Source organism: Mesoplodon densirostris, chromosome 8 (genome assembly GCF_025265405.1).
Source record: "Mesoplodon densirostris isolate mMesDen1 chromosome 8, mMesDen1 primary haplotype, whole genome shotgun sequence".
In the NCBI taxonomy this organism is placed as follows: domain Eukaryota; kingdom Metazoa; phylum Chordata; class Mammalia; order Artiodactyla; family Ziphiidae; genus Mesoplodon; species Mesoplodon densirostris.
Genome location: NC_082668.1, coordinates 34135706 through 34258871, shown reverse-complemented (window position 1 = coordinate 34258871; position 123166 = coordinate 34135706). Strand labels below are relative to the sequence as shown.

General features: G+C 38.5%; 1 protein-coding gene across 1 annotated transcript; it reads left to right on the top strand.

Moving 5' to 3' along the window:
* Positions 1 to 41794: 41794 nt before the first annotated feature.
* FAM117B (family with sequence similarity 117 member B) lies at positions 41795 to 122604 on the top strand. Its single transcript, XM_060106449.1, has 8 exons — positions 41795 to 42572; positions 85077 to 85228; positions 93076 to 93168; positions 94286 to 94399; positions 109096 to 109239; positions 110845 to 111070; positions 113682 to 113802; positions 120190 to 122604. Exons 1-8 carry the CDS (start codon positions 41975 to 41977, stop codon positions 120506 to 120508), a joined length of 1767 nt encoding a protein of 588 aa, XP_059962432.1. The 5' UTR covers positions 41795 to 41974; the 3' UTR covers positions 120509 to 122604.
* Positions 122605 to 123166: the final 562 nt, after the last annotated feature.

The window sequence follows — 123166 nt, the reverse complement described above, 5'->3', positions numbered from 1 at the left end:
TTTTTACTTAGGCTTTCTTGATATTTTTTTCAAGGACACAATTTCTGGTTATTTTTCCTCCTTATATTTTCTCTTCTCTGATTATTATCTACCTTAAAATTTCAGCCGTATCAATATTCAGAATTGTTGAGCAGCCTTCAGTATTACTCTATATGGTATCATAAGAAGGGAAAACAGGTCCAGTTTTTTTTTTTACTTAAGATGCCTTCAGATGTATAAACTGACAGGAAGTTCCCCAATTATAAGAACTTATTTGGGGGCTTCCCTGGTAGTGCAGTGGTTAAGAATCCACCTGCCCATGCAGGGGACGCAGGTTTGAGCCCTGGTCTGGGAAGATCCCACATGCTGTGGAACAACAAAGCCCATGCACCACAACTACTGAGCTTGCGCTCTAGAGCCCACGAGCCACAACTACTGAAGCCCGTGTGCCTAGAACCCGTGCTCCGTACCAAGAGAAGCCACTGCAATGAGAAGCCTGTGTGCCGCAACGAAGAGTAGTCCCCGCTCGCCGCAACTAGAGAAAGCCCGCGTGCAGCAATGAAGACCCAATGCAGCCAAAAATAAATATAAATAAAATAAGCAAATTTTTAAAAAACTAACTTATTTCAAAATTTTAGGTGGTAAATGAAGCTACTGGTATCTCCTTTACTAAATATGAAAATGAAATAGGGAAGAATGAGACATTACTACCTCTATCCTGATAAACGATAATACCCCAAATGATCGGGGGTGTTGAGCTAGATCATACCTGACTCAAATGTGAGTTCAGGTTACCTATTTCAGAAATGTTGGATAAATTTTAATATTATTGTGTCCTTTATCTAAATCTGAGCCACTAGTTTCTCATGTTCTCAAAAGAGAAATTATTTTCCCAGTCTTCCAAATCTTTTTGGATTTGAGGGCTGTTTCTGTTGTGACACATTTCAATACTTCATGTGTTTTCAAACAGGACATCTTTCAACACGAAAATTTTTAGCCACATCAAGACTGATAGACTCACAATGTAAGTTGGTGCAACCACTATGGAAAACAGTATAGAGGTTCCTCAAAAAACTAAAAATAGCAATGCCAATCCTGGGCATATATCTGGATGAGACTATAATTCAAAAAGATACATGTAACCCTATGTTCATAGCAACACTATTCACAATAGCCAAGACATGGAAACAACCTAAATGTCCATTGACAAATGAATAGACGAAGAAGATGTGGTATATATATACAATGCAGTATAACGCAGCAGTAAAAAAGAATGAAATAATGCCATTTGCAGCAACATGGATGGACTTGGAGATTATCATACTAAGTGAAATAAGTCAGAAATAGAAAGACAAATACCATATGATATCACTTATATGTGGATTCTAAAATTTGATACAAATGAACCTATCTACAAAACAGAGACTCACAAACATAGAGAACAGACTTGTGGTTACCAAAGGAGAGAAGGGGTTGCGTAGGGATGGATTGGGAGTTCGGGGTTAGCAGATGCAAACTACTGTATATAGAATGGATAAACAACAAGGTCCAACTGTATAGCACACGGAACTATGTTCCATATCCTGCAATAAACCATAATGGACAAGAATATAAAATAGAATGTTACATATGTATAACTGAATCACTTTGCTATACACCAGAAACTAACACAACATTGTAACTCAACTATACTTCAATTAAAAAATAAGTTTAAGGGCTTCCCTGGTGGCGCAGTGGTTGAGAGTCCACTTGCCGATGCAGGGGACACTGGTTCGTGCCCTGGTCCGGGAGGATCTCACATGCCGCGGAGCATCTGGGCCCGTGAGCCATGGCCGCTGAGCCTGCACGTCCGGAGCCTGTGCTCCTCAACGGGAGAGGCCACAACGGTGAGAGGCCCGCATACCGCAAAAAAATAATAATAAATAAATAAATAAATAAATTTTAAAAAGTAAAAAATAAATAAAAGAATGATATCCTTACGTAGACTGTGTAGGCAAGAACCAAAAAGGGCAGTAATTGACTTTTGAGCAATTTGGGGAGAGGAGGGGAAGTTCCATCCTTTCAAAGAGATTTGCACAAAAATATTTTATATTGCCCAGCCCGAAGCTGATTTGAAGAATTAGAAGATTTGAAAAAACCAGAACTAGGATTGCTTTAAATTCAGTGTGACTAAAATTCTAGAAATAACCTCTCCTAGGGTATGCAGAAGTTCAATAAATTATGCTCTATCTAGACCTTTCTCTTAATTAGTTTTGATTTTCTGTATCATTTCCATATCTGACATACAAGAGGAAAATACCTTAACCCCTATTCTCTAAGAAAGGAGTAAAAGCAGGATGAGCGAAGCGCTGAACTCAGACAGCCAGCCAGCCAGCCAGCTCTGTTTGTTTGGCCTGCATAATATTCAAAATGTGTTTTCATTTAAATGCCTTTTAGGTGGGACCTGGACTCTTCCCCAAACCAGTAATTCCTAATTGTCTTCTACCTAAGATTTACCCATTTATGTCCCCTTCCTAATCTTTGTAACCTTGATTCCTGCTCCCTGTTCCAGGAATTTCCATCCCAGGCATAACATGGAAATAAGGACCTAGAGGAAATGCTTGGCATACTGGGATAAACTTGAGAGGAGAGGCAGCCCCAGCTAAAACTGTGAAGCAAGGCAGCTTGTGTTCTCTCTCCACTGGTGAGCACTCTTCTTCCATAGGAGGTCCACCGTTAATCTTATTTCTCCATTTTTCCTTCATCTCCCATTGAAACCTGAACAAGGATCTAATACTCACTCATGGGATAGAGGACTACTTTAAAAAATATATTTTTTAAAGCTGTGTTATCCTAACCCAGTATATCTTCCTTTAAACCCAAAACAAACATTCATCTCCGAGCAAAATGGGATAATCAGAAATCACCCCATACTTGAACCCTGCTTGGTTGTTTTTATAATGGCTTCTCTTTCTTAATGCTTTTCTTTATTTTTTTTAATTGGTAGGAGAGATGGTCAGGAAAAGTAGACAAGAAAGGCCTCTCTTGAGAAAGGAAAGGTAAGACAAGTTTCACTTCAGCCTTTTAGAATTAGAGGACCAGAGGGAAGAGGCGTTTAGAAATCATTTTCTCCAAGTCATCCCCTGCTTCACGGCAAACTGAACCAGAGAAGTACAGAGTGGTGTTACTGACCTCAGAAACTTGCCTCCATGTCCTTCACCTTCATAAGTCAAGACCTATTGGTACTGATTCTCACCTAAAGTTCTTCTGGTTTTAACTCTGGGATATTTATTCTTTCAGGTGTTCATGTCAAAGAAAACAATTGGTGATGTGCTTTTAAACAGATTTCAAAGTTAACATAAAATCTCCCCCATAGTTTTTTCTTCTAAAATCCCCTTCCACTTTCCTGTAAGTCTCTCTCTCATGTGTCTTATTTTGAAATGCTCTCCTCATTTATTGATAACCTTTCTCTGATTTGTTTTCACCTAAATTGTGTGGCCCAAATCAGACCTTTAGTACCTTCAACTTTCACATTCAATGGATAACTTAAAATTTCATCTTGGGGAAGGTTATTGATGCTACTAATCCTGCTGAACTGGCTTTTCTAGACCAAAAGTTGAGGGAAGTTTAGGCTAGAATTCCAAAGGAGTATGTTTTATTATACAGCATACAGGTGTGCCTCTCTTTAAAAAGCAAATCTGCTACCTGAAAACCTGCCTTTGTAGAATAGGAAGTGATTCTTCAATTAAAAGGATTCAAGGATTCACCAATACTTTTTTTTTTTAAATAGGCTCTCCTCTGGTACAGTCTTTTCAATAACACATTTATCGTGTGAATTAACATGCACTTGTATAATTTGAGAGGGTGAGAAGAAAACTATCTGCAAACTGAAGCAATATAAGAGCTGTTAATTTTATAGAAAGTAACAATATGTCTTTGTGTCATGTTATTCTATGCTGCTCTTTCCTACATCTTTCTTTGTTTTTGTTTGTTTGTTTGTTTTTGTTTTTTCTTTGCAGTACGCGGGCCTCTCGCTGCTGTGGCCTCTCCCGTTGCGGAGCACAGGCTCCGGACGCGCAGGCTCAGCGGCCATGGCTCACGGGCCCAGCCGCTCCGCGGCATGTGGGATCCTCCTGGACGGGTACACGAACCCGTGTCCCCTGCATCAGTAGGAGGACTCTCAACCACTGCGCCACCAGGGAAGCCCCCTACATCTTTCTTAATAAGTCTCTACCCAAAGCAAAACTTTTTTTTTTTAATATTTATTTAGGCTGTGCTGGGTCTTAGTTGCAGCACGTGGGATCTTGGTTGTCACACGCGGACCCTTAGTTGCAGAATTCGGGATCTAGTTCCCCAATCAGCGATCAAACCCAGGCCTCCTGTATTGAGAGCATGGAGTCTTACCCACTGGACCACCAGGAAAGTCCCCCAAAAGCGAAATTTAAAGGACTTCATTTCTGCTATCCTCTAGTCTAAGTAAATAAGCTCCTCCCCAAATAGTGGGCAAATAGAAAGGAAATTAATTCCTCAATTAAAAAAAGGAAGAAGTAAATATACTTTTTAATCTCTCTACCTTTATAAGTTTCAAAATAATTAAATTGGTTTCAACTCTTACTCTTTATTTTTTTAAGATTATATTTTAACTAAAACAAAGCAAGAACTTCCCTTTAATTCAAATAGTTCCTTGAAGTTTTCAGATAAGCTCTACCCTTGGCAGCACTGACATCTCAAAGGTGAGAGCCAACACCCAAAGCTCCTTTGTAGCTGGGATTAGAGAACGTTATTTTCTAATAACGCTCACGCACGCGCGCACACACGTGTGTGTGTGTGTGTGTGTGTGTGTGTGTTTCAGAGACACAGAGAGACAGACAAATTAAAACTGAGAAAACAGGATCAGTGACTGGAATTAATGAAGCTCAAAGCCCAGAACCCCTTTGATCCCTAGAGCAATGGAAAATCCATTTCCCTTCCGTTGTTACCCAGAAGTTAGAAGTGGCAAAACATAGGGAACTTACTGTCCTAGAAACACAGCAGGGTACAAAAGGTAAAGGAAGTGGTGGTTTGAGTAGGCTGCCAACTCTTTTCTCCTGGGGGAAGTGCAGGGGACCCTCTTCCTACCTTTTCCCAGGGAACTTAACTGCAGGAGATTCAGTTCTCCTCTCTATACTCACCAATTATACATCTTTGTCAGGTGAACTCAGGAGTCTGCATTTCCAAAATGGGTGGCTTACTTCACAGAATTTATGGGTCATTTAAAAATTGTTGCTTTGTGACTATGGTCTAGGTCAAATCTCGACTTCATTGTCATATTCTAGGTAGGTATGTTTTGACTTGTCTGATCTTGTATCTTCTGTAAGTAAATAGTTTTTACCAGGTGGAAATAAAATTGTCAGTGTCTTTAGTAAAGTTAGGCTGGTTGTTTTGGAAAGAGATTAAATCTTTTTACATATTAGTGACTTTTCAAATTGATTAGTTCACACATTCTACAAATATTTTTTGATACCTACCATCATCATATCCAATATATTTGAAACGTGGAACAGATCACTTTTTAGCTCCCCTCCTCTATACAACTAATTTATTTTAAATAAGAATGATGAAATGAAATGAACAACAACAGTGGCCAGAGAAGAAATCTGAGGGCAAAAGTTTTGTTTCATTGAACTTTCTATCTACCTACCTATCTATCTATCCACTCATGACATGAATAAATAAGTGATGAAAAACAGTACAAAAAAGGAAAGAAGTAATTGATACTTTTTATTTACATTAATGTATTTATTGAAAAAGTTGAAAAAAGCTTATGCCTATAATTAGTCTATTGATGAATAATGATATTTTAGCTTATTAAATAATAAAAATAACAATTTTAAAGAATTTCAATTTCAAAGGTATTATTCAAATTCAGTAGGTTATTTCATGTATGAAAATTAAAATATGCACTAACCAGATAAAAGTGTTACATCTTGCAATGTGCACTCTGTTTCACCATTTTAAATTTTAAACAGAAACAAAACTTTAAATGATCACATAGAGTGAGAGAATAGAAATCATTCTGTATCTTAACCTCTACAATCACATGCTATCATTTATTTTGAATCTACTGTTTAAATTCAAGAATATGTAGTACTACAGGGGTCTGAGATATGAACTGCTCCCAAAATGAGTACAATCATTCTAAACCATTGTAAACTTACTCTTGAAATGCCTGTGTGTAGCTGAGTCAACATGTCTAACTGGGATTTCTTCAAATTAACTTTTTTTCAAATTTAATTTTATTTATTTTCTTATACAGCAGGTTCTTATTAGTCATCACTATTATACACATCAGTGTATATATGTCAATCCCAATCTCCCAATTCATCCTACCACCACCCCCACCCACTGCTGCTTTCCCCCCTTGGGGTCCATACGTTTGTTCTCTACATCTGTGTCTCAGTTTCTACCCTGCAAACGGGTTCATCTGTACCATTTTTCTAGGTTCCACATATATGCGTTAATATACGACATTTGTTTTTCTCTTTCTGACTTACTTCACTCTGTATGACAGTCTCTAGATTCATCCATGTCTCTACATATGACCCCATTTCATTCCTTTCTATGGCTGAGTAATATGCCATTGTATATATGTACCACATCTTCTTTATCCATTCGTCTGTCGATGGGCATTTAGGTTGTTCCATGTCCTGACTATTATAAATAGCACTGCAATGAACATTGGGGTGCATGTGTCTTTATGAATTATGGTTTTCTCTGGCTATATGCCCAGGAGTGGGATTGCTGGGTCATATGATATTTCTATTTTTAGTTTTTTAAGGAACCTCCATACTGTTCTCCATAGTGACTATATCAATCTACATTCCCACCAACAGTGCAAGAGGGTTTGCTTTTCTCCACACCCTCTCCAGCATTTGTTGTTTGTAGATTTTCTGATGATGCCCATTCTAACCGGTGTGAGGTGATACCTCATAGTTTTAATTTGCATTTCTCTAATAATTAGTGATGTTAAGCAGCTTTTCATGTGCTTTTTGGCCATCTGTATATCCTCTTTGGAGAAATGTCTATTTAGGTCTTCTGCCCATTTATTGTTTGGGTTGTTTGTTGTTTTAATATTGAGCTGCATGAGCTGTTTATATATTTGGGAGATTAATCCTTTGTCCGCTGATTCATTTGCAAATATTTTCTCCCATTCTGAGGGTGGTCATTTCGTCTTGTTTGTAGTTTCCTTTGCTTTCAAAAGCTTTTAAGTTTCATTAGGTCCCATTTGTTTATTTTTGTTTTTATTTCCATTACTCTAAGAGGTGGATCAAAAAAGATCTTGCTGTGATTTATGTCAGAGTGTTCTTCCTATGTTTTCCTCTAAGAGTTTCATAGTTTCCAGTCTTACATTTAGGTCTCTAATCCATTTTGAGTTTATTTTTGTGTATGGTGTTAGGAAGTGTTCTAATTTCATTCCTTTACATGTAGCTGTCCAGTTTTCCCAGCACCACTTACTGAAGAGACTCTCTTTTCTCCATTGCGTATCCAGGCCTCCTTTGTCATACATTAGCTGACCATAGGGGCGTGGGTTTATCTCTGGGCTTTCTATCCTGTTCCATTGATCTACATTTCTGTTTTTGTGCCAGTCCCATATTGTCTTGATTACTGTAGATTTGTAGTGTAGTCTGAAGTCAGGGAGTCTGATTCCTCCAGCTCTGTTTTTTTCCCTCAAGACTGCTTTGGGTATTTGGGGTCTATTGCGTCTCCATACAAATTTTAAGATTTTTTGGTTCTAGTTCTGTAAAAAATGCCATTGGTAATTTGATAGGGATTGCATTGAATCTGTGGACTGCTTTGGGTAGTTTAGTCATTTGCACAATATTGATTCTTCCAATCCAAGAACATGGTATATCTCTCCATCTGTTGGTATCATCTTTAATTCCTTTCAACAGTGTCTTACAGTTTTCTGCATACAAGTCTCTTGTCTCCCTAGGTAGTTTTATTCCTAGGTATTTTATTCTTTCTGTTGCAGTGGTAAATGGGAGTGTTTCCTTAATTTCCTTTTCAGATTTTTCATCATTAGTGTATAGGAATGCAAGAGATTTCTGTGCATTAATTTTGTATCCTGCAACTTTACCAAATTCATTGATTAGCTCTAGTAGTTTTCTAGTGGCATCTTTAGGATTCTCTATGTATAGTATGTCATCTACAAACAGTGACAGGTTTACGTCTTCTTTTCCAATTTGTATTCCTTTTATTTCTTTTTCTTCTCTGATTGCCGTGGCTAGGACTTCCAAAAGTATGCTGAATAACAGTGGCGAGAGTGGACATCCTTGTCTTGTTCCTGATCTTAGAGGAAATGTTTTCAGTTTTTCACCATTGAGAATGATGTTTGCTCTGGGTTTGTCATATATGGCCTTTATTATGTTGAGGTAGGTTCCCTCTATGCCTACTTTCTAGAGAGTTTTTTCCATAAACGAGTGTTGTATGTTGTCGGAAGCTTTTTCTGCATCTATTGATGTGATCATATGGTTTTTACTCTTCAATTTGTTAATATAGTTTATCACATTGATTAATTTGCATATATTGAAGAATCCCTGCATCCCTGGGATAAATCCCACTTGATCATGGTGTATGATCCTTTGAATGCGTTGTTGGTTTCTGTTTGCTAGTATTTTGTTGAGAATTTTTGCATCTATATTCATCAGTGATATTGGTCTGTAATTTTCTTTTCTCTTGTAGTATCTTTGTCTGGTTTTGGTATCAGGGTGATGGTGGCCTCATAGAATGAGTTTGGGAGTGTTCCTTCCTCTGCAATTACTTGGAAGAGTTTGAGAAGGATGGGTGTTATCTCGTCTCTAAATGTTTGATAGAATTCACCTGTGAAGCCATCTGGTCCTGGACTTTTGTTTATTGGAATATTTTTAATCACAGTTTCAATTTCATTACTTGTGATTGGTCTGCTCATATTTTCTATTTCTTCCTGGTTCAGTCTTGGAAGGTTACACCTTTCTAAGAATTTGTCCATTTCTTCCAGGTTGTCCATTTTATTGGCATAGAGTTGCTTGTAGTAGTCTCTTAGGATGCTTTGTATTTCTGCAGTGTCTGTTGTAACTTCTTTTTCATTTCTTATTTTATTGATTTGAGTCATCTCCCTCTTTTTCTTGATGAGTCTGGCTAATGATATATCAATTTTGTTTACCTTCTCAAAGAACCAGCTTTTAGTTTTACTGATCTTTGCTATTGTTTTCTTTGTTTCTATATCATTTATTTCTTCTCTGATCTTTACGATTTCTTTCCTTCTGCTAACTTTGGGTTTTGTTTGTTCTTCTTTCTCTAGTTCCTTTAGCTATAACGTTAGATTGTTTATTTGTGATTTTTCTTGTTTCTTGAGGTAGGCTTGTATAGCTATAAACTTCCCTCTTAGAACTACTTTTGCTGCATCCCATAGGTTTTGGATCATCGTGTTTTCATTGTCATTTGTCTCTAGGTATTTTTTTATTTCCTCTTTGATTTCTTCAGTGATCTCTTGGTTACTTAGTAACGTATTGTTTAGCCCTCATGTGTTTGTGGTTTTTATGTTTTTTCCCCTGTAATTCATTTCTAATCTCATAGCGTTATGGTTAGAAAAGATGCTTGATATGATTTCAATTTTCTTAAGTTTACTGAGGCTTGATTTGTGACCCAAGATGTGATCTATCCTGGAGAATATTCTGTGTGCACTTGAGAAGAAAGTATAATCTGCTGTTTTTGGATGGAATGTCCTATAAATATCAATTAAATCTATCTGGTCTATTGTGTCATTTAAAGCTTGTGTTTCCTTATTTATGTTCTGTCTGGATGATCTGTCCATTGGTTTAAGAGAGATGTTAAAGTCCCCCACTATTATTTGTTACTTTCGATTTCCTCTTTTATAACTGTTAGCAGTTGCCTTATGTATTGAGGTGCTCCTATGCTGGGTGCATATATATTTATATTTGTTATATCTTCTTCTTGGATTGATCCCTTGATCATTATATAGTGTTCTTCCTTGTCTCTTGTTACATTCTTTCTTTTAAAGTCTAGTTTATCTGATATGAGTATTGCTACTCCAGCTTTCTTTTGATTTCCATTTGCATGGAATATCTTTTTCCATCCCCTTGCTTTCAGTCTGTACGTGTCCCTAGTCTGAAGTGGGTCTCTTGGAGGCAGCATATAGATGGGTCTTGTTTTTGTATCCATTCAGCAAGCCTGTGTCTTTTGGTTGGAGCATTTAATCCATTCACGTTTAAGGTAATTATCCATATGTATGTTCCTATGACCATTTTCTTAATTTTTTGGGTTTGTTTTTGTAGGTCCTTTTCTTCTCTTGTGTTTCCCACTTAGAGAAGTTCCTTTAGCATTTGTCATAGAGCTGGTGTGGTGGTGCTGAATTCTCTTTGCTTTTGCTTATCTGTAAAGCTTTTGATTTCTCCATTGAATCTGAATGAGATCCTTGCTGGGTAGAGTAATCTTGGTTGTAGTTTCTTCCCTTTCATCATTTTAAGTATATCATGCCACTCCCTTCCAGCTTGTAGAATTTCTGCTGAGAAATTAGCTGTTAACCTTATGGGAGCTCCCTTGTATATTATTTGTCATTTTTCCCTTGCTGCTTTCAATAATTTTTCTTTGTCTTTAATTTTTGCCAGTTTGATTACTATGTGTCTCAGTGAGTTTCTCCTTGGGTTTCTCCTGTATGGGACTCTCTGCACTTCCTGGACTTGGGTGACTATTTCCTTTCCCATGTTAGGGAAGTTTTCGACTATAATCTCTTCAGATACTTTCTCGGGTGGTTTCTCTCTCTCTCTTCTCCTTCTGGGACCCCTATAATGCGACTGTTGTTGTGTTTAATGTTGTCCCAGAGGTCTCTTAGGCTGTCTTCATTTCTTTTCATTCTTTTTTCTTTATTCTGTTCTGCAGCAGTGAATTCCACCATTCTGTCTTCCAGGTCACTTATCCATTCTTGTGCCTGTTATTCTGCTCTTGATTTCTTCTACTGTATTTTTTATTTCAGTTATTATATTGTTCATCTCTGTTTGTTTGTTCTTTAATTCTTCTAGATCTTTGTTAAACATTTCTTGCATCTTCTTTTTTTTTTTGTGGTACACAGGCCTCTCACTGTCGTGGCCTCTCCCATTGCGGAGCACAGGCTCCAGACGCACAGGCTCAGTGGCCATGGCTCACGGGCCCAGCCGCTCTGCGGTATGTGGGATCTTCCTGGACTGGGGCACGAACCCGTGTCCCCTGCATTGGCAGGCGGACTCTCAACCACTGCGCCACCAGGGAAGCCCCCTCTTGCATCTTCTTGTTCTTTGCCTCCATTCATTTTCCAAGGTCCTGGATCATCTTCACTATCATTATTCTGAATTCTTTTTCTGGAAGATTGCCTATCTCTACTTCATTTTGTTGTTTTTCTGGGGTTTTATCTTGTTCCTTCATCTCGTACATAGCCCTCTGCCTTTTCATCTTGTCTATCTTTCTATGAATGTGGTATTTGTTCCACAGGCTGCAGGATTGTAGTTCTTCTTTCTTCTGCTGTCTGCTCTCTGGTGGATGAGGCTATCTATGAGGCTTGTGCAAGTTTCATGATTAGAGGGACTAGTGGTGGGTAGAGCTGGCTGTTTCTTTGGTGGGCAGAGCTCAGTAAAACTTTAATCCACTTGTCTGCTGATGGGTGTGGCTGGGTTCCCTCCCTGTTGGTTGTTTGGCCTGAGGCAACCCAACACTGGAGCCTACCCAGGCTCTTTGGTGGGGCTAATGGCAGACTCTGGGATGGCTCACGCCAAGGAGTGCTTCCCAGAACTTCTGCCGCCAGTGTCCTTGTCCTCAGGGTGAGACACAGCCACCCCCTGCCTCTGCAGGAGACCCTCCAAAACTAGCAGGTAGATCTGGTTCAGTCTCCTATGTGGTCACTGTTGCTTCCCCTGTGTCCTGATGTGCACACCAGTTTGTGTGTGCCCTCTAAAAGTGGAGTCTCTGTTTCCCCCAATCTTGTCAAAGTCCTGCCATCAAATCCTGTTAGCCTTCAAAGTTTGATTCTCTAGGAATTCCTCCTCCCATTGCTGGACCCCCAGATTGGGAAGCCTGATGTGGGGCTCAGAACCTTCAGTCCAGTGGGTGGACTTCTGTGGTATAAGTGTTCTCCAGTTTGTGAGTCACCCACCCAGCAGTTATGGGATTTGATTTTATTGTGATTGCGCCCCCTCCTACCATCTCTTTGTGGCTTATCCTTTGTCTTTGGATGTGGGGTATCTTTTTTGTGAGTTCCAGTGTCTTCCTGTTGATGATTGTTCAGCAGTTAGTTGTGATTCTGGTGTTCTTGCAAGAGGCAGTGAGAGCATGTCCTTCTGCTCCGCCATCTTGAACCAATTACCTCTCAAAAGCATCTTTTTTTGAGCAAATATTTGGTGGATTCCCACATGTCTACTGTCATGAATTCCCTTGGAGTGCCCATTTTCAAGCCCTCTTGATGTGTCTCTCTGGAAATGCAGTTCCTTTAGTGCCCAAATTAACTTTTATGTAAAATAAAATGTTTACTAAAGCATAAGTGATACAAATATGCTAATTTGAAGCCTTCAGTAGTGAAACTCAACAATAGCAACAATTGTTACAGAATTTATACCAACAGAAGGATTTGGGGGGTGTAAATCAACTCTACACCAATAAAAATTAATTTAAAAAATGAATTTGAGTGGGGGAGTAGTCTATCACTGACATTGTTTAGAATTAAAGACTCATGTTGATAATAAAAAGCAAAACAACTCCTAGTTGGTTTCCGTTATTGTTTTTAAACCCATCCCCGTATTGTTTGAACCAGGCAGATACTATTCCCCCTACCCATCCCTGGTACACAGCTGCCTACTAGGCTTAAGGCATGGTGTCAGGTGTCAAGCATGCCACATTAGGCAGAACCAATGAACTCTGGTTCTCATGGAACTTCCAGGTTAGTGAGGGAGGTCAAGAGAGAATAAGTAAATAAGCAAGAATTTACAAAATTCCTAGAGCTGTGAAGGAAATAAACCATATCCAGAGACAGAGAGTAACAAGAAGTCTGTTAGGTAACATGGTAAAAGAAGTCTTATGTTCTTGGTGCTTGATGATCAAGAGCAGGAGGGAAGTGACTTGAGGTTGGAAGATAAGCAGACACCTGACCAGCTTTGTAGAGCATGGCTTTTATTCAAAGTGCAGAAAAGAAATCCATTCAAACATTAAACAGTGAAATGACATAAGTTTATTTTTCCAAATGATTACTCTGGCTGTGGTATAGAAGCTAGAGGAACAGTTAGAGTATCTCTAGTCTGGAGAAAGATAATGGTGGCTTGGCCTGGAAAGGTGGCAACAGTGTTGGGAAGAATATTAAGGTATGTTTTCAGCAGGAGGGAATGAAAGTGGAGAGTGAGGCAAGGGAAGCCGTCAAGAATGACGCCCAGGTTTCTGGTTTGTGTAACTAGGAGAAAGGTGGTGACTTTTACTTAAATGGGAAGTTTGGTGGCGGACAGTTTTCCTAATAGTGGCTTGACTCAGCATGCATCTCTCAGTGAGCTTTTAGTTATTTGTTTTTTTAATAGACTTTATTTTTTATAACAGTTTTAGGTTCTCAGCAAAACTGAGTGGAAAATACAGAGAATTCTCCTTGCTGCCACACACAGCCTCTCCCACTATCAACATCCTGCACCAGAGTGGTACATTTGTTAAAATCAATGAGTCTACATTCACACATCATCACCTCAAATCCATAGTTTACATTAAGGTTCACTCTTTTTTTTAAATTGAAGTATAGATGATTTACAATGTTGTGTTAGTTTCAGGTGAATCAGCAAAGCAATTCAGTAATACATATACATATTCTTTTTCAGATTCTTTTCTGTTATAGGTTATTACAAGATATTGAATATAGTTCCCTGTGCTATATACAGGGACCTGTGCTAGGTCCTTTTTGTTTTTCTGTTTTATATATATATTAGTGTGTATCTGTTAATCCCAAACTCCTAACTTATCCCTCCCCTACCTCTCCTCTTTGGTAACCGTAAGTTTGTTTTCTATGTCTGTGAGTCTGTTTCTGTTTTGTAAATAAGTTCATTTGTATCATTTTTTTCAGATTCCACATATAAGTGATATCATATGATATTTGTCTTTGTCTAGCATACCTTACTTAGTATGATAATCTCTAGGTCCATCCATGTTGCTGTAAATGGCAATATTTATTCTTTTTATGGCTGAGTAATATTCCATTGTACATATATACTACATATCTTCTTTATCCATTTATCTGTTGATGGACACTTATGTTGCTTCCAGGTCTTGGCTCTTGGGGTTCGTGTATCTTGTTTTCTTTTTCGTGTATCTTTTTCATCTTTTCTGGGTATATGCCCAGTAGTGGGATTGCTGGATCATATGGTAACTCTATTTTTAGTTTTTTAAGGAACCTCCATACTGTTCTCCATAGTGGCTGCATCAGTTTACATTCCCACCAACATAAGGTTCACTCTTATTGTTGTACATCCCTTGTTTTTTGTGTTTTTTTTAATTTTTAAAAAATTTTATTTATTTTTTTGGCTGCATCGTGTCTTAGTTGCAGCATGCAGGATCTTTCGTTGCCGTGCACGGGCTTCTCTCTTGTTGTGGCATGTGGGGTTTCTCTCTGTAGTTGTGGCATGCGGGCTCCAGAGCACACAGGCTCTGTAGTTTGCAGCACGCCATCTCTCTCGCTGAGGCGTGCGAGCTCAGTAGTTTTGGCCAGCAGACTTAGTTGCCCCCTGGCATGTGGGATCTTAGCTCCCCGACCAGGGATGGAACCTGCATCCCTTGCATTGGAAGGTGGATTCTTTACCACTGTACCACCAGGGAAGTCCCCATTCCTTGGGTTTTGACTAATATATAATGACATGTATCCAGCATTATAGTATTAAACAGAAGAGTTTCACTGCCCTAAAAATCCTCTGGGCTCTGCCTAGTCATCTCTCCCTTTTCCTTCTCCTTGGTAATCACCTTTTTTTTTTTTTTTTTTACTGTCTTCCATGGTTTTGCTTTTTTCTAGAATGTCTTATAGATAGAACTATATAGTATATAGCCTTTTCAGATTGGCTTCATTTACTTAGTAATATGCATTTAAGCTTCCTCTATGTCTTTTCAGACTTTAAAGCTCATTTATTTTTAACACTGAATAATATTCCATTATATGAATGTATCACAGTTTATTTATCCTCAGTTGACTTCTTGGTTGCTTCCAAGCCTTGTCAATTATGAACAAAGTTGCTATAAACATCCAAATGCTGATTTTTAGGTAGACATAAGTTTCCAATTCCTTTGGGTAAATACAAAGGAGTACAATCTCTGGGTCATATTCTAAGAGTATGTTTAGTTTTTTAAGAACTCACAAATTGTCTTCCAAAATGGCCACACCATTTTGCATTCCCATCCTTGCCAGCATTTGGTGTTGTCAGTGTTTTGGATTTTCACCATTCTAATAGGTGTCATGTGGTATGTCATTGCCTTTTTAATTTGCATTTCCCTAATGACATATGATGTTGAGCATCATTCATATGCTTATTTATCATCTGTATATTTTCTCTGGTGATGTATCTGTTCAGGTCTTTTGCTCATTTTTTAATCAGGTTGTTCATTTTCTTATTGTTGAGTTTTATGAGTTCTTTGTATATGTTTTTTAAATCAATTAATTAATTTATTTATTTTTGGCTGAGTTGGGTCTTAGTTGCTGCATGTGGGCTTTCTCTTGTTGCAGTGAGTGGGAGCTACTCTTCATTGCAGTGCGTGGGCTTCTCACTGCGGTGGCTTCTCTTGTTGCAGAGTACAGACTCTAGGCGCATGGGCTTCAGTAGTTGTGGTGCACAGGCTTAGTTGCTCTGCAGCATGTGGGATCTTTCCAGGGACCAGGGATAAAACCCATGTCCCCTGCATTGGCAGGCGGATTCTTAACTGCTGTGCCACCATGGAAGTCCCTCTTTGTATATTTTTGATAATGGTTATCTGATATGTGTTTTGAAAATATTTCTTCCCAGTCTGTGGCTTATCTTCTCATTATCTTGGCTAGCTTTCAGTTTTGTCTGTTCAAACCACATTTTCATTGTAAGTTTTATTTTAATTCAGTCAAATGTTGAAATCTTTTATACTGTGTAAGGCTGTCTTTTCTCTTTTTCAAAACAAATGTATTTTATTATTACAAAAGCAATATGTATTCCTAATGGAAAATTTGAAAAACACATAATTAGAAAAAAGAGGGAAACCTATGAAAAATACTGGTACCTTGACAAATGTCCTTAGCAGTACCTGGAAGCTCTGCCCTTGGCCTGGGCAATTTGACAATCCATGTCGGAAGCCTAAAAATGCTACTCGCACTTTGACCCAGCAATTCTTGTTTAGAAATATATTCCAAGAAAATAATTGGACATGTGCCCAGAGAGTAAAATACAAGGATGTTCCTAGTTGGAAAAAAATAGAAGCAACCTATATTAGTTTGCGAGGGTTGCCATAACAAAGCACCACAGACTGGGTGACTCAACAGAAATTTTTTTCTCACAATTTTGGAGGCTAGAAATCCAAGATCAAGGCACCAGCAGGATTGATTTCTTCTGCAGCTTCTCTACTTAGCTTGTAGATGGCCATCCTCTCCCTGTATCTTTATATAGTCTTCCCTCTGCATATGTCTGTGTCCAAATTTCCTCCTCTTATAAGACACCAGTCATAGTGGATTAAGGCCCATGCTAAAATCCTCATTTTAACTTAATTACCTCTTTAAAATCCAAACTCTAAGTACACTCACATTCTGAGATATTAGGGTTAGGACTTCAACATATAAATTTTAGGGGGACATGATTCAGCCCATAACACAACCTAATCCAAGAATTGGGAGTTAGTTAAATAAATTATGACTCATTCACCCAATAGTATATACATTCTAGTTCATGTACAAATTTTTAATACTGCCATTAAAAATAGCCCTAGAAATATATATGACATGGAAAGAATTTCATGATATATGTTGCTCAGTGAAAAGAATAGGCTACAAAATAATATGTATAGTATGATTCTTGTTCTATGTGTGAAATACATAACACAAGCGCACAGACAAATGGCTAGAAATTATATTGGGGGGATGATATGGGTGATTTTCCTTTGTTTTATTTCTGTTTACTTATTTGTTGCTTAACTGAACATTTTAATTTTTTCCACAATAAATTTTTGCAATATTTTAAAAGAACTCCCCTCCTGCCACCACCCCCCCGCCATGTCATGACACAAACACTCCAAAAAAAAAGAAAAGAAAAGAAAGAACAGGAGGAAATCTACCATGTATATAAAGCAGGTTTCAGAGAACAGTGCTCTACTTAGGTAGTTTTCCTTTAGCCATTTCTTCTCTCCTGCTGCTAAGGTGAGTTTCAGTGAGTTATGAAAGCTTACTCCGTGCTCTTGACTGGTTCTCTTTGCCTCTACAGTGTAATGGCCTACTCATTTAAAGTGCAATGAAGTGCTCAGTGCATTCTTATTCTTTTCTGGAGGCTGTTTGGAAAGGTTTTTGTTTAATCATAAGACATTGCTGAAGCCAGTGACATTATGACTGAATGATTCATCTTGGCTTAGGGCTTATGATCAGACAGGCTCTGAAATCTATTTTCAAACTTGCAGAGAAAAAAAAATTTAATGGGGTGGGTTCCCAAGAAGAGAGCAGGGTGGATATGTTCAAACTCCTGATCATGATTTCTAGCTTAGGAAGCAGTAGCTGCCTATTCATATCTCATTTATGGGATAATTGACTACAGGCATTTTTCTTCTAAAGTCTGTTATTTCTTAGAGGCTGGGCCTACCACTCTAATCATTTTCTTCTAGGCCTGTCTCTCTTCCCCTTTCCCCCACTTCTGTAGCTTGGATAATTTATGCACAAAATAGATATTATTTAAATAAAAGGACAACACCTAAGTTAAGACATCATAGAGTGATTCGAGGGTACTGGTGCACACAACTCCACATGTTAATCTTTCACTTTGTATAATATACCTACATGGCCATTGACATGCAGCTACTCCCCTGATTGTTACATGGAGTAGTGATGGATTTAGCATCACTATACCTGTATAAGTAGGCCATGTACAACAATGGCAGAACTTAAAAATTTAGTCTTGCAATAAAGAGGGCATCTTGTACTAAGCACCTTGCTTACACTTCTGACAAATCTTGAGAATACCTCTAGAATTAAGAATCCTCTGCAGAGGCACATGTTTCATAGACCCCTTCTTGACCTCACTTCTCAAACAGAGATGCTTATACCAATTTGTTCATTTTCAGAGCAAAGTAATGGGCATGAACTCCAGGTTCCTAGCATTTTTCTTTGACCCATGGTAAAATTTGAGTTAATGGCTATTTACATCTATTATGTACAGTACTCTCAGTGAACAGCTTTGATATTATAGCATCTGACCTACCATGCTCCTGGCCAGTAAGTGTGAATTAGGAATGCTCATCAGGTGTGTTCTTGCAATTATCAGGCAGCCCCTTCTGCTTGCAGTACTTGGAAGTCAGTGGAGACGTAAGAAGAGAAAAGAAACCTGGAAGTTGCCTACCAAGGTGGCTCTGGAAAAACCTTCCTGAACAGACTGGGTTTTGTTTGATCTTTCATCAGACCTGGACAGTATTTAGATAAAAGATTATCTGTGAATACAGTGTCTTATAGGTATTTCCTCTAGGCTGACAACTCCTCAAGAGTGTAGGCCACATCTTCTTTGTCCTGAGAGTGCAGGCCTGGCACAGAGCAGGCAGGTAAGAGATTAAAGAAATAATAATTATCTCATTGGTTGAAGTCACAATCAACTACCACCTTCATTACTATATATTTTTCTGTTACTATTCTGAGATATGATAAAATTCTATTAGTGTCATGAGGCTTGAATACTGTCCTAATATTATTTTAAAATATTAGAGATGAAATAGACCTTAGAAATAATTTACTATAGAGTACCTTCATTTTGCAGATGGGAAACTGACACCCAGAGAAGTTAAATGACTTTTCAAAGCTACTTAGTGACAGACATAGAAGCAGGAGAATCCAGGTCCTCCTGGCTCCCAGTTTGCTACTAAACACCCCAAAGTGACTAAGAAGACTGCTTCCACTTTAGGTTATATTTTGTTTTGGTCTTTTTCTTCTTCTTCTTTCTTTCTCTCTTCACATGCTTTTATCTCCCCACTTGGACATGAGATCAACAGGCAAATCAGAGAACTTAGAACTTTTTAGAAAAGCCAGGGCTGTTGTGTTGTGACCCAGTATGGTGGGGGTGGAACTTTATCTTTCTGGAAAGGTTTTACGTTTACTCATGTTCTCTGGGCCATAGTTGAATGTGAGAGCCTTGCCCAGGTGCAGGCATCTTTACTGCTGATTGGATGTGCCTTGCTCTGGAATGTCAGGAGACCTGAGCTCTCCTCTTGGCTCTGTCACACTCCTGTGACCTTGGGAAAGTTAATTTTCCTCTCTAGGCCTCAGTTCCTCCTTTATAAAACATGAAACTTGGACTACATAAGCTCTAAAATCCTATGAGTCTACCTGTTTCCACTTCTGAATTATGAGGAATTAAAACTTTTTTCTTTCTTTAAAGTAAAAACCGCACCTAATCCCCATGCATTTTGATCACCCTTACATTTTTGTGTGAGTGTTGACAGGCCTTCTCTGCTCTACTTGGTAATAACTGGAATGATTTAGTTTTCATTTCAATGGTTTCAACTATTAGCTTCCATTTGTCATTCTACCAAAGAAGTAATTGGCACGATGGTTAAAGGTGATATATGACTCAGTTCTTTTGGGTCCTGTTTCAAGTGTTACTTTGAAAGTCTCTAAGACTTCTTCCCCTCTATCTGTCACTCATCCGGAGTTGGATGGTATCCATGGATCCTATCTTTTTTTGCTTCTTGTGGAATTGGTAGAGAGGGCATAGCGTCTCCTCAAGATCAGGGACCCAGGGAGGTTCCTGGAAGGGGGAACATTTTCTTTAAGTAGAGGGGGGGAAAGCTGCCAGGTTGCTGACTCTTGTTGTAGCAGGTGATAAGGAGTTAGTTGCAACCTGACTCCTCTCCCCACTGTGGGGTTACTGGCTTTGAGTTGTCTCGGCAAAGCCCCCTAGACATGTCATAGCAGCCTATCCCTTGCCTTCCTCTGCTTACATGCCTACATGCCCAGGAATGGAGAATCAAGAGATCAGCTTTCTGGCTGCTCTTGAAAGGATGCCCTGTTTGTTAGAGGCAAGTGGCCTGCCTTACACTGAAAATCACCCTGATGTGCAGAGCTGCAGAATGCATAGTTATGTTACCTGCATTTAAAGGAACATAAGACCCAGTGTCGCATTACTTTGTTTGCTTCTAACAGACCCTTCTCTTTTGCATCGACTGTTTCACACCATTAATCACTCAACAGCATTTATGAAACACTTGCCTTAAGCCTGAAGGAAAGGTTGAAAAGGAAGAAAAACCATGATCTCTGGCCTTGAGGGCTAAAAAGTTGCTGAGAGGAGACTTGAGAATGCATAAAAACACAAAGTACTACACAAACAAGTCCAAATTAACATAATGCAGAGTATTTCCAGACATGTTTAGGGGTTAATTGTCAAGATCAAGCTTGGGTGGAGTTAATCAGAGAAGGCTTCTTAGAAGAATTGTCACTGCTAATTTGACTATATTAACATACTTACCTAGAGAACCCAGGGACAAATTTACAAAAGGTTTAAATGATTAAAGAAAGCGTCACTGAGTCATATTCCAGAAAACACAAAAGATGCAAACTAAAAAATGACATGACAAGCTGTGTGAAAAGGCTTGAGTAGAGAGAGAATGAGGAAACTAAGCAGGGAATTTGTAGAAATTTACGTGAAGGCTGAGTTGAAGAATTTGGATCTGATAAAATTTGTGATAGGGAGCCTCTGGAGATTCTTGAGCATGGGAATGGTATGTGAAATTGTCTAAGAAAGATTACTCTTCCTGCTATGTATAAACTAATATGGAAAAGTTAGTGGTGGGGCTCAGGTTAGAGCTGCAGCTATGGAAATGAAGTGGAGGAACACTGGAGGGATAAGATGGAACCAGTGAGCAGAGCTTGACCAACACTTAGTCAATCATCATGACCACCCTTCACTGAGTGCTTTCTATGTGCCAGTCACAGAGCTAAGAGCTTGTCACATGAATTAATGCATTCAACCCTCAACAGAACTGTATGAGAAGAAATTAAATAACTTGCTCCAGATCATGCAACTATAAATGAGGAACTAGAATTTGTACCCAGGCACTCTGGCTCCGAAGCCACTTAACTACCATCCTAGACTGCATCTCTGAAGTCAAAAAGTAAAGAAGAAAATTACCCTACTGCTGTGGTTGAGAGTATGACCTCTAGATTCAGACTCTGTGGGATGTCTGCCTATGGCACTGACTAGCTATACACTCCTAAACAAACCACTTAAAATTCTATCCCTCCTTTTCCTTATCCATAAAAATAGGGATAATTGTACCTGTGTATAGGGTTGCTATAAAGTATAAATGTGTTATAGTGTGTACTGTACTCAGCCCAGCACCTGACACACAGTAACTGTTCAATAAACGTTAACTATCAATGAAATTGTTATTATCATCCTATGTTTTAGAACCTGGCAGGATAGCACTGTAATTGCCAGAAAAAGAAAAGGGGGACATTTGGTTTAAGGTTATTTACCACTCACAAGTCCTTTGCTCTTGAGTTACAGAATATTTAGGGATCAGTAGAAATCATACTGAGGGAAGTGAAGAGAAATTGAGGGATGTTCCAAAGAGAAGAGTTAACTGAAAATGCCAGTCATTCAGAGCACTGGAGAAAAATCATGTTAGAAGTGGAAGAAAGGGAGGGAGGCTAAGGCTTTGGTTAGTGTGCAACCTGCTTTGTGGGTAGGAAGGACTGGGATTGCCACTTTATTAACTTATATATTGAGCATGAGTTTAACTTCCCTTTTGGTTTCTGCTTTTTCATCCTCACTATTAATAGACTATGCACATATTAAGAAGTAATCTATGCTGCAACTTTTCCTCAGAACTGTGTCTACTTAAAGAGGAGTTAGGAGAGATTTTTAAAGGACACTGTTTAAAAAAATGTATACAAAAACAACGAGGAGAACATGATAGGTGATTGTCATTGTTCATAGTTCAGAGTGGCTAGTTCTCTGAAGTCCTTTTCTCCCTAGAGAGATCTTCAAGGAGAGATCTTTGTGCCCCATGGAATGACTACTTAGGAGCTGAGTCAAACAAGCAGTCTTATTTTAGTTTTCTAAAGACCAAGTCTGGGCAGGCCTATGCTTTCACTACACGGGAGGGGTAAGTGGTTAAGTTTATTCACATGTGAACTGCCTAAGTCCTCTCACAGGCTACCATGGCTCAGTTAGCTCTCCCAACTGACAGAAGACACATACATGGGGGGATAATCTACTCCCCACTGAATGTAACAGGAAGCAGTGATTTGGCACTCTGCCATTTGAATTCACTCTGTATTCTAGCATGGCTAAAGACACTGAGAAAAGATAGCAGTAGTCATTGGTGAAATTATTAGTGCCTTTAAAATTACTCATCCACAAGTATTTATTGACAATGGTGAATATCTGTATAGAACACAGTACAGGTACCGAGTAAAAGCTCACATTTTGTTGATTCTGGCTTGGACTGTACATTTGCCAATATACAGCATTTAACTGCATTTCTTTCAGGAAAATTCAACTATATCTATAGAGTAAAAGAATAAGAAAGAATTGCCAGGGTCCCGTGATCCAGGAACAACTTCCCTGGGAGAACACATGGCGCGCCTCAGGCTGTTGCAGCATCATGCCGGCCTCTGCCGCTGCAGGCTTGCCCCGCATTCCACACCCCTCCCTCCCTTCCCCTGACCTGAGTGAGCCAGAGCCCCTAATCAGCTGCTACTTTAACCCTGTACTGTCTGAGCGAAGAACAGACACCCTCAGGCGACCTACACACAGAGGCAGGGCCAAATCCAAAGCTGAACCCCGGGAGCTGTGCAAACAAAGAAGAGAAAGGGAAACTTCTCCCAGCAGCCTCAGGAGCAGCGGATTAAATCTCCACAATCACCTTGATGTACCCTGCATCTCTGGAATACCTGAATAGACAATGAATCATCCCAAATTAAGGCGGTGCACTTTGGGAGCAACTGAAGACTTGGGGTTTGCTGTCCGCACCTAATTTGTTTCTGGCTTTATGTTTATCTTAGTTTAGTATTTAGAATTTATTATCATTGGTAGATTTACTTATTGATTTGGTTGCTCTCTTTTTTTTAAATATAGATTTTTTTTCCTTTTTCTCTTTTTGTGAGTGTGTATGTGTATGCTTCTTTGTGTGATTTTGTCTGTATAGCTTTGCTTTTACCATTTGTCCTAGGGTTCTGTCTGTCTGTTTTTATTTATTTATTTATTTTGGATAGTTTTTAGCGCTTGGTATCATTGGTGGATTTGTTTATTGGTTTGGTTGCTCTCTTCTTTCTTTCTTACTTTCTTACTTTTTTTATGACTTTTAAATTTTTTTATTTTAAAAATTTTAATAACTATATTTTATTTTATTTATTTATTTATTTTCTCCCTTTTCTTCTGAGCCAAGTGGCTGACAGGGTCTTGGTGCTCTGGCCGGGTGTCGGGCCTGTGCCTCTGAGGTGGGAGAGCTGAGTTCAGGTCATTGGTCCACCAGAGACCTGGCTCCATGTAATATCAAATGGTGAAAGCTCTCCCGGAGGTCTCCATCTCAACACTAAGACCCCGCATGACTCAATGACCAGAAAGATACAGTGCTGGACACCCTATGCCAAACAACTAGCAAGACAGGGACACAACCCTACCCATTAGCAGAGAGTCTGCCTAAAATCATAATAAGGTCACAGACACCCCAAAACACACCACCGGATGCGGTCCTGCCCATCAGAAAGACAATTCCAGCCTCATCCACCAGAGCACAGGCACCAGTCCCCTCCACCATGAAGCCTAGACAACCCACTGAGCCTTATCCACTGGGGGCAGACACCATAAACAAACAGAACTATGAACCTGCAGCCTGCGAAAAGGAGACCCCAAACACAGCAAGTTAAGCAAAATGAGAAGACAGAGAAATACACAGCAGATGAAGGAGAATGGTAAAAACCCACGAGACCAAACGAATGAAGAGGAAATAGGCAATCTACCTGAAAAAGTATTCAGAGTAATGATAGTAAAGATGATCCAAAATCTTGGAAAAAGAATGGAGAAAATACAAGAAACATTTAACAAGTATCTAGAAGTACTAAAGAGCAAACAAACAGTGATGAACAACACAATAAATGAAATTAAAAATTCTCTAGAAGGAATCAATAGCAGAATAACTGAGGCAGAAGAATGGATAAGTGATCTGAAAGATAAAGTAGTGGAAATAACTACCACAGAGCAGAATAAAGAAAAAAAAATGAAAAGAATTGACGACAATCTCAGAGACCTCTGGGACAACATTAAACTCATCAACATCCAAATTATAGGGTTCCCAGAAGAAGAAGAGAAAAAGAAAAGGACTGAGAAAATATTTGAAGAGATTATAGTTGAAAATTTCCCCAATACGGGAAAGGACATAGTCAAGTCCAGGAAGCACAGAGGGTCCTATATAGGATAAATCCAAGGAGAAATATGCCAAGACACATAATAATCAAACTATCAAAAATTAAATACAAAAAAAATATTAAAAGCAGAAAGGGAAAAACAAATAACATAGAAGGGAATCCCCATAAGGTTAACAGCTGATCTTTCAGCAGAAACTCTGCAAGCCGGAAGGGAGTGGCAGGACATATTTAAAGTGATGAAAGGGAAAAACCTACAACCAAGACTACTCTACCCAGCAAGATTCTCATTCAGATTCGACAGAGAAAGTAAAACCTTTACAGACAAGCAAAAGCTAAGAGAATTCAGCACCACTAATCCAGCTTTACAACAAATGCTAAAGGAACTTCTCTAGGCAGGAAACACAAGAGAAGGAAAAGACCTACAATAACAAACCCAAAACAATTAAGAAAATGGTAATAGGAACATACGTATCGATAACTACCTTAAATGTAAATGGATTAAATGCTCCAACCAAAAGACATAGACTGGCTGAATGGATACAAAATCAAAACCCATATATATGCTGTCTACAAGAGACCCACTTCAGACCAAGGGACACATACAGACTGAAAGTGAGGGGATGGAAAAAGATATTCCATGCAAATGGAAATCAAAAGAAAGCTGGAATAGCAATTCTCATATCAGACAAAATAGACTTTAAAATAAAGACTACTATAAGAGACAAAGAAGGACACTACATAATGATCAAGGGATCAATCCAAGAAGAAGATATAACAATTGTAAATATTTATGCACCCAACATGGGAGCACCTCAATACATAAGGCAAATGCTAACAGCCATAAAAGGGGAAATCGACAGTAGCACAATCATAGTAGGGGACTTTAACACCCCACTTTCACCAATGGACAAATCATCCAAAATGAAAATAAATAAGGAAACATAAGCTTTAAATGATACATTAAACAAGATGGACTTAATTGATATTTATAGGACATTCCATCCAAAAACAACAGAATACACTTTCTTCTCAAGTGCTCATGGAACATTCTCCAGGATCAAGCATATCTTGGGTCACAAATTAAGCCTTGGTAAATTTAAGAAAATTGAAATCGTATCAAGTACCTTTTCCAACCACAACACTACGAGACTAGAAATCAGTTACAGGAAAAAAATCTGTAAAAATTATGAACACATGGAGGTTAAACAATACACTACTAAATAGCCAAGAGGTCACTGAAGAAATCAAAGAGGAAATCAAAAAATACCTAGAAACAAATGACAATGAAAACATGACAACCCAAAACCTATAGGATGTAGCAAAAGCAGTTCTAAGAGGGAAGTTTATAGCAATACAATCCTACCTCAAGAAACAAGAAACATCTCAAATAAACAACCTAACCTTACACCTAAAGCAATTAGAGAAAGAAGAACAAAAAACCCCAAAGGTAGCAGAAGGAAAGAAATCATAAAGATCAGATCAGAAATAAATGAAAAGAAATGAAGGAAACGATAGCAAAGATCAATAAAACTAAAAGCTGGTTCTTTGAGAAGAAAAATAAAATTGATAAACCATAAGCCAGACTCATCAAGAAAAAAAGGGAGAAGACTCAAATCAATAGAATTAGAAATGAAAAAGGAGAAGTAACAACTGACACTGCAGAAATACAAAGGATCATGAGAGATTACTACAAGCAACTGTATGCCAATAAAATGAACAACCTAGAAGAAATGGACACATTCTTAGAAAAGCACAACCTTCCGAGACTGAATCAGGAAGAAATAGAAAATATAAACAGACCAATCACAACCACTGAAATTGAGACTGTGATTTAAAATGTTCCAACAAACAAAAGCCCAGGACCAGATGGCTTCACAGGCAAATTCTATGAAACATTTAGAGAAGAGCTAACACCTACGCTTCTCAAACTCTTCTAAAATATAGCAGAGGGAGGATCACTACCAAACTCATTCTACAAGGCCACCATCACCCTGATACCAAAACCAGACAAACATGTCACAAAGAAAAAAAACTACAGGTCAATATCACTGATGAACATAGATGCAAAAATCCTCAACAAAATACTAGCAAAGAGAATCCAACAGCACAATAAAAGGATCATGTACCATGATCAAGTGCAGTTTATCCCAAGAATGCAAGGATTCTTCAATATACACAAATAAATCAATGTGATAAACCATATTAACAAATCAATGGAGGAAAACCATATGATCATCTCAATAGATGCAGAAAAAGCTTTTGACAAAATTCAACACCCATTTATGATAAAAAACCCTCCAGAAAGTAGGCATAGAGGGAACTCACCTCAACATAATAAAGGCCATATATGACAAACCCACAGCCAACATCGTTCTCAATGGTGAAAAACTGAAACCATTTCCTCTAAGATCAGGAACAAGACAAGGTTGTCCACTCTCACCACTATTATTCAAGATAGTTTTGGAAGTTTTAGCCACAGCAATCAAAGAAGAAAAAGAAATAAAAGGAATCCAAATTGGAAAAGAAGAAGTAAAGCTGTCACTGTTTACAGATGACATGATACTATACACAGAGAATCCTAAATATGCTACCAGAAAACTACTAGAGCTAATCAATGAATTTGGTAAAGTAGAAGGATACAAAATTAATGCACAGAAATCTCTGGCATTCCTATACACTAATGATGAAAAATCTGAAAGAGAAATTAAAGAAACACTCCCATTTACCACTGTAACAAAAAGAATAAAATACCTAGGCATAAACCCACCTAAGGAGACAAAAGCCCTGTATGCAGAAAACTATAAGACACTGATGAAAGAAATTAAAGATGGTACAAACAGATGGAGAGATAAACCGTGTTCTTGGATTGGAAGAATCAACATTGTGAAGATGACTATACTACCCAAAACAATCTACAGATTGAATGCAATCCCTATCAAACTACCAATGGCATTTTTCACAGAACTAGAACAAAAAATTTCACAATTTGTATGGAAACACAAAAGACCCTGAATAGCCAAAGCAATCTTGAGAAAGAAAAATGGAGCTGGAGGAATCAGACTCCCTGACTTCAGACTATACTACAAAGCTACAGTAATCAAGACACTATGGTACTGGCACAAAAACTGAAATAGAGATCAATGGAACAGGATAGAAAGCCCAGAGATAAACCCACACACCTATGGTCACCTTATTTTTGATAAAGGAGGCAAGGGTATACAATGGAGAAAAGACACCCTCTTTAATAAGTGGTTCTGGGAAAACTGGACAGTTACATGTAAAACAATGAAATTAGAACACTCCCTAACACCATACACAAAAATAAACTCAAAATGGATTAAAGTCCTAAATGTAAGGGTGGACACTTTAAAACTCTTAGAGGAAAACATAGGCAGAACACTCTATGACATAAATCACAGCAAGATCCTTTTTGACCCACTCCTAGAGAAATGGAAATAAAAAAAAAAATAAATAAATGGGACCTAATGAAACTTAAAAGCTTTTGCACAGCCAAGGAAACCATAAACAAGACCAAAAGACAACCCTCAGAATGGGAGAAAATATTTGCAAATGAAGCAACTGACAAAGGATCAATCTCCAAAATTTACAAGCAGCTCATGCAGCTCAATAACAAAATCAAACAACCCAATCCAAAAAAGGACAGAAGACCTAAATAGACATTTCTCCAAAGAATATATACAGATTGCCAAGAAACACATGAAAGGATGCTCAACATCACTAATCATTAGAGAAATGCAAATCAATACTACAGTGAGGTATCACCTCACACCAGTCAGAATGGCCATCATCAAAAATCTGCAAAAAATAAATGCTGGAGAGGGTGTGGAGAAAAGGGAACCCTCTTGCACTGTTGGTGGGAATGTAAATTGATACAGCTACTATGAAGAACAGTATGGAGGTTCCTTAAAAATCTAAAAATAGGACTACCATATGACCTAGCAATCCCACTACTGGGCATATACCCTGAGAAAACCATAATTCAAAAAGAGTCATGTACCACAATGTTCACTGCAGCTCTATTTACAATAGCCAGGACATGGAAGCAACCTAAGTGTCCATCAACAGATGAATGGATGAAGAAGATGTGGCACATATATACAGTGGAATATTACTCAGCCATAAAAGGAAATGAAATTGAGTTATTGGTAGTGAGGTGGATGGACCTAGAGTCTGTCATACAGAGTAAAGTAAGTCAGAAAGAGAAAAACAAATACTGTATGCTAACACATATATGTGTAATCTAAAAAAAAAAAAAAGGTTGTGAAGAACCTAGGGGCAGGACAAGAATAAAGGCACAGACGTAGAGAATGGACTTGTGAACAGGGGAGTGGGAAGGGGAAGCTGGGATGAAGTGAGAGAGTGACATGGACATATATACACTATCAAATGTAAAATAAATAGCTAGTGGGAAGCAGCCGCATGGCATTGGGAGATCAGCTTGGTGCTTTGTGACCACCTAGAGTGGTGGGATAGGGAGGGTGGGAGGAGATGCAAGAGGCAGGAGATATGGGGATATATGTATATGTATAGCTGATTCACTTTGTTATACAGCAGAAACTAACACACCATTGTAAAACAATTATACTCCAATAAAGATGTTAAAAAAATAGTAATAATAAGTAAGAAGAATTGATTAGGTACAATGTAGATTGAGTGTATTTTTTCTCTTCTGTTTCCCCTCTTAAGAAATCCAGCTCCAGTTCAACAGTGGTACAGTGACTGCTATTACACAGCAATAATTGGTGTCTGTGAGCTCATGTTGAGTGCTTGTTACAGAATTTGAAAGGGCAAGGCATATTTCGTGTACCAGTCCTCAAATATCTCCATCAAGCTGTCACCATAGAGACAGAAATCTTAAGACTTCCTACAATCATTTGAGAAGGGAAATGTCTATTTCTGGCTGAGACTTGGCCTCTCCGGTGTAGAGTTTACAAGGAATTTCTTACTGCTTGCTATGTAGTGTGGAATTTAGGACAAAATATGGAGCAACTTTATGGGGTAAGAGGATCAGCAATATTAAAAAAGGAAAAACCTACTTTGATTAACATAGAGCTAGATCCTACAGATCAGTTATGACCTGGATATAATTTAGCTACTTCAGAAGTAACTTATCTTCATGTTCTGTGGCCTGACTCTCTGGAGTGTGGTTGAATAGTTTCTTGCCATAATTATTCCCACAACTTACAGAGCAATCACCACCCTGAGATCAGGTCTCCCACAAACAATTAAGTCATAAACTCAAATATCAGTAACCAAAGATCATCTGGCTTAAAGAATTTTCTTAGCTGCTACTTCCTTAGGTCTTTATAGATAAATAAGACCAAGTACCTCTTTGTAAGTTTCCATTTTTGCCTCTACTGCAATACGAATCAAATGGCCTTTTTGGAGAATATAATTTTGTTTTCTAGAAAGATGAGAAATTCTAATCTTTCAAATAGCCTGTGTTAGCACTAATTCTGAAGCCAAGTAGTACCCATGGAAAAGAAGAATTTATTTCAGTCTATTTTACCTCTTGGAATATTAATTCATGAGAAAACACTTTATTAAATTCTGCTGACATTTAAAGCATATAAAATACATTTGCCTGGTTCTTTTAAACCACATTAAACTTTTTTCTTTGGATACTTCCAAAATTGTATTGGAATCTATCAAATTTTAAAACAGTTACTCTTGGATACCACAATTTCACCTCAAGGAATTTCTTCCAGAAAAATATTCCCACTAAATGAAAGTCTATTCTGAACTTGAAGCTATTCAGCCTAATTCCTGCACTTGGCCCCAAGAATGCCAGAAAAGAGATTGGTGGATTCTCTTTTGAAAAAAGTGTAACATCTCAAGAGAAATTATATTTGGGGGCCCTACAGTGAAGCAGGTGGATTCCTGCTTGATGACCCCAAAGTAAAGCCCACCAACAGACAAGCCCCATTTGAGTACTCAGAGCTAACAATCAGCTATTATGTGAAAGTCACTTGACGTTTGAGGAATGTCTCCATCATGAAAGGCAGATGCGAAAACAAAGGGATTTGGGGAAAAAAAGAGACAATGCAGGAAGATAAATTATATCCATGAAACATGAATAAACAACAATGGCATGCTATAAAAAAGGGCATGATCAGAAAATAAAGGGAGCTTTTGGAAATGAAAAATATGGTTTCCTATGAAATAGGAAATTTGTAGAAGTGTTGGGAGATGAAGACAAGGAAATTTCCCAGGATGTAGATCCAAGAGATGATACAGAAAGAGAAAACTGAAGAGAATGTTAGAGGGTTAGTCCAGGAAGTTCAATATTTCTTGGAAAATCGAGAGAGAGAAAGAGAGAGATTGAGAGCAGACTATATCAGTTAGAGTCCTAACAGCAAACCCAGTTCACCCTACGTGGTTCTGATAAAAGTGATTTTTACGAAGGGACTCCTTATGGAAGTGTGAGCAGTAAGGATTAAGGGAACAAACAAGGGTGGTATAGTATCCAGAGACTAGCAACAATGAGAAGCTGTTACACTCCCAGGGCTGAAGGGGCAAGGTTGGAGGAGGTGGTATAAATGGACCCCAGTGAGAACTGCAGCCAAGGAGGTAGAGACTCCCAGCAGGAGACATAGCCACTGCCCAAGAGATGTGGCTTTACATCAGGAATACAGCAGGGAAGAAACACTCTGACTTCTCTCTCTTCTTGTGATCTGATCTCACATTGGCCAAACCTAACCAGAAACCAGCTGATATAGTCTACTGGGGGCATTCTCTCAGAGCAGGTCAGGGCTAGTATGTGAAGGGAAATAAATTATTGAAGAATAATACAATAGCATTTTCTCATCTGAAAACCACCTGTGACCATCCCAGAGAATTAAAAAAAAAAAAAAAAGCCCTACATAAGCACAATATAATGAAATTTCACAACACCGTTAACAAAGAGAAGATCTTAAAAGCTTCCAGAGAGGAAAAAACATCATATATATAAAGGATCAGAAATCACAAAGGCATTGGCTTGATCAGCAACACTGAATGCTATATGACAGTGGAGCAATGTTTTCAAATTTCTGAGGAAACATTCTTTCCAAGCCAGATCACTAGTTAATTGTAAGGATGGAATAAAGACATTTGCAAGCATGCAATGTCACAAAAAATTTACCCTCTAGACACCCTTTCTTAGGAAGCTATTACAAAACAAAGGAGTAAACAAGCAAACAAAAACAGAAGTCCCTGGGTTGCGAGAACATGATATATGCATAGACAAGAAGTGAAGAGAAATCCCTGGCTGACAGCTATGCAGAAGTCCTAGAATATTTCTAGTTTAAACAGAGCAGGAGAGAAGAAGTCTCCGTTAAGACGTCTTTAAGGAAAAAGACAAACCACTAACCATTTTCAGAGAGATTTAACAACTCTTTGGAGGGTTTGAGACGGGCAATGAAAGCAAATGATTATTTAAGAAAATCAGCCTTCTAAAGCTATTTGATTTCTTAATTTGTGTATACATATTGCTTTTATACATTAAATTTAAAATACTCTTACAAGAATGCAAAGTATAAGTGCAAAGATATCATTACAACATTGTGTGTTATATCAAAAAGTTGAAAATAACCTAAATGTCCATTAGTGAAAGACTGGTTAAATTATGGTGCTGCCCAATGATAGAATACTATGTATCCTTGAAAAGGAATGAGAGTTTAGATGTATACTGAGTGAAAAGATGTCCTAGATATATGTTTAAGGGAAAAAAAATAGGTTTCAAAACTTGTATCCATGAGGTGACCGTTTTTTAAAGTAGAAAAAAAATCTTCTAAATATGTATTACTCTATACATAGGAAGAACAAAAGCTTGGAGAACCATGGATTTTTATTTTCTAATTAAAATTTTTGGTATTGAGTTGTTGTTTATAATGAGGATGGACTTCATGTACTCAGAAAAATCAACACAGATGAATTTTTAATTTAATTAATTTATTTTTATTGAAGTATAGACGATTTACAATGTGCCAATGTCTGCTGTACAGCAAAGTGACTCAGTTATACACATATAGACATTCTTGTATTCTTTTCCATTATGGTTTATCAAAGGATACTGAATATAGTTCCCTGTGCTATACAATAGGACCTTGTTGTTTATGCATCCTATATATAATAGTTTCAGATGAATTTTTAATAAGATTACATTGGGGCTTAGAAATAAATTTTTCCATACCTTCAGTTAACAATATACATTCATCAAACTATCGTGTTTGGTACTGGAGAGACAGAGATGAATAAAATATATTTCCTGCCTTCAATTTTTTTTGGATTAAGCTATGGTTTTTATTTTATTTTTTTAACATCTTTATTGGGGTATAATTGCTTTACAATATTGTGTTAGTTTCTGCTATATAACAAAGTGCATCAGCTATACGTATACATATATCCCCATATCCCCTCCCTCTTGCGTCTCCCTCCCATCCTCCCTATCCCACCCCTCTAGGTGGTCATGAAGCACGGAGCTGATCTCCCTGTGCTATGCTCCTGCCTTCAATTTTATGACAGTCTAGTGGAATGTTTTTTAAACTGCCTGGTGCTTCAGGGGTGGAATAAATGTTTGATCTGAATTTCATTTCAAAATACATTTAAAATATTAAAACACCTGTAATAAAATTAATTTAATATAATAAATTTTAATACATTGGGACCACCACTGGTTAATTTCTACTGTCAGGTAAACTAATATTTTGTGTGTGTAGCTATCAGCATTAAATTTTTCCTGTTATTTCTGAGCATATATTTGAATTTATTGTAAACATGCCATTACTCAGAAAGTTGTAGCTTTATATTGGTCTTTAAAAAATCTAATCTGTGTAAGGTGCTTATAGAATAATGTGCATGTGACTATGCAAACACTGCATATATGCTCTAACCATGATTAAATACACAACAAAGCTCAAGTTCATCTGCTTGATGTACATTCTTATGTGCAATAACAGATAAATGTATAACAGGTAGGGTAGAGAGGATTTTGCAGATCCTTAAATTTAAAGCTTTGTAAGATTTCATTGTTTGTCTGACTTTTATAATAAACTGCTGTGAGCAGTTTTTGGCTATTTTTGTGAACCAGTTTTTAAAACATTTTATTATGAACACTTTGAAACAGATACAAAGTAAACAACAGAATAATGAACAACTCTATACTTATCACCCAGCTTCAACAGTTGTCAATATTCTGCCATTCTTTTGTCATCCAAGAATGACACAAGGGATCTTGATTCCTTACTTGATTATTATTTTTTCCAATAAACATTTTCCATTACTTCTGTTTCAAGTTTCTGAATCTGTCCAGTTGAAGAGCAATCAAAAGAATGTTGTTACCATTTGTAGTTACTTATCTTTGTTGATCAGGATTTCCTCAGTGTTATTCAATCTAAACAAAATACAGAAATGTTTTGGTTATGGAAGCTTATATAAGACTGCAATTATCATTTATAAATCCTAATTTCAAACTTTAGTCTTCACCAAGATAATCTGGTTTCTGATATTTTTTATATTAAAATTTTTTGCTAAAACTATTACATAAACATGCTTTAAAAACTTCAAAAATAGTACAAAGAGTATGCATAAAAAAGAACATCTTCTTCCTACCCCTACCCCTCCCAGTTCCTCTTTTCAGAGGCCAGTTTCTTCGGGAGAATTTCCAGAAATACTCTATGCATGCACATACAAGCATGTGCATAACTATAACCCTTAAAGAGAAAAGAAAAGAAAAGCCTTATTGGCAGTGTACACTGTACTATACCATGCCTTTGTTCATTAATGCTTCTTTTAATACACAGATCAAGGAGTTTCTGAAAAGATACAAAACTGCTGGTATAGTGGGAACCACATCTCTGACAGCACAACATCAATGAACAAAGAGAGGAGGGAGCGAATACCTTGCTTTTGGGAAATGGAAAAGGCCATATGAAGTTTTAGGTGAATCTTCATGGAAAAGCTCGCATGGCAGAAAAGTATTATACTAGAAGATTGTTTTAAGTGGTAATATGCACCAATCCCAAACCTAATTTCTTGGTTTTTCTTTTTTCTTTCTTCACAGCATATGTTAATTGGTGGGTACAAAATATCCAGAGCAGCTGCTAGTCTGTTGAAAATCATCCCTGCTATGTTGAAAGCATGCTGGAATTTGAGTCAAAAGACCTGGGTTCTAGTTTTAGGCTAGCCATATAACCGCTTTAGTTTCCTTATTTCTATAATGGGGGTACCACGTACTTGTCTTTCTTACCAGGTTTTGAGACCATATACTGAACTAGAGTACCATCCTAATGTGAAAGCAAATTGTCTTTGGAGTCTAAGAAACATAGGTCTGAAATTACTGTTTTGAAGCTATGAATGGTATAGTTGCTAAGTCATTCATTCCATTCACAGGACATTATTGAGTACCTGCTGTTTGCCAGACACTATCTTAAGTGAGAGGATATGCGGGTGAACAAGACAGACAGGCACTTAAATTGTTTTTGAGCATTTAGTGTGTGCCAGGCTCTGTGCTAAGGCTGAGAAGTAGTGATTAGTCCTTTGGTGGTCTTATTTGCTCACATAGCTACAAATAACAACTGTATGTGAAAACTCTCAAATTTACACTCCTGGACTGACGTTTCTGAACTTGACTCTTAAATATACAATGCCTTTTTGATGACTCCTTTTAAATAAAATTCATAAGAAACTCAAACATAATATTGATACATCCAAACCTAGACTGACTTTGATCCCAAAGCTGTTCCTCCCTCCTCTCTTCCCAATCTCTATAGACCACCATCCACCAAGGTGTTCAAGCCAGAGACCTGGGGGACTTCCCTGACAGCTCCTCTCGCTCACCTCCTATCACCTGCAAGACAAATTAGTTCTATCTAAAAGGCAGATCTTGAGTCCATCCACTGTTTTCCTCTCTGCAATCCTCCTTGCTCAGACTTCTTTGCAATAGGTGCCTTACTGTTTTCCTTGCTTCCTCTTGCTCCCTTACAAGCCATTCTCCATACAGTGGCCAGAGTGGATTCCCAGTGTGAAAGCAACAGCAATAGTAGTGGTAACAAACACAAACAAAACAAAGAAACAAAACTAAAAATATAAGTATTCTTTCATTCCCACTCCCTTCTGGGAAGATTCCACCTCTGGGCTCTGGGGCTTCTGTTGTGCTGATGGGGATAAATTGGTAGAGATGTAGAAATGGTGAGGTCAGAAAGGATAGATTTTTTTTTTTTTTTTTTTTTTTTTTGCTGTACGCGGGCCTCTCACTGCTGTGGCCTCTCCCGTTGGGGAGCACAGGCTCCGGACACACAGGCTCCGCGGCCATGGCTCGCGGGCCCAGCCGCTCCGCGGCATGTGGGATCCTCCGGGATCGGGGCACGAACCCGTGTCCCCTGCATCGGCAGGCGGACTCTCAACCACTGCGCCACCAGGGAAGCCCCAGAAAGGATAGATTGATTTACACGAGCAAGTGCAGAGAGTTATTCAAGGAGCAAGAATGGACTCTTAAAGGGGAGAGAATGAGGTCAAGGAAAGAAGAGCCAGGTCCAGGTCTGGCCTAGTTTGGGGGTAATATTTAAAGAGAAGAGTGATTGCAGACTGTTGCTGTGCTGTAATGAGCAGAACTTCGAGAGATAGATCAAGATTTTTTAAAAGCACGTTTACTGAGACACATGCACAGAAATTTCCCTTTTGTGCTTATTTCATAAACTTCTGTAAATATTAGTTTGCTTTTCATTTCTATTTTTGGTACTTGTTCTTTTGAATGAGACCGGCTATGATGATACAGGCAATGAGTGGGCTCAGCTTTATTCAAAATCCCTTACCGGGGCCTAATGGATGGCAGATTCTTAGCTTTTAGGTCTCATCTTAAATGCCACCTTTTCAGAAAGTCCTTTGCATCTATCTTAGCTGGATCTCCATTGTTGTTCTCTTTCATGACACTCTATGGTTTCTTTCATAGAACTTCACAGTTGGCAATTTATTCATGTGTATGGTTATGTGTGTGTGCACACATGCCTGGGTTGCTTGTTGTCTGTTCCAGCAGATGTACGTTCCAGAGGACAAGGAGCTTGTGGCTTTGTTCACTGCTGTGGAGCCAATGCCCCTCCCAGTGCTCTGCACATAGAAGGCTGCCAATGAATGCTTGTTAAGTGAACAAACAAGCTCACGTAGAGCTTAACGTTGAGAAGGAAATACAGATACTGAACAGATAATCATGTTATGATGACCACAACAGGAAAGTCTGGTATAACTGTAAACCTGAAGAAGCTAATTGAAATGGGGAGCAAGTCTAAAAATAGATCAGGAGTTAGCCAAGTGACAAGAGTGAGGATGGTTCTAGGCAGAGGGAATAACAAGTGTGAAAGCCAAAGGATGAGAGTATGGAGTATCTGGGGGAAATCAAAGACCAGTATGGCTAGAGCCTAGAGAGGAAGAGGTGGGCCAGTGGAAACATGTGCTAAGCCTCAGGATTGGGAGCTTCAACGTAAGGAAATGGAAAGCTTCAGGCAGTACAGTGAGGTGATTAAATCTGTGTTTTTAAACTACCACTATAGCTGTGTGGGGAATGGATTACAGGTTGGAAATGGAGAGCATGGAGAAGTGGGGAGCTTGGAGAGGAAGGCCAGGGCAGAGATGATATTGGTTAGACTGGCTAGGTACGTGTAGGAGCACAGGCCAGAGAAAACAGAGGCTTGGCTAGAGGAGATGGTGAGTTTGGAGAATAGTGGTAGATTCACAAGCGATTTAGAAGCTAGAGTAGTTAAGGTATGGTGCGTCATTGCACTTGCCATAAGGGAGCAGGAAGGCCAAGATAACTTCCAGGGTTTTGATTTATACCTGAGTGGCACCATTTATTTATTTTTTTTTTTTTTTTGGCGGTATGCGGGCCTCTCACTGTTGTGGCCTCCCCCGTTGCGGAGCACAGGCTCCGGACGCGCAGGCTCCGGACGCGCAGGCTCAGCGGCCATGGCTCACGGGCCCAGCCGCTCCGCGGCATATGGGATCCTCCCAGACCGGGGCACGAACCCGTATCCCCTGCATCGGCAGGCGGACTCTCAACCACTTGCGCCACCAGGGAGGCCCACCATTTATTGAGATAAGAGAAAACTGGAAGAGGAACCAGTTGTTGGTGGTGGGTAAGTGGTAGAAAAATGACGAATTCAGTTGTGGACAAGATTTGAGGCACGTGGGGCTTCCCTGGTGGCGCGGTGGTTGGGAGTCCGCCTGCCGATGCAGCGGACGTGGGTTCGTGCCCCGGTCCGGGAAGATCCCGCATGCCATGGAGCGGCTGGGCCCGTGGGCCGTAGCCGCTTGGCCTGCGCGTCCGGGGCCTGTGCTCCGCGGTGGGAGAGGCCACAGCGTTGAGAGGCCCGCGTACCGCAAAAAAAAAAAAAAAAAATTGAGGCACGTGTGAGATATACAAGGAGCAAGCCCAAGCAGACAGTTAAATAGATGGCAGTATGATGGTCAGTGGGATTCTATGTACAAATGAAGCTATCTGTCTAGGGAGTGAGTGGGAGTGAAAGGCTTAGGATGGAATCCTGAGGTCGTCTCACCATTTAAAGGTCAGGTTGACAAGGAGCCAGCAGAAGTGACCAAGGACTAGCCAGAGGGGTAAAAGTAACACTGGAATGTGTGGTGCTATGGAAGGCCTTGAGGAAATGGTCTAAGACAAATGTCTCAGTGAATTAGCAGTCAGATTTTAAGCAGAGAACATCACTCAGCAATTTAAGTTCTGATCATTCTCCCTCTTTATTAGGAAATTGTATATCAACATATCTTAGGGAAAAAACACCTCCCCAACTCGCACCTTAAAATGACTATTTTATTTTCGTATCAGTATTTTATCTTCCAGTATGTATTTATAATGCATAAACATTTTTGCATTGTTGTAGCTACAACGGATGCATAATTTTTATTTTTTCCATTTTAAAGTGAAAGGAACTTAATGACTTCATAATTATCATTTTAGTGGCTGTTTAATATTCCATTCAATGACATTTTAGAGACCTGTAAAAAGATATGGCTGATTCTACTAAAACTATAGGAAGAAGAAAAAAAACTACAGGAAGATAAACTTTTTCTCACAACCCATCCTCCTTTACCATTAACAAGATCATTTAAAATAGTTAAAGAAGCACAGAAGCAAATGAGCCTATCAATAATTTTGTCTTCTGGAGTTTAAATACATATAAACCAATGCCAATATGTTGCTTCTTCAACTTCATACGGTCACATTTCAACTCTGGAGAGAAAACGGAAAATTTGATTATATCCTAAGAAGAACAGGGTTAAACCACAGGGAGGCATATTTATTTCGTTGATCTTTGAAATACATGGACTTTCTTCTTAAACTAGCAAACTGAAGATCAATATATCACCTTGATGCGCAGTGTTCTGAATCTTCACCAACAGATAATGAAATCAAGGGCAAGAATAAATGATGCTTTTATGTATTGCCATTAAGTCTTAAAAACGGACTGAAGAGTTCTAAGTTATCCAAGTGAGTTTTTTTTTTTTTTTTTTTTAGTATTCTATGATGACTTCATACCTTCAGAGTTTCATTTATGTCATCATAAATATCCTATAGTACAAAGGGGGCAGAAATGGTTAAGACCTGATTCAGTTGAAGTGGTCTCATTTGTTTGTTTAAAGATTAGCCCTAAACTAATGATTAAGCTATCAAACAAGATGAAAAAGAGAGATTTTCTGGAGCTGTGGCATTTGAGTTTCTGTAGGAAATATGACAGAAGCAAAAGGTGAACTTGTGATTGAGCCAAGGACATTTTATTTCTTTGATCTAATGAACTTCTGTGCTGAAATCAGTACTTTAGCTCAGAAAAGCTAAAAATCTTCCATCACCAACAAACAGGTCTCTAGTTTGGTGACATCAAAAGTAATTGATCAGCAGCACTATTTACAATAACCAAGACATGGAAACAACTTAAATGTCCATCGACAGATGAATGGATAAAGAAGATGTAATGTATATCTATCTATCTATCTATCTATCTATATATAGATATAGATACACACACATATAATGGAATATTACTCAGCCATTAAAAAGAATGAAATAATGCCATTTGCAGCAACATGGATGGATCTAGAGATTATCATACTAAGTGAAGTAAGTCAGAAAGAGGAAGACAAATACCATATGATATCACTTATATGTGGAATCTAAAATACAACACAAATCAACATATCTACGAAACAGAAACAGAGTCACACACGTAGAGAACAGACTTGTGGTTGCCAAGGGGGTGTGGGTGGGAAGTATTGGGAGTTTGGGATTAGCAGATGCAAACTATTATATATAGTATGAATAAACAACAAGGTCCTACTGTATGGCACAGGGAACTATATTCAATATCCTATGATAAACCATAATGGAAGAGAATATGAACAAAAATAAGTCACTTTGCTGTACAGCAGAAATTAACACAACATTGTAAATCAACTATACTTCAACAAAATTTTTTTGAAAAAGTAATTGATCAGGAAGCCTAAGACTCTAGGGCTGCTGAACTCCCTCAGTTTAACTCAATAAATATGTGTTGAGTTCCTACTTTGTGCAGGACAAAGCGTTAGACACAGCTTCTAGGACATCCTTATTTAAAGGCTTATCTTCTCTCTTATCCCTTGTTTTAAGACTAGCTTTAACTCTCTGCATGGATCTTGTTGGCAGTTTCCTTCTTCCTGTCTAGGGAGAAGCTGCTTTTGTCTTCACTCCAGGTTGGGTGGATGGGTAATGATGTCAGGTCTATCTAGAGCACCAGCCAGCTTAAGGAAGGTCCTGGGATAAGGGCTTGGGGACTCTCTTTGTGGTGGAGGAGAGAGGAGGAATTCGTGATAAGCAGAGATGCGGGTCTCTGAATCACATGGAGACTCAAAGTATTGAGTACTTTCTACGCACCACGTTCTCATTTAACCCTTGGTTGATAAAAGGTTGTATGAAGGAGATGGTATTGTTTAACTGCATTTTACAGATAAGGAAACTGCCTAGTGACTTATCCAAGGCCACAGAGTATGTGGTGGATCTGAGATATGAATCTGTTTTCTGCGTCCTCAAAGGCTCTCCACCACAGTGCATGGGGCCCAGTAGAATTTCAGGTCCAGAGCAAATCATACTGGGCCTGCCACTCCCATGTTTTTACAAGACAAAATCTGTCTAAAATGTATATCTAATAAAGTAGTAAAGGGAAAACAGGTCATGGACAGGCAGTTTATAGCCTGAGAAGTGAGTATGTGGGCTACGGGTCCACCTTTAAAAATTTTTTTTTGTCTTGATAAGGAGCCTCTAAGGTTATTTTAGAACTAGTGTTACTGAGTTCTTGCCCATACTACAAGGACCTGTTTCTCCACTAGACAAAAATACGAATGGCTGGTCCAGTTTTGTCTCAAATAATGATCGTGAGGATAAAATAAGGCCCTTTGAAAACTATGGCACTTAAACTTCTAAGGCAGCAGCATCTTTCCAAGGTATCAGGGAACTGTGAAGTAGCTGATTAAAATAAATTCTTGATTACTTGAGATACAGGAGATGTAGCAGTAGCATTTGGTAACTGGACTTCATAGATACGATCTAAAACCGCATTCAAACCAGCAATTTTAATCCTTCTGAGATTTGGCTCTTTGTAGAGCTTAAAAAAAAAAAAAGAGAGACAAGGCGTAAAATGCCAGTAAGATTAATTAAATTTCTTTTCCTTTGAGCCCTGTCCAAACGTTGACGGAATTAGGACAGAACACAAAGATCAAGCAAAAAAAGCTAGAAAGAGACGCACGTACACGGACTGTGCCAGTCAATATTGAGGTAAGGAAGTGAGTTTTGGGGGAAAGACCTCAGACTTCCCTGGGGACCGATTTGCTTCGGGACATTCCCTTTGGCAATATTCCAGAATCTGAGTCCCCAGGGCTCCCCCCAGTGGGAAGGGGAAGATGCGCGTGGCCAGGCGCGCGCGTACGCGTGTACACTCACGTGTACACTCACACGCGCGCGCGCACCCTACACATACACTCAGCCTGTTTCCTCCGCTCCTCCTCCCCCCGGGGGGCGGGTCTCTTTCTCTTTAAAGAGCAGAAGGTCTCCTCGCAAACCCAGGCTCTCTAAGGCCCCGGGGGCCCGGGACCCGAGCTGCTCGCAGCCAATGGGCGCGGTGGAGCGGCTCGAGCGCGGCTGACGCTACACCAATGGGCGCTCGCGGGGGGCGGGGGCAGTGGAGGAGACACTATTGTTGATGAGGAGGAGCGGCAGCGGCGGCGGCGGCTGCACCACCTCGTTGCTGCCGGTCGCTGCCCGGGCGCCCCCCGCACCCCGGACTCCGGCTTCGTCACCCGGTCGCGGGGGCTTTCCATCCGGTCTCGAGAATCCTCCCCCTGCAACCCAACAACAAAACCCCACGTCTCGCCCAGTCACTGGGGAGGGGGGGGACCATGTCCCAGCGGGTGAGGCGCAATGGGTCCCCCACGCCGGTCGGCTCCCTCGGGGGCGGTGCGGTCGCCACGGCCGGGGGATCCGGGAGCCGCCTGCAGCCCATGAGGGCGACGGTTCCGTTCCAGCTGAAGCAGCAGCAGCAGCAACATGGCAGCCCCACGCGGAGCAACGGCGGCGGCGGCGGCAACAACGGCGGCTGCTGTGGTGGCGCCTCAGGCCCCTCGGGCGGCGGCGGCAGCAGTGGGGCCCCGCGCACCGCCTCGCGCAGCACAAGCCCCACGCGGGGCGGCGGGAGTGCGGCCGCGCGCACCAGCCCCACGGTGGCCACGCAGACGGGCGCGTCCTCGACGTCCACGCGAGGCACCAGCCCCACGCGCGGCGCCGCGCCCGGGGCCCGCGGGAGCCCCCCACGGCCGCAGCCCCCGCCGCCGCTGCTGGGCACCGTGTCGTCGCCTTCCTCGTCGCCCACCCACCTGTGGACAGGCGAGGTGAGCGCGGCCCCACCCGCAGCCCGCGTCCGGCACCGGAGGAGGTCCCCGGAGCAGGGCCGAAGCTCCCCGGAGAGGAGGAGCCCGAGCGCCCCTCTTTGCAAAGCAGGTACGTGCTGGGGGCCGCGCGAAGAGGGGAAGGCGACGGCGGGAAGGGGTCCCGGGCGCGCGCCGTTACCGCGCAGGGACTGCGGCGCTGCCGCGGAGCCGGGGTGGCCGGGGGGCGGGGCCGGGGCGGGGCCCGGGAGGTGCGGCCCAGCCTTGTCCGGGCCATCCCCGCGCCCCCTGCGCCGCTCCCTCCCCGGCTGTCTCATTCATGCCTCAGTCGGCCCTGCGTTGGTGCCCGTCCCTGGAGGTGCAGCCGCTAACCTTGTGCTTGGCCTGATGTGTTAATGATAAACCTGGGTTTCTGGCCGCCCGCTGGTTACTGCTTACCCTCCCTTGGGGGTGAGGCTAAGAGTGGTTTGTCACTTCAGTGACATGGTTAATGTTAGTATAGCACATATCTGCTGCTAAGTATTTCTCTTTCACAGAACAGTTTCAGATTTGGGGGATTTGAGTGCACTAGCATAGCAGGTTTGGTTGGGTCCCTGAAGAGACATGAGGCTCGGAGCATGTTAGCATTTACTAAGATTTGCTAAGTGGGTAGCAAGAAGTGAGAAGTAAGTTAAGCAAGATTCCTTTGGGGGGTTTATGGGCTTTGTATGAGGCTCTGGTGTATGTCTGTTACACTGATTTTGTGTTTAGGATGAAAACCTTTTTTTTTTTTTTTTAAAAAGAAAACAAGATCCAAGATTTGTCTCCTTGTTATTATTTTAGGGACCTAAAAATTGTTTTTCTCTAGACTTGGGAGCTTTTTGGGGGGAAAGTCCTGAATGGGGCTCTTGGGTTCCTTGGGAGTCATTCATAAAGAGGAACTCAAAAGAGAACTTCATATTGTGGAAATGGAAAGAAAAAATTTATCATCTGATTGCCTTCCTGTTAGAATCCACTGAAAAGAGAAATGGGTGGTTTTTAGCTTACGTACTAATACTGCCAACGTATACCTTTGTCTTTCCCTGTCTTGGGAATTTCTGTTAGAATCTTTAGGCAGAATGGCTGGATATTTCAGGAAGCTTAGCACAGTACTTCCTAACCAAATAGAACAGATGAAGTGGTTTCAAGGGTTCATTAAAAAATGCGGGGAGAGGGATGAGTCTTTTCTACTGTTTATTTTATCAAAGATTTTAGACAATGGATGTTTTCTGGGGAGAGAATTGCCCTGAAGAATGATCTATAGTGTTTTCTGACTAGAACAAGAGTACTGTTTTAAACCTTCTGAAAATGCAAAATGCTTTTTTTAAACTTTGTTAAAAGAACCCCCTCTTCCTCAAATAATAGCTATTGCTTACTGAGCTCCTCCTTATGGTGGATGATTTACCTACAGGATCTCATTTTAACTCTCACAGGAGGTTGTGAGAGGTGAAGTAACAGGTGGTGGAGTGGATATTAGGTACTCCAAAACCATGTCTTTTACATTATATCAAGGAGGTAGCTTGATGTGTAGGATAGAACCTGGGAAATACATAACATACCAAAGTGACATATGTGTTTAGGTTTTGAAGCAACTCTTAGTGGTATCTGGTGGACATAATTGCTTCAGTTTGCCTTCAACCTTCTGCAGCTGACATTGCGTGGCAGGTGGAAGGGAAGGAGAGCTGCTGAAGTGGGCAGTTAAGATGGAGGAAGGAGGTGGTGACCCCAGTCTGATAACAGAATCTGGCTACCCTCTCAACTATTTGACCTTTAAAGAAGCAGCAACCTAATGAAAGCCGGGTTAAGTATTAGCAGTGTGTGGAGGAAGGTGCTCTTTTCTTGTCATCGCTAGAAGGGCTTTATTTGCCGGGATCTCAGGCTCCTCCTGTGCCCACTCTTCATGTTTTCCAAAGCTTCTTTCCCTCAGATCTGTCATTCCATACAGTATCATGCTGTAAAATTGACCCTTCTCATTAGCCCTCTCACTCCCCCCACCAAAAAAAACCCCCAAAATAAAAACTCTTTTTTCTCCAGTGCAGCACTCTCACCTAGGTGTGAAAAGGGATACTGCCTGTTACTAAGTTATACTGAAGTGAATGTCTGATAGCCTCCTTCCCAGGAATGTGTTTTTGTTTCACTCTAGTGAACTTCCATGCAGAGTGGGACAAATGTTTTCTGATTTTGTCTTCATAGCACAAACTAGACCATTTGCTGTTTTTCTCAGACTCAATCTGGAAGAAAAGGAGAATCTTTTAAATTATGAGACTCCCTTTTAAAAATTTAAAAACATTTTTTTCTTATTTTTTAATTGAAGTACAGTTGATTTACAAAGTTTCAGGTGTACAGCAGAGACCCCTTTTTAAATTTAAAACATTTTAAAAAATATTTATTTTAAGTATTTATTTTTGGCTGCGTTGGGTCTTCATTGCTGCACGCGGGCTTTCTCTAGTTGCGGCGAGCGGGGGCTACTCTTTGTTGCCGTGCGTGGGCTTCTCATTGCGGTGGCTTCTCGTTGCGGAGCATGGGCTCTAGGCATGCGGGCTTCCGTAGTTGTGGCTCGCGGGCTCAGTAGTTGTGGCTCGTGGTCTCTAGAGCACAGGCTCAGTAGTTGTGGTGCATGGGCTGAGTTGCTCCGCGGCATGTGGGATTTTCCTGGACCAGGCCTCGAACCTGTGTCCCCTGTATTGGCAGGCGGATTCTTAATCACTGCGCCACCAGGGAAGCTCCGAGACTCCCTTTTTGATTGAAGGAGATGACTGCCAGTTTGCAGCCTCAATGAAATGTAGACATGCTTATTGGTAGAGAGCAAGGGCCTACCTTATGAAGTAAACCTCATGTGGCTCAGATTCCAGGGTCCATCTGGATCAGGTTGTCAGCTTCTAGGTGTTTATAGGATGAATTGGATGCCCTAATCTTTGTTAGGAATCCAGTCCCCTATTTGAAGATCTCAGGATCTTTAGGGGGGTGTCCCTATACAGTCAGCTCCCTACCCAGTTGCTTTATTTCCCCAGGGTTAAAGCTAATCATTAGCTAATAGAGAACTTCCTTCACTTGATTTATTACTTTTTGGAAGTAGTTTCAAGCCCAGTGAAAATAAGTGGCGTTTAGAAATGTTAGTAAATAGAATAAAAGGTGGAGGAGGGCAATACATTTTATCTTCTATGTGCTGGGTGCTTTACGTATGTTATATATTAAAATAGGATTATCATCCCATTTCGTAAAGGAGCACAGGGAGCCTGCCTAAGATTACATAGGTGGTAAAGGGCAGAGGGAGGGAGACGCAAGAGGGAAGAGGTATGGGAACATAGGTATATGTATAACTGATTCACTTTGTTATAAAGCAGGAACTAACACACCATTGTAAAGCAATTATACTCCAATAAAGATGTTAAAAAAAAAAACAAACCCCAGAGTATTCAATATAAGGTAATCCAAGCACCCATTCGTGACAGGTATTTTAAACTTCCCACCTTCAGTGCCTGCCATCTCCATGGCAAAGTGGTTTGTTGTTAGGAACTGAGATATGCTTAGAAAAGGTAACTAGGCAACGGTGTTAACTGCAGATAAAATGGTGAAGAAGACAAAGAAGACAAAGTTTTTATGCCTTCCCTCCTTTTACCTGACTTTGTCTTACTCTATACACTGTCAAATAGATATATTACAAATAGGTGGCATAAAGAGGATAGGAGCATAGGCTTTGAGTAGACATTCTGGGTTTTAATACCGTGTTCCACCACTTAGAAGCCATGTGATGTGGAGAAGCGATTAACTTTCTAACCCTTAACTTTCTCATTTGTAAGGTGATGATGATATTTACTTCATATGGTGCTAAGGATTAAATGAAAGAAAATTGAAAAATACTCAGCAGAGTACTTCAGTATAAAAGTTAGCTATTGTGTATCATACTAGTTTTGCTTTTAGTTTTAGTGGATGTAACATAAATTGCCAGTGTAGGCTTAGTTTTCATGGTTGTATGATATTTTGAGTTGCAAAGAACATCCAGAACTGTTTCTCAGAGTGTGGTCTGTGCCTTATCTGTACCAGATTCACTCAGGGTCTTTGTTAAAAATGCAAGTTCCGGGCCTCCCTGGTGGCGCAGTGGTTAAGAGTCCGCCTGCCGATGCAGGGGATACGGGTTCGTGCCCCGGTCTGGGAGGATCCCATATGCCGCGGAGCGGCTGGGCCCGTGAGCCATGGCCGCTGGGCCTGCGCATCCGGAGCCTGTGCTCCGCAACGGGAGAGGCCACAACAGTGAGAGGCCCGCATACCGCAAAAAAAAAAAAAAGAAAAAAAAAAAATGCAAGTTCCCAGACCCTACTCCAGACCTTGAAAGTACCCCCCGCCCCGACCCCTTTGATTTTGCTGAACTCTAAATTTGAAAAACAGTCACTAGAAGCACTGAAGGGAAATAGTTTGAAAACTCCTCATTAAAGAAAAGGGCATTAGTACAGTATGTATAAAAGTTATTTTTACAGTGTGGCTGGCTGATAGGTAGATAGCAAGTTGTGTTTTTGCTAATTTTCCCCTTACTTTGGATGTATTATGTTGTGTATGAATTTGGTTGTTTATTGAGGTGGGGGTGTGGCAAGAGCAACAACAAGAGATGGATTTCTCTGGACTAATAATCAGGAAGTAGAATAACAGAACTTCAAATTTGCAGCATCTTAGACTTCTGCTTTCTAGTACTTTGTGAAGTACACAACTTTAAGAATTAGGTGTTTCTCTAACATTTGAAGGATTGCTGGTAACTTCACACATTCAGGGGAATCCTTTTGGTTTATAATATTTATATTTTACAAACACTGAAGTTGAGGCAAGTAGAAACTTACTATTAATTCCGCGTCTTGGCTAGTAGAGTTTGTATTGAATTAAGTTCAATTCTGTAAGCTTTGATTGAAGAATGTAAAAGAGAGAACTCCAGAGACTCACAAACCAGCCATGTAAGATAGGTTCATAAGTATATAATATGAGTACTTTGGGCTCATAGAGAAGTGAGTAATTCTGTGGGGAGTGGGTATAGAAGTTCTGTCAGAGGAGATGGCTTTTGCTTTGGGTTGGAAAGAGAGGAACAGAACTTTACAGCTGGATCATAGAGGTGTGAAAATATACATATCATATTAGGTCCTGTGTCTTAAAATGTAGAGTATAGGATGTTGGGGATAAAAGAGAGCAAGCAGTCGAGAAAGAGAGTAGAAAGGTAAGTTTTCAGAATGGCCTTGAATAGAATATATGAATGTATCCCATGATTAATACCTCTGGAGCCAGATTGTCAGAGTTCAAATCTTGGCATTACTGCTTACTTAGTAGTAGCTGTTTAACTTTAGGCAAATTCACTTCACCTGTAAAATAGGGATGCTGACTAATAGTACAGCTGACCCTTGAACAAAGCAGGTTTGAATTGCCCTGGTCCACTTATATGTGGATTTTTAAAAAATAAATAGTACTACAATATATATGATCCAAAGTTGGTTGAATCTGCACATGAGGAACTGTGGGACCAGATGGCTGAATCTAAAGTTATATGCGGATTTTCTACTATGCAGAGAGTCGGTGGCCTTAGACCCTCGTTGTTCAAGGGTCAACTATTAACATTTTACAATAGAGGATTGTTAGAAGGATAAAATCTTTGTAATCTCTTTGTGGGTGTAGGAAGGAATCTCTTGATATTAGCTATTTTCACATCATTTTTATCATCCTCTTCATCCAAGGGTTGAGACATTAAAAGTTAACTTGTTATATTAGTGGTATTTACATTCTTGGAATGCATAGTGTTGATAAATATTTAGAATGAATAGGCTATGAATTTGACATGGAGAAGACTGTAGGATAGTAACTCACAACGGCATCGAGCACATGAATTTAAGTGCTATGGCAGTGGGAATGGCAAGGATAAAAGAGATTGAGGAGACTTGGATTCAGTACAGTAACCTGTTGGATGTAGGGACTGAGAAAGGAGGAGTTGAGGGTAATAGTTGATTATCTTTTTTTTTTTTTTGCGGTACGCGGGCCTCTCACTGTTGTGGCCTCTCCCATTGCGGAGCACAGGCTCCATACGCGCAGGCTCAGCGGCCATGGCTCACGGGCCCAGCCGCTCCGCAGCATGTGGGATCTTCCCGGACCAGGGCACGAACCCGTGTCCCCTGCATCGGCAGGCGGACTCTCAACCACTGCATCACCAGGGAAGCCCTGATTATCTTAATTGAGATAGGCGACACAGTGAAGAATACTGGTTTGGGAAGGGAACAGTGAGTCCAGTTCTGGACATACTTAGTTTGTGCTCTCAGGACATCCAGATAATTTTCTAAATTGTGGCAAGATAGTTTTAGAACTTGGGGATACAGATTGGAGGCAGAAAATTGGCGCTCATTTATTTCGGCTCAGTAAACATTCGTTTAACCCATACTTTATGCTAAGCATTTGCACGTGGGCGATACTTGAAATGACTAATCACTAGGATTGATAAGATGATAGGAGAATGCTGAGGATACAACTCTGGGAGAAAACAAGCATTTTAAGAGTAGAAAGAAAAGTCAGTGAATAAGCCTGAGAATGTGGTGGTAGAATAGTGTTGAGAAAGCCAAAAGAAAGATTTGGATTTCAAGGAGGAGATGATAAAGATTTTCAGATTCTCTGAAGATAACAAGTATGCTGAGCCTGGAGAATAGACTTTGGAATTTGGCATTTCGGTTTCCGTTGCTGACCTCTGAGTAGCATGTTGGGGGCACAAATCAGATTAAATTGGTGGGTGAGGAAGTAGAGGTAATGATTATAAATTACTCTTTTTTTAAGATTTTTTTTTGATGTGGATCATTTTTAAAGTCTTTATTGAATTTGTTACAATACTGCTTCTGTTTTATGTTTCGATTTTTTTGGCACGAGGCATGTGGGATCTTAGCTCCCCGACCAGGGATTGAACCCACACCCCCTGCACTGGAAGGCGAAGTCTTAACCACTGGACCGCCAGAGAGGTCCCTAAATTACTCTTATGGAGTATAAATTACCCATATGTCACTGTAAGGAAGGAATATGACAAAACAGGATGAAGAATTGAGCTAAGTTCATTTGTTTATAGGATGGGGAGAACTTCAGCATGTTTTATAGGTTTGGGGAAAAGATTCACAGGAGAATGAACGATTGCAGGTTCAAGAGAAGGAAATAATAGATGGAGCAAGGTCATGGAAAATGTGAGAGGCAGTGGAATCCAGCACATGGTGTAGTCAGGGAATCTCAGAAACGACTAAGGTCACTTCTTTCTCTGAGGATGGAGAGGAGGTAAGCGTGGGTTAAGATAACTCAGCAATAGACAAGAGGGGAATTGAGAAAGTAAGCTACTTCCATCTCCAAACTACTTGAAGAAATAGCATGTTTGTCAAATACTGTATTTTAAATTTTAAATTCTATTTTTATCAAAGAACATGTATATAATTTAAAATGTCATATGGCACTAAACTTATAATCAAATAAAGTGTTTCCCTGCCACATCTCTCTCCACTCCCACTTCTTGCCTCCTAGAGATAGCCACTTTCACCTCTTAGTGGTTTCCTCTGGTGTTGACCTACATATTTCTAAATAACATACTGATACTGATTTAGAATTTCCTTTTTAAAAATTAATTAATTAATTAATTTTTGGCTGTGTTGGGTCTTCATTGCTGTGCGCAGGCTTTCTCTAGTTGCAGCGAGCGGGGGCTTCTCTTGTTGCGGAGCACGGGCTCTAGGCGTGTGGGCTTCAGTAGTTATGGCTTGCGGGCTCTAGAGCGCAGGCTCAGTAGTTGTAGCACACAGGCTGAGTTGCTCCACTGCATGTGGGATCTTCCCAGACCAGGGCTTGAACCTGTGTCCCCTGCATTGGCAGGTGGATTCTTAACCACTGCACCATCAGGGAAGCCCCTGCTTCAGGATTTCTTTTTTCAGTTTTATGTATTATATAATGACTTCCTACTTTGGAAAAATGTAGACTTAGATCCCTTATTGCCATCCTGTCCAATCCTTGCATTGTAGTTACAGCACTCTTGGTTAAGTTTTTGTTAATTGTGGTATGCTACAATTATATTTCCTTTCTTTATAACTTAAGCTCCTTGAAATTGAAAAAGCTTTTTGTTTGCTTCATTTTCTATGTACCTAAGACTAATTCATCCCCAAACTTTCGATAACAAACTTTCTTTTAAGTATTTGAAACACATCAGGTATTTTGTCAGTTTTACTTTTTTGCTTGAAGATAGCCTTTCTGGAATCTTCTATCCTGCTATTCCAAACTGGCTCACATTGATTTCTAGGTCTGTAGCATAGCTATTGCCTTGGAGCTTCTCTGGGAACTCCTTCACCTCTCCTGTTTTGGACATCCTGATCTCTGGAACTTGTTTTACTGGAGCATAACCTCCAAAATTTTTTAAGACTTTGAATGTCTATATATATCTGTCTTTGCACTTAATGGTTTAACTGGGTATAGAATTCTAGGTTGAAAATAATTTTTCTACTGAAGGTTGAAAGGACTTCATCTTTTCGGTTCTAGAATTGCTTTGAGAAGTCTGATGCCATTCTGGTTCTTAGTCCTTTGTATGTAATGTGTGTGTGTGTGTTTGTGTGTGTATGTTGTTTGTTTTATGGAAGCATTACCACCATTCTGAAATGATTGCCTTGGTGTAGGGTGGTTTTTTTTTTCTGTTTTTATTTTTTCCCCATTCAGAGTGCTAGTTCCTCTGTGGAATTTTTCAATCTCGAGACTGTTTCTGGGAAATTTTCTTCTATCATTTCTCCTTTCTGTTATCTTTGTTTTATATTTTTGGAACCACTGCTATGTAGGACCTCTTGGATTGACCTACAGTTTTCTTATTTCTGTCCTAGTTTCCATCTCTGTATCTTTTTGTTTTTCTTTCTAGCAGATTTATTTTCTATCATTTTAATTGATTTTTAAATTTTAGCTGTAGTATTTTCATTTTTCAAGAGAACTTAATGTTACTTTTTCTTCTCAGTATCTTCTAAATTATTCCTTGTCTTGTCAGTGTCTTCTCTTATAAAAGGTATAAATACCCTCAAAGTTTTCTCTTGCCTTCTGCATTATCCTCAGAGCCCTTTTTGTCTTGAGCTTTGTCTTTCATGTTGGAACCTTTCCTTAGTTTTCTGTTAATAATTAAATAAGACACAAAATTGCTGATTAGGTTTTCAGTCTGTCTGGGTCAGGCTGGTAGACTGGAGGATCTTAAAGTAGAACGATGATGCTGGGTCTCTCAAATGTAGTTGTTTTCCCTTCTCTTGGGCCAGGTTCCCCTGGGTAGAGTCCTACAATATCAGGCCTGAGGATATGTCTTGTGTCCTGAAATACAAAGCCTGTCTAGTTAGTCTCTCTCACGAAGTTTCTCCCAATCTTTTTGCTCTGGAGAAACCCTTGGAATGATTTCCGTTTCTCAGGGAACCCCTGCGTTAGTGATCAGTAAGTTGAGATATGATAAAGTAATAGTGCTGTTCTGAGTACAGACTGATTTCTTTGTGGATCGTTTTATTTGGCCAATTTATACGCTTATTCATTTTGTATAGTTTTCACCTCTACCCTTCTTGGACAAAAACATAGTTAAGCTTAGCTTACCTTTCTTGAAATTAATTCCTTTTCGTAGATTTTCTTCTATAACTCATAAGGCAACCACAGTATGTTGTGATTAAATAATTGGCTTAAGCCAAATGGGATTTAACTTTTCTAAAGGTAGGCTCAGTAGATTTAATTTAAATAAAGTTAGTAAAGTTATTTTTTTACAGTGTGAAAATTTATTGGCAAGGTTGTACAGTAAAGCTACTAAAGAGATAAGCCATTGTTTAAGAGTTTGAAAAATTTCCTTGAGTAACTTGCCATGTCTCAAATATAGGTTTAGCAGAATTATTGTGCACATATGTTGATTTCTTGACCTCATTGGTACTCTGTACATAAAAATTGATATGTAAGAAATTTATCTCTTTAAGGTAAAACGTGTTCTTGGGTTGTGTGTGTGTGTTTTCTGTACCTATAGTCAGTTCTGAGTTGAACTTGAAATGAGCACACCCACATTTCGTTTTCAAATGAAATGAAACCTTTCTTTCCTAGCTCTTGATGTTTGTTAAACAAAAAGTTTGTTTATTCATATAAGAAGTTGAAAATGCATCAAGTTATTCATTGCTTTCCTGTGAATGACAGGATACTTTTCTTTCCACAGAAATCTGGGACTTGTATCAGGGCAGATCAGGAAATCTTAATTTGAGTTTATAATCGGACTACATTTAGACTGGTACCACTTAGACATCTGCTTTTTGTTGAAACCTCTTTTCTGCTGTTGCCTCCTTTCCTGTCTGTTGTCCTTGTGAGTTACACGTTTTTATTCCTTCAGTATTATTTTAAATTTATTTATTTTTGGCTGTGTTGGGTCTTCGTTGCTGTGCGCGGGCTTTGTCTAGTTGCGATGAGTGAGGGCTACTCTTCATTGCGGTGCGCAGGCTTCTCGTTGCGGTGGCTTCTCTTGTTGTGGAGCACGGGCTCTAGGCGCGCGGGCTTCAGTAGCTGTGGCATGCGGGCTCAGTAGTTGTGGCTCGCGGGCTCTAGAGCACAGGCTCAGAGCTGTGGCGCACGGGCTTAGTTGCTCCACAGCATGTGGGATCTTCCCGGACCAGGGCTTGAACCCGTGTCCCCTGCATTGGCAGGCGGATTCTTAACCACTGTGCCACCAGGGAAGCCCCAGTATTATTTTAATAGGAAGTCTTTGCTACTGTTTCTTATAAAGCTAGCATGCAGTCAAGGTGAAATTATCTATAGTTTATTCCAAAACAAAAATCTATATAGCATTTTTAATTGACCTATGCTTCTTTATGAGCTAGTGTAAAATTCTTTTGCAAGTAAATTTAAATTTTGGGGGTAGTTCTTGCCTCCAAGGGGCTGATTCTGGAATTGTATGCTTTACAGTTTACTTACCAGCATGTATTCCTCTTTCTTTCCTTCCCCTCTTTTCCTCCCCTTCCCCTGCCTCCCTTTCTTTCTGCCCTCCCTCCCTCTCTCCCTCTTTCTTTCTTCCTTTTCCTTCCTTCCTTCCTTTTCTTTCTTTCTTCCCTTCCTCCTTTCCTTCTTTCTTTCTTTCTTCCGCCCTTCCTCCTTTCTTTCTCTTTCTTTCTTTCTTTCTTTCTTTCCTTCCTTCCTTCCTTCCTTCCTTTCTTTCTTTCTTTCTTTTTCTTTCTTTTCTTTCCATGCAGGTAATATATGCACATGATAAAAATTATAAGTGGTAAAAGAAAATACAATATGCACTCTCCCCCTACTTGCCTTAAATTCGTTCTTCTCAGAGAAATCCAGTTACCTGTTTCTTTTGCATTATTTCACATTTATTCTATGTGCATACAAATGTATGCATATGTGACTTTACATATAGGTATATTATGGACCATATGTTATTTCAGCAGGCTTCTGTTTTGTTATTTAGATCATTTCCAGTCTTTTGCTGTTAAATGGCCCTGTGTTGAACATTCTTATTTATACTTCTTTGTGCAATTATAAATGAGCTTATCTGTAGGATAAATTCTTAGAAATGAATTTCTTGGTCAAAGATGTACATTTTTCTTTCTATTGTAAAATATATTTCAGGAGTTGATATCAGTTCAGACTTTAATTCCAAGATCCTGTTTCTTTTTTCCTGTCTTCTTTTGGATTACTTTTTATATTTCATTTTATCTCTACTATTAGTTGTCAGTTACACCTTTTTTCATTATACTCTTGGTGGTTGTGCTACAGCAGTGCTTTCCAAAAGAACTTCCTGCACTGATGGAACTGTTCTGTATCTGTGTTATCTAATAGTTCATGTTAGAACCTTATATTAATATACTTCCATTTCCCACCTCCCATCTTTTGTGCTGTTGTCCACTATTTTGCTTTTCTGTTATAAATTCCACAGTGCATTGTTACTCTTTTTACTTTAGATGGTTAATTATCTTTTAAAGCAATTAAGAATAAGAAAAACATCTTTTAGCTTTATTCTCATTTTCACCACACTTAATTTCTTTGTGTGAAATAGGGTGGTTGTAGTGTGAATGAAGAAAGGATTATTTGAGAAGCAAAGAATTGATAGGACTTGTTAACTGATTAGATTTGAGGGGTGAGGAAGATGAGAGAGCATAATTACGGCTGAGATTTCGAAACTACCTGGGGGTTGAGTTAATAATGTTGTTATTAACTGGTTTCATAAATGCTGTTATATTCCATATGCATACATAGTAGGCCATGGACTCTTGGGGCATAATGCACTAAAATTTTTAACACTTCAAAAGTAACAAATAATAATAATATGGAAAACTTGGAAGATAAAAAAAAGTCTTTTTTTTTTTTCTCCCTGTATATACCCTTCCAATTTACTATACTTAAAATTTTGTGATTGTTGGGGACTTCCCTGGCAGTCCAGTGGTTAAGACTTCTCCTTCCAATGCAGGGGGTGTGGGTTGGATCCCTGGTCAGGGAGCTAAGATCCCACATGCCTTGAGGCCAGAAAACCAAAACAAAACAGAAGCAATATTGTAACAAATTCAATAAAAGCTTTAAAAATGGTCCACATCAAAAAAATCATTAAAAAAATTTTTGTAATTGTTATTTTACTTTCTGTTCTACTGGGATTTACTGAGATCTATCTAGTATTTTCTGGAAAACCATTTCGCATTAATTATGTTTTTCCATTTTGCGTGTATACTGATATTTTTAAAGGTAAGGACAAGTGTTGTCTGTTTACGTTATTTCAGAACCCATGCTCACTCTGTGCAGAGCAACTCAAAAGGCATTGAGAAGACGTCCTGACCTTATGGACTTCAGAATTAGAGAGACAATATGGATTTTTGTAATAGTCAAGGGTTAATAATAAAAATAAGAAAATATATAGTATTACTGAGAAGAGTAGTACTTAAGTGCAAAAGCCTGATATGGCCCTGTGGGACTCTGTCATGATTCTGAGTGCTTTGTGTGCAGTCAGGAATTGCTAGGTGACTTGTAGGATAGACATTCTTCACTTCTCTAGAAAGCAGTTGCCATTAATGCTATCCCTAGGAATTCCTGGAAAGTCTACTCCTGGAAATAGATTTAGTGTCACAGGAATGCTTTTATCCGACTTCAGAGATGTCTCCATTGTATAAGGAAGAATTAGGACCCACACCTTTGGACAATCTCCCTACCAATTAAACTCCCCCCCCCATATGTATGGCCTACCCAGTACCTCCCTTGTAATTAAATCTGTCACTGTCTCCCCTCAGTTGGGGTAAAATGCAAGATTTAAATGAGACCCAATAAAAACATTGTTCAAATGAATGAATGGATGGCTGTGAAGCCTTGTCACAATTAGGCTTCATACCTTTTCTTTAGTTTTATCAATTCAGTGTGTATGACAGAGTACATCATTGTTTTCATTGTATTTCCTTACATATTTCCTGGGGTCATGGAGAGTATTTAAGATAATATATTTAATTACCTCATATAGTAGCCATGTAATACAATTTAATAAGAAATAATAGCTGTTATTAATAACAGGGTTGAATATTCTTTTTATTTATTTTATTTATTTTTTTTTTGGCCACGCTATGTGGCTTGTGGGATCTTAGTTCCCTGACCAGGGTTGAACCTGGGCCACGGCAGTGAAAGCACCTAGTCTTTTTTTTTTTTTTTTTTTTTTAAAGGTCACTTTAATTAATTAATTAATTAATTAATTTATGGATGCGTTGGGTCTTCGTTTCTGCGCAAGGGCTTTCTCTAGTTGTGGCAAGTGGGGGCCACTCTTCGTCGCAGTGCGCGGGCCTCTCACTGTCGTGGCCTCTCTCGTTGTGGAGCACAGGCTCCAGACGCGCAGGCTCAGTAGTTGTGGCTCACGGGCTTAGTTGCTCCGTGGCATGTGGGATCTTCCCAGACCAGGGCTCGAACCCATGTCCCCTGCATTAGCAGGCAGATTCTCAACCACTGCGCCACCAGGGAAGCCCCAAGCACCTAGTCTTAACCACTGGACTGCCAGGTTATTCCTGAATATTCTTTTTAAATGCTTGTTCACTGTTTATGTGACATATGTTAATTCTGTTTGTATCTGTTGACTCACCATTTTACTCACTGAGGATGTAATTAACTTTCTTAGCTCTTACTGTTTTTGAAAGGTTTGCCTTATTTGGGCAGGTGTGTGGGGTGTCAGGTTTATTGAGGTATAATTTACATACACTAAAATTTATCCTTTTCAATATACTTTTTAAAAAATTATTTTATTTTATTTTTAATTGAAGTATAGTTGACTTACAGTGCTCTGCCAATCTCTGCTGTACAGCAAAGTGACTCAGTTATACATATATAGACATTCTTACGATATACTGTTGTTTGAATTTGGACAAAGAACACAGTTGTATAATCACAACCACCATCAAGGTATAGAACATTTCTATCACCCATAAAGTTTTCTCATGCTTTTTTTTTTTTTTGTGGTACGCAGACCTCTCACTGTTGTGGCCTCTCCCATTGCGGAGCACAGGCTCCGGACGCACAGGCTCAGCGGCCATGGCTCACGGGCCCAGCCGCTCCGTGGCATGTGGGATCTTCCCGGACCGGGGCACGGACCTGTGTCCCCTGCATCGGCAGGCGGGCTCTCAACCACTGCGCCACCAGGGAAGTCCCTGTTTTTGTTTTTAATGTGCAGGACCATTTAAGAATTACGTCTTTTTGGAATTGACCCTTTCATCATTATGCATTTTCTTTTGGCTTAGGTAATTTTCTTTGTTCTGAAGTCCACTTTGATTAGTGTTTGGAATAGTGGCTGGTGAGGAGATACGGATATGTAGTGAAGTGGACATCTGGCATGGCTCAACCACAGGATAGTGGATAAGGTTATAGAATAATAGTAAGGAAGATAGTAGTAATGTTAGAAGTAAAACCACTATCAAAGCAGCATACATATGCCTGGTCAAAACTACTAGGTTCTAAAACTTTTCTTGAGAAGCACCTGTCACATCAGTGGGCAGAACTACCCTACACGCATAAACTTTGGTTTATCTAGAATGTAAACATTTAAGAAGCACAATTTTAAAAAAAATTCTGTTTTATCTTTCTAAAGAGAGATTAGTAATAGAAATTCTCTTCTGACATAAGGATTTATTTAAAAGAATGTTATAATGTGTAGTATAGAGCAGTGAATTTTGGATCTGATTTTCATTATTTTTCTGTGTCAGCAAAGAGAAAGGAAAGGAAGTAATACTTGAATTCATGCACCATGCATTGGATGCATGCCTCAAAATTAGGCTGTATCTGTTCCCATTTCATAAATGAGGATACTCAGGCCCAGGAAGTTAAGTAATGTAGTGTTTTAAAGAGTTACTAAGTGTGGGATTTTGACTAATGGATATTTAGTTTTGAGGCCTCTGTTTTTTAAATCTTGTCACTGTATTATGTAATATTACTTACATATTTGGCCAATACTGAGTACCTATTATGAATAGGTATCATACAAAGCTGGATGGGTTGAAAGAACACAAAAATAAAGCACAATATATACTAGATGTTCCTCCCTTCTTGCTTCTAGTTGGAAGAGTATCTAGTAGAGCCTTTAAGACTGCCTAGTATAGGATTGCCTTTAGTCTTAAGGGAAGGATAGAGAATAAATGCACTGGATGGAGTGACCTGGGAAAATTGGTTAGAACAGGTTGGAAAAAAGGGCATTTTAAGTAGAAATATTTTTCAGCCTTTTAAACTCACATCTTGATTTGGTAAACACAAATATTATGCTGTGATGTTAGAAATTTCAAAACGAACATAGTTTAAAAAATAGAGCAGTGGTGATTCTAGGAGAAAAAAATTTTAATTCCTAAAAAACACATACTTTTCTAAATCAATCATGTAATATCAGTGTGCATGGGTCTGCTTACTTGCCAGTAGGCTTGCCAATCCCACATAGTGTGGAATCTGAGTTTTTTTTATTTATGGAAACCTGATTTTATTGCCAGAAGTACAATAAAAAAAATATGAGCTTTGTAAAATAACTTATCAAGAGAGGATAAAGTTTGCTGCTTTTTTTTTTTTTTTTTTTTTTTTTTTTGTGGTACGCGGACCTCTCACTGTCGTGGCCTCTCCTGTTGCGGAGCACAGGCTCCGGATGCCCAGGCTCAGTGGCCATGGCTCATGGGCCCAGCCGCTCCGCGGCATGTGGGATCTTTCTGGACCGGGGCACAAACCCGTGTCCCCTGCATCGGCAGGCGGACTTCCAACCACTGCACCACCAGAGAAGCCCTGGCAGGAGGATTCTTAACCACTGCGCCACCAGGGAAGCCCAAAGTTTGCTTATTTTTTGGGCAGTAAACTAGAAGACATTTCCCCCTGAAATTCTCCAAATTGTTTTTTTTTTTAGCATATTCAAAGTTATGCAGCCATAACCATTATATAATTGCAGGACATTTTCATCACCCCAAGAGGAACATCTTTTTTTTTTAAATTTAATTTTGGCTGCATTGGGTCTTCATTGCTGCACACGGACTTTCTCTAGTTGTGGTGAGCAGGGGCTACTCTTTGATTAAGTGCCTTCTCTTGTTGCTACTCTTTGTTGCTGAGTGTGGGCTTCTCATTGCAGTGGCTTCTCTTGTTGCAGAGCACAGGCTCTAGGCGTGCAGGCTTCAGTACTTGTGGCGTGTGGGCTCAGTAGTTGTGGTGCACGAGCTCTAGGGCACATGGGCTCGATAGTTGTGGCTCGCAGGCTCTAGAGCTCAGGCTCAATAGTTGTGGCTCATAGGCTTAGTTGCTCCACAGCATGTGGGATCTTCCCGTACCAGGGCTCAAAACCGTGTCCCCTGCATTGGCAGGTGGATTCTTAACCACTGCACCACCAGGGAAGTCCCCTCCAGATTGTTTTTTCAAAATTACTTTGTTAACTGAGTCAAGCTTAAATTATAAAAACTATCCTCGGAGATATTTTGGCCAAGAGGGAACGTAACTAAAGAAATGTTCCTCACATTGTTTCAAATGGAATTTTCAGACATGTCATTGTAAAAATATTTCTTTAAATCATCCTTCAGAAAAAATACCAGGTGAGTATTGCTTTTTTTCTTTGAAATCCTTATTTTTGAATGTTTTATTGGGTCAAAAATGAAGAAATATTAAAGCATCAATTTTATTTATCCAGTTTTTGGATTTTTCCTTTGTTTGCTTGAGGTAGGATTTTTCTAGACTCTTGGGTTGTAAATGACAACCCAGCTTAAACTAAGTAGAATGACATTTGAATTGGTGAAATTCTGAATAACCAAGAGCTTGGATAGGTCTGTCCAAGGGTGAAATGCTTTCAGGATAGATTCTCAGAATCCTTTAATTTTTCATTTGTGTCTGTCTGTTAGCTTCATTCTGTCCTTATGTCTCAAATCAGTAGGCCTTTATTGAATACCTATTACGTGCTAGACATGATTTTAGTTGCCGGAGAAACAAGTGATGAAATAAGACAAACTTAAGTCTGTGTCCTCAAGGAGCATTCTTTCTAGTCAGGGACTTGTTCTACATAGCAGGGAACAAGGCCGGAGACCATAACAGACTTTATTTTCATCTGCAAGATCCATGAGGCAAGAAGGCTTTTTCCCCCACCAACTCCAGCTAGAAAAATTCCAGGGAAGGACTGTGTTAGGTTGTGTGCCCATTCTAGAATCAGTTACTATACCCAGAAGGATGAGATATTGTTATGAACTAAGCCTGGGTCATTTACACACAGTATTCAGGAACCAGTCTTTTACCGAAAGAAGGGAAAGGATGTATAAAGAAAGGCAAAGATAGTAGCTCTTCCTTGGTGTTTGCATTTAGAAGTTTGATTTCTTGGGCTTCCCTGGTGGCGCAGTGGTTGAGAGTCCGCCTGCTGATGCAGGGGACACGGGTTCGTGCCCCGTCTGGGAAGATCCCACATGCCGCGGAGTGGCTGGGCCCGTGAGCCATGGCCACTGAGCCTGGGCGTCCGGAGCCTGTGCTCCGCAACGGGAGAGGCCACAACAGTGAGAGGCCCGCGTACCGCAAAAAAAAAAAAAAAAGAAGTTTGATTTCTTGTATTCAATGCTTCAAGTAAACTTAGCACATATGCCAAAGCTTTACTAATTTTGAAAACTTAAAAATGTTGGTCTTTCTCCTTGTTTCTAAATCTAAGGTAATTGTGATCTTCAGTTTGATATGTGAAGAACCAGACAAATAATTTAATAATTTAATGTATTGTTTCCCACATAATTTGCCATATTGATAGAAAAGTTGTAGTCTTCTAGATTATAAAAACATAGTTTTGAAAGTTCATATTGCATGGTGTTTTAGTTTGGGTTTCTCCATAAGAAGATCCAGCAACAAGGATTTGTTTGGTTGAATCTAGGGAGGGATGTTGAGGAAGTATTGAAGAGACAGGGAAGGGACAAGAGCCAGTAAGAATGTATTAATAAGGAGAATACCACAGTGGACAACTGGAACTCAGTCCTGCTAAGCACTTCTGATAGATCATGTAGAACATACCTCAGGATTGTCTCATTGAGGGGATAAGGAAGCTGGGGTATTTATCTACCACCTCAGTGGTTGAAGGTTTTAGGGATGTTAACTTCTAGCCACTTCCTGCTTGGCCTGCTGCCTAGTTGAGTGTGCTCCTTCAGTTAGAGAAAGCTCTTAGGCAGAGAGGGACAGATACTTGAGAACTGTCCAGAGAGCTGTCCATAGAAACTGCAAGTGCTCTCCATAGTGGCCGTGAATGGATATAGGTAGTGCATTGATAGATTCAGCTATAAATGGTGAGAGATATTGTATATCTTTAAAATAGGTGAGTTTTTCCTTTGACTTTTCACCAAAATTCCCATGTAGTACTAGAACAACGTAAGTACCTACACTTACCTCCCACCCCAGTTCAGTTCATTTGCTCTACATTATGATAGTTAATAGTGTCTGCTGAAATACAGCCCAGAAATTTTAGTGACTTAACAAAGATTTATCATGGCCAGTGTAGCTTTGGTGGCTTTCTGGCAGAGCTTTCCTCCAAACAATGACTCAGAGACCCAAGCTGAAATTCCATTGTCTCAGAGTACTTTCTGTCCCCTATGTGGATAGGAGAAAGCTTCTTATTGTCAGCTTTGAATATGTCACTTCAATCATAGTGCATGGCCAGAACCAGTTACATGGCTGCAGCTTAACTGGAAGGAAGGCACTGTCTCTGACCCATTTGGCAATGAAGAATTTTCACTCAGCTGTCAAGATTTCATTTATTTTAATGGTGGTCTCTGAGACCCATAAATCACATTTCTTCTTCCTTAATTGTATATTGAGCATATGCAATTAACTACTGTTTCCTTTATTGATGGCTACATCACAAACAGTAAAATTAAAGAGCAGTTATTTAGTTATTCACAAAATTGAAGATTCTTACCTTAACATTAATTTGGTATCCAGCAAAGAATTGCAGCAGAATTTCTTAATTTCCTCTTTAACTGAAGTTTTGGCACCACTTGGTATATAAGTTTTCTAAAGGGTTGTTCCAGTGGCTAATTTATTCTACATGAACGAATTGTAGCAGAGTGTAGGATGGGATGGTGGGAGGGAGAAGCTGAAGGCAGACTAGATTGATGCAATTGTCAAAGCAAGAAGTGATGAAACCTGAAATTAGGACGGTAGTAATGGGTATGGAAAGGAAGGAGTGATGAGAAAGGTATTGTCCTGGTGAATCTTACAGTTTTTGTTTGAGAGGGTTTACAGGAGATGAAAAGGTTAAGTGATTTTGGGAGGCCAATAGGGCTTCTACCTCAGGGCTTTTTCAGAAGTTGCTCTTTTGTCCAGCTGGGTCACTCCACAGATACTCTTTCCTGTCTCCTGTGTCTGTTCAAGGTCCCTAGCCAAATGTCACCCGGCCAGAAAGGCCTTCCCTAACTTCTGTATAAAGTGGCAACCTCATACAGCTCACTCCCCGGCTCCTTTGCCCTACTTTTTCCCTATTATTAGCACCTAACATATGTTGGTTTTATGGTCTCACTTTCCCTATTAGAATATAAGTTTTCCAATAGCAGGGACCTTTCTCTGTAATAGATATTCAATAAATGTTTATTGAGTGGATGCAGTAGAAGCTGGGCAAAACACAAGAGCATGAATAGAGAAGGTAATGGAAATGATAGGTTTAGAATTGCTTTGTAGCTCACCTCTTTAGACATATATGGCAGGCAGTTCTAAAGTTATGTCTTAAGCAAGGGATAGAGAATTGAAGCTAATGGTGTGGATGTTAACAAATAAAACATGATGTATATACTTACTGGTATTAAAATTCCAAGTACCTTTTGAAATATGAAACTTAAATTAAGTTCTTTAAAAAAATTTTTTTTATTGGAGTATAGTTGATTTACAGTGTTGTGTTAGTTTCAAGTGTACAGCAAAGTGAGTCAGTTATACACATACATATATGCACTTTTTTTTTTTTTGATTCTGTTCCCATATAGGCCATCACAGAGTATTGAGTAGAGTTTCCTGTGCTATACAGCAGGTTCTCATTAGTTATCTATTTTGTATATAGTAGTGTGTATATGTCAATCCCAATCTCCCAATTAATCCCTACTCCCCGCCCTTATCCCCTGGTAACCATAAGTTTATTTCCTACATCCGTGACTCTACTTCTGTTTTGTAAATAAGTTCATTTGTACCCTTTTTTTTAGATTCCACATATAAGTGATATCATATGATATTTGTCTTCCTGTGTCTGACTTACTTCATTCAGTATGACAATCTCTAGGTCCATCCATGTTGCTGCAAATGGCATTATTTTGTTCTTTTTATGGCTGAGTAAAACTTAAGTTCTGTTTGCTTTTTGTATTTTAGTCCTTTATTGTCGCTCTTTGAAGACTGATATTAACAATTGTTTATTGGTTACAAAAGGATCTGTTTATTTTAGTTTTAAAAAAAAATTGTTTGCAAGAAAAGTATAAGACTGCAATGGAATCCCAGAAAGGAGCCTTGGCATGCTTATGAACTAAGGTAGCATGAACTTTGGTTACAGCTGGCTGATGTGAATGCTAGAGGGCTAAGTCCTTGCTTCACTAAAAAGCATTTCCTCTTACTGTTTGTTTTGGACTTGAATTTAGTGTAAAAAAGTTGCTAGTGCCGGCTTTAGGGTGATGAATTAAAGGCCAATTATACCTTGTACTCCATTTCTTAAAGCTTTTACTTTCTATTCCTTCATGAGGAACCTTCTTTAAAGAGTCATGTCTAACTTCTCACTTCCTATTCATGCTTCAGACTATACGGTGTGACTTCTGCCTGTTGACTTTACTGACATGGCTCTTGAAAGGGAGTACAGTGTCCTCTACATGCTAGGTGTTTTATGTATTTTTTTTCTATTTGATCCTCATAGCAATCCAGAGGCAGCCTTTTCTCCAAATTTCTCTTTGCAAGACCCTGAAATGTTCTTGTTTCCTAAGATTCCATTCAGTACCCACTTCTCTTAGGCTTCATCAGTTGTTTATGCATCAATGGCTTTACCCTGTTTATACACAGATCACTTCTAAATTTCTGCTTCTGGCACAGAACTCTAGATACATTCTTATGCACACATTAGAGTGTAAAACTGTCTAATAAGTCTCAATTTAATATCCTACAGCTGTATCAAACTCAGTGAGTTTGAAACTGAATTATATCCTGGTTGCCTAAGCCTGAAACGGGGAAGTCATCATAATGCTAGATGATATTTACTGTGTCTGGGCTCTGTACATAAACATTCTCACTTAGTCCTCACAACAAACCTATTTATTTTACAGGTGCACTAAGAGAGGTTTAGAACAGTTAAGGAACTTAACCAGTTGGCAGTACAACGGATGGAGTTGGATTTGAACAGAATATGTATAGTTGCGAACTCCGAACTCTATCCATCTGCTGCACTTTTGGTCCCCTTCCCTTCAACATGAACACAACACACATAGGCACCCCTAAGAGGACCCAGTACTGCCGACCTCTTGAGTAGCTCTGAAATATTTCATGTTTGTTGATTCTGGTTGCCTTGCTTACTTGGATTGTTGCAGTAGTCACTTGATAGGTCTTCTTGACTCAGTTTCTCTTACATCCATACTGCTGTCAAAAAATTTCTTCTAAAATGCAAATCTGATTATGTCATTTCCCTTATTGCCTTCAGGATAAAATACTTGGCAGAGCATTCAAGATCTTCTCTGGTCAATTCATGGTCATGTTGCATGGTCCTTTTGTTTCAGCCATTATAATGTACATTTAGGTCCTAGAGCTGTATTTCACCATTCTTTTTTGTTCTTTTGGCATGTCCTTTCCTTGTTCTATCACTATCAAATTCCCATTTTTAAGAGTTGGATCAAATGCCACCTTTTTCACAAAACCTCTGATCTAGATATTTCCTCTCCCCTTGGGTATCCTAATTTGTGATCACTAGTACCATGGTCGGATTTCTTATAGGTTGGTCCCACTTCTTGGTTTTCCTGCCCTTGTATAATATCCTCCCCTTGAGTGTGAGCTGGACCTAGTAACTCAATTCTAACAAAAGAATACAGCAAAAGTGATGGAATGTCACTTCTGAGATTAGGTTACCAAAAGATTTTCATTTGCACCTTGCTCTTCCTCACTCACGGGCTCTGTTTGTTGGGGTAGCAACTTGCTATATTTTAGTAGTCCTATAGGGAGGCTCAAGTGGCAAGAAACTTGATGTCTCTTGCTAATAGTATCCAGCAAGGACCTGAGGTCTGCTCTTAGCTGTATGAATGAGCTTGGAAGCATATCCTCCTCTACTTGAGCCTTGGTAACTGCAGCCCCAGCTGATGCCTTCATTGCATCCTTGTGAGAGACCCTGAGTCAGAGACACCCAGTTAAATCACAGCTGGATTTCTGACCCACAGAACCTGTGAGATGTTTGTTGTGTTAAGCCATTAAGTTTTAAAGTAATTTGTTATGTGACAGATTTTGGTACCTCCAAGTGGGTGCTGCCATAACAAATATGTAAAAATGTGGGAGTGACTTTGGAACCAGGCAGTGGTTGGAGGTTGGAAAATTTTGTCGATAATGGAGAAATTGCCTTGAACAGACTCTAAGTTCAGACTTTGAGGAAGCTGTAGGTGAGGGTTCAAAAGGAAATGAGAAAGGTATTGTTGAAACTGGAGGAAGGGGGATGCTTGTTATGTTGAGACAGAAATTTAGCAACACTCTTGACATGAGTAGTGTGGAAAGTAGGAACTGTGCCTAATGAACTGGGTGATCTAGCTAAGGAGGTTTCTAAGCAAAGAGTTGAAGGTGCCAACAGGTTTCTTTGTGCTGCTTACAGCAAAATGTGTGAGGTGCCTTGTGACCTCTTAACACTGTGGACCTACCACTCTTCTCGTATTTTTTTTTTAATTGAAGTAATAGTTGATTTACAATGTTGTGTTAGTTTCTGGTGTACAGCAAAGTGATTCAGTTACACATATATCTATATATATATGTGTATATATATTCTTTTCATATTCTTTTCCATTATGGTTTATTACAGGATATTGAATATAGTTTCCTGTGCTATACAGTAGGGCTTTGTTGCTTATCTATTTTATATATAGTAGTTTGTATCTACTAATTCCAAACTCCTAATTTATCCCTTCCCCACCTCCTCTCCCCTTTGGTAAGTTTGTTTTCTGTGTCTGTGGGTCTGTTTCTGTTTTGTGAATTAGTTCATTTGTGTGATATTTTAGATTTCACATGTAAGTGATACCATATGGTATTTGTCTTTCTCTTTCTGGCTTCACTTAGTATGATAATCTCTAGGTCCATCCATGTTGCTGCAAATGACATTATTTCATTCTTTTTTATGGCTGAGTAGTAGTAGTATTGTATATATATACCACATCTTCTTTACCCATTCATCTGTCGATGGACATTTAGGTTGCTTCCATGTCTTGGCTACTGTAAGTAGTGCTGCTATGAACATTGGGGTAAATGTATCTTTCAAATCATAGTTTTCTCTAGATATGTGCCCAGGAGTGGGATTGCTGGATCATATAGTAACTCTATTTTAGTTTTTTAATGAATCTCCATACTGTTTTCCATAGTGACTGCACCAGTTTTCATTCTCACCAACACTGTAGGAAGGTTCTCTTTTCTCCACACCCTCTCCAGTGTTTGTTATTTGTAGACTTTTTAATGGTAGTCATTCTGACCGGTGTGAGGTGATTCCTCATTGTACTTTGATCTGCATTTCTCTAATAATTAGTGTTGCTGAACATCTTTTCATGTACCTTTTGGCCATCCGTATGTCTTCTTTGAAGAAATATCTATTTAGGTCTTCTGCCCATTTTTTGATTAAGATTTTTTTTTTTTTGGTTATTGAGTTTGTATGAGCTGTTTGTGTATTTTGGAAATTAAGCCCTTGTCAGTCACATTGTTTGCAAATATTTTCTCCCAGTCCATAGGTTATCTCTTTTGTTTTGCTTATGGTTTCCTTTGCTGTGCAAAAGCTTATAAGTTTGATTAGGTCCTATCTACTAGTATTTATCTACTATGTTGTATGTACTTAATTATCTTTATTTCTCACTAGGCTGTGAGATGCCTTTCAGTGTGATAGTTTAGATCTTGCTCACAGTCTAGTTTTGTTTTTTTGGGTTTTTTTGTATATGGCCTTTATTCTGTTGAGGTAGGTTCCCTCTGTGCCCACTTTCTGGAGAGTTTTTATCATAAATGGGTGTTGAATTTTGTCAAAAGCTTTCTCTGCATCTATTGAGATGATCAATTTGTTTATATGGTTTATTACCTTGATTGGTTTACATATACTGAAGAATCCTTGCATCCCTGGGATAAATCCCACTTGATCATGGTGTATGATCCTTTTAATGTGTTGTTGGATTCTGTTTGCTAGTATTTTGTTGAGGATTTTTGCATCTATATTCATGAGTGATATTGGTCTGTAATTTTCTTTTTCTGTAGTATCTTTGTCTGGTTTTGGTATCAGGGTGATGGTGGCCTCATAGAATGAGTTTGGGAGTGTTCCTTCCTCTGCAGTTTCTTGGAAGAGTTTGAGAAGGATGGGTATTAGCTCTTCTTTAAGTGTTTGATAGAATTCACCTGTGAAGCCATCTGGTCCTGGACTTTTGTTTGTTGGAAGATTTTAAATCACAGTTTCAATTTCAGTGCTTGTGATTGGTCTGTTCATATTTTCTATTTCTTCCTGGTTCAGTCTTGGAAGGTTATACCTTTCTAAGAATTCGTCCACTTCTTCCAGGTTGTCCATTTTATTGGCACAGAGTTGCTTGTAGTAGTCTCTTAGGATGCTTTGTATTTCTGCAGTGTCTGTTGTAACTTCGCCTTTTTCATTTCTAATTTTATTGATTTGAGTCCTTTCCCTCTTTTTCTTGATGAGTCTGGCTAATGATTTATCAATTTTGTTTATCTTCTCAAAGAACCAGCTTTTAGTTTTATTGATCTTTGCTATTGTTTTCTTCATTTTTATTTCATTTATTTCTGCTCTGACCTTTATGATTTCTTTCCTTCTGCTAACTTTGAGTTTTGTTCTTCTTTCTCTAGTTCCTTTAGGTGTAAGGTTAGATTGTTTATTTGAGATTTTTCTTGTTCCTTGAGGTAGGCTTGTATAGCCATAAACTTCCCTCTTAGAACTGCTTTTGCTGCATCGCATAGGTTTTGGATCATCGTGTTTTCATTATCATTTGTCTCTAGGTGTTTTTTAATTTCCTCTTTGATTTCTTCAGTGATCTCTTGGTTATTTAGTAACATATTGTTTAGCCTCCATGTGTTTGTGTTTTTTACATTTTTCCCCCTGTTATTCATTTCTAATCTCATAGCGTTGTGGTCAGAAAAGACGCTTGATATGATTTCAATTTTCTTAAATTTACTGAGGTTTGATTTGTGACCCAAGATGTGATCTATCCTGGAGAACGTTCCATGCACATTTGAGAAGAAAGTGTAATCTGCTGTTTTTGGATGGAATGTCCTATAAATATCAATTAAATCTACCTGGTCTATTGTATCCTTTAAAGCTTCTGTTTCCTTATTTATTTTCATTTTGGATGATCTGTCCAATGGTGTAAGTGAGGTGTTAAAATCCCCCACTATTATTGTGTTACTGTTGATTTCCTCTTTTATAGCTGTTAGCAGTTGCTTTATGTATTAGATGCTCCTGTGTTGGGTGCAGATATATTTATATTTGTTATGTCTTCTTCTTGGGTTGATCCCTTGATCATTATGTAGTGTCCTTCCTTGTCTCTTATAACATTCTTTATTTTAAAGTCTATTTTATCTGATATGAGAATTGCTATTCCAGCTTTCTTTTGATTTCCATTTGCATGGAATATCTCTTTCCATCCCCTTACTTTCCGTCTGTATGTGTCCCTAGGTCTGAAGTGGGTCTTTTGTAGACAACATATAGATGGGTCTTGTTTTTGTATCCATACAGCAAGCCTTTGTCATTTGGTTGGAGCATTTAATCCATTTATATTTAAGGTAATTATTGATATGTATGTTCCTATGACTATTTTCTTAATTGTTCTGGGTTTGTTATTGTAGGTCCTTTTCTTCTCTTGCATTTCCCACTTAGAGAAGTTCCTTTAGCATTTGTTGTAGAGCTGGTTTGGTGGTGCTGAATTCTCTTAGCTTTTGCTTGTCTGTAAAGCTTTTGATTTCTCCATCAAATCTGAACGAGATCCTTGCTGGGTAGAGTAATGTTGGTTGTAGGTTCTTCCCTTTCATCACTTTAAGTATATCATGCCACTCCCTTCTGGCTTGTAAAGTTTCTGCTGAGAAATCAGCTCTTAACCTTATGGGAGTTCCCTTGTATGTTATTTGTCGTTTTTCCCTTGCTGCTTTCAATAATTTTTTTTTTCATTAATTTTTGCCAGTTTGATTACTATGTGTCTAGGCGTGTTTCTCTTTGGGTTTATCCTGTATGGGACTCTCTGTACTTCCTGGACTTGGGTGGCTATTTCCTTTCCAATGTTAGGGAAGTTTTCGACTATAATCTCTTCAAATATTTTCTCTGGTCCTTTCTCTCTCTCTTCTCCTTCTGGGACCTTATAATGTGACTGTTGTTGCGTTTAATGTTGTCCAAGAGGTCTCTTAGGCTGTCTTCATTTCTTTTCATTCTTTTTTCTTTATTCTGTTCCCCAGCAGTGAATTCCACCATTCTGTCTTCCAGGTCACTTATCCGTTCTTCTGCCTCAGTTATTCTGCTATTGATTCCTTCTAGTGTAGTTTTCATTTCAGTTATTGTATTGTTCATCTCTGTTTGTTTGTTCTTTAATTCTTCTAGGTCTTTGTTAAACATTTCTTGCATTTTCTCGACCTTTTCCTCCATTCTTTTTCCGAGGTCCTGGATCATCTTTACTATCATTATTCTGAATTCTTTTTCTGGAAGGTTGCCTATCTCTGCTTCATTTAGTTGTTTATCTGGGGTTTTATTTTCTTTCTTTATCTGGTACATAGCCCTCTGCTTTTTAATCTTGTCTGTCTTTCTGTGAATGTGGTTTTTGTTCCACAGGATGCAGGATTGTAGTTCTTGCTTCTGCTGTCTGCCCTCTGTGGATGAAGCTATCTAAGAGGCTTGTGCAAGTTTCCTGATTGGAGGGACTGCCAGTCTAGTTTTAAAGAGATCTACACTCAAGTCTTGACTCTGGCTCTTATTGTGTAATGGAGTAAGTTACTTAACTTTTCTAAACCTCAGTTTCCTCATCTAGAGGATGGGATTAATAATGAACTCCTAAGGATTGTGCATTTTGACTTTTGTGTTCACTACTATATCACCAGTACCTAGAAGAATCTGGGTGCATAACAGGTGCTTAATAAAGATTTATTGAATCTATGAATTGAGTATCTCTATCTCAGAGCGTTATTGTATAGTTTAAATGAAGTAATACATGGTAGCAGTTAGCACAATGCCTGATATATATTAATTGCTCAACAAATGCTAGTTTTATTTAGGTTTTTCATTTTTTCTTTATTATTTTTCATTTTCATTTTTTCCTCATTATTTATGTAATTCTATATGCATCAAAAACTGTTCCATGCATAAAACAACTTGCTAAGCAACAGATTTGTTTATAGTCCTGGATGATACATCAGGAATCACTTGAGTTTAAAGTATGATTACTTGGACATGAAGTGACTTCTACTTCTTGCCATGAGTAGAAACAGTTTCTGAACTTAACCTCTTATGGTAAACAATTAGAAAATTGGACACAGGATATCAAATAGCTATTTTTAGATATTGGACAACAGGCAGTGTGGGAATGTGATTCCTAAGAAAAAGGAAACAGGTAAGGTGAGTGCTATAACTGCCCTGGATTTCTGCTAAAAGGCACATTTCAGATCATGGTGCAGGCAGGGGGTGTCTCAGGGCATGGTGTCTTATTTAATTGGAGAGATAGAGACTGTGGTTCAGAGAGGTTGAAGTGGCTGAAAATTGCTGCACAGAGTTTCAGAGGAGAGGAAGCTCAGTAGAAAAAAGTTCTAGAGATCTGCATAGGGGTTTCCTTTAGCCTTTGCTAAACGTGTGTAGAATGTGTGTATATAGAATGGAACTCTCTGAAACTGGGGAGGGATTGCCTGAGGAGCCACAAGTTGAGTAATTTCTAGAGCTGGGGAGTTGCTCAAGCACTGACCAGAGTGGTGAGACCTTTTTTGACCATACAGTATGTTCAGTATAGACCCCCAAATGTCCATGCCTTAGTAGTAGGACTAAACTAGCCTGAAGTAATGTCTACCCCCAATCTTTCCTAAAACTTATAGCAAAGATCAAGCTGATCCACAAATTACTTAAGTGACTTTCAAAACAAAGCTCAACAATCTTTAAAAGAAAATAACAAAATCCAGACACTTAAATGTATAACACTGTGTACAGCATGCAATAAAAAATTACTAGAATCAGGAAAATGTGAACACCAGGAGAACTTAAGGCAGCGAAAACAGGCTAAGAATAACAAAGATGATAGACTTAGCAGACAAAAACTTTTAAATGGGCATTATAAATATGCTCAGAGATTTAAAAGAAAATATGAATGTAATGAGAAGAAAATGAAAATATTAAAAACTGAATGGAATTTGCAGAGATGAGAAACACAATAAATGGAAAATTCACTGATAGTGATTAACAGGAGATAACAGCAGTTTCTTATCTGATGAAGAAAAGATCAGTGAACTTGAAGATATAGCAAGAAACTACCCAAAAATTAAACACAGAGAAAAGAACAATTAAAAAAAAAAACTGTACAGAACTTTTGTGATCCAGGAGACAGTGTGAGTGTAATTCTACTCCCAGAAGAAGGGGGAGGGCAAAAAAAAAAAGTTTAAAGTGATAGTGACTGAAAAATTTCCTAACTTTATAAATACTGTAAACCTACCAGTCCAAGAGCTTCAATAATTTCAAGCAGAATAAACACAAAGATGACCATACTAAGGCACATCATAGTTAAATGGCTGAGAACCAGTGTTAGAGAAAAAAAAATTTTAAGCAGCTAGAAAAAAATATTTTATTACAGAGGAACAAAAAATGATAGGGCTTCCCTGGTGGTGCAGTGGTTGAGAGTCCACCTGCCGATGCAGGGGACACGGGTTTGTGCCCCAGTCCAGGAAGATCCCACATGCCGCGGAGCGGCTAGGCCCACGAGCCATGGCTGCTGAGCCTGCGCGTCTGGAGCCTGTGCTCCACAACGGGAGAGGCTACAACAGTGAGAGGCCCGCGTACCGCAAAAAAAAAAAAAAAAAAAAGCAGATTTCTTCCTTGAAATATCAATAATATATTACAGAACATAATGGAATGATATCGTTAAAGTACTAAAAGATAAAACTGTAAACCCAGATAGAATTTGATACCCAGCAAAAATATCCCTCAGAATGAAGGCCAAATACTTTTTCACACATCAAAATCTGAGAGAATTCTTTGCCAGCAAACTTGAACTACAGGAAATATTAAAGGCAATTCTTCATGTGGAAGGAAGATGATAACAGATCAAAACTTGGATTTACACAAGGGAATAAAGAACACTAGAAATAGTAAATGAGTAAATAAAAGACTTTTTTGTCATCATTTGATTTATTTAGAAGATAATTGCTTAAAGCTAAATAATAACAACATATATCAATATTAAGTGTATACATAAAATATATGACAGCAGTAGCTCAAAGGACAGGAGGCAGCATTGAAAGCATCGCATTCCTAAGAGTCTTATGTTATATGTAAAGTGATATAATTTTATTTGAAGGTAGACTGTGGTAAGATGCACTTTGTGAAACCCTAGAGCAACCAAGCAAAAAGTAAAAGAAGTATAGCTAATGTATCAATAGAGTATATAAGTCACTAAAAATACTCAAGCCAAAATTACTTAGGAAAAGAGGGAAAAAGCACATAAAACAGGTGGGACAAATAGACAATAACAGGATGGTAGGTTGGTATGACTATATCAATATTAAGTGGTCCAAGCACTTTAATTAAAATGCAGATTGTCAGACTGGATTTAGCAAAGAGCAAGATCCGAATATGTGGGCTAAAGACTTTATAAAGAAATAGGTAGGTTAAAAGTAAAATGATGGAAAAACATGCACTGTACAAAACTGAACATAAGAAAGCTGGAGTACTGATTACTATTTAAAGTAGACTTAAAAATAAGGGAAAAAGGGACATTTCATAATGACAAGGGGGTCAGTTCATCAAGAAGATATATTCTAAGCGTATGCTTTCATTAGTAACCTTCAAAATTCATGAAATGGAGGTCAACATTCCTTTCCCAAAACTAATAGTACAGGTAGACAGAAAATTAGTAAGCGGTTAGAAGACTTAAGCAACATTATCAACAAATATAACCTAATTTGCATTTTTAGAGCACTCAGCAACAGCATAGTACACATTCTTTCCCACTGCACATGGAACATTCACTAAGATAAACCATATGCTGAGACATAAAGTAAGTCTTATTAACTTTAATAGGAATGAAATCATATAGAATATGTTCTCTTATCAAAAGAGTGAAATTAGAAGTCAATAAGAGAAAGATACATGGAAACTCTCCAGAACTTTTGGAAACTGAAAAAACATTTCTAAATAATCCAAGGGGCAAAGAATCACAAGAGAAATTAAAAAATATTTTGAACTGAGTGGTAATGAAAACACACCATAAATTTTGGGGGATATAGCTAAGGGAAATGTATAGCTTTGAAAGATGCTTTATATTAGAAAGGAAGAAAAGTCTAAAGTCAATAATTTTCTAAGCTTCTACCTTAAAAAGATAGAATAAGATGAGCAAATTAAACCCAAGGTAAGTAGAAGGAAGGAAATAAAGGTAAGAGCAGAAATCAGTGAATTTAGAAAATGCTAAATAGAGAAAATCAGTGAAATCAAAATCTGGTTCTTTGAAAAGATAAATAAAAATGATAAGCCTTTAGTTAGATTGATTAAGGGAAAAAAAGATACAAATTACCAATGCCAGGAATGAAAGAGGGGATATTACTACAGATACTATATAAATTAAAAGCATAGTAAAGGATCATTGTGAACTTTATGCCAGTAAATTCAGCAACTTAGAGGAAGTAGACAAATTCCTTAAAAGAGACCACCAAAGCTGACACAAGATAAAATCGAAAATCTGAATGTCCCTTTATCCCTACATTTATTAAAGAAATTGAATTCATAATTTAAAACCTTCTCATAAAGAAAATTCTAGGACAGGTGGCTTCAATGGTGAATCCTATCAAACTTTTAAGAAATAAATAATACTAACTGCCCTTAAACATTTCCAGAAAATAGAAGATAAGATTTCCCAACTCATTTCATGTGGTATTATTACCCCAATACCAAAGCCATACAAAGACATTGTAAGAAAAGTACATGGCAATATCCTTCATGAATACAAATACAAAACTCTTTTAACAAAATACAGCAAGTTGAATCTAGCAATATAAATGTAAATATGACCACGATAGATCATGACTAAGTGGAATTTCTGCCAAATGTACAAGTTTGGTTTAGCAGTAAAAAAAAAAAAAAAACCCCAAAACCTAGCTATATACAGTCAATCCTTATTATTTGCAAACCCATATTTGAAAATTTTCCCACTAGTGAAAATTTGTTTGTAATTCCAAAATCAAAACTCACGATATTTGTGCAGTCATTCACAGACATTCATGAGAAGTTTGAGTGGCCCAATGTGTACATTCTCAAGTGGGGTCGAACAAAGCACTCTGCCTTCTTTCAGCTCTCAAACTGTAAACAAGTACCCTTTTCACAGTCTATTTAGTGCCATATTTTTCTCATTTTTTCCTTTTGTTGATTTTTTTCTTTAAAATGGCTTTCAACTGTAGTGCTGAAGTGCTGTCTAGTGTTCCTAAACACAAGAAGACGATTATGTATCTTACGGAGAAAATACACATTAGATAAATTTTGTTCAGGCCTGAATTATAGTGCTGTTGGCCATGATTTCAATGTTAATGAATCAGTCATATATATTAAATAAGGTGTCTTTAAACAGAAACACACATAAGGGCTTCCCTGGTGGCGCAGTGGTTGAGAGTCCGCCTGCTGATGCAGGGGATGTGGGTTCGTGCCCAGGTCTGGGAAGATCCCACATGCCACGGAGCGGCTGGGCCCGTGAGCCATGGCCGCTGAGCCTGCGCGTCCGGAGCCTGTGCTCCGCAACGGGAGAGGCCACAACAGTGAGAGGCCCGCGTACTGCAAAAAAAAAAAAAAAAAAGGAAACACACATAAAACAAGTTTATGTATTGATTGGTTGATGAAAATGTGATCAGAGGCTTGCAGGAGTCTAACCCTGTATTTCTCCCAGGAGCAGTTGTTTCAGAATTCTTGACAACTTTATAAAACATAACTACCATGAGTAATGAGAATCAGCTGTATTTCAGCCTGTTATCTAAAAGCAAAGAAGGAAAACCATGATTATCTCAGTTTATGCAGAACATGTATTTGACAAAATTCATCATCTTTTCCTGTTAAAAACTCTCAGGAAACTAGGACTAGAAGAGAACTTGGAACAAAAGACAGCTTTATCATATTATATATAAATGTATAATGTAAGCCTACAGCTAACATCTTACACTCGTAAGATCAGAACAAATCAAGGATTCAGCTCTCATAACTGCCATTCTGGTCCTAAAATTTATATGAAAAAAGACGTATACATATATTTTTTTACTATTAAACCTAAAATTTACATGAAAATGCAAAGACCTAAAATTAATGTTGAAACGCAAATAGTCAAAACAATAGTGAAAAATACTAATTACAGTTGATAAGCTTATATTCTACTGCCTGTGAACAGAGAGATAAGTAGAACGGAACATCTAGAAATAGCCCACACATTTCAGTAAAGGTTCAACAGATCGTTCTGAAACAGATGGTAGAGGGGATAATCTTTGGCCCTTTCCTTAAACTATACACAAAAATGAAATCTAAATGGATCAAAGATCTAAATTTGAAAGCTAAAATTGGTAAATGTCTGGAAGAAAACATAGGAGCAAATCTTCTTGATCTTGGGGTAGGCAAAGATTTCTTAAGACACAAAGAACTATTAACACACAAACTACTAATAGAAGTAGTTGATAAACTGTATAATATTGATATTAAAAATTGCTTTTCAGAAAACATTATTCAAATTAAAACACACCTCAGACTAGGCACAAATGCTCACATACATATATTTGACAAAGGACTTGCATCCAGAATACATGAGTCCAGTTTGAGACAAATCACCAGATTAAAAAAGGGACAATGGATTTGATCAGACACCTCACCAAAGAAGACATATGAACGGCCAAAAAGCACTTAAAAGTGCTCGATCTCATTAGTCATTGGGGAAATGTAAATTAAAGCCACAGTGAGATACCTTTACACATTTACTAGAATAACTAAAATGGAAAAAATCTTACAATACTAAATGTTGATGAGGGTGTGAGTAACTGCAACTCTTATGTACTCTTGGTTGGAATGTAAAATGGTACAACCAGTTTGGAAAACAATTTGGCAGTGAAATGAAAAGTGAGACCCTACTATCCTTTGACCCAGCATTTCCACTGTTTCTCCAAGAGAAATGGAAACATGTATCAACAAAAAGACTTGTCCAGGAATGCTTTATTTTTAATAGTGAAACACAGGAAACAACCCAAATGTCCATCAACAGGCTGTTGGATAACCAAATTGTAGTATACTGCATTTGTCTGGGTTCTCCAGAGAAACATAACTGATAGGATATACAGTATATATTGTATGTATCATATATATATCAATATATATTTACATCCTATTGACACATTAGATAGAGAGATAGGTAGGTAGATAGATAGGGATTTATTATAAGGAATTGGCTCACGTGGTTATGGAGGTTGAGAAGTGCCACCATCCACAGTCTGCAAGCTGGAAACCCAGAAGTGTCAGTGGTATAGTTGCAGTCTGAGTCCAAAGGCCTGAGAACCAGGAGAACTGATGCTGAGTCAGTCTGAGTCCGAGTCTGAAGGCAGAAGACCAGTGTCCTGCCTTGAAGGCAGTCATGCAGGGAGAGAGCAGATTTTCCCTTACCCAACCTTTTTTTTTTTTTTAATTTATTTATGTTTTTTGCGGTATGCAGGCCTCTCACTGTTGTGGCCTCTCCCGTTGCGGAGCACAGGCTCCGGACGCGCAGGCTCAGCGGCCATGGCTCACGGGCCCAGCTGCTCTGCAGCATTTGGGATCTTCCTGGACCGGGGCTCGAACCCATGTCCCCTGCATTGGCAGGCAGATTCATAACCACTGCGCCACCAGGGAAGCCCCCTCTGGAGTATATTTTGTCAATTTTTTCCAATCTTCCCAAAGATTAAAAATACCATTTTATTTGCAATTACTGACTTCTATAATATTAATTTTACTGGCAATTTATATTTCTTTTATACATCACTAGTATTTTTTAAATATTAATCATAATCTCTTTTCCTAATCTTAAAGAGATCTTTCCTTCTGATGAAGAAAAGTTTTTTGGCTGTGCTGTGTGGCTTGCAGGAGGGATCTTAGCTCCCTGACCAGGGATTGAACTCAGGCCCTCCGCAGTGAAAGCAGCAATGAAAACACAGAGTCCCAACCACTGGACCACCAGGAAATTCCCAAGAAACATTTAAATTGAGGGAGATTCCTTTGATTTCATTTTAGCTTCCTTTTCTTTTATTAAATTCTAGTAAAATTCAACGTAGCTGATTTTTATCTTAATTAGCACACACAGTATGATTAAATTCTTATAAAAGTATATGCCTATTCATCCACTGTCTAAACTTCCTCCTCCTACACACACTCTTAAAATGTCTCTGGAAAGAAATATAAAAAACTGATGACAACAGCTACCTCCAGAAAGGGGAAATGGATGGCTGGCAGACAAAGAGGTACAAGGGAGATATTTCACTGTCTTTCTAATTATACCTTTTAAATTTTACATGTGAACTTATTACCTATATTTTTAAAACTCATATTCTTTGATTCAACAACTCTCTATCTAGGAATGTAAATAGAATAATTAAATGTGGAAAAGGGCTTTAAATTCAAAGACATTCATAACATTTGCAATAGTAAATACCATAAATAAGATGTCCAAAATTGGAGGTTAAGGAAACGGATGGAAAATATATAATGGAATTTAAAGATATTAAAAACTATGTTTTGAAATGATAAACTTACATGACAACTTATTTATAATCTATTAAGGGAAATGTAGGAAAAAAGTATGTGTTTCCATAATTTATTTCTAACTTCATATCTTCTTCGGTTATTTCCATGTTTCTTCTTCAGTTAACTTTTTTTTTTTTTGTGGTACGCAGGCCTCTCACTGTTGTGGCCTCTCCCATTGTGGAGCACAGGCTCCGGATGCGCAGGCTCAGCGGCCATGGCTCACGGGCCCAGCCGCTCCGTGGCATGTGGGATCTTCCCGGACCGGAGCATGAACCCGTATCCCCTGCATCGGCAGGCGGACTCTCAACCACTACGCCACCAGGGAAGCCCCTTCAGTTAGCTTTTCAATTAAGTTTTCAATGAAACATTAACAGATAACATAATGAGTAACTGTTGCAGGCATAGCAGTACCAAATTAATAAATTAACCCTAATAAGAAATAATGATTAATTTAATCAAACTGATTTCCTATAGACACAGTATCAAAAAAAGGTCTAGGCATTTAAAAATCTAATTAAATTTAAAAATCTAATTTACAATAGCCAGGACATGGAAGCAACCTACATGTTCATCGACAGAGGAATGGATAAAAAAGATGTGGCACATATATACAATGGAATATTACTCAGCCATAAAAAATAATGAAATAATGCCATTTTTAGCAACGTGGATGGACCTAGAGATTGGGAAGATCTCACATGCTGCAGAGCAACTGAGCCTGTGTGCCACAACTAATGAGCCTGTGCTCTAGAGCCCGTGAGCCACAACTACTGAGCCTGCGTGCCATAACTACTGAAGCCCACGTGCCTAGAGCCCGTGCTCCACAACAAGAGAAGCCACTGCAGTGAGAAGCCTGCACACCGCAATGAAAAGTAGTCCCCGCTTGCTGCAACTAGAGAAAGCCCCACGCACAGCAACAGACCCAACACAGCCAAAATATATATGTATATATATATACACACACAAAATTTATATATATATATTAAAAAAATACTTCAGAATGTAGGCAAATGAGTATTCTTGTGAGGGCAAAATCCTTTCTGGTGGAAGGCAATTTGGCAGTACTTAAAATTTTAATGTGCATATATCCTTGGATATAAAATTTGATGTCTGGAAATTTTTTCATAAAGAGATAATTAAGAAGGGCAAGTTCCCGTTCCACTTTGTGGAGATCCTCGCCTGTGCCGGGGGATGCCTTAACGACAGAGGTCAAGCCCAGACTGAGGGTGGGCGCACAGACAAGGCACTGCTGCAGAAGATGAAAGGCATCCACGCTGACATCCCCGTGTGGCTCCCAGAGACCAGTGCCCACGTGCAGGAGCTGTACCAGCAGTGGCTGGATGGTACCGACTCCCCCCCCCAACCCCAAGTCCAGGAAGCCCTGCATACCGCATACCAGGGCCCAGGGCATCCTGCCTACAGCCGAGACATCAAGTGGTGAAGATTGAGGAGGCTGGGAGGCAGGCCTGTCAGCTGCCTGAGGATGGAGGAGCTACCACGTGTGGGTATCAAAGACACTGGAAGAAAACAGCTCAGCTTTTCTCCTACTACTGCGGTTTTCCAGAATTCTGTGCTATCCCCATTTGTCAGCAGCCCCCTCCTTCAGTTCAAAGTGCTATCTTCGTAATATTTGTGTGATTGGAATATTTTAACATGAGAGAAGGGTGCCCCAATTTGAGTTTCGTTTAAGACTGAAAAATTCCAAAGAACAAGAATGGAGATAGACTACTGTCTTTTGGGCTTAAAAAAAAATCCAAAGTGTCCTGTGAAGAGCTAAGACCCCAGAAGTTCTGATTCACATGCCTCAGAGAGATTTGATGTGGAAATGACAGGAAGCGGGCAGGCTGCGGGGGTGTGTGGTCTGCCCAGTTGGCTCTTCTTTTTACCCACTTATTTTATTCCTGAAATGTTTTTGCCAGAATGTGTATAAACATTCACATTCTGTTTTTTGGGAAAAAAATTGAGATAATTAAGTAAACATAAAAGGATATATATCTGCCACTGAAAATGTCCATCAATATGGGATTAAGTTATGATGTATCCATTCAATGATGTATCCATTGATGTATGCAATTTATCCATATCCAATGATGTATCCATTCAATAGGAAGTATCCTATAACTATTAGTTATAGTTATAGGATAGTTATAGTTATCCTAATAGTATCCTATAACTATTCAGCTATTAAAAATGGTGATGTGGGGACTTGCCTGGTGGCGCAGTGGTTAGGAATCTGCCTGCCAATGCAGGGGGCACGGGTTCGAGCCCTGGTCCGGGAAGATCCCACATACCGCAGAGCAACTAAGCCCACGCGCCACAGCTACTGAGCCTGCTCTCTAGAGCCCGTGAGCTACAACTACTGAGCCCACGTGCCGCAGCTACTGATGCCCACGTGCCTAGAGCCTGTGCTCCACAACAAGAGAAGCAACCGCCAATGAAAAGCCCACGCACCGCAACAAAGAGTAGACCCCGCTCACTGCAACTAGAGAAAGCCAGCACGCAGCAACGAAGACCCAACACAGCCAAAATAAATAAATAAATAAAATAAATTTTTAAAAATGGTGATGTATTGTAGATTCATATTTATTACAGTGGCAATAGGTCCTCGACATGCCCTTTTTCTTTCTCGACAATAAGTAATAGCATGCCTAATGGGACCTCATTTATATAAAATTGTACGTCTGTGTAAGTGTAGACAGATTTCTGGAAGATAAATGCTCATTAAAATGGTTACCTCTTGGGCTTCCCTGGTGACGCAGTGGTTGAGAGTCCGCCTGCCGATGCACAGGACACGGGTTTGTGCCCCGGTCTGGGAAGATCCCATATGCCGTGGAGTGGCCAGGCCCGTGAGCCATGGCTGCTGAGCCTGCGCGTCCGGAACCTGTGCTCCACTATGGGAGAGGCCACAGCAGTGAGAGGCCCACGTACCGCACAAAAAAAAAAAAAAAAAAAGGTTATCTCTTGAGTGGTGGCCTATTGGGATTTTGTGTGTGTGTGTGTTTTTAAATACTGTTAGTTTTCTTTATACTAAGTATTTATCATTTTTATACATGAAGAAGGAAAGATTTTTTTTCCCTTTCTGAACAAATGCATATGTCTAATTTATCCCTTCTGCTTGTTAAATGACTTTGTGGATAGCAAGAAATACAGCTTTTAAGCCAGTACCTGATCAAATTCTGCAAATACCTAAATCTGACAAGGTCTGTAGAACCTTTGTAATGTAATACCTAAGGGCCATGGTTTGGGATGCTCTACTTCTGCCATTGAAGTTACACAGGAACTAGCTGAACTGGTGCAGATGGTTGGGGAGTTCTGAACTCCAGAGCTCAGGGCATTGACTGAAATTTTTAATGCCACACCCAGCTGTAGCTAACTTCTTTTAAGACTTGATTTTTAAAGAACAAAGTCAAGTTTGAACTTCTGTTGTTTTGATTTACTTTTTCTCAGCTTTGTTTAGGTATAATTGATAAATAAAATTGTAAGATATATAAAGCATACCTCATAAGGATTTGATATATGTAAGCACTGTGAAAAGATTTCTCCCATCTAGTTCATTAACACATCCATCACCGCACATATCTTTTTTTGTTTGTGTGAGAGAACATTTAAGTTCTGCTCTCTTTGCACATTTCACTTACACAATATAGTGTCATCAACTGTAGTCACCATGTTATACATTTACACCTCAGACCTTATTTATTCATCTTATAGCTGAAACTTTATACCCTTTCATCAGCCTTTCCCTGTTTTCCCCATACCCCTGGCAATCACTTTTCCTACTCTCTGTTTCTATGAGTTTGATTTTTGAAAAAAGATTCGACATATAAGTGATACCATGCAGTATTAGTTTTTGTTGATTTACTTTGGGTTAACAAAAGAGTATCTGAATTTATTGCATGCACCTGCCCTTGCTGATAGAAACATTAGAAGTCGTTCTCTTCTCTTCATATATGTCAGGTATTATTTTAATCATTCGATTGGGGGTGGAAGTAAAATTCCTGCCCTTCAAAATCTCACTCTCTCCTAGAGCACTGGGACAGTCAAGACACCATTTCAGTGAACCGTGCTATGGCAGCACACAAGAGGGCTTTTGACCCAGGTGTTGATGTGTTTCTTGGGGGTTTGAGTGGCTGTTCAAGGAAGATTTTCCAGAGGAAACATTTGAACTGAATTTTCAATTTCAGTTCAGACATCCAGACTGCAGTTTGAAAGATTAAACATGAATTAGCCAAACCCAGGAAAGGGATATGAGGATTATGTAGGCAGAGGCAAAAGCCTGTAGGCATGCAGGATCTGGCACATGTTGGGAACTGCAAGTTGTTCAGCATGATCGGGATTTGAGGCAGTGTAGGCAAGAAAGGAAGGCTGGAGAAGCCAGATCATGAAGGATCTTGTTAGCTGTAAAAGAGTTTCTTCCTCTGGACTTCCTTGTAAATACAGCCTTTGTTCATGTAGGTTGGGATTCTTTGAGTCATCTTTGACTCTTTGAGGCTCCCTCCCTTCCCTTAAACTCTCTCATAATTAGGCACCAAATCTTGTCAATTTTGGGAACTTGGATTGAAATGGAACGATGACGAGCTAGATGTAGACTCTGTGTTCTTTATGGCAGGCTGTAACTTAGTATTTTTAATTTCTAGGGCTTAGCGCTGGCTCACAGACCCTTAAAAATGTCTAAATGAAGGGAGTTCAAAAGAGAAAATGTTTAGTATTTTTACAGGTGACCATGTATAACTTTTCTGTTCTCCATTTTGTTATAGAAAATCTAATGGTCTTAGGAGGCCTGGTTGAAAAGTCAGCACTTGGATAATTTAAAATCTTGAAAATGGAATCAGACCTGTTAGTAAGATCTATTTGATCAGTGCCTGGTGGGTGACTGAAGCAATGTTATAGTCAGGGAAGAAAAGTGTCAGACAGCTTTTAACAATTTGATTTTAATGAATATACACCAGTTTACATAGTGTGTGTGCCTTTTTTTGTGTGTGTGGCCAAGAACAATCTTCTTGTGACTATCCCAGTAGAGATTAATTTTTTAGTTAAAGGAAAAATCATGAACATGTATATTTATTGCTTTTCACTTATCACAGTTAATAACGTGGGTACATGCTTCCTTGAACTTATGGGTATGTACTGTATTTATTTTGTGTTTAACTATAAGAGGAAGACTGTGTGCAGAGATGGTTAGCATTTGAAACAATTAGGCATTGTTGTAGTGAAATAGTTGTGCCATTTTGAAAACAAATTATGTATCTGAGGCACATCTTGTGAAACAACTTTTATGATTATCAGCAACACAGCTGCTAAAAGTATTATCTTGGTGGAATTGAATCTTTTGTTATCTGGGTCACATAACCAGCAACTGAACTTTTATACTTGTAACTATATAAGACCCTTATTAAGAAATAAGTAGAAGAGAGGTGTCATAAAGTGTTTTCATATATGGCCTTAAGAAGAACAAGGTATTTGTTATCATATAGAGCTAGAGTGATAATATTATAATATCCTACTCATGCATATATTTGTTTGATATTTTTAAACCCCTTAATTTTTTATTTTAATCTATTATTATTATTATATTATTATTATTTTGGCTGTACCGCACAGCATGTGGGATCTTAGTTCCCCAACCAGGGGTTGAACCCATGCCCCCTGCAGTGGAAGCACGGAGTCTTAACCACTGGACCGCCAGGGAAGTCCCTTAATTTTTTAATTTTTAAAGCATAAATTAGGTAAGCCTATCGCCTTCTCCCTTCCAAAAAAAAAAAAATGGAGATATGAGACTGTTTTTTATACATCACCTCTAACTTCCCATTACCTCTAGTTTTTTGTTTGTTTTGTTTTTAGTTTTTATTTTTGGCTTATATCTAAATACATATCTTGTAGCTTGAAATGGAAAATGTATTTGCATATGTGGCCTTAAGTATAGCTCCTATAGGCTGGTTAGTATGGTTTCTTACAGTCTGTTTATTATAACAAAAATTAAGATATGTGCCTTACAGAGCTAATTAAAATGGAATTTCACTTGTAACTTTATCTTAGCTGCCTTATATCCTTTTGAGTATAGGTGGTATAATGATAAATGAGTATTTTACATATTATATCTACTTAATCTTAAAACCAAGATGAACATTTTTTAAATGGAGAAATATACATTTGTCTTATTTTCTATTTTTTTTTTTGTAGAGATAATTGTAGTTGTAAGAAATAACGTGGAGATCTTTTGTACACTTTGCCCTTTTTACTCCAGTGATAACATGTTGTAGAACTCTGTAGTATTTTGACATTGTACAATCCACTGCTCTTATTCAGATTTCTTCAGTTTTACTTGTACTTATTTGTGTGTGTGTGTGTGTTTAATTCTATACTGCTTAATCTCCTTTGTATGTTTGTATATTCACCACCACAGTCAAGATACTGAATAGTTCCCTATCACCAGGGTCCCCGCATGTTGCCCTTTTATAACACCTACTTCTCTCCTACCACTTCATCTTCCCTCCCCTATCTATTTGTGGACCCCTGGCAACCACTGATCTTTCTTCCACTTCTAAAAGTTCCTCATTTCAAAAATGTTGTACAAATGAAATCATACAGCAGGTAACCATTTGAGATTGACTATTTTTACTCAGTATAATTCTCTGGAGATTCATCGAAGTTTGTGTGAATCAATAGCTTATTCTTTTTATTACTCACTTTTTGTATTTAAGTTAGAAAACCTCTACATAGTTTCTACTTTGTTTCCTTTCTAATCTATTTTTATCTCTCTCTTTTTTTTTTTTGCGTTCGCGGGCCTCTTACTGTTGTGGCCTCTCCCGTTGCGGAGCACAGGCTCCAGACGCACAGGCTCAGTGGCCATGGCTCACGGGCCCAGCCACTCTGCAGCATGTGGGATCTTCCCGGACCAGGGCACAAACCCATGTCCCTTGAATCAGCAGGCGGACTCTCAACCACTGCGCCACCAGGGAAGCCCCTAATCTATTTTTTAAATAAATGTATTTGTCTTAATTCTAGGTGACAAAGCAAGACCGCCTTCCTCCAGCCCCTCTAGCATCATCCGCCGTACCTCTTCCCTGGATACACTTGCTGCTCCGTACCTTGCAGGGCACTGGCCTCGTGATGGTCATGGGCAAGCTGCTCCTTGCATGAGGGACAAGGCCACACAGGTAGGGTTATTACAGTTCTTATCTTGAAGTGTTTCACTCTGAAACCGTTTCTCATAATATTATTTGCTCTACTCTGTGCTCAAATTCCTAAAATATTAGTGTGTATTAATTAGCATTATCTGGGAAGCTTATCAAGAGTGCAGATCCCCAGGCTTGACCTTCAGATATTCTCTAGTAGGTTTTGGCTGAGGCTTGGGAATGTGCATATTAAACAGTACGCAAAGTAATTCTGATACATACAGATAATATATGCACATACTTTTCTCCCACTTACTTTTTTTTTTTTTTTTTTTTTGCCTGTGGCTTAGTTCCCCAACCGGGGATCAAACCTGGGCCCCGACAGTGAAAGTGCAGAGTCCTAACCACTGGACTGGCAGGGAATTCCCGTCCCACTTACTCTTTATAGTCAGTTCAGAACATCACATTATATTTAATATACGGAATTTGGACTTAAAAATCTGTTACAGTAAAGATTACTTTAGTTTCCATCCAGCCTTATATTTTTGTGCCCAAAAATCTTCATGTGTTGCAAGATGGGGATTATATGCTATTGCTGGTAGAGTCTGTAAATGTAAATATCCCGACAAAGGGACTCTGGAAGCAAAGTTTTGTACTTTTAAATTTATAAAAAGTTTCAATTAAAAAAATCTTGAGAGATCATTTGATGTACCTCCTAGTCTTACAGATGAGGAAACTGAAGTCCAAAATCATAGAGCCAGTTGATGATGCGTCTCAGTTAGGTGTAGTTTCTGTCATAGCAAATTAGTACAATTATAATTAATTAAATATTTGTCTAGTCATTTATTTAATGTTTCTCATATTCATTAGATGGTGCTCCCATGAAGGCAGGAACTGTGTCTGGCTTGTTCATTTCTGTATTTTCATCCTCAGGACTTAGTACTGTACCTGATGGAATAAGCACTAAAGGAATATTTGCAAAGGATTGAATGAGCAGAACAGTTAAAGCTTTATGGCTAGTGAAGAAAGAAAATCATTTAAAGAGTTAAAAGATTCTTTATACTGATTGTTGAAAATCAGCTAAGGTACATCTTAATTTAGACTTCAAATTTACATCACTGATGGTTGCTTGATCTCAGCACTTTGTGAGAGAATATCCTTTTACAAGACCAAGTAAATACACTTTGCAGTGTTTCTTGGATTTACATACTGGTTTCTAGAATTCCAGATGTTCCTGGTGGACTTAGTTTGTTTTCTGTTCTGATGCTCTTGAAACTGAGCCCCATTGTTAGGGTAGATGCTTGCGATTAGGAATTACCTTGAGGGTTATACTCCAGTTGCAACTACGGAAATGAAAATGCAGGGTCTGTACGCATTAAAAGTAATGAATCTTTTCTGAAATTGTGACTTTTTAAACCGAAGGGTTCTGTAGAACTCTGCATTTATTCAAAATCTGTAACTTTGCTGAGATTAGGCCACGTTGTATAGAAAATGAATACAAATTCTTTTCCCACTTTGGTTATTACAGAATATTGAGCAGCATTCCTTGTACTATACAGTAGAATTTGAAAAAGACTAGATACATATATATGTATAACTGAATCACTTTGCTGTACACAACATTGTTAATCAGCTATGCTCCAACATAAAATTTTTAAAAAAAGGAAATAAATACAGTCTTTACTTGCTTTCTGCTTAATCCACAGGTCGTGTTTAAATTAGTATGGGTGCATTTCCTTGAACGTTTCTGCAACCCTCTTTCTTTGCTCTGCAGTTTCAGATTCAGTGAGTTGAGATATTTTGTCTTACCGGTAAGAATATACATTCTTATAAGCCATTGGGAGCCCCTTGATCTGTAGAAGCAGTTCAGTAAGTCTGTTGAGTTACTGTGACCTAGCTGTGGCCGTGACCACAGCTGTGGTCAAGTTGCTGTGACCTAGCTCTGGCTACCACTTGACTGGTGTTCCTGTTTTTTCTTCTGTTTGGAACGCTTTCCCACCATTTGCCTGGACAGCTTACACTCTGATGCTTATAGCAGCCTCCCCCGATCCTATAGAACCTTGCCTACCTACTTTCCCTGTCCTTCCAGGTCTGGATTAGGTGCCTTTCTTAGGGAACCTCAGTCATCACATAGCATAAATGGCTATTTATTCCTTCTGTCCTAGAAAAAAACTCTTTCAGAATAAAAACTGTCTAACTCCAGTACCTAGTCTAGTGCCTGATACATTAGAAGATGCATAATAGCTTTCCAGTATACAATGTAAAATTGAACAAAATTGAAACATGCTTAATTAAAACTCAATTTTACTTTTTATTAATACCTGAGTGTCTTATAATAAAGGCACAGCTTCTTAGTTGAACAAAGAAAGCAATTGTCTTTTAAAGTAGGAGTTTAAGTAAAATTAATGATTTTGCCGAGGATTTTTTCCTGCCTGAACATCTTATCACTGAAATTAACAAAGTTGTCTTTTGCTCTTTATGCTTATTTTTACCTTACCAACTAATATTCTTGTTCTCATCTTTAATTCTTAAATCTATAGGAGACTTTTATATTCCTTTGCTTTTCCTTGAATTTTTATACTTAAAATTAATATCTTTAGTAATTTCTCTAATTTTTAAAACCTTTTTATTTGGGAAAAAAGTCCCAAGTTTATAGAAGAGTCCCAAGAGTAGTAGATTGAACACCCTATACTCCTCACCTATGTTTACCAATAAACATTTTTGCATATTTTGTTTTCTTTGTGTATATATAATTGTTATTATTACTGTTGTTATTATTTGCTAATTGTTAATAATTTACAGAAATTTTGACTCTTCTCAAATACTTCAGGATGTATATGAACAAAGACTTAAAAAATATTACCAAAGTAATTATCAAATTCAGGAGATTTAACATTGATACAATGCTACTATTTAATATGTGATACATAGACACATTTTTTTTCAGTTTCCCCAATGATGTTATCTGTAGTAGTTTCTCCCGTAAGCTAGGACCCAGTGAAGGAGCACACGTGGCATTTAGGTATCATGTTTCTTTAGAATCCTTTAGTCTGGAACAGTTTCTCAGCTTTTCTTTGTTTTTCATGACATTGATATTTTTAAGAGTGCAAGCTAGTATTTTTGTTGAATCTTCTCAGCCTGGGTTTATCTGTTTTTTAAACTGTTACATTCAGTAATAACATTTTTGGCAGGAGTACTATATGTGTTGTGTGTTCCTCTCTGTGCATGTGCATCAAGAGGTGCCCGATGTCAGTAATGTTAAGTTTGACCCACCAGATTCTCTTTGTAACTGTATGTACATAGTCTGTGGGGAAATATTTGAGACTGTAAATATCCTGTTCCCCAACAAGCTTTCATGCATTGGTTTTGGCATTCGTTGATGATTCTTGCTTGAATCAACAATTACTGTAGTAGTTCCAAATGATCATTTTCTAACTCTATTGTCATTCTTCCTGCATTTATTTGTTGGTCTAATACTTTTTTCTTTAACCATTTTTATTTTTTAAATTAATTTTTATTGGAGTATAGTTGATTTTTAATGTTGTGTTTCTGCTGTACAGCAATGTGACTCAGTTATACATATACATATATCCACTCTTTTTTAGATTCTCTTCCCATATAGGTCATTACAGAGTACTGAGTAGAGTTCCCTGTGCTATATAGTAGGTTCTTATTAGTTATCTGTTTTGTATATAGTAGTGTGCATAAGTCAATCCCAGTCTCCCAATTTTTCCCTCCCCCCCATGCCCCTTGGTAACCATAAGTTTGTTTTCTACATCTGTGACTCTGTTTCTGTTTTGTAAGTAGGTTCGTTTGCACCATTTTTTTAGATTCCACATATAAGCGATATCATATGATATTTGTCTTTCTCCGTCTGACTTACTTCACTCAGTGTGACAATCTCTAGGTCCACCTGTGTCAGTGCACATGGCATTATTTCATTCTTTTTTATGGCTGAGTAATATTCCATTGCATGTATGTATCACATCTTCTTTGTCCATTCCTCTGTTGATGGACATTTAGGTTGCTTCCATATCCTGGCTATTGTAAATAGTGCTTATATGTTGCAATGAACACTGGGGTACATGTATCTTTTCGAATTATGGTTTTCTCCAGATATATGCCCAGGATTGGTTTTGCTGGATCATATGGTAGCTCTATTTTTAGTTTTTTAAGGAACCTCCATTATGTTCTCCATAGTGGCCGTACCAATTTACATTCCCACCAACAATGTAGGAGGGTTCCCTTTTCTCCACACCCTCTCCAGCATTTACTGTTTGTAGATTTCTTGATGATGGGCATTCTGATTTGTGTGAAGTGATACCTCATTATAGTTTTGGTTTGCATTTCTCTGATAATTAGTGATATTGAGCATCTTTTCATGTGCCTCTCGGCCATCTGTATGTCTTCTTTGGAGAAATGTCTATTTAGGTCTTCTGCCCATTTTTAGATGGGGTTTCCTTTTTTTTTTTTTTTTTTGGATATTGAGCTGCATGAGCTGTTTGTATGTTTTGGAGATTAATCCCTTTTCAGTCACTTCATTTGCAAATATTTTCTCCCATTCTGTGGGTTGTCTTTTTGTTTTGTTTATGGTTTCCTTTGCTGTGCAAAAGTTTTGAAGTTTCATTAGGTCCCATTTTTGTTTTTATTTTCACATTAGGAGGTGGATCAAAAAAGATCTTGCTGCGATTTATGTCAGAGAGTGTTCTGCCTTTGTTTTCCTCTAAGAGTTTTATAGTATCTGGTCTTACATCTATGAATTTGATAAAGTTGCAGGATATAAAATTAATACACAGAAATCTCTTGCATTCCTATACACTAACAACGAAAGATCAGAAAGAGAAATTAAGGAAACAATCCCATTTACCATCACATCAAAAAGAATAAAATACCTAGGAATAAACCTACCTAAGGAGGCAAAAGACCTGTATTCAGAAAACTATAAGATACTGATGAAAGAAATCAAAGATGACACAAACAGGTGGAGAGATGTACCATGTTCTTGGATTGGAAGAATCAATATTGTCAAAATGACAGTACTACCCAGAGCAATCTACAGATTCAATGCATTCCCTATCAAATTACCAATAGCATTTTTTCACAGAATTAGAACAAAAAATTTTGCAATTTGTATAGAAGCACAAAAGATGCCGAATAGCCAAATGGAGCTGGAAGAATCAGGCTCCCTGAGTGCAGACTATATTACAAAGCTACAGTCATCAAGACAGTATGGTAGTGGCACAAAAACAGAAATATAGATCAATGGAAAAGGATAGAAAGTCCAGAGATAAACCCACGCAGCTATGGTCAACTAATCTATGAGAAAGGAGGCAAGACTATACAATGGAGGGAAGACAGTCTCTTCAGTGAGCGATGCTGGGAAAACTGGACAGCTACATGTAAAATAATGAAATTGGAATGTTCTCTAACTCCATACACAAAAATAAACTCAAAATGGATTAAAGGTTTAATACTTTTTGATAGAAGTATTTCTTTATGGAATTGTCCTAAGTGGATTTTATAAAATGTCATTTGATATGACTTAAGATTCTGGGTTTTTTTCCCCCTTTTAACTTTTTACTAATTAAATGTTCAACATACCAAAAAATTGGAAGGGTATGACAGCTGTCATTAGATTCAACAGTTTTAAACATAACCATATTTGCTTTACTAATCTTTGTATTTTTATGTGTGTGTTTCTCTGCTTTCTGAAAGTGTGTTTCAGATGTCATGACACTTTATCCCTAAATCTTTCAACATATATCTTCTAAGAATAAGGATATTTCCTATATAGTCACAGTAGCATTAGCTCACCTAGGAAAATTAATAATTACATAATATCATGTAACACCCAAATCCAGTTCATGTTAAAGTTTACCCAAGATCCCTTCCTTCCCTCCTTTCTTTCACCAGGATCCAATCTGAGATTCATGCATTGTACTTGCTTTCTCTTAGTTCCTTTTAATTAATTAATTAATTAATTTTATTTGTTTTTAGCTGCATTGGGTCTTCGTTGCTGTGCGTGGGCTTTCTCTAGTTGCAGTGAGTGGGGGCTACTCTTCATTGTGGTGAATGGGCTTCTCATTGTGGTGGCTTCTCTTGTTGCGGAGCACGGACTCTAGGCTTGTGGGCTTCAGTAGTTGTGGCACGCGGGCTCAGTAGTTGTGGCTCACAGGCCCTAGAGTGCAGGCTCAGTAGTTGTGGAGCATAGGTTTAGTTGCTCCATGGCATGTGGGATCTTTCCAGACCAGGGTCAAACCCGTGTCCCCTGCATTGGCAGGTGGATTCTTAACCACTGTGCCACCAGGGAAGTCCGAGCCTTTAGTTTTTCATTTAACAGTATCTCATGGAGATTATTTTGTATTAAAAATACAGTGTAGATTTTCTTACCCATTTTTATAGCTGTGTATTATTCTACTATAAAGATAAGCCATAATTTATTTGGCCAATCCTCTATTTACATTTTTCTAACCTTGTATAAAAACAGTGCTATAGGGAATAATATATGTCATTTTGTACATAAAGGTGTAAGTTTGTACATCTGCAGTATAAATTACCAAAATATGGGTGGTTGTGTCAAACAGTATGTGCATTTGTAACTTTGACAGCAGTTGCGAAATCACCTTCCGTAAAGGCTGTACTAATTTTACATTCCACCAACAATGGAGGAGGGTGTATGTGATCAAATTGCCCAGTCTCAGTGAAGTTTTAACTTGCATTTCTCTTATTATGGGGTGAGGTTGAGCGTATTTTCATATGCCAAGAATAATATTTTTTTCTGATACAATGTTTTTAAGTTCTGGATTTTGTGTAACCACTAAGAATTTAACATTTTTGAGGCTGTACTCTGCAGATATTTAAAGCAAGAAAAGACAAAATTTAGAGGTTAAGATTATAAACTCTGGAGTCTTAGGTTTATATCTTTGGCTTTGCCACTTCCCAGCTGTGAGACCTTAGGCAACTTATCTAACCTCTCATTGTCACAATTTCCTTATCTGCAGAACTTGTAGAACTTTTTGTATGTATTAAATCAGATAATACAGTGAAGACCTTTCACTGTACTTTCATAAAGCACAGTGCCTAGCACATAGTAAGATGACAGGAATGTTAACAATTATTAGTATGCCAAAAAATGCTATGCTTATAATTATATAATAATAATGAATTTTTTATTAGAGAAATGAAAGAAATAGGCTAAAATATTGCAATTAAGTAACTGATACTAAAAATTATGGGTAATTTGTTATTTAAAATATTTTCTAATGTCTAATTTTTCTGTAATAGGAATGTATTTTGTAATAGAAAAATATGGTATACCTTTTTTTTTAGAAAGGGAAAATATTCTCAGGTTTATTGAGATATAACTGATATATAACACTATATAAGTTTAAGGTATGCAGCATAATGACTTGACATACATATATTGCAAAATGATCACCACAATAAGCTTAGTTAACATCCGTCACCTCATAGAGTTACCAAAAAACTTTTTTTGTGTGTGTGTTGAGAACTTTTAGGATCTACTCTCTTAGCTACTTTCAGATGTACGATGCAGCAAGTGTTAACTATAGCCATTGGGTTGTACATTACATCCCCAGTACTTATTTATCTTTTAATGGAAGTTTGTACCTTTTGACCACCTTTATCCTATTCCCCCTCTGCTGACCCCCATCTCTGGTAACCACAAATCTGATTTCTTTTTCTATGAGTTTGTTTGTTTGTTTTTTTAGATTCCACATGTGAGATCATATGGTATTTGTCTTTCTCTGTCTGACTTCATTTAGCATAATACCCTCAAGGTCCATCTGTGTTGTCGCAAATGTGGCATTCATTATTGTTAAATGATTAATTATTTTATTAAAACCTCTTCCTTCTTTTTCCCATTATAGACAGAGAGTGCATGGGCTGAAGAGTACTCTGAAAAGAAGAAAGGGTCTCACAAGCGTTCAGCGTCGTGGGGCAGCACAGATCAACTTAAGGAGGTCAGAGAAATGGTTCCAAGGAAGTGGGTGTGGAAATTTGATCCCTTCGTTGACTAGTTCCTTGAAGTTGTGAGCAGCAAAGATTTGTCAATTTCCATTGTTTTTTAATTTTGGGGGTGGGTTTTTTGGTGGTTTTGTTTACTTGAGAAATAACAGAAAAACAGTTATTATGTTGAATAAAGATTTGAATGGGGAAATGTATGCATAACTTACTTGATGATGTGTTTTTCTTTATTTTTAATGAGAGTCCATAGCTGTTAATATAAATATCAAATGTATAAGATTGCAGTGATACAACAAATTCACACTTACTATTTCTATATACAGTGGTAGTATTTCTGAATTTCAGTAACCCAGTATAACCAAGTTGATTATGGCCCTATGCTATGATTACCATTTTTTGTGCCTATAATTAGGACATTTGTATTTTATACATAATGTAGCAATAAAACAGAAAAATTCAGTCAAAGAATAATATAGGATATTGATTGAAATTGTATTTGTTATTTAAAGATTGTATCTGAATGCATTTCATGGCTTGAGTTGATTTTTTTTTTTAACAGAGCTGATGTTTATTATGTTTATTCATAATTTGATTATGCTCAGTGGACAGCACATCTCCAGGAACCTCCCAGAGCCTGGGGAGCTTGAGTTGATTTTTAAATAATACTGTTTACGTTTTGGAGCTGTTGAAGGTTAGGTGTTTGTTAAAGAAAACTAATTCTAAATAAAATGTGACTCGTAAGTGAAATGAGAGAATACTTATCATTATTTTTGAATTCTTTGTGAAAGCTATAATGTATAATGTAATTTATTCTAAATGCTAAAAATTTCATTTGTTTAGTACTTGGGAAGCTTAAAGGCTCAGAATAGTGTTGGAACATAATTTTTTCTTTGAAAGAAAGATATACATTTATGCATATACAGATGTGTGTGTGTATATATATATATGTGTGTGTATATATAAATTTTTTTACAATAAATCAGATTTTTGTGGGATGGTTAAAAACTCAAGAGATTTATTAAGGCTGAATTTTGCTGGTTCTTATTAAGCATGGGTATGTTTTATGTAATGTGGAAAACACTCTGACATACTTGTTATTTTTCCCTTTTTCAGATTGCAAAATTACGCCAGCAGTTGCAGAGAAGTAAACACAGCAGTCGGCATCATCGAGATAAAGAAAGACAGTCTCCATTCCATGGCAACCATGCAGCTATTAACCAGTGTCAGGTAGGAGCACAGAGACCATAAAATCCAGACAAGGGATTTGTTGTTTTCCTGGTGATATGTTATTTCATAGGTAACTGTTTAGGATAAAAATGTCTAAAACATATTTGAAACAGTGATTAAATACTGAATTACAGCCTTCACTTAAAAAAAACAGAATATTAAGTTGACAAAATGATATTTTCCTTTAGTGATCTGTGATATGACTTCTAGGAATTATAGCTAGTTACATATTTTGGTTTACTATATTTTCGTCTTTATCAGTTTAGTATATTGGAGGCAGAATAATAGAGATAATCATTGTCTGTGGAACCAGACCCTGGATAAGTAACCTGTTCTAAGTCTCAGTATCCTCGTGTGAAGATAGAGGATAATAATGATACCTGGAGCATAAAGTCTTTTAGTAGGGAAAATCTGTAACTGCTTTGATTCTTTAACTGAACTCTATGAACTGCTCCTGATGGCTCACTCACAGAGCATTTCTCTTTAACTGAATTGAAATTAGATGGGTCCCTTAGCAAGTAGAGAGCAAGAAATAGTTTGCCAGCCCCACTTACAGGTTGATAGCTTCTGATGATTGTCAAGTGTATGTGGATTGTTTTCAAGAGAAAGTATGGGTAGAGGTATATATTTTTTTCAAATTAATTGTGTCTTAAAATATTGATGCATGGGTCAAATTTGATTTCACAAATTTATAGTTTGATTGTAGTTTCCAATAGCTATTTTCCATATGTAAGGCATTTTTAGTTATAAAATATGAATATACATTAACGCATTTAAAAACCTAAACAAACTGCATTTATATTTGGAGAAATAGAAAATGCAGAATTGACAAAACAAGAAATGAAAAGTTTGAATAGATTAATAATTGTCAAAGTTGGAATACTAATTATTCCGCTCACTCTCAAAGGCTACAGACCCACATGGTTTTACAGGTAAATTTGCCAACCTTCCACTTCCTCTAATTCATCCATAAATAATTTAGATGTGTTTCTAAGAGATAAGTCCAATTATTATTTCCAATCCATATTTTTACTCCAAGTAGAATAGAGGTTAAGATTGAGTTTTATTGAATTAAGTGATGGGTTTTAGGAGTTTATAACTTTCTGAAGTGATTTTTTTAAAAAGTTGCATTAAAATAGGCAATTAAAGCAATAAAATTATCCAAAATTTTCTTCTTTTTTTCCCTTGCAAGTTGAATTTGCTTCATAAAGATTATTGAAGTTTGCATGAACTTCATTTTTGTCTAATTCTAAAATGTCTCTGTGGAGAAGGTGAGGACTAGAAAATATAGTAACTTGAAAAATAAATTCATGTAGCTTGACTTTTGTACACTTGACACAACAAACATTTTGACTACTTGACTTCCTTTAGTGTTAATAGCCAATCAGAGATCAGGCACGTGTGCATCATGATAGCTATGGTAGTAGTATTCATATTTAATTGAAACTTTGAGACTGTGAACATGAAAATATCATTCAGTAAGTCATGGGTGTGGCTTTGTTTAGTGGGTTCTCTAGTGGAGAAAGTACCAATTTGAGATACGTATGCTTTGAGGCCATTCCTCCATCCATGTAACATTTATTAAATGTTGCCATATAACTCGTACTGTAGTACTCATTAGGGGATGCAGTGATAAATGAAATACTGGGGCTTTCCCCCCACCACGTCTCAAATAGATGTAAGTAAACAGTTAATTTTTACACAGTGTATTGAGTGTGTTGATCAGGGAGTGTTCAGAGTGCTGTAGAAGGGATATTTATCCTTGGACTGGCCATGAGCCATCTGGAAAGACTTCTAGAGAAAATGGTGTCTAAGTGGTCCCTGAAGGATAAGTAGAATTTAGCCAATTTTCTGGACGTATAAGAAATCATGGCTTCAGGTAGGGGTGGTAGTAAGAGATTACGCTAGAGAGGTAAATAGTAGCCAGACCTGAAAGTCTTCATGTCTCAGTTGTTAAGAAATTTGGAGTTTGTCCTAGAGGCACCAGAGAACTGTTTTCTACAATTCAGGGGGTTGATAGGTGATCAGATACACATTTTGTCATGATCATTATGGGTTCAGAGTAGAGAATGAATTTGGAAGAAGACAAGATTAGAGGCAGGAAACCATTTGAGAATAGATTTATAATCCATGTAAGAAATGATGGTGAACTAAAGTAAGGTAGAAGTTGTGGAGCTGGAGAGAGTGGACAAACCTGAGTGATATTTAGAAACTAATAATTAATAACTGAAGTCTATTAAGTGCTTTCAATATGGGAAGCACTGTACTCAGCTTTTGTATATATTATTAGCATTTAATCCTCATCTTTGAGGTGGAGATTGTTATTATCCCCAATTTACAGGCAAGGAATTAAGGCCCAGAGAGATCAAGTATCTTGTTCAAGGTCATATGAGACAGAACTGGAATTCTAATCTAGGCATTTTGACTTCAGAGTCTGAGTTTTTAAACTTTGTTAGCTGATGGTTGATGAGATGGGAATGATGGAGACATAGGAGTAAAAGATAAGGCCAATTCTAGCCTTTAAAACATGATTTAAAAAATATATCTAGGGCTTCACTGGTTGCGCAGTGATTGAGAGTCCGCCTGCCAATGCAGGGGACACGGGTTCGTGCCCCGGTCCGGGAGGATCCCACATGCCACAGACCAGCTGGGCCCGTGAGCCATGGCTGCTGAACCTGCATGTCCGGAGCCTGTGCTCCGCAACGGGAGAGGCCACAACAGTGAGAGGCCCACGTACCGCAAAAAAAAAAATATATATATATATCTACCTTCCTCACATCATGTACAAAAGTAACTCAAAATGGTCAAAGACCTAAATATAAGAGCTAAAACTAAAAGCTCTTAGATGAAAACATAGGCATAAATGTGACATAGGATTAGGCAATGGTTTGTTACATATGATACCAAAAGCACGAGCAACAATAGAAAAAGTACATAAATTGGACTTTATCAAAATGGAAAACTTTTGTGCTTCAAAGGACACCATCAAAAAAGTGAAAAGACATCCCACAAAATAGGCAAAAATATATATATAGATCATATATCTGATAAAGCACTTGTATCTAAAATATATAAAGAACTCTTGCAACTCAATGATGAAAAGACAAACAGCCCAATTTAAAAATGGGCAAAGGATCTAAATAGAGAGTTCTCCAAGGAAGATATATAGATAGCCAATAAGTATGTGAAAAAGATACTTAGCATTATTTGTCAATAGGGAAATGCATACACATTCCAGTGAGATACTGTTTCATACCCACTAGGACAGCTAAAACTAAAAAGACAGATAACAGGTGTTAGTAAGGATGTGGAGAAATTGGAACCCTTATATATTGCTGATAGGAATGTAAAACGGTACAGCCATTTTGGAAAACATCCTGGCATTTCCTCAAAAGGCTAAATAAACATAGAGTTACGATATAACCCAGCACTTCCTCTCCAAGGTATGTACCCAAGAGAATGGAAGACATACATTTACATAAAAACGTGGACACAAATGTTCATAGCAGCATGGCTCACAGTAGTCAAAATTTGGAAACAACCCAAATGTCCATCAACCAATGAATGGATAAATAAAATGCAGTATATCCATACAATGGAATATTATTCAGTCATAAAAAGGAATGGAGTACTGGTACATGCTACCATATGGGTGAACTTTGAAAACATTATGCTAAGTGAAAGAAGCCAGACACAAAAGAACACATATTATATGATTTCACTTACATGAAATGTCCAGAATAAGCAAACCCATAGAGACAGGTTGTAGATTTGTGGTTGCCTAGAGCTGGGAAAGTTGGGGGGAAATAGGGAGTGACTGCTAATGGGTGAGGGACTTATTTTTGGTATGATTCTAAGATCAATTGTGGTGATGGTTGTACAACTCTGTTCAATAACCATTCAGAAGCAAAAGTTGTACAGTTTATTTTTATTTTTTTAAATTAATTTATTTATTTTTGGCTGCATTGGGTCTTTGTTGCTGCGCATGGGCTTTCTCTAGTTGTGGCAAGGGGGGCTGCTCTTCATTGCGGTGTGCAGGCTTCTCATTGTGTTGGCTTCTCTTGTTGCAGGCCCTAGAGTGTGCGGGCTTCAGTAGTTGTGGCACATGGACTCAGTAGTTGTGGCTCGTGGGGGTCTAGAGCACAGGCTCAGTAGTTGTGGCGCACGGGCTTAGTTGCTCCGTGGCATGTGGGATCTTCCCGGACCAGGGCTCGAACCCGTGTCTCCTGCATTGGCAGGCGGATTCTTAACCAGTGCGCGCCACCAGGGAAGTCCAAAAGTTGTACACTTTAAACGAGTAAGTTGTATGGTATTGTGAATTATTTTTCAATAAGCTGCTGCAAAAAAATCTACCAACCAACATAAAAAATAAGTAGATAAAATACAAATATAGGGCTTCCCTGGTGGCACAGTGGTTGAGAGTCCGCCTGCCAATGCAGGGGACACGGGTTCGTGCCCCGGACCGGGAGGATCCCACATGCCGCGGAGCGGCTGGGCCCGTGAGCCATGGCCGCTGGGCCTGCGCGTCCGGAGCCTGTGCCCCGCAACGGGAGGGGCCACAGCAGTGAGAGGCCCGCGTACCGCAAAAAAAAAAAAAAAAAAATATATATATATATATAATTGTCTGGAAATAATAGATTAGATGCTAACACAGAACCCAGAAGTAACCTGGGAGATGATGTAGCTAGAGGATGAGCACAGGTGCCCTGAGATCAGACTGTTTAGTTTAGATCTGGGTCCTGCTGCTTGTTGGCTGTATGAAGTTCCTCGGGTTCTCTGCGTTATAGTATTACCTGTTAGTGTGTTATACTGAGGATTAAATATGATCGAATGTTATAAAACAGTTAATGCAATTCTTGACCCATAATAACTGCTCAGTAGATCTTAAGTTGCTTCCAGTTGGATTTTTCACTAGGTTTCTCTGCCAATTTCATATTGGAAGTTATTTTCTAAAGCTTATATTATCATAAAAATATTTACATGCTTATTACAAAAATTTTAGAAACTAAAAAAGTCAAATAAAAAGATTGTCTCAATCAAGCTGTCATTTTTTAAAAAATCAAATAGGAAAAAAATCATGCAGAGTCTCACTCTTTAAAGACAGCTATTCCTTACATTTTTTCTTCTTTTTCCTTTCTCATTCCTTGTTGAGATCCTACCATATGTTAGACTTTATATATTTAAAAAATTTTACTTAATGTGGAAAAATGTTTGTTATTACAGATGCTTCAGGAACATTTTTAATGTTTCAGATTCTGTAGAGCATTTCCCTAATTTTGGCTGTTTAGTTGGGTCCAGTTCCTGTGTGCTTAAAGCTTTTTATATATTTATACTTTCCTAGGGGTAGATTTTCCATTATTTGGTTAAGAAGTTTGAATATTTGGGGGGCTCTTTAACTTTTCTCTTCATAGCCTTTCCAAGTTATTACAGTTTTTTGGTTTGGAGTTTTTTTTTTGTTTGGAGATTATTGGGAAATTCCTTTAGTATCCCTTAATGATCAAGGACAGTATTGCTCTGCTGATAGCTCATAGTCTATAACCACTGGTTAACAAAAGATCTTTTTCTTGGCCTACAATGGATTTTTGCAGTTAGAAAAGAATTCTCACATACCTTTTTGAGTGGTTCTTTCCCTGGAAATTTGGGGGGTGGGGAACTATTTGTTATGAAGAATAAATGCTGCCAAGTTTTTTAGGAGAGAGAATCTTTTCACATGTCAGTGGTTTCCAAAATTGACAGAGCCCTCGGATACTTACAGTATCATATTTTTTAGGAGTATTTCAAGAAATATTCTCATTAGAAGATGTAACTAATACATTTCAGGATTGTTTGATTGATGATTAGAGTCAGATATTAGTAACAGAGAAGCGGGAGATGCAGCATCTTCACAGTTGCATAAACTAATTTAGGAGTGAGAATTTAAAAATCATGCAGGTGTTTCTGGTTGTTATAGCCTCAAGCCTAAAAGCCCTCCCATAAGATTTTCTTATTTCTTTATCTGGGCTGGGACACTGTAGTTTTGTAGTCGCTTAGGAGGGTTTGAGAGCAAAGGGATAGTGAGGTAGAAAGGGATAAAAACCTGTTTTCATCTGAGGAGTGAGAGGGGCGTTGCCCTTTAAAGAGAAAATTGCTGCTCTGCAATAAAATCTTTGTATGCCAGTCCAGGACATGATTGCTGTTCTTAAAAGTTTTAAGGTTTTGCTACTTAGAAATCAAGAGTAGGTGCTTCAGCTGTGACCTTTATTATAGCGTCTAGTTGTAGCTTAGAAGAGCTAAGAGGGGGATATCAGATGACAGGACAGTGATTGCTGGAGGACAGAAATAAAGTAATGCTGACAGGACAGGAGGGATCAAGGCCACATGGAGGCTCTCTACAAAAGCCCTTAAGATAGGAAAGCTTTTTTTCCAGTGCTTTCTAATTTTTTTAAAACCATTCTAAATATCAGTTTTGACCTCCCTGTTGTTATATTAGGGTTTCTGGCTCATATTTCTCTCATAGATCTCTGTTGAATTGCTGAACAGGCCTTTTTCCATCCTGCTTGCCTATCAAGGCACATTTTTCTTCCTTTGAAAATTTAACTGTATATTTCTTTTTCCTGCTCAGTTACTGCTTCAGTAGGTGTTCTTCCCATCTTTCCTGACTCTCTGTGTCATACCACAGTCTTATCCCCACACTTTGAAACCGATACTTAAGTTATAATGTAGATTGACCTCGAGTGAAGATTCAGGATTAGCCAACCCTTCTCTTGGGGTTCTTTCTTTGTTGGTTACTTCTCAGCTTTGATGCAGAATTTGATCTTTAAGCTGTAATGTATATAGATATATGGAGAATGTAAGTAGAAAAAAACCTGTAAAACAGTGATTCACCTAATTGAAATCTTAATTGAGTGGAAAACATTCTGATTTGAGGAGAAAGAATCAAAAATTGAGAAAACAGGAGATCCTTGTTGTTTCCAAAGGATAGATCTTAGGAGAGGTAGATTTTGCCTTTAGTACATTGAAGGATTTTTAATCTTTCAGAGCTGTCTAAGGATGACCTCTCAGTAGTAAATATGATAACCCACTTATATTTGCATATACTGATTTATATTTAGAAATGTAGATTTTATTACAGAAAGCTGTGTGGATATGGGAAAAATAAATTATATACACACACATAAAATTCCTTAAGAGCGCTTGAAATGAAGCATAAAAGTTAAAGTATAATCATTTTTGTTATTTTTAGATATTTTAGAATATAGTTTATGTAAGGAGTAAAATCAAAAGCCTATTATTATCTTTTATTGCTGGAACAATAACATTATGCTTAATGAAGAAAATCTTTCCCCGGGCAGCTTGGGTAGATTTTTTTTCTTCTAATCATGTAGCTATTTGCTAGTTAAATGAATTACAGTTGAACCTTTGCTTCATTTATCTAAAATGGTGTGTTGACCTTAGGGAAGTGGCCATTTTCTTTCTTTCTTCCTTTTCCTTCCTTCCTTTCTTTTGCCTTGAATAGATTAAACTGTTGATAAATACTTGCTGCTATTTAGATTACGTTTGAGAAAAACTTCTTACCAATTGAGTAGGTTATGACTTCTGTAGCTACCTGGAAAGGCAGTAACAAGATGTACAGTTAGTTACTATACTGGTGGGTTCCTCTTATGTGCATTTCTCAACATGACACCCAGGAAACTTAAGCTTTCTGTTCTTAGCAAGCTTGCTAACAGATCTTTATCATTCTAAAATCCAGGATGGTCAACATTTTGCGGAAACCTTGACAGGTCATCTTCCCCTTCTAGTCTTCTCCTTCCTCATTTCTATAACTTAACAGTTACAAACCAAGTGCAGCCTGAAAGTGGCATCCAGAGCAAGCCATTATTTATGTTGTTTTGTGACATTTGGGAGAGAAAATTTTAGAAAAGTTTAGAATTGAGCACCTTTCACTCAGTATAAAAAATAAAGTAAAAGTTCTCTTTCTAGTATATATACTAATAACTCCTGAGATCTTTCTTAGTCTGTACCAGTTCCCTGTCTCCTCATTGTTTCCTGACACAGGAAGAGTCCAGGCACAGGAAGGATGGCTGCCTGACAGAAATGTTCTAATGTGCCCTCCACTGCAGATTAGTGAGCTGTGGGTTTCTTTTAACCCCTAGGTGCTTTAGTCCAAATCAGTTTCCTGTCACCTCACTGTTTTCTATTTTCTATTGCCACTACCTTAAGAAAGGTTTCTTTCCCTCCTTGACCCCATCATGAACCAAAACATATTCTTAGCTTTACTCTCCCACTCTTATCCCTGCAGCAAGTACATATCTAATTGGAGAGGATTTTTTTTTTAAGCCTTTTGTTAGATTGTACTTTGGGATTTTACTTCTGTTGCTAAGGAAACAAGAGGGTGAGAATAGGTTAAAAAATTTTTTTTTCCTTCAAGGTGTTAGTGACAGGTCTTAGTGATATAAAAGACTGATGAGAAATAACCAGTTTCAGTGACTCTCTTAGGCATTATTTCACTGAAATTAAAAGTAGGAAAGTGAAGACCTTGGAATGAGAGTAGGGCAGAGGGTGGAGAATACAAGTTATTACAAGAATGGAATGGAGTAGTGGCCTTTGCTGTTTGCCTTCCTCTTCCTGTCCTGTCCTTATCACAGTTCTGTCACAGGGTGAACCAGTGCTGGATTGCTGATGAGGCTTTTGGGAAGCAAGGGAAGTTACTGGCTTTGTAGCACTAAGATGGAAGGATTGAAGAATAAGATGTCTGAAAGGCAGCTGACAGGGCTGGTCAATACTCAGTTGACCTCACCTAAAAGGGACATACCTAACTTTTGAGGGGTCCCTAAGTCATTTGTGGACTGCTTTTTAAAAGATATTCTTCCCACCTTTCATCCATTTCAGCATATAGCTCTCTCTAGGCAAAGACCTAAGGAGACAATATTAGACAAAAAGAACATGATTCAGAATGATTCTGTTAGCTAGTAACTTTTCCTTTTGTTTGTCAATTATCATATAGTAAAACTGACTTTTTTGCGGGGTTGTCATACAGCTACATGAATTTTAATACATGTATAGATTCATGTAACCATCCACCACAGTCAGGATACTGTGACACAGGATATTGTGTGAGAATAGTTCCATCACCACCACTCTCCCCAAATTTCCTCATGCTATCCCTTTATACACACACACACACTCCTCCTTAACCTCTGTAATCACTGATTTGTTCTCCATCACTCTAGTGTTAAATCTTTTTGAGAATGTCCTGTGAATGGAATTGTACAGTATGAAGTCTTTTGAGACTGTCTTCTTTTACTCAGCAATAGTGCCTTTGTGATTATCCAAGTTGTGTATATCAATAGTTTGTTCCCTTTTATTGCTGAGGAGTTTTTGGAGATTATGAAGAAAATTGCTATAATCATTCCCTTGTAGAATTTTGCATAAACATAAATTTTCATTTTTCTAGGGAAAATGCTTAGGAATGGGATTGCTTGTTCATATAGTAATTGTATCTTGAACTTAATAGAAACTGTAAAACTTTTCCAGAATGGTTGTACCATTGTGCATTCCCAGCAGCAGTGTATGAGAATCTCATTTGCTCTGCTTTCTCATAAGCACTTGGTATTGTCAGTATTTTTTATTTTAGCCATTCAAATAGATGTGTAGTGACATTGCATCTTGATATTAATTTGCATTACCCTAGTGAACATCTTTTCATATGGTTATTTGCCATCTGTATATCATGTTTGGTGAAGTGTACGTTCAAATATTTTGCCCATTTTTAAATCAGGCTGTTTGTTTTCTTATTACTGAGTTTTGAGATATCTTTATATAGTCTGAATACAAGTCCTTTGTTGACTATGTGAGTTACAAATATTTTTTCCCAGTCTGAAATAGTATTTCATTCTTTTGACAGTGTCATTCATAGGGCAAAAGTTTTTTTAAAAAACAATTTTGAAGAAATCGTGTGTCATTCTTTTCCTTTTTCTCCAGCTTTATAGAAATATAATCGACATATAACACTGTGTATTTAAGGTATACAATGTGATGACTTGGTATATGTATATATTGTGAAATTATTACCACAGTAAGATTAGTTAAGACACCCATCACCTCATGTAGTTACCTGTTTTTTCTTTTCTGGTGAGAACTTTTAAGATCTACTCTCTTAGCAACTTCCAAGTTTATAATACTGTGTTGTTAACTATAGTCACCATGCTGTACATTAGATCCCCAGAACATACTCATCTTGTAATTGGAAGTTTGTATTCTTAACTGTCTTTACCCATTTCCTCCACCCATCTGCCCCTGGCAACCACCAAATCTACTTCTGTTTCTATGAGTTTGGTTTACTTTTATTTTTATTTTAAAAATTTTTTAATTTATTTTTTGAGTTTGTGTTTTTCTTTTAGATTCCTCATATAAGTGAGAACATACAGTATTTGTCTGTCTGACTTATTTCACTTAGCATAATGCTCTCAAGGTCCATCCATGTTGTCGCAAATGGCAGGATTTCTTTTATGGCTGAATAATATTTCATCGTTTATGTGTGTACCACATTTTCTTTATCCATTCATTCATCAACAGACACATAGGTTGTTTCCATGTCGTAGTTATTGTAAATATTATAAATGCGGTAATGAACATGGAGGTGCAGATATTGTAAGGAGTAAAAATATTTTGCTGTTCAGTTTGGCAATATCAATCAAAATCCTGAAAATCTTTCTTGCATTTTGAGCCATTTGTCCTTCCAGGATTGTATCCTAAGGAAGTATTTACATATGTGTGCAAATACTCATCTAAGAGGATGTTTATGGCAGCATTTTTTTTTTGTTTTCTTTTTTTATTTTTGGCTGGGCCGCGTGGCTTGCGAAATCTTGGTTCCCTGACCAGGGATTGAACCCAAGCCGTTGGCAGTGAAAGTGCAGAGTCCTAACGACTGAACCACCAGGGAATTGCCAGTATTTTTTTTGAATAGTGAAAAATTGGAAACTATTTGGCCAATAACAGGACACTGACTTCTTCATACACTTATACAATGAAATACTATGCAGCTATAAAAATGATTCGGTAAATAAGAGTTTTAAAGCATAGAAAGAAATAGGAATTAGGGAATTGGGGAGTAAAATTAGGGAAATAGGAAGTAAAAAAATAAGTTACAAAGCACAAGTGACAATCTATTTCTGGTTAAAAGTGTCTATGCACAGAAGAAAAGGGCTAGATAGAAGGATATTTATCAAATTAGTAACAATCCCATTTATTTTTCTTTCTTCAGTGAATACTTATTACTTTTGCAATAAAGAAAACAATGCCATTTAAAAATAGTGTCTCAAAGTAAAATTTTTATGGCCATATTCAAGTTCTCTCAAGCTACTGTATCTCAGGATTATGTTTAAGTAGTCTCTTTAGACTGCTGGAAACTAAAGATGAAGAATAAAACTAGGGGTGAGTGTATCAGTCAGCTTGGGCTACCATAGTGAAATACCATAAGCTTGAGTGGCTTAAACAACAGAAATTAATTTTCTCATGGCTCTGGAGACTGGAAGTCCAAGATCAAGGTGCCAGCAGGGTTAGTGTCTGGTGTGAGATGTCCCCTTGGGCTGCAGATGGCTGCCCTCTCATGTGCTTAGATGGCCTTTCCTTGGTGCATGTGTGTGGAGGGGGAGAGGAAGGAGAGCACAAGTGAGTGAGCTCTCCTGTGTCTTTTCTTACAAGGACACCAATTCTGTTGGATCAGGGCCCCATTCTTATGACCTCATTTAACCTTAATTACTTCCTTACAGCCCCCATCTCCAAATATAGCCACATTGGGGGTTAGGGCTTCAATATGTGAATTTTAGGGGGATACAGATATTCAATTCATAACACCAGCCTTGTCGAATAAGCATCACATCTGTTCTAGATTCTGTTAGGCAGTGGCAATAAGGAGATGAGTAAAACATAGTTTCTCCTCTCAGGTTGGTTGTAGAAAAATAAAAGAAAAATATATCACCTGCGATTCCTTCACCCAAGTATAGCTTTTTACTCTAGACATTTTGGAAGAATCGTCTTTTTTTGTGTGTGAAATATAAATGTGTGTGTGTGTTGCATATGTATATATTGGCTTTTGGTCGGATAAACTTTCAGAGATAAAGGAAGAGTGTTCTTGAACTCCACTTTTGTGAAATATTTGGGATAGATGAGACTTTGTTCCAATAGGTAGAACAGAAAATGCTGAGAAATTAGTTGCTTTTTTTCCCCTGAGCATAGTATTTGTGTTTTGGTTTTTTAAAAATTTTTATTGGAGTATAGTTGATTTATACTGTTGTGTTAGTTTCAGGTGTAGAGCAAGTGAATCAGTTATGCGTATACATATATCCACTATTTTTTTTTCAGATTCTTTTCCCATATAGGCAGTATTTATGTTTTTATTTGAAGAAAGAGGGAATCAAAAGAAATATGAGAGCTAAACCTTTGAAGACCTATATGAATAGTTTTAATCAAGTTTTACTCCCATGATTTTCTGTTTGTAAATTTTCAAAATAATTCTCCCATTCACCTTTTAAAAATCTCATTGTTCTTTTTGTTTTTTTGTTTTTGTTTTTGTTTTTTTTGTTTTTTTGCGGTACATGGGCCTCTCACTGTTGTGGCCTTTCCCGTTGCAGAGCACAGGCTCCGGACGCGCAGGCTCAGCGGCCATGGTTCATGGGCCTAGCCACTCCACGGCATGTGGGATCTTCCCGGATCGGGGCACGAACCCGTGTCCCCTGCATCGGCAGGCAGACTCTCAACCACTGTGCCACCAAGGAAGCCCAAAAATCTCATTGTTCTTATAGGCCATTCTTTGTTACTTGGAATTTATAGTTTAGCTGACACAAGGTTATGTGAAATTTAAATTTTGTTAAGTATTGAGTGTCATTGAGTTCAGGTTTTATTTTCCAACCAGTACTTGATCTGTGATGCTGTTGTGCTTTAGCCACCTGTCAAGTTGGGTGGAGAGTTGTTACCACTCATGGAATCTGAAGGCGTCTAACCAGGACAAGTTTTCAGAGAAAAGGAAGTAGGCCAAGAGAATAGACATATTGACATGGCAAAGATTTCCTCAACAAACGATTTTGGAAATGGTATATCAGTGCCCCAAAGATCTACCATGTAGGGAATGACTCAAAGATGTGGACTTGAAAAAAATTTAATTATATAAATTTTCTCTATAAAACACCTATAGAATATCTAAACTTAAGATTTGTCATATTCCTTCCTTTGATAGTGGATATTGAGACTAGAAGATGGGACAGAAAGAAGAGCTGGAAGTGAAAAGGATATAAGTAATATGAGAAGCTTGAGGGTATGGGGAGAAGACTGGGGAACAGAAGGATTGAAAAGCGGGAAAGTTAGAAGATTCCATATGTAGAAGAAAATAAATGGTACTTGAAAAAATTTGTGGAAAGACAAGAATAAAATAGGGAAAACACAAATACATAATAGGAAAAACACAAAATAAAAATTGTAGCTGTTGTTTACTGAGGATCCATCCATTCTGGGCCGGGCACTGCACCCGTGTCCTCTCGTTTCATTCTCAGAACGACTCTCTGGGGTGGAGTGCTGTGTTCTCATACTGCACGTGAGGAAGGGGAGGCTCGGGGCCCAGCATCACTGAGCAATGCAGTGCTGCTTCAGCACTCCAGATGGAAGCTTCCCCTTTGATTTCCCTTTGACTTTTTTTCTCACAAATGTCTTGCTTTGGTTTCCCAGGATTGTTGTGTTGTGCTTTTCTCTCTCTCTCTCTCTCTCTCTCTCTTTTTTTTTAATTATAAAGGTGTGCAGGAATAAAAAAGGAGAAATACAGGTTTAACGTTAAGTTCTGTGTCAGACATCAAGGTTATCAAATGAAACTAGTGGTAACTGATTAGAGGCCCTGTTACTACCTTTGTTTCCTTGCCTCCACTTTCTCTGAGAGAGAGGTTTTCCAAAGAAACCTCCCTAAATGAAGGATGGATTAGTCACATTTACCAGACAGCAGGACAATACAAGATGATCTTCTGGCACATTGTTGCTATGAACTTTGGCAGATACCTCGCAATTCTTGTTTCATATTTTATTTTGAGTATTTGTCAGGAAACCAAGTGACATCCTGTAATATAATCAGATATTTCTTTTCAAAAGTAATACTGTGCCAGTGGGAAGTTTTTTTAAAAAAAAAATTAGAGATAGGCTTTGGAACAAAACATATTAATATCATTACAATGACAGTACAAATAAATTTCACAGGGAAGTTATTCTGTAATCTTGCTACTGTGTATGGACTTTGGAAGTGATTTTATTTTTCCATCAAAATATTTTTTCTTTTTTTTTTGGATAAATTACTCTTTGTTGTTTATTTCCTGGAATATATATAATTATGGCACTAGAGGACTTTAAAGTTATGTTCTGAAACCTTAATTCTGTTATAAAAGAATATCTGAGGTTAACTTTCTTTTAGTATTTTCCTTTATCTCTATACCCTTTATAGTCCCTCATAGATGTGAATAAACTTCTGAAACTCTCCCTTGATTGTCTGGGGTTTTGGCTTTAAATTATATTTTATGTATACCAAGGAGCAGGTTTGGTTATTCACAGTTTTTGTGAGGCCTATAAATTTTATTTTGATTTATTTTAGAGTTAACCATGTCAAATGGAAGTATGCTTCCATCTAGAGAACTTAAAGGTAGTATTAAGTGTATCTTCTCCCGCCTCCACCACTTTTTCTTAAGGCTCCTGTTCCAAAGAGTGCACTTATTCCAGTAATTCCCATCACCAAATCAACAGGCTCCCGGTTCCGGAATAGTGTGGAAGGATTGAATCAGGAGATTGAAATAATAATTAAAGAGACTGGGGAAAAAGAAGAACAACTTATAGTAAGTACTCTTGTATCTTAAAATCATTCTTATACATTAACTTTTCTAATTATTAAGAAAATTCACAGTTTTGGTTTCCGTACTTACATGGGTTTCTTCCTTGTTGAGAATGAAAATTTTCTCTTTTGAAAAACTTTGACCTTTGCAAGTGAATGAAAATTTCTCATTTCTTTGCATCTCATAGAAGCAACTGATGTGACTTAAATTTGGATCCTTGAACAGAAACTATTTTTTGTTTTTCTGTATTTAAAAACCCTAGACAGGTGATAGGTGTCTTATTGGCTATAACTCTGTTTAACAGAAGTTTAGCTTATGAGTTTGTTGGGGAGGGAGGGATATGACATGGAATACTTTCTAAAGTATGAATCTACCTCTTGCTTATGTTAGTTACTGTTTGGTTGACTGTATCATCGAAGCACAGTTCTGCTTACCTATAATACACATAAGAACGTGTATTCTATTAACTATGACACGCATAAGAGTGGTTCATATATAAGACAGTGATAAAATTTCCTGTTTATATTTAAAACCATGTCACAGTATATTTAAGCTTTCATTCTTCAGTGAAAGAGGAATTGGGGAGTTTAAAGTAGTGTTTTATTGACGCCTAAGATTCTCTCCCTTAAGCTTACAGGTTGGTTTAACTTAGAGAAAACGCAACTGCCCACACCCTCTCCTCCTTCCCTCCTCCACTGAATGACGGGGAAACTTTCTTTGATGTAATAAAGGTAAATGTACCAAAGGTATACAGGGAGCTGGTTTCTCTGCTGAGTGAGTCACACAAGCTTCCCTCTGAGTGTTCTCCTTGATTTCCCTGTATAATTTGCACTGCTGTGATTAAGCTTTCTCTCACTTAGGAAGGTTTCTTTGAAAACCCTATTCTTGGAGGAAGTGGGTAGGGGGAGAAAGCAGCAGGGCCTGTCATCAAGTATGACTAGTTCACACAGTGGATAACCTTTTCTTCTAACGTGGAACCTAGAGTTACACCTAGATTTCTCCTCTTTTACAGTGGCCTGTTTTTTATAATTTTAAAAATAATAGCGCATGATAAGTAATTCAGTGCAGTTCGTTCTTCAGCAAGCACTGACCACTCATGTGCCAGACCCTGAGAATACAGAGGCTCTGTTCTGCCGCTCACTGTCCAGCGGGGGACAGATGAGACAGGGATGTCCCCACAGAGCAACACAGAGGCTTCTTTCTCGCGAGGCCTGATGAGAGGGTTTCTGACTTTTGAGTCTTCTGGAACAACAGGGGAAGGGTGACGTTAGGTGCATTTCAAAATCAATGACAGGGACTTCCCTGGTGGTCTAGTGGTTAAGACTCTGTGCTTCCACTGCAAGGGGCGCAGGTTCAATCCCTGGTCGGGGAAGTAAGATCCCACGGGCCATGCGGCACGGCCAAAAAATTTAAAAAAAAAAAAATTCCAAGAAGTTCCAAAATCCAAAACTTGAATTTGCCACACACCAGCAACTATTTACATAGCATTTGCATTGTATTAGGGTATATAAGAAACCTAAAGATGATTTAAAGTATACAGGAGGATGTGCATAGGTTATATGCAAAGTCAATGACGAAAATATTTACGTTTTTAAAATTTCGTAACAGCCACAAGATATTCCAGACGGCCATCGTGCACCTCCGCCCCTTGTGCAGAGAAGCAGCAGCACGCGCAGCATCGACACGCAGACCCCCGGCGGGGCAGAGCGGGGGAGCAACAGCAGCAGCCGCTCCCAGTCTGTGTCCCCCACGTCCTTCCTCACTATCTCCAACGAGGGGAGCGAGGAGAGCCCGTGTTCGGCTGATGACCTGCTTGTTGATCCCAGGGATAAAGGTACAGTGCAAGAGGAGTTTGCTACCGGATGATAAGTGAATACCACCTGTTGTATCATGTATTCTGTTCATTTTCTAGCAGAGCACACACACTTAGGGCTACTAAGATAATTACTTTGAGATGTGTTCAAAACATAGATTTAAAAAAATTGAAGTACAAAACAGTAGGTTTACTGTGGTGCTCAGGTGATGGTCTAGTTGGGTAGGTTTATGGGCTTTTGTTTGTACCTTTTTTTTTCCTTTTTTGCACTTACTAATACAAGCTCCTTATTAGTGAGAGACATTGTTTTTGGTATAAATGAGATAAACATTTGTCCTGATAAGCATTTGTTCTCTATCACCTTAGTTGTCATGTTTTTACAATCTTACTACTTTTTAATTGAATGTGAAACCTTCAAGTTACAGTAGTGTGTTTTAGGATCTGTATTAGTGATATTTCTTTTTTTTTTTTTTTTTGCGGTACGCGGGCCTCTCACTGTTGTGGCCTCTCCCGTTGCGGAGCACAGGCTCCGGACATGCAGGCTCAGCGGCCATGGCTCACGGGCCCAGCCGCTCCACGGCATGTGGGATCTTCCCAGACTGGGGCACGAACCCATGTCCCCTGCATCGGCAGGTGGACTCTCAACCACTGCGCCACCAGGGAAGCCCTGTGATATTTCTAACAAGAATTAAGCTGACTTTTATCAATGCAAGATGAGTATTCCAGGCAAGCCTGGAGTAAAAGGTGGTGGTGGTGGGCTACTTATAGTATTAAACCACTTGCCCGACTCAGAAAATAATTGGAGACATAGCACTTTGCATATTAGTTACTAATAATATTCTTACCTTTTAAAACAAATAGGGCCTTTCATCTCTCTGTATCAGGGCAGTGTTTTTTTAGCCTAATCCTAGTTATTATTACATGAACTTGAGAGCAATAATAAGATATTTATTATTAAATACATTCTACAGCTCAGTTTAGTAGTCATTCATTTAGAACTTTCTACTTGCAATGTGTTGAATGTCCTGAAATGTTCCATGTCCAATGACAACTGGTCATTACTGCCAGTCACCTAAAGTACTTAGACTGTAGCAAGTACAGAGGACATAAGATTTTCTGAAGAAGTTACTTCAGACAGTGGGCAGTTGTAAAATTTTATTATTTGGACCCTTTTTTGTCATCTTTTAGGTTAAATAAAACATGGCTATTCCAGACCAACGCCCCAGACCAATTAAATCACAACCCCTGGGGACAGGACACAGGCACTAGGCGTTTTTGGTGTCCCCAGGTGATTCACGTGCACAGAAATTTGACACCCACTGAACTAAATCCTTTGATTGGGCCATGTGTTTCTTTGTCAGGAGTCGGCATAATTACTTCTGATACTTATTGTGAAGATTAAAAGGGATAGTGAGGGCTTCCCTGGTGGCGCAGTGGTTGAGAGTCCGCCTGCTGATGCAGGGGACATGGGTTCGTGCCCCGGTCCAGGAAGATCCCACATGCCGCGGAGCGACTAGGCCTATGAGCCATGGCCACTGAACCTGCATGTCCAGAGCCTATGCTCCACAACGGGAGAGGCCACAACAGTGAGAGGCCTGCGTACCACACACACAAAAAAAAAGGATAGTGAATGCAGCCCCTGGTACTTAGCATTCGATCAGATGTACCCCTCTCCTCACAAACTAAACCATGGCTATTATAATCTGTCCCTTGATTTCCCATACTTTCTACTTTTACTTCAATAACATATAGGAACTCCATAAGTTTTGTGTCCTGCTGTATTTGACTTTAGGAGACTAGCGACTGGTTAGCTCCTCTGATTTCTTTTATGAGAAAGGGCTACAGTGCTACTGCCAGCAAGGAATTGTAGTTTAGTTGGCACAGTCGGACTCTACATTTAGGACACTCAGGGAACATGTCTAGAATTTCAAGTTAATATAATAGAAACTGAGGACATCAGCACTGGACAGGAATACCAGAGTCAAGAAGTGTTCCCTTTGGTAGGGTTAATTTAGAAAGATTTCAAAAACTTTGAGCCAGACTTTGAAGGAGGTTTGGGAAAATGTATGGAGAAGGACCTCTTAGGTATAGAGAAGTTTGTAGGCAAAAGAAAGTCTTCGGCATATAGTGTGCATGTGGATCTGACTACCTGCAGCAGAGGCTGTGACCAGAGGCGCAGAGAAATCAAATAGAGAGATTCTGAGGGGCAGACCAAGAGTGAATGATACGCAGCCAGTGAAGAACATTTCAGCTACTTGTCCTGGGAAGAATGGAAGTGGCATTTGAGCCCAGTATGCTGTGTACAGAATAGAAATACGGCAGCAACATAGATCAGTGTTCAGTGCTGAGGAGTAAGTGATGGTAGGTTAAATAATAACCTACCTAGGCTGTGGTGATGGTAAGTAGAAGAAAAATAAAAATCTCTTACTTGTTTATGCATTTATTTAACAAACATTATCTCCTCTTTACCAGGAATTGTGTTAGATAGTGGGGTGATGTGGATGAATGAAGCACTATTCCTTACCCTCAAGTTGTTCATGGTGTAGGGGGAGGCCAAGAACAATCCAATACAGTATGACTCTGCACGTATGTGCCAGTGTTTCTCAGTAATCCAGCATGTCGTTTCTTGCAGATAATGGGAACAACTCTCCTTTGCCCAAATACGCAACCTCACCAAAACCTAACAACAGTTACATGTTCAAAAGGGAACCTCCTGAGGGCTGTGAGAGGGTCAAAGTCTTTGAGGAATGCTCGTAAGTATCCCCCACCATCCCTCCCCCACCAAAACTTCTATTATGAGAATTTTCAAATAGGCTGAAGAACAGTACAGTGACCACCCATAGATCCACCACTAGATCCTATAGTTATCATTTTGCTTAGTTTTTGCTGAACTGTTTGAAAGTAAGTTGCAGACATGACATTTAACCTCAAATACAGCTTCATATTCATTTCCTAAAAGTAACCACAGTAAAAATAACCACTCCTACATAACCACAATACCATTGTCATCCCAAAGAAAATTACAGTTATGCTTAATATGAACTGATACCCAGTTGTTATTCACATTTCCTCAGTTGTCCCCAACGTTTCACCCGTGGTTAGTTTTGAACCTGTAAACAGTCAGCTCCACACATTGAACTTAGCATTGTATTTATTCAAGGTAGACCACAGATCTCACCGCAGGGTGGGTTTCCTTCTTTGAAGGATCAAATTCCCTCCAGTTTTTAACTACTTATAGTCTCCAGTTCTCTAAACAATTAAAAAAAATATTTTCCTGCCAACGTGGGGAAGAGAATCCTATTACTTTGCAGAAACATGTTCCTGTGATGAAGATCACGGAAGAAGCAGAATTTTAAACGGCGTCTGGTACCCTTGGTATGCGATCTTCTGTGCTCATATATTTCTGTTGGCTAGTACTCTAGTCAGGTACTCATAGTTTTAGACTCAGAGTCTGCTTAGCAAGTATTGCAACTTTGTGTTTTCAGTAGCTGTGGCCCCTTGCTTTGGAAGTGGTGGCTACAGGGTTGCAGGTATGTATGAACTGAGCAAATTAGCTGATGAACATTATTTGAGGAGAGGATGATGGTACATATATAAACCTCACCTTCCAATCTCACTATCGCTGCAAGTCTAAAAGCCATCCTCTGGCTTTTTCTCACTATGAAACCAAAACTACAATGTGGAGATTGTCCAGCCTTGTCTGAATCACATAATGTATCTTTTTCTTCCATCATGAACATCTTAGAATCATTCTGAAATATGGCGTCCTTTTGTTCCTCTCTGTGCCCCTTCTGTCAGTGCTTCCTTTAATCTAAATTCTGAATAATTTTGCCACACAAAGAGCATTGTTTTTTAATCCCTTCACCTCCTCTACTAGGAGATCCCAGCTGTCAGTCTCCTATCTGCTTTTGTGACAGTAATTGAAAACTCCATTTTAGCAGCTGCTTATTTTTTTCACCATGTAAGTCTAGAAACTTGACTGGTGCCAGAGAGTTTAAGCAGTATTTCTCCACGTGTGCTTCATAGACTCCCTGTGTCATAATCATCTGGGTTATTAGTTAAAACTGCAGATTCCCAGGTCCCATCCCAGGCCTAATGAGTAAAAATATGGACATAGGTAGGACCTAGATTATGCATCTTTAACAAACCTCATAGGATTTTTATGCTTGACTTGAAAATGCTGGCTTAGACCTTTTCATGAGAGTTCTTAAGAAATGGAGTCATTCTTTTAAGTAAAAATCAAATGGTCCACATGGAACCTTATGGAGTTGAAATCTTTGATTGACTTATTGGTAATTCAGATGTGCATAAGTGCAGAGAAATGGCTGATGGACTTAAAAAGCAGTTTGAATTTCTGTGTAAATGACTTTGAGTGAATATTGGTTGTGTGGTGTCCTATGGTATCTGCCTTAGACTGTTACATTTGGAAAATTTCTCAGTAACTGAACTATATACATACAAGTATATTATTTATTTCTAAAGGGAAGGAAGAAAGGACGGGGGGTGTGTGTGGATGGATAGATAGATCAAAGAAACGAAAGGTAAACCCTGACATATAAAATGTTTTATGGCACATCCATCTGTTATTAGAAGGTAAACCTAGTCTTTTTTAAATGCTCATAGTTTATTATAAATTTTACTGATATAAAGGATGTGTAGCACATGGAAATCTATTCATTTTTAAATATCTTAATTATATTCCAAAAAGAAATTAACAGCAGTAACCCAATAGTGGATTTCTTAGAAGTAATTTTAATCTTCTATCAATAAAACAAGTTACTCAAAGTCTAAAAAATTCGTTTCTTTTTGCCCGAGTTATGTCATAATTAGAGCAAAACTGGATGCACTAGCATTAAAGCAAGGGTAGATTATTGGTCCTAATTTTTTTTTTTTTTTCTGTACGTGGGCCTCTCACTGTTGTGGCCTCTCCTGTTGCAGAGCGCAGGCTCAGCGGCCATGGCTCACGGGCCTAGCCGCTCCACGACATGTGGGATCTTCCCGGACCGGGGCACGAACCCGTGTCCCCTGCATCGGCAGGCGGACTCTCAACCACTGAGCCACCAGGCAAGCCCCTGGTCCTAATTTTTAAATTTTATCTTAATCATTCTTTAAAGTATACTTCTCTCTCCAAGTCTTAATTTTGGTTTAAAGATAATAACTCTGACCTGAACCAGGGGTTGGAGTCAGTGAGAGGTTGATCTCTGGTTTTTAGAAATGTACGTTTATTTACCTGAAAGAAAACAGGTAGCTGGATTTGGGACCAGAAAGGGCAAGACCAGATTTTGCATTTCTTTTTCTTTTTTCTTTTTTTTTGATACAGCACAGACCATAGCCATGCCAGTTGCACTTAGCAAGTCTTTTTTTTTTTTAATATAGCTAATATGGCACCAGAGGCATAGTCTTTTATTTATTTTTTATTTTATTTTATTTATTTTTGGCTGCATCTGGTCTTAGTTGTGGCATGCAGGATCTTCATTGTGGCATGCGGGATCTTTCCTTGTGGCGTGAGGGCTTGTTTCTAGTTGTGGTGTGGGGGCTCCAGAGCACGCGGGCTTAGTAGTTTGAGGCACGTGGGCTTAGTTGCCCCACGGCATGTGGGATCTTAGTTCCCTGATCAGGGATTGAACCCACGTCCCCTGCATTGGAAGGCGGATTCTTTACCACTGGACCACCAGGGAAGTCCCAGCAAGTCCTTTTTAATGAAGTCACATATGCTGTTTCCTGATCCCAATTAATGAACTCCTTGACCTTAGTTACTTTAGATTCCTAGATATTTTGGCCTCTTTTCAGTATAGAGATTTTTAAAAAATATATGACATAACCCCTTCTTTTCTTCCTTTCTTTCCCTCCCTCCCATTATAAGTAATTTGGAATCACCTTTTCTTAGCTACTAATTTATTCCTGAATTTAAAAAGAAAATACATAAGCCTTTAAAAAAAATACCAAAGAATTCCTCACATCAGTATGAAAATACCTATAATAATTATCCATACTGACCATCTGTTTCTCAGAAAGTCAGCTAGCAAGCAATTATGTTTATTTTGAGATACAATCCTTTTGGAATAACTTCTTAAGGAAAAAGTAAAATATTTAAACTAGTTCTGAGGGTTTCTGTGTGTGTGTGTATGTATGTTTTGGTTTTTTGATATGTATGGTTCTTAAATTGAAGAAAACTTTGAAGTAGTATTAGTACCTGCAGCTTCTAGTAGCATAAGTATAATACTGGTCATACACCCCAGGGGTGGGTAACGAGTTTCTTGGGGAATCTGCTCCTCGAAGTTAAATGGAGTGAAAAATGATTCCTTTTGGTGGGTTGGGGTCATGACTGGAGGGGGGGTGGTGATGCTTTTTTTTTTTTTTACTGTTAGTGTTCTGTTTCTTGATCTGGGTGCCAGTTAGACAAGTTGTTATTGTTTACGTTATTTTGTGTGAGATCTGTCATAAGTCTGTTTTCATGAAAGCAGAAAGGAAGTTAAACTGATTTTAGATTCTGTCATTAAAATATGTCCAAGTCAGAAGTTTGTATCTCAGAAATGTGTGGTTTCATCTTCAAGATCCATTAGCAGCCAGGTGTCTTAAGTGATTTTTAAGACAATTTTATCTTTTTAATAAGATAACCTCAAACAATAAATTAATTAATTAAAAATCTAGGCCTCATTTGGAGGAGGGTATAAAAATTGATTAGCCCTTTTTTCCCTAATATAAGAATGAAAGCTATCTTTAATAATTCTTCAAAAGAAAATACAAGCATTATTTAATTATAGAAACATAATCTCGGACTTCCCTGGTGGCACAGTGGTTAAGAATCCCCCTGCCAGTGCAGGGGACACGGGTTCGAGCCCTGGTCCAGGAAGATCCCATGTGCCGTGGAGCAGCTAAGCCTGTGCACCACAACTACTGAGCCGGCGCTCTAGAGCCCACGAGCCACAACTACTGAGCCCATGTGCCACAACTACTGAAGCCTGCGCACCTAGAGCCTGTGCTCTGCAACAGAAGCCACCACAGTGAGAAGCCCGTGCTCAGCAACAGACCCAACACAGCCAAAAATAAATAAATGAATAAATAAATTTATTTAAAAAAAAAAAGAAACATGGGGCTTCCCTGGTGGTGCAGTGGTTGGGAGTCTGCCTGCCGATGCAGGGGACGTGGGTTTGTACCCTGGTCGGGGAAGATCCCACGTGCTGCAGAGCGGCTGGGCCCGTGAGCCATGGCTGCTGAGCCTGCGCGTCTGGAGCCTGTGCTCCGCAACGGGAGAGGCCACAATAGTGAGAGGCCCGTGTACCGCAAAAAAAAAAAAAGAAACATAATCTCAACTTCCTATCTTCTTTAAGGAATTGAAATCCATGCTGTCAGTAAAAACAGAGGGGTGTGTGCTCTTCTTATCATAACATATCCAAATACACATGTGGCCCTAGATGTACTCAAGTATTAAGTTTCCATTGTATCCAAGAAAGAGCAATACACAAGAAAAACAAATTTAAACAATGTATTTTTTTTTTTTTTTTTTTTTTTTTTCTGTACGCGGGCCTCTCACTGTTGTGGCCTCTCTCGTTGCGGAGCACAGGCTCCAGATGCGCAGGCTCAGCGGCCATGGCTCACGGGCCCAGCCGCTCTGCGGCATGTGGGATCTTCCCGGACCGGGGCACGAACCCGTGTCCCCTGCATCGGCAGGCGGACTCAACCACTGCGCCACCAGGGAAGCCCCCAACAATGTAATTTTTTTCTTCTTAAATTATTATACTTGCCAAAGCTATCCATGGGTAGTATTCATTATTAATCAATAAAATATACCCACCCAAAGCAAAATATGCCCACCCAAAAATGTTGTACTTGGAACTTTTTTATTTTTTGCACCTACTCCCCAGGTCTGTTGTTTATTCATTCTTTAAAACCCAGTTCAGATGTTACTTCCTCTAGAAGCTACCTTCCTACCAAACTCCCCCTCTTTCTCTGTGCCACAGGTTATCCACTCCCTTGTTCTACCTCTAAACCTTTTACAAACCACTTTTATCACATCTGTCAGCCCCGCTAGTGGGAGTTCTCAAGCTTTTTTGTACTATGGACACCTCTGGCAGTCCAGTAAAGCTTATGGATCCTTTGAAGTAATTCGCAGCTTCTCTGAATAATGTTTTAAAAACAAATTAAAGATTATAAAGGAGACTAATGATATTGAACTACAGTCTGTCTCCAGTACCTCCCTCTTCCCAAGAACTACATGTTTATCTCCTTGTAGATCATTTCATCTTTGGGTCTCCAGAATCTAGTGCAGACTTGGCACATTTGGATTTTTTTTTTCATTTCATTAGGAGAGATGAGAATCATACTGTCATATCGTATTACCTTTTCCCACCTGAATCTTGATTTATTTAGGTTCTTCCACTTGAATTTCTTTTTAATTTTGTGTCACTTCCATGTTACTTTAACAATTTAATTTTTTATATTTTCAGGGGATACCATAAACACTCGTATCCTTTTGCAACTCTGGGTTAATTTGCAGGAGCAACTAGGGACAGGGAAGGATTTGGCTTCAATAAAAACTTTCAGAACAGAGGACTGTCATTAGTTTTATTTTGATTTTACATTTATGTTACGTTATTCAGAAAACCGTCGTGGCTATTAACTCAGAGAATAGTTTCAAAAGAGATTTTTAAGCGCACTTGGAGAACTCATGCCCACCGAAGTTTAGTCACGCAGTGGTGGAACTCAGTAAAAGATAGACAATGTATGTCATTAATTTCCTTGCCTTTTCCCTTCAAAATAGTGCAGACTTTGGAAAAATCATAGTGGAACATATTTTTGTCTTTAAACAGCTAGAATATCTTTTGCTTTAGGAAATTCTTTATTCAAATTGGCTATCTTAGATCTTCACTTAGATGTCTGAGCATCCTATGTGGTGCCCGGGGCTCACCAGGGAACTGAAAGCAGCAACAAAATCTGGTGTCCTTCCAGCATTCTGAGATAAATAATTTGAATCATGTGTCCTTGGTCAATAGCATTTGAAGCTTTGGACATAGCTTGAGTTTTGTTTTCCTTTTTTGTGTCTGTAAGTTATTACTTTTTTTTTTTCTTTTTTTTTTTAAAGAAAAGAACTTCTGATGTTCTGTGACTTAAAAGTATTGGGTTGTTTATTCTATGTCTAGGCCGAAACAACTTCACGAAATCCCGGCCTTTTACTGCCCTGACAAAAACAAGGTGAATTTCATTCCTAAAAGCGGCTCTGCTTTCTGCCTCGTCAGCATCCTTAAGCCACTCCTCCCCACACCAGATCTTACCCTCAAGGGCTCTGGCCACAGTCTGACAGTCACCACTGGCATGACAACCACTCTTCTGCAGCCTATCGCTGTGGCCTCCCTGTCTACAAACACAGAGCAAGACCGAGTCTCTCGAGGAACGAGTACAGTCCCGCCACCAGCCTCTCTCCTCCCACCACCAGAACCCATTGAGGAAGCTGAAGGATAGGCCCCAGTGCTGTGAGGCCACTGTTCTGGTCAACTGAGAATCTCCTCGATCCCTTGGCAGCGATGGCATCGTGCGCTCCCAGTTGGCTGTGTCGTGCTCCAGCGTTTCCACGCTGACGTGTCGCAGTGCGGCTTCTGGAAGAAAGCAGCCCCTCTGATGGCTGTGCTCACTCCTGAAGGCCAGCCCTCAGTGCTTAGCCTCCTTTTTCTTAAAGCACCGGTTGAAAGAAGAAGGTCTCATTCTTTCCTTTTGGAGGGCTGATATCACATTGTTTTTTGCTTTCAAATTAGACTTCTTTGAAAAAACAAATAAAAAACTGATCCCTGCAAACATGATTCTTGAAGGGAGACGTGAATGATGCTGCAAGAACCATCTTTTATATGAAAATGACTATTTTATAATACCAATGTTACGTTTTCTGAAAACATAGCAAACAGGATGTTCAGACGATTCTTTGGCCTCTGTTTCTTGTTTCCCTTTCTAGATGTGTGCTTTTCTCAGCTGTTTTCAGCTTTGGGACCAAAGGGATTGTTGACATTTTCCTAGCAATCTTAATCTCATGATTGTGTTCTTCTCCCAAACAAGAATTGGTAGGTAAATGCATTGAACAAGTATATATAAAAGAGATAAAAAAGCAATATTAGTACATTATGTGATTTATGTTTTTTGATGTCAGAAGTTTGTGCTTTGGGTGAAATACTTGTAAAACTGCTCTTTTCCTCACTACTCCTGTACACATTTCACCATGTGGTCATAAAAATTATAATCTGGAGACAAGTGCTTTAATATGTTCTCACCCATCATTGGAACTTGGTTTAAAAGTCAGTGAGCCAAAAGGAAACTAACTACCCAGTGTCGACTGCTAGCCTAGGAGTAAGGAGCCCCTTGGGTTTTCTGCTCAATATTTATCACACGGTCTTTCTTTCCCACAGGTGTCGTTCTACCTTTAACCGTCACTGTATCATAGCCCCACGAGATCCTAAAATGGCTGTGCATGGATTTCCTCCTCTGCTTTTGTGATGTTGTTGTCTTGTGGATTTGGTCAGGGTTAGTAGTTTGCCAGGAGTGTAATCCGTTGAATAGCAATCCTTAGTCACAGAATCTTGCGACTGACGTTTCCTTTCTGGTGGTTGGCACTGAGATATGTTGCCTGTAGGTTTTGCTGGTTTTCCCTCCAGCATTCCACATGGTGGGAAAAACAGGCAAGGAGAGCTTCGGAGCATAAAGAACAGGAACCTTTGAAGAATCCACATGGTTTTGGATTTAGGCTCATCCTAATACAATCACTGCCAGTATCACATGACAGCAGTATTTTGTGTCTGGGTATGTGGTAGTGAAACTGAGGAGCAGCTCTTTTTAAAAAGTTATAGCAAACAGTGTTGATAGCAAGCATCCTTCTAAGATCTTCATAAACTACCTTATGATGCAATAATTTAATGTTCCTATACATATTATAGGGAGAAAACAAATACTTGTAAAAGGGATATAGTTTAGAAGGTTAATATGTCAGTAAGTCCAGATATATCCCATCAAAGAAAAGCTAGTGGTAGCAATAAATCTTCTGAAAGGACTTCTTATACTCATGTACCTTTAAAACATCTATGTAATTAAAAATTTTGCCCTGTTAAGTTGAAAACAGATGTATTTAGGCAAATTAGATAAACTCAAACATTTGACTAAGTCTGTCAGGTGTCAGTTGGTGGCATCGATGAATTTTGGTACCCCTTCTGTCCAAAACTAATTTTCCTGAAATTAGTACATTGTGACTTCTAAATCGGGAAAAGCTAAGTTGTTCAAAGTCTAAATGTTCTGGTCAATAGGTTCTTTGAGAACCTTGATTCTTTGCCTGTAACTTTATTTACCATTTCACCACTGAGAACTGCTCTGTCAGAAGTACAAAAGAAAGGTAAAGCTGAAATCGGGTGAGTTGGTATCAATGGTAGGAAGTTAAAAAATAAGGTTTCAAAAAAATCCAAAATCAGTTTTTGGATTACCTGAATTCTGTTAAATCTATGTTCTTTTCCTTGCCTTACACTTACTTCCCTCTCCATCTGTACATGTCACAAGGGTGTTTCACAACTAGAATGCCACTTTGTAAACAGTTTTTCTTCTTACTCTGTTGTGCATGTTTATCTAACTCACATCTTTCTGTAGAGTTTCATATATCCTTAAAGTAATTTACAATCAGAATGGGAGAACAAGTTTAAGATAGTATTATTTACAGTCTTAGAGGTGGAACTTTTAATGTTTGGTTGTAAGGAGAATGTGAATTTGCAGGTAAATGAATTATATGGCAACTAAACATAGGCCTCATGTTTGGGAGAAATAGAGCCTGAGATTTGAGGAGGGGGGGAAGGTACAAGTTGTAAAAAAACTCTTAACTGCCAGTGCCAAAGGGCTAATTTTTAAGTATCTGAGCTTTATGCAGTCTTGAAAAAATATTGGCCATACCATAGTCTACTCGGCTTTTATGGAAACTTGGTTCACAGGTGGTTGACTTTTTTTTTTTTAATGGGTCTACTCTTAATAGAATGCATAATATTGTTTTCTAAAATTACATTCCATAACTATCTTGTTATTCTGTAGAAAACTGTACAGAAGGTAAATAAATTAGAATAGCTTCAATGGGAATATAATTTAAATTTTAAAAAAAATTTA

Excerpts from the sequence above, each read along its gene's own strand:
- FAM117B (XM_060106449.1), top strand. The coding sequence starts at position 41,975 with ATGTCCCAGCGGGTGAGGCGCAATGGGTCCCCCACGCCGGTCGGCTCC. Across the intron at positions 94,400-109,095 it reads CAGCTATTAACCAGTGTCAG|GCTCCTGTTCCAAAGAGTGC; the intron begins GTAGGAGCACAG and ends CTTTTTCTTAAG. Across the intron at positions 109,240-110,844 it reads AAAAAGAAGAACAACTTATA|CCACAAGATATTCCAGACGG; the intron begins GTAAGTACTCTT and ends ATTTCGTAACAG.